The sequence below is a fragment of the Macrosteles quadrilineatus genome, unplaced genomic scaffold (assembly GCF_028750875.1).
Source record: "Macrosteles quadrilineatus isolate MER2022 unplaced genomic scaffold, UCM_ALF_1.0 Scaffold_6__1_contigs__length_79288215, whole genome shotgun sequence".
Classification (NCBI taxonomy): Eukaryota; Metazoa; Arthropoda; class Insecta; order Hemiptera; family Cicadellidae; genus Macrosteles; species Macrosteles quadrilineatus.
The window spans coordinates 1-130,008 of NW_026542599.1; the positions used below are offsets into that span (position 1 = coordinate 1).

General features: G+C 35.3%; 2 protein-coding genes across 7 annotated transcripts; both read left to right on the forward strand.

Annotated features, from left to right (window-relative positions):
- Window positions 1-26,660: 26,660 nt before the first annotated feature.
- LOC128996505 (protein Wnt-5b-like) lies at window positions 26,661-99,956 on the forward strand. The gene is made up of 9 exons (XM_054421882.1): window positions 26,661-27,021; window positions 27,330-27,725; window positions 34,686-34,743; window positions 93,115-93,341; window positions 93,845-94,025; window positions 94,858-94,969; window positions 95,393-95,495; window positions 97,972-98,139; window positions 99,605-99,956. Exons 1-9 carry the CDS (start codon window positions 26,661-26,663, stop codon window positions 99,790-99,792), a joined length of 1,794 nt encoding a protein of 597 aa, XP_054277857.1. The 3' UTR covers window positions 99,793-99,956.
- Window positions 99,957-105,245: 5,289 nt separating this feature from the next.
- On the forward strand, window positions 105,246-128,408 carry LOC128996368 (resistance to inhibitors of cholinesterase protein 3-like). Of its 6 annotated transcripts, none has more exons than XM_054421656.1 (12): window positions 105,246-105,592; window positions 106,283-106,630; window positions 107,461-107,591; window positions 111,116-111,259; window positions 112,066-112,219; window positions 116,823-116,843; window positions 117,874-117,977; window positions 122,218-122,634; window positions 123,529-123,613; window positions 126,064-126,138; window positions 126,593-126,660; window positions 127,827-128,408. In XM_054421656.1, exons 1-12 carry the CDS (start codon window positions 105,451-105,453, stop codon window positions 128,040-128,042), a joined length of 1,905 nt encoding a protein of 634 aa, XP_054277631.1. In that variant the 5' UTR covers window positions 105,246-105,450; the 3' UTR covers window positions 128,043-128,408. The 6 variants fall into 6 exon arrangements, with proteins under 6 accessions (XP_054277631.1, XP_054277633.1, XP_054277635.1 ...); XM_054421658.1 differs by lacking the exon at window positions 117,874-117,977 and adding an exon at window positions 119,543-119,622; XM_054421660.1 differs by lacking the exon at window positions 126,064-126,138.
- The last annotated feature ends 1,600 nt before the right edge of the window (window positions 128,409-130,008 follow it).

The following is a 130,008-nucleotide window of genomic DNA, read 5'->3' on the forward strand; positions in this document are numbered from 1 at the left end:
CCCCGGAATTTTACCCCCCGGAATTTTACCCCCTGGCTGATTTTAGAAATTGAATGATTGATTTTCTTATTTCTGTTTTTAAATAATTGTAAACATTTCATTATTTAGTAGCCTATAAAAAATCTCAAAATCTCAAAATATTAAAACCCTGTTCGATTAGTTAATGTTACATATAAATTAAGATAGGCTACTTAATAATAAAATGTTTACCATTAAATTAAAACTGAATGACGATAATTAATCATTCTCACTAATTTATATCTGGCCAGGGGGTAAAATTCCGGGGGGTAAAATTCCTGGGGTAAAATTCCGGGGGTAAAAATCCGGGCCTTACATCCTAGGTTTTTATAATTTGATGTGTTCTGATTAAACTCACAACCGTGAAAATATATGTTTAATTCCGCGTTTAATCCATCGAGCTGATGTCGCGAAACTCAAAAGTTCGCGGCCGGAATTTTACCCCCTGGTTTGTGACGTCACGTTTGCCCAGGGGGTAAAATTCCAGGGGGATAAAAATCCGCTACCCCAAAATTGTGATCTTGCGACTTCTCTCATTGACAATCACTATGAATAATTTTGTTCCAACCGTGTGGGAAGAAACGGTTTTCATTTGCGCTTTCTGTGGTATTTTACAGACGTTTAAAGTTGGTAAATTACACTTCATCTAATTGTCTAGTCTTCAAAGTATTTGCAAACTTAAATAAAGCCAGCAGCACCTTTGGTTAATATTCGTTACCGTTTGATACTTGTAGCATAGAACTTTGACAGTAACTCCATAAGCGACTCATTCGACTTGGTTCTGTTTGAATATAAAATTGGTGGCCATCTGGTTAATATTATAAAATAAGCTCTATTGTTCCAAAGTCAATGGTACTTGAATAACAAAGCTACGCAGTTTACCAAAGGCTAGTCACTTTTGTAGGTTTTTTCGCATTGAAGACCGTATTAACTACCAAACTTATCACCTACACAATTTCACGATAAACCGTATGCCAGGTTTCACTGATATTAGGTACCGTATGAAATACCACCGACATATTTCCACTATGTCGCCGGTTCGATCCTGAGAAAAGTCAGTAGCTTTTTGGTGGTTCGAAACTGGACCCAGCTGTTCCTGATCATTGGGCTTTAAATAAATGATTATCCTGACTAATGAAACCGCTGATCTTAGTCAGTAACAAAGCTACACAGGTCATCACACACCATTCTACACTCATCCTTCACTCATATTTGGGTTAAAATACGCACCTAGGTGGCGTCCCCATCTCAATGATTGATAATTGATAATTGATTATTGATATGAACTGTATGAAAGATATCGTTGACTTTACCGCATGAACTACCGTTGAAATCCCCAACACAATTCCAATACGAACTGTATGCCAAATATCACTGACATTACCGTATGAACTATCGTCGATATCACCAACACAATTACACTATGAACTGTATGCCAGCTATCACTGACTTTGCCGTATGAACTATCGTCAATATCCCCAACACAATCCCACTATGAACTGTATGCCAGATATCATTGATATTACCGTATGAACTACCGTTGATATCACCGACATACTCCCACTATGAACTGTATGCCAGCTATCACTGACTTTGCCGTATGAACTATCGTCAATATCCCCAACACAATCCCACTATGAACTGTATGCCAGATATCATTGATATTACCGTATGAACTACCGTTGATATCACCGACATACTCCCACTATGAACTGTATGCCAGCTATCACTGACTGTACCGTATGAACTAACGTCGATATCACCAACACAATCCCACTATGAATTGTATGCCAGATATCATTGATATTACCGTATGAACTACCGTTGATATCACCGACATACTCCCACTATGAACTGTATGCCAGCTATCACTGACTTTGCCGTATGAACTATCGTCAATATCCCCAACACAATCCCACTATGAACTGTATGCCAGATATCATTTATATTACCGTATGAACTACCGTTGATATCACCGACATACTCCCACTATGAACTGTACGCCCGCTATCACTGACTTTACCGTGTGAGCTATCGTCGATATCACCAACACAATTCCACTATGAACTGTATGCCAGATATCACTGACTTTACCGCATGAGCTATCGTCGATATCACCAACACAATTCCACTATGAACTGTATGCCAGCTATCACTGACTTTACCGTATGAACTACCATCGATAACACCGACATATTTCCACTATGAACTGTACGCCAGATATTACTGATATTACCGTATCTTGGAGAGATATCACCGATATGTTTACCTTTTACCTCAGCGATCGACTAGCCAGACAACACTGGCCTTTCCCTTGAGTTATAACAGAGTTTCATAATTGAATGTGGCAGAATTACTACGCCAAGCTGTGGTTTGATCCCATAAACATGTCCGGTTCAACCTGCTCTACTTAGCACTATTGTGTGTTTTGAAACTTTGAATTCTTGCATAGTTTATCCGTTGTAACTTATGTGACAGTGATATTGTGTAAGGTTGGTCAATAAATTGATGATTTACGGTTTGGTTGATGACTTTTTGTAGAAGCTCCAGTTTTTGTAGGGAAATGGGGATAGTGAGATTGTGTAATTCTTTAAGTTGTTCTGTAACTATTTGTTATGTAAAGGCTCAAGTTTTCCTTTAAATAAATCGAGCCTATCATGTAATGGTTTAGAAAGCTGTTGGTATAGTGTTCATAGCTTGGGTGTTAGCAGAATATTGACTACTAAACTATTTCAATAGGGAAACCGGGTCAAATACTCAAATTTGTGTACATACACCAAGAATCAAACCCGCTCCCTACCCAGTTATATTTAACCAAAGGTCAACCAATCACTAGACTTCGATCACTAAACGCCTCTAAGGGGAAAACGATCCACAAACTTTCAAATTTGTGCAGAATATCCTTGAATTCAAAACACCCTCGCAACGAAGTCAGAAACCCTATCCCCAAGGCAACTATAGTCCTCGCCACCTTAACTTGAAGCAGCCCAAGGCCGCACTATACGGCGTGCAGCCTTGGGCTGCCTCAAGTTAGGGTGGCGAGGACTATTTACCAACTTGTTCATTTGTACATAGTATGTTTTGAAACATTTGAACCTACTTTACACAATTTACAAAGTACCGAAGCAACACCGTGTGCTATAAGCAGGTCCGCATCACACAGCACTTCAACTCACCTTGCCAGTTGCCAGTCACCCTGGGAAACGAGTTCCAACAATTTATTGGACACTAGACATTTGTACTTAGCTGAGTTAATTACTTGTGATAGGTCCGGTGCGCACCTGGGTATGTCGACCTACTTTGTGCACAAAGACAGCGCTGTGCTCAAGTAGTCATCGATTACTGCCTTTCCCTAGTCTTGAGGACTTGTAGGTGTAACAACAATTACAAGATTTAACACAATGTAAATTTTGATTTGGTCGAATTGGTGTGACTTGTAATAAACCTCATGTCCAAAACATGAAATGGTCATTTTCGAAAACGAAATGTAAATATGAAGAAGAGAATATCCTTGCAAAATTGTATTACAAGCAAATTTCAACCTCGTCAAAGCAAAATATTCCGTTATGCAACTACTTGTATTTCTTTTAAATTAGCCAACTAAACTCTTATTTGATGTAAGACTCACAATAACTATAACTGTCTCAACGTCCATTTTTGGCCATAATCAAATTTTGTTAAGAACCTGAATATGACTAGTTAGGACCTTCTGAAAATAAAATGAAAATATCAAAGCTGCAACTGTAACATACGTTGGTTTCGATGCTCGAAGCTAGGTCATATTAAATAGGCTTTGAGAGAAAGCCTCGGGTCTTGGATACATAAAAAATGGTGGGGAAAACTAGTACCAACCGATCAGCTGAAAATACACCCTCAAAATACGTGACCGTCTTAGTGAAGTGATATCGTTTCTAGGCATATACCGTAATGAATAGTTATTCCAGCACGAATTCCCCTTGGAAAAGAAACTACCCACCCCAAAAATACAGAGACGGAAAAATAGCCAGGGAATCTCTTAGACGCCCAGGACTATCCACCATTGGTCACTATTGGCACAGAAAACATACTAGAACAGTAGTATGTTTTCTGTGCTATTGGCTGGTTAACTCTTGTTCAATTATTTCAATCCTGACAAATACTACTTCGCAGCTTAAACATAAGCCAAACAAAACTTCAGTCGTAGGACCACATACCGTTCAAGAAAAGACATTCTTCCTTTGGAAAAGAAATTAGCCATCCCCTACAAATATCACGACAAAAATAGCCGCAGTCCCCTAGATTCCCTCGCCATCAATCATGGGGCACGAGAATGCCGGGGGCTGCTGATTATATTTTAATTGCCCGTATGTCTGTCTGTCTGTCTGTCTGGAGCGCTGACGGACTCTCAACTGTAATCTCCACGAGATGTCTTCATCCAGAGATCACCGAGGCTATAATTCACGAGATTAAACGTTACTTCACAAGCTATACTTGAAAGGTCTCGGGTTAATCTGACACTTTCTGCAATCCCGGAGACTTGTCATGGGCAAATTGCGGAGTTTCTTCACAACTATGATGTTACCTTTGTATTATGTTGTAGGTGTTAGAGACTAGAGGATGATTTAGGTTGTGTATTACAGTTTTATCCTGGCCTATATATCATAGGCAAGCATGTTTCTTGATTCTTGAAATAGTTATTTGTGTAACTAGTGGGCAAAGTGGCACTTTGCTGCACACGAGAGCAATGTTTACGAATGATCTCGAGTGCAGCAAAGGCCTTTTGCACTCGTGTTATACATTATATTTTTCCTACAGTCACTATAAAGCATATAAATAATTAGTCTTTCAAACACTATACAACACGTTTTTAGGTTCAGCTGGCAACACAAATGGTGCCCTAGAGAAAGTAGTACCCGCGGTCCGTATCACTCCGCTATTTTTCCGCTATGTGCTCCGCGTTTTGAGAATATAGTTCTGTATGTTTTTGTAATTTGAAGTGGTTTCCGCGCCTAAAAAATGCTTTAAAGGTATTTTCTTGTTTATTAAGATCGTAGGAATGTTTTAAAAACGTTTAAAAGAAAAGTCCAGTAAGTTCAGAAATGCCGAAACTATAAACACGAAATTACAGGTCAAATCGTAGTTATAATAGTCAATCAGCTGCTCATAGTATTATTATCTTTAAGTGTTGCCAACCTATTTCCAAGCGTACAGGGATTACGTGCATAATAGAACCACGCTGTTTTGTGTCGTTTCGTCGGAATCCTGATGTGCGGCAAAGTTTAAACCGTACGACAAAGTATAAACCGTACGGCAAAGTATAAATATGCATCAATTAGCAGCTTTCTGTACTATAAGCAGTACAAGGAAGCCAACTTTGTCGGAGAACTGTAGGGAAAAAAAATTCAGCTCGTGTGCATCGCAGGGCAAATCTAAGCATTTGTTAGAAATATATTTCCCTGTAGATGTGCAGAATCCCTTTATAAATACAAGTAGACTAAAAAATAAGCAACAAATTTAAAATGTAAAAACATTAACATGGACCTTAGGGGTTGCCATGCTGATTACGAAATAACAACGAAACATAAACAGAAAATCAAAACATATCAAAGAAATTCCATCATATGTTTTATTTACAGCATGGGGTGAAAATATAGAAGTCTCTACATTACATATTTTTGTTCAAGTTTTCGACCACCACCTCTAGTTTAGGTTAATCTATCACTTTCTGCAATTAAGGAGGCTTTTTACATAGGAGAAACTATTGAGTTTCTTAAAGAACTAAAATGTGGTGGACGATATGTAATTGATGTAGCTTTTCGCATAAAAGCAGAGAGTTCGTGTGTTATGGTGTAGTGCTAAGTTACAGTTGTTGAAAAATTTAATTTAAACTAATGATTGTATTTAAACCCGCTGAAATTGTATGGAACTTCAAAAATAATGTCAAACATCCAACCTTTATGATTATACCTATTTTTTACGCCTAGATTGAGCTCCATTTCAGAACGTAAAATTACAATCGTATGTATTTTCAATAGTAAGCTACAAATGAATGAAGGGCTTCCCAAAGGTATAGGGTACCTAGTTTAGTTAAGATAAAACTAAAATTAGATCGAAGAGATCTTGGAGGACGATGGTGTTTGCGTTCGCAGTTAAAGTCAACACATCTCCAACGTACATTTGCAAAATTAGTGAACGCATCACGCATATGATCTTTCGGTTCGACTGCTGCCTCACAACTGAAAGTGCTTACAACTGACTTTTTAAGTATTTAAAATTTAGTCGGTGGTAGAATGGCCAATTTCAAAGTTCATGGGGACCAGATTTCTTAGGACCCTTCAATTACGTATTTCAGCCTGACCATGAATAATTGAACTGTAGCTACTGCACAAAGGAAACTTTTAAACTTTTCGTGTGTTTTAATAAGTGCAGAAGGTACATAGGTCCATAGGTACATAGGGTTGTCTTAAGATCGGTAAAGTGAAGTGATAATGTAGATATTCCATCAAGGAATTCCACTATTTCCTTTTCGAAAAAAGTACCCTCACCTTCGTTCAACTGAGGAAATGAAATGATTCGCAGTTAAATTTCAAAACTAATTTGCACATTCACGTCGAGTCATTGTGACAAGATTTCACCGGAATATGATTGTCTGCCTGATCGTGTCTTATAGCACATCCCATGTAGACTAGAGAAAAGACAGAATCTGAAAGTTGACCATAATTTAGCGGTCGGTGAAGCGTATAATAGCCTGGCACCCAGAACACTAATTCTGAGATGGAAATAGACGCTGAGGAGAATGTCAGAACATTGTCTACGAACTGACTTTGTAGAACTTGGAGTGACACTTCTTCGAGCAAATACAGTAAAAATAAGGACAATTTGGTAGCACTCTTGTAAAAAGAGATATGAGTTTAGAAGGTTTATCGAGAAAATTTCAATCCACCATCCAAACAGTAGGCTATTTATCCTTTCTCAATTATCTTACAAATCTTATTTATAACACTCACGGGTTCTAAATCCATTCTACGCCTAAACCAGTAATTACTAATATTGAGAGCATAAGTTGTGTTTTTATGGTAACTACAAAGTAATTTCATTTGGAATCAAACTTATCGGGAGAATATCAGTATTACCCTCTACTTATTTATTCCGCCCCAGGTATTTTTGCCAATGCTGATCAATATACTGTACCCTCTGTGTAGTCACTACTCATTTGTCAATTTTATAAATCAAAATGTCCTTTTTTATTGTTTGTATGTGTAATGTGCAACTTCAGTCTTGGTAACCAAGTGGTTAGAGTGTTCTTCATATATGAAGTTAGCTTGATCGATACTTAACGGGGTCTAATCTGAACCCAGATGCGATTTGTCATTCGAAACAATTAATGATGATATATCAAAAGGTCGTCAACAAGATCAGTATTTAGACCGTCCCCTTGAACGTCTAAAATGCCACTAGTGGACTAGTGTAAGCATACTAACACACAAAAATTGAAACAAATATTTAGCTGATAAGCACAGCGTACTCAGTTGGGGGGAGCTCTGTTCAACTACGATCCCTTCTGTAGAATTTGAACGAAATGTCAATTTCCATAGTAAAATATGAAACTACCAAGCGGACAGTACCAACTGAACCTTAGTTTTTCATAGGGCTGGATCACTCCTACATTGTTTAATCACGATAAAATAAATATTTCTAGCAAAAACCTTTAAACCCTTTTCTACATCACAAAGCATGCGTATAAACGTTAACAAATATCCACTCCGGGCAGAAAGTGGCCTTACAAGTCGACCCCTCCGATCTGGTATCCCGCCGTGCAGCAAAGGGTGCCGCGAATAAGAGTGACATGATATTTTACCAAGGGTCGCCAGGTAAAAGGGCCAAGGGGTCGTTATTAGCGGCGTATCAGGGTCCCACAAAGGATCTCAAAAAGGTCCCACCCTAGCCAGGTGCTCCGATTAATTAGCTCAAGGATTAAGACATTATCTACTCATTAGTATAATTGAGAGGAGACCCTAATGGGGAAACCGTGTCGGCTAAAACGTATCAGATTGGTTAGGATTAAGTGATTAATTTAGTTATTTTTTGGTGAAGTGCGTGTGTGAATGACTAACTTGTGGTGATATTTCTATAGGGGTTTTGTGAAGAATAACGATTATGGCGGGTTATTTTTTCAAAATGAAATATTGTAAGAACTCGAATTACAGCATATTGAGTTTGTGTATGGCAAAATTCACAATTTGCAGCAAATTACTAAAATTTCTCTTACCAAAATGAATGACCCTTTTTATCTGAATCAGAATCGTTATTTTCGTAGACGTGTACACACTGTAACATATCACATGTTAAAAATGACAACTTTTAAAGATATACTAGAGAACCCATGCGGCTCAATGAGCCGCATAGTATGAAACATACCGCCGAGGAAAACGTTATGCTTAAATTCGAGTAATTCTAGTTACATCTTAGAGTTGTTTAAACACTTGTTAGAAACTAATTTTAAATATCTCTATTTGTATCGTCAAGGTTCACCTACATTATTTCTGCTCTCAGTTTTAACTGACAACTTCTAATAAATGATAAATGATCTGCTTCAATTCGAGCTAACATGTTGCAACAAAGTTTTTCCAGCATTGAGAATTTAAGTAAACTGTTGCCTAGACATCCCCCTAATCAAACAAATTTTCTCCGAAGAGAATCCTGAAAAGTGGAGTGATATCAACCATTTAATGTGCTCCATTTTTTACCCATAAACTCTGGGTTATCAACTGGAAAGCCATAATCTGCTTTGAATAGGCTAAAGCAGCAACACCATTGAAGTTTGTTAACATATTTTAACGTGTTGTGTGTTAGTCATAGTATATGACCCGCAGAACGTTCTCACGTTGTTCAGTGGGGTTTTTCTTAAAAGGCTACCTATCCCAAAGTTTTGATAGTATGGATTCATTTGTCGAAACAGGTTGGATAACTATTGTAGCTATAAGATTTGGATAGCAATTTTCATTTTCTCTTTTTGAACAGCGTATATTATTTGCCTCTCCTGAATTATAAACATAAACTTGACTGTAACTACTCGATCGTTGAATACATAAACACTAATTCCTTCACTTATGTCTAATATTGCCACTAAAATTCAGTCAAACACTTTGTATAAGTTTGTCCGAGGAACTGGCAACATAACCTAGAAGTAAACAATCCATTTGTGTTTTCCTCAATAAAGTAGAGCTAGTAATACAAAAGTTTACAATAAAAACATAAGGTCCGCCAAGATTTGGTATAATCTTACTACTTGAACTTATCATAGTCAAGACGTATTATTATTGTTTGTACTAAATTTTTTGAGATCTCTCAGTGTTAGAAGTAAACATTTCTCACGTTCATTCATTTGATCTGACATTAAGCAAGTTTATTTTACCATCGTGACAACACTATGTGCTTCGTATATTTTTTCACTTCCAAAGTAAGTTGCAGAGCAGTACTGGCAAATATTATTCATCTCACCAAGTGAATGTGTATATGGATGTGTATCTGTTAGACCAGGCCTCTCTTTCTATACTCTCCTTATACGCATAAGATACCTTATTATTAATTGTCTCCTCCATCCGTTTTCAATATTTCTTCTTTGATCTTCAGGCATTTTCCGTTCTTCCAACAAAACTGATTAACTGTTTAACTTGGTCTTAACCTACTATGTTTAAAGCTAATGAGTTTCTTTTTATAAACAGCTGTTTTTTGTTTTTAAATTTGTTCTATGTATTTCTTATGGGGAAAACCCGACCTTTGAGAGGGTCTCGCGCCCTTAAGAGTAGACATTTTAAAGTTCTAAAACCTTATTGCAAAACTACATATTGAGACGGATCTTTTGACACCTTGAACGTCGAAATTGGTCTACAAATAAGGGAGGAGTTGCGTTAACAAAATACGGCTTCACGTATTATATATATAGATTTTTTTATGACCTTTCTTAATTGTTGAGGTAGTTTTTGTGCCATTTCGGTGTTATTTAAACCATTGGCATTTTAAAGATTTTTCTAAAGGGACTGTCCAAAACCCTGGTTATTCAGTGCTACTCGTATTCTCGTGTATAAATAATAATTTGATAAAAATTTCTTAATCTTACTATTTTATCTAACAATGTTTTAGTCTCGCCCAATACATGTTTTGTTGCACAGGCAAAACCTTTAGCTATTTCTTAACTAGATCCTTACCTGGTTTCAAACCCTGCACTTATTGTTAAATCAAGTAAAAGTTTCTGCAGTTCTGTAAATTTTATCATAATTCGAGTTTTAAATAATCACTCACAACCACAAACACTTCCAGCCCTGTTACACACACGTGGTACGGATTTCTCTGTTTACCTGTCTGTTTGTCTAGACAACTCGACGCTAGACACGTGGTGTCTGTCAGACAACAATCACCGTGTCTGTCAACACAGCCATATGTCTGTCAGACACTTGCTTACACTTTGTTCTCTGGCATTAGTTAATTAATGTGTGAGTTGTTAACGAGAATTAATCATGCTTTACTGTGGACACAAATCAGTGGATTAAACACACTTTGGTATTAAAGTACCAAAGAAAAAGGCATATTTTCAATTTTCTTTCTTTTTCGGCTCAAAAATGTCTATCGTAGATTCACAACCTTTTTTCCTAACGTTACTTGACAAATTGGGCTTTCTTGTACTGATTATAGCACACCAAGTAGCTAATTGCTGCATGTACTTACTTTTGCGCACTCATTTTACTTTTGCCGCTCTAATTTTTTTTCCGCACTCCAGTATTTCACCCAAACAACACAAACATATGTGCTTTTATTACGCACGTAATACGTGTACGCTTGAAAATAAGTTTGCAACATTTAAATATATTACGACTACGATCAGCTGGTGCAGTGTTTCCCATCTCGTTCAACGCTTGGATTTAACCTAAAACGTGTTGTATAGTGATTGAGAGACTTATTATTTCTATTCTATGGTTAATAGTACTTGTTATTTCTATGGTTAATAGTAGGTCGTAGATGTAGCAAAAATATAATGTGTAACCCAAGCGCAAAGGGCCTTTGCTGCACTAGAGAAACTTTCCAAACTCGCCTGCGTCTCGTGCGTAAACATTTCTCTCATCTCGTGCAATAGTTACACAAATAAATTGCTACCGACTCGAATAACCACTACTTACAACCATGTCTATTAGCAGTCTAGTTACAGCATCCAAAAAGACAATTCAAAATCTTATCTGTGTAACATAAAATTATAGATTGTCTAGTTCTCGTGTCCCCTTCGAACATCCACTTCACCCACTCGTAAACATCTGTTAGTGTGTGTGTGTGTGTGTGTGTGTATGTGTAGGTAGGCAGCATTCCCATGTCACTAAGCTTCTTACCGTTCTCTTTATAGATGTTATCACCCATTGATACCCGGGCCCTTCTCTACATCGGTGGATCTCCCATTGTATCGTCGGGGTTAAGTAACATCCCAACTAAGCCCTCTGTTCTGTCTTCCTTCTACCAGCTTTGTCGATATTCAACTCTGCTTCGTGTTGTTGGTTGGAGAGATCTCGAGATCAGTTTCCGATTCAGTTTTCAGTAGTCAGGAGCAGCTTTTCAGCTTTTCCGATAAATCAAAACTATTAGAATCGGTTGAAGTTTACATTAACCTAGGCTTGCAAGCAATGAAAGTCGCTATTACCATAGTTAATCTATGTGTGTTTTCAGTTTGAGAACACAACTTGATTGTATTGAAACGGAATTGACGATAATCATTGAATCATTGCTAAAGATAGTGAGGTAGACATCTCGTTTATGATTGCCAGCTGTAGCCAAATTTCAGGCAAAGAATGCATAGTTAAGCTGTCACATTTACAGTATTCCCTTATTGAAGTTATATTTTCTCCGTTGGTTTTCCATACTAATTTCCTTCACGAGAATTTTTTCATACAGTATCGGTTTACGAGAACATAACAAAAATATGCTTTAATAGTTGCGTAATTAGTTTTGGATGATTTTGGTGTCTAAAGGAAGTAGGGTAGTGTGTTACTACAGAGCCCCCTTTTTGGCTGAAGAGGACTAAGTCCTAAAACAGCCTCAGTCCAGTAGGGTCTCAGCTCTCTGGATTGGAACGTCACGAAGAACAGAACAGAACAGCCCCCTTTCAGACAGTTGTTCAATTGAACTATAGTAAGTGGGTAGTCGTTTATTATAAAACTGGATAAAGCTTTAGAACTACTTTTGAAACAAATTTTTTTTCATACGGTACAGTATGTGTCGATATTCAACATTCAATCGACATATTCGTCAATGTTTACAATATATAATCTATCATATCCTAACATATACACTTTTATATCTGGGTGTGAGCACAGAAAACGTACTACTATACAGTACGTTTTCTGTGGTGTGAGTGATATTAGATATTAGATGTGTCACGAAATCACAAGTTCACCGCTTCGATTCTGATTCTGAGAAAAGTCCGTGGCTTTTTATTTGGAAACTATACCTAACTTTTCTTGATGGTTGGAAATTTAGTAATGCATCCTTGCTATTTCTTGTGGCGTTCTTAAGTCAATGACAAATATCCACACGATTCTCAATCTTATTCCATTCAAGTATTTGGCATTGTATCAATTCACTCATTATGGTGGGTCCTACTAGGTCTTGGATCTACCATTAAATTAAGTTGTACCTCCTAAATAACCTTGTACCCTGATTGGAACACATGTAGGCAGCCATGATGGGAGGTAAATCTCTCCAGAACGGCTGTTTTCACCCGTGTCGGGAGCTGCGGAAGGTCCGTGATTGTAGTTTCCTGGCCTCGGGCTCCAGGAGATGATCAACGCTAATTTAGGTCACCGTGTCGATCATTTCCCCCGGTCTGTACTTCGTTTTATTTCGCGGAAGTTAATTACGTCCAGGCTTTATTGTATTTTGTATCCTCATCGCGTGGAAGGGAGGTAGTGAATTTAAATTGTGTTACATTATGACCAGTGTGATTGGACTATGCCAGCACAGACTTAAACGAATGTTTTCTATGTCGACTTCGTCGTTTGTTCAATGATGGTAGACAGGCAGGGTACTATTGACGAAGATTAGTTCACATAAAGGGGAAGGTACAATAGACTATTTCTTTTTCGTCGATTTGGTTGAGGGAGATGACCATGATATTGATTATTGGACTGTATTCCAATTCGGTCATCACCGAAGACAATTTCCACTATATTAGGAGTTCAAGAGAAAGAGGATATGTTGGGACGATACACTTATCAGTAATAATTTCTTAAGGTAGCAGTGCACACTTGGTTAAGTATTTCAAGCTAAAATGAGTAAAAAGTGTAGAAATGAGTGCCTTATGTTTTTTTATCACCTTTGCAAGACCAGCAGTTTCTGTGGTCATGACCATTCACTAAAGTCATAAGATAATGGTCAGTTCGAAGAAGAATTTCAAAAACCTTATTTCACCTGATCATTCCCTTTCGTCTTCTTAACTAAGTACTTTTCTTCTAAAATCCCTTAAGAGGAACCTCCTCAAGCTTAAACAGCTGGTAACTCCTACCTTCTTTGATCGAGGTCAGATCTGCAAGATTTCGCAACGTGAAGAGAGAGGAACTGAGAAAACAGAAAGACAGAGAGGTAAGAAGGTGCGTGTGGGTAAAGATAAAGCCTGTTAATTGATCTTAAACCACTCACTTCCAGATACTTGTCTTGATGATTTATAAGCTTCTTTGCTATCAGAGTATCTACACCTATGGACTGTCTTCGGCTTGATCGATAACTCTGGGATTCCGCACATGCTAGACGAATCTTGATCGAGTAGAAACAACTTTTTGGGATAGTAAGGTGCTTTATAGTAATTATTTACTGCCTTATCATTGCCCTGTCCTAATTAGGATACATAATGATAGTTGTATGGCTTCAAGTTGAGATATTTTTTTAAAAGTAGGGGAAATTATTTTTGCTTAAGATATCTTATCCATGTTTTATGTAAATAGGTCGGTCTACTGCTAATATGATTTTGGGTAATTTTGGTAATTTTTGGGATTTTGGGTGATTTTGGGTTTTACATTATCAAATGTTAAAAACCCCATTTGTCATTGGTGGAATTTGAACTTGGGTCCCAAGATAGTCTTAGAGTACTGTACTCAACCCACAATACCAGCCTATTATCAGTTTTATTGTAGCTGGTGGCTTCATATTTTAGCTTATTATGGTCGTCTTATAAATTCGACTTGTTACTAACTTTTCCTTGTTCGCGACCTATGTAGTAAAATAATAAAAGTATTTTCAAAATCCTCGTACGCAACTTAACTTAACTTTCCTACTAGCATTTATTCATCAATCATATTCGGTATTCCTAAGCAGATGATTGGTGTTTGCTAGTAATAAATAGGTAGTAACCACAACAAAAGTCACCGGTTGCGATGGTTGGATCCTGAACCCAGGTGTTCTGATATTTTGGCTTTAAAAAAATAACCTGTTTAAAAACAGGTGATCTTAGTAATTAGTAACAAATCTACTCAGATAATCTACTCAATTGTCTACGCATCTTGCGTTTAAATTAAGCCTAAAACTCTTCTATGCGTGTTGCTGCCTCAAAGTAATGGTAAGCTAAAAACACTTGCATAACAAGAGCTTCTTCCATATTTTTTTCTTTTCTGAGCAATCAAGACCGAATTGTAAAAATCTTTTGAGAGGATTCCATTGGAAAGAAACCTTCAATCTTTGGCGATTCCAAAAGTCGAAAAATATACATCGAACTTTCTACAGTATACCATAAATGTCTGCGTCCTTTAACTGGAAGCTAAAGAACACTAGACCACTAGACCTATTCCTTGTTTACTTTAAAAGGTATTCACACCATTCTTACCCTTAGACTTGCACGATTCCCAATAGCCTCGCGCTCAGAGTATTCCCAACGACACCGTTATGGAGAAATATGTTGTCTCCGAGTTTGAAGAATGTGGTTGAGATTCTTTGGCTTTGTGCAGCGGCTGGTGCAGTAGGATATTCTACGGCACAATAAACTCGTGAACATATGGTTACATGATAATAATATAACTGTACGCCTACCAGGGATTACAAGATAAAAACTGGCGATTATGGATTGAAATAATTGTGGTTTGGAAGAAATGTCGTATAGTGCGACCTTTTCTTCTTCAATAATTGATGAAAAATGAATATGATACCTGTTGGAGATCTTTCAGAAGTTTTTCAGAAGTCAATGGGTTGAACTGACTTCTCACTATTTTTGGATCAGGTGGAGATATTTCCATAGTATTTTAAATAGTTATTTATGTAACTAGTGTGCGAAGTGGCTGTATATGAGAGAAATGTTTAGCACTAGCCGCAGGCGAGTGTGGAAGGTTTCTCGAGTGCAGCAAAGGCACTTTGCACTCCCGTTACAAATTATATTTTTAAAATGTGTTATCTGTTGATTAACAAACTTAAAAATTATGACACACAAAGAAAGGATTTATTTCTTGTCAAACAAAATTGAAAATTCACAATAAATTAGGAGAAAACATGTAATCAACTATAGTGTATTCAATCAAACTTAAACGGACAAGAGGCACTTTAATACAAACCCATGAATTAAGAATATGATAAGAAGTGTACCTGCAATATCCAATTTAAATTTCCGCAATTAGATATTGGTGAATATACACATTTTGATGTCACTCGTAAAAAAACAATCCCCAAACCTAAAAAGATGCCATTGAAATTAACCGAACTAAAAATCCATGCCAATACATCCACCAGATGAAATTATAGCTCTAGGATTGCAATTGAAGTATAAATATTGGAAATGCAGCAACGCCTATTTATAAGCTTAATTAGTGAGTGTAGAAAGGAGTTATATGACCTGGGCAGCTGGTAGGTTTGTTACAAGACCTAAGATCAATTTTTCTTTATCCAAAACCAATTAAAAAACAACTATCAAGGACAGTGGACAGCTGGGTCCAGTTTCGATCCATCTTAAAGCATTTCTCCTGTTCGTATAGTTTTTTTCAGATTTCCAGGTGAAAAAGTAATTGACATAGATCAAAACAAATTATTATCTGTTCCAACCCAGTTACGATGTTCTAATATTTAACCCTCATTTACCCCAAACTCTTCATAAACCAACATATACTAAACATAATCAGTAAAGCCACATAATTGTGCCATTCTAATTGGCATCATCCAAATAAATCTAACATAAGTTATGCAAATGCAGAAATGCAAACCAGCTGCTAAGTGTAACCATTCTAGTTACCAATCGACACTTGACTTAGCATTAGCATTTATAGTGGACTGTTTAAATCGCAGCCAGAGGCTAAGTCGCGGATCAAAGGGGCAAGATGGCTTGTTTTAAATGTTCATTTCGATACTTCAAAGACAGAGGATTAGTAATTGTGGATGCTTGATAAACTGTTATTTTAAGAAGTCTATTGTAGTCTTAATGGTTCTGTGGGACTGAACGAATCGTGGTGTTTGTGCTATGGCTTGATTTAAGTACGTTACATATTAAGTGTTTAAGTTTAGTGTTTAGAACGAATATTTTCGTGCATATACAGGATGAGTTTTAAATGAGTTCCCCCCCTACTTTTTTCTACATTTCTTAAGATTTCAACTCCAGACCACATCAGATCATTGTAGAGTAGTAAGTACTTCATTTTGACTGGGTATAAATTTTTGGCCGCCATCTTGGATCTGCCATATTGGATACAAAGTTTTTTTTCAAATGCAAAGGTAAGGTTATGACCCATCGTTTCAAACTAGATTTTTACGCTGAATACGATGCTGCAATCCGTTTTTAAAAATCTTGATCCGTTCTAAAGTTATGAGTACTGTTTAAAACTTTATTTTTAGCCAATTTTAAAAATTGTGCAGTTACAAACTAAGACTATAATCGTATCCAAGTGATCATAACCAAGTGAAAATAGGTTGAAAATGACTGGTGGTGTATACTTATCTTTATCTAGCTCTATTTTACGATTATAGTCTGAGTTTGTAACTGCACAATGTTAAAATGGGCTAAAAATAAGTTATAAAATGTTTTCATAACTTTAGAATGGATCAAGATTTTTAAAAACGGATTGCAGCATGATATTCAGCGTAAAAATCTAGTTTGAAATGATGGGTCACAATCCTACCTTTACATTTGAAAAAAAAACTTTGTATCCAATATGGCAGATCCAAGATGGCGGCCAAAATTTTATACCCAGTCAAAATGAAGTACTTACTACTCTACAATGATCTGACGTGGTCCGGAGGTGATATCTTAAGAAATGTAGAAAAAAATAGGGGGGGAACTCATTTAAAACTCACCCTGTATATACAATGTTTATAAGGCCATTAAGGGATGTCATTGACTTTGGATACTGTATATTTATTTGTTTAGAATTTTTTTAAGTGTTAATGTTTTTAGGGGTCAATTTTATATTATGGACTTGACTTTTTAATGGTAAAATAGTTCTTATGTCAAGCAAACGTTTACAAATTGTTAGTTTTCCTTGGTTAAAATAGATTTAAACTAAATAATGTTGGCATTAAATAACTGGTTAACATCAAATTGTCAAATTTGCCTTAGACTAATCATTAATGATGACAAACCTATAAGGGAGCTAGTATAATTTACAGTTATGTATTTTAAAATTGCAAACAAAAGTTCTAACAAAAAAAGTGCAAACAAAAAAAAATTCTGTCATCAGTTTACTTTTTAAAATAAATACGCAGCGATTAGGATGGTCGTGTACTAATTCCAATTGTCTTTAGTCTGGATTGGTACAGCAGGTAACTAAAAATCAAACAACTGTTATTTATTTTAAAATTTCTGTTTTTTAAACAGTAAAGCTCATACGATTTCACATGAAATATGATTAACATAAACTATCAATGGATTTTAAAGATTAAACACTTGAATATTATGTCAACAATACATGTTTAGAAAGTAGTATATCAGTGGCTGTAGGCCTAGTTCTTTGTCAGGGTTTTCGGACGTCAGTACATCTAGGCATACATAACAATGATACACCCATGAGTCACACTCATTTACATGTATAATTTTTCAACCATCCCATTGTCTTATTCACTGTTTGAGACTCACTTAAACAGCAATTACAAAAAGTGACTTAATAGTTGGATCTCACGTTTTCGACTTTTCAATTTTTATGCTCAAGGGAGATTGCATTTTTTATATTTGAGAATGTTTTATGTTTGATAACTGTGGAAGTTGCTAGTTCAATACCAATAGGTATCGATTATAGAAATATATGATGGCATTTGCCATAGGTTGATTTAAGTCGTGAAAAAACAGGGTTTGGATTGTTCCCCTAAACGGGAAACGGACAGAGGAGCGCAAGTCGTAAAACTGTCAACCCCTCGGCCGAAGAATTCGTCGGGGTAGGACCAAGGAGCGCAGAGGTGCTTGCGCTCCTTGGTCCTACCCGTGCAAGAAACTAATCCCCTACTTACGAGGGTTGAACAAGACAATGCTTGAGTCGACCCTGTGAGTATATCCCATTAGTCGCGCCTCACTGACTTCACCATTGATTCAGGTATATTTTTCTAGTGCAACTTATTACCAAACTAATGTATCAACAAATTACCAGGCCGTACACTTTCACTTTCGAATTTAAATTGCAATATAAAAGCTGATCCTTCAGTTGAATGTTAAACCCCATTTAGATTTTTTTTATTTTATAAAAATGGATTTTAAATAGGCTACTTTTTAATAATTGCGACTTGATAAAGGTAGGTGACTTTAGTTTTCATGGTGTGGATCTAAAATCAATGAATGGAAATTATTGTAAATTAGTAAGTTTATTCACTTTTAATAACTGCTTTAAACAAATATAATCTTTGAAAAGAAAGGGGTATAGCACCGTTAGTTTTACCTTAGAAAAGGTGTTAAACCCTATTAAAATGTGCAAATTTGCAATGGGACCCCTTGCTATGAAATATATTAATTTTTATGCAGGAATGGTTTGTATAATCCTTAGCTAATTTAAATCCATGAATACAATTAAATGCTTTCAACGTGTACCCACCATTGATAAAAACAACCTGAATTTTTCATCTTAGTTTTATAGGTAAACTACCCGTCCTTCGTACGGGGTTGGCATATAAGTTTAAAATGCTTATTGTAGGTATACCCAAGCGTTACGTTTGCAATGGGGGAGGACAAAGTTTGATAAAATTTGTTTCTTTAAATTTACGGTATACTAAATGGTATTACGCATCTACCATAGTCATATTGTTCTACCACTTCATCTAAACAATAAAGAAAAATCAATTATTATGAATTCACAGAAAATCACAAATTATTCATGACATTAAAAACAAAAACATTACTGTAAACAATCCTACTTTGACAGTTCTCACTGCGTATCACAGTTTTTTGTTGCTGCTTAGTTAAAATTAGCTGTTTACATAAATGCTAAAAAACTATAATGCTGCACCCTGTTGGTAAATATTATAACTTTTTAATGCTTTTGTATATCATTGAACCAACTTTTTTAGTTGAAACAGCTGACTAAATTCTTAAATTCCCTTTAAATATGAATACTCATAAGGTAAACATGGGGAACTACAGAGCCACTGGGGCGGAGCACGAAAGGATTTTTGAGATAAGAACATGCCTATATGTTAATCGGGAATGTGAGCTGTCATCATGCCAAATTTCAGCCCAATCCGTCCAGTGGTTTATGCGTGATTGAACTTCAAACAAACACACAAACTTTCACATTTATAATATTAGTAAGATTCAACAGACAGAAACCATCTCTTCTTTATGATATGTAAAATGCGCATATCCATTGAAGTACTTTATTTTTCCATTGATTGATAAAAAGAAAAGGTAATACAAAACATACGTACCAATACAGTTTATAGTTGATATACTTTGCAGTTTCTCAGACTCGAGAGCAAGGATCGGAGTCAGAATTTTACTATGTATATTGTATTTGTGTCAAAATGATGACTTTTTATGTGGACAATTTTGTACTATTTCGAATCCCATATATTTTTTCCAAAAATACAATACGGGCCATTCTCAATTCATTTCACATTTCTTAGGAGGTAAGCTTTACTTTTTAATGCCAACAGTGATAACATAATATTACAAAAACAAGATTTTACAAAGGAACAATTTTTTTAAAGTTACTTAGCCAACACTTTATATGGTAGCATGAATCAAATTCCATATAATTTTAAAGTTATTGCAATTCCAAATCATCTTCCTAATTTAAACTCAATTTGTATTATAGTACTTTCTTTTAGTTTTCGAATTATCATCTATATTTGGCGTTTATGTTGTCACCATGTAAAACGTTTGTTAAATGACACAAATGATGTATAATATAACATTGTCATCACAATGTCTAAATAGCAACATGTCACAACGTCAAACAACATAATTCATTGTTACTAATGTTTGTATAGGCCTAAAAAATGTTTAAACTGTAGGCCTACGGTTTGATGTTTTTCAAAAATAACTTTGTTCTCGCTGGATAAATAAGTTTGATTATTTTGCCCTGAAATAATCAGTTAGCCTTATTTAGATGAAACAGTTATTGTTAATTTAAAGAAAAATCACAGTATATTACATTGTGGATGCTGACTAATGGTGCACTCTGATTAGGATTTATTTGCCCCAATGAAGTATTTTTACCCACGAATCTGTGACATTAGTTAGAAAATGTACCAATTGCAGCGTTAACATTAACCGAGAATAGAACTTTCTTTAGGAATCTGCACCGGTAACGAATTTGTAAAATTGGTCACCTTATTAGATGTACAGCAAGAAATTAAAAAAAACCCCACGTCACTGATTGTAAGTTACTCATTACTTATTATCTCTTATTTGATTCTAGACTCAAAAGTTTATTTTTTTATAATAGATAATTTACTTTGTAACTGGTAACACTACTTGAATAAAGACAAGTTTTAATTTTTGTAGTTTACTCTTTTTTTAGAATTCCTTTTAGAGTACGTGCCGGTTATTGTTATTTGAATTTAGCATTAAAATAGAGTAATTATGTTTATATTTATTGGTAATCCGGAGGCTATAAAATCTACTTAAACGATGCTTAAACCATTACATTGGAAATAGCCAAGTAAATTCTGATTAAACAAATTTCTGCTTGTCTAAACAGTTGGGAATAATTATAGGATCTTGAGGAGTAAATGTTTTCATTAGATACACTTTTTTGTCGTCAATACAACAGTTAAAAAAGTAAACGAAACAAAATAATCGATTTATTTTCAGATATTTCTAACTATATACTTTCAGAAAAACCTAAGTAATTCTTATTCAAAAAGTATTTTTAAATTTAAACAAAGCCTATGTAAACATCACTACTTTTTGAAGTAAATTTAGCCCAGGCACATTGTCATTTGGCAAATATCACTTTTAGCAGTAGGCTCACCCGCCTAATCCGGAAATGCACAACATAATATAATGTTGTTCTTAAGAATTAGTTTCAAGAATGGTATGCGTTGCTCCTAAATAGTACGAACGTCCGGTAATATTAAGTCATTCAATATCCTAACCTCTATCACGAGAGAAAATGTCAGGTGTTTCCACAGGACGGAGACGAAGGTTGAATCACGGGTCGATGATCAAAACCAATCACGTAGAATCATGCATGCTATAAGCAATTAATAGTCGTCATGCCTTCAAAGCTATTTCAAAATTGTATAAACTATACCTGCAAAACAAAATAATGTAAACATTTGATAGTTCTGAAACGCAGAGAGAAAGTTTAGCTGTCTCGAATAATCTAATATGATTTTAATTATAATAGAATAATGCAAATTTAGTTCCGTACTATTTAGTGATAAATATTTAATTTGTATTAAACTGCACTTAGAAAAATATGCAGTTTGTCTGCATTGAAAATGGGCTTATTAACGTAGGACAAAAACCAACTGTTTTTAAGATAACTACTTCGAATGCATAATACAGTATCTTGCATTGTCTCTGTTAACATATTTATAGTTTCAAAATTACTCCTTACATTTTCATTTTAAAGTAGTGTATTCAATGAGGCGCGACTAATGGGATTTACTTGCAGGGTTGACCCAGCCATTGTCTCTTTTAATCCGTATAATTAGGGGATTAGTTCCTTGCATGGGTAGGACCGAGGCGCGCAAGGTACCTCTGCGCTCCTTGGTCCTACCCCTACGGATTTTATTTATGACCTCCCATTAGAGCAAGTATTGTGCGCTCCTCGGTCCGCGAATCCCCCTAAACAGTTTCAATGGCACAAAAAAACACACAAACAAAACAAACTATAATATGTGTGTAGAATTATATTTTTTAGCTCATAATGTATGACGTTTCATCTAAAAATCCCCTTTAAATGCTTTTAGCGTTGAAGTTACAAGAGTTTTGTGTAACTAGTGTGCGAAGTGGCGCTTTGCTGCACATGAGATAAAAATTTTCGCACGAGCCGCAGGCGAGTGTGGAAAGTTCCTTGAGTGCAGCAAAGGCACTTTGCACTCGCGTTACACATTATATTTTTTCTACAGTCATTATAAAGCATAGAAATAGCTAGTCTTTCAAACATTATACAACACGTTTTTAGGTTAGATTAAATCCAAGCGTTGGTCGAAATGTGAAACGCTGCACCAGCTGGTCGTAGTGTAGTATCTTAAAGTGTTGCCAATTTATTTTAAAGCGTAGACGTATTACGTGTGTAATAAAGCACACAGTTTTGTGTTGTTTGGTTGGAATACTGAAGTGCAGCAAAAATATGAGTGTGACAAAAGTAAGTAAATGCAACAGTTAGGTACTTGGTGTGCTATTATAATCAGTACAAATAAGCCCACTATGTCAGGTAACTGTAGGAAAAATATATATTCACCTGTGACTTGGAATCCTAGTCGTATTGTTGAAATTACAAAAAAAATAGTTCCTTGCATTATGGTAGTTGATTTACAGCATGTTTAATTTATATCAATGCGTTTCTTTGACGCCCCTTTTAATGGTACAAATGCAACATACATAAATTTACGAATAAATGGTAAATGTTACGTTGTTGCAAAGGTCACAAAAACCTGAATATTCTTGTAGTAAATTTGCATTTTAACACAAGTATGAAGGAGAAAGTTCACAATAAATCACACGCTTTAGCATAACAGATTGAGAAGAAGAAGACACCATTATGTGTGTCAAGCATGGTTTCATTTGACTAATACCTACTTTTAATGCCACACCTCTCTAAGGCTTTGGAAGTAATGATATACTAGTTTCTTGCCAAGTGGTTAGCAATGATATAGGTTATCCAATCATATAACGTCAGCTTTAGGAATGCACTTAGTTTAAAGTTGGTACGTTTACTTTTGAACTAATCCAGTAGAATATTGTAAAAGGTATTAGACATGTGCAAAGCAAAATGACATGTGTTTCCTTTGGTAAACAAACGTAAAAAAATACGTTGTCAGTGGACTTTTCCTTTTTTTGTGGAAGAGGGAAAATTGAAAAAAATGTGTCTAATCATAAATCAAATTTGGAAAGAACACTTTGTAACGAGTTATTTTTCCTAGGGGGGTAAATATTTGCTATTTGGCCGCGCACCGATTGTTGAGGTAGGCAAGCGGCGGCGGCGGACCTGGCTAGCGCCCTTTGACCCGGCTTATCAGTTCGGATAAGCTTGGGTATCCTGGGACTACCGGATAGCCGAGCAGGAGATTCTAGTGGTGGATCTCGGACGGTCAAGTAGTGAGTGTTGGTGTCCTGTGCCTGTGGAGACGGCTGGCGTACGTTGGTGGTACATCGGAGTGTGGTGATACCGGTGAACAGTGTTGGGGTTAAGTTGGGTACTGACCCACTTGTGGTGAGTGGACGACTTGATATTATTAGTTTGATAATATTAATATCTGGTTTTATTGCGAGAGTTAGAGTTGTAACCGTGCTGGTCAAAGCCTGACGGTAGTTAGGATTTATATTAGTCAGGAATAATATTAAAGTGTACTCCTGACGGTTCTGGGCAGGTGCTAGAGCGCAAATAATATAATTTAATTGACTGTAGTAGATATTATTTTGCGTTGTACCTAGAGTTAGTTATATTACTAATAACTCTGAGGCCCGACAAACCTAGGCTGCACGATTTAGCGTGCGTAGTTGGAAGCACGAGGCCAGTAAGGCTAGTAGCTAGTTTTATTAGCCTATTAACAGAAGCCCGGCTAAGCAATATAACGTGGATATAGTAGCAGTAGTGGTAGTAGCGGTAGGGTTGGTATTGATTAATCATTTGATTATTTTACTTCAACCTGAACAGCTTGCTTAGTAATCCAACACGTTAGCTTGGTAGCTTGGATAGCGTAGTACCGGCTATCAGATAATATATTTATCTAGTGTTTGGAACGTATTTAATATAATTATTCATTTGCTACTAAGTTGCTCAATAATTTAATAGTAGGCTTTTGCAATTTACATATAGTTTTGCTTGTTTAGCTTGGTATTTATTGAGACCAGCTACTAGCGGTGTAGTCACTCTGTCTATAGTATACTTATGGTATTAGTATCGAGTGGACTGCTTGATTCTTAGCTTGGGCATTAGAGTTGTGTATTGGATTATAGTGGCCTAGTAGACCCCGCCTGGTGATAACTCGCGTTGTGGTTTTTATTGGCAAGTCGTCGTGTAACTCACCGTGTTTTAGGCACTCTGGGCTTAACTATTGGATAGTTAGGACGAAGCCCGAGTTGCGTAGTCAGCAACGACCCCCTAGGAGTGTGGAGAATCGGCGTAGGCCTGGTAGTGATTATTGCACGTTTGTTTTGGTGACTTGTTTTTTACTTGTTCACAGTGCCCGTGTATGAGCCAGTCCTATACCGGTTAGGCCCGGCTTTTGGCCTAGTGGTTTCCCTGACCTTATCGCAGACCCTGGAATTTTACCCAGCCATTGTAGGCTGAGCTATCCCCGGCAAACGGTTGCGACTGCACTTACTTCTAATATTATATTTTCCCAGTGCAGAAAATTTCGTCGCAAGATGGCGCCTGCGAACAGGGACTGAGGTTGGCAGTGGTGCTGAGTTGCTGACGTATTAACGGCGCCCGAACAAAATAATTTTATTTGTGCAGATTTGCTGCGGACTTGTGCAGATTGGCTGCGGACCTGAGCTGTTGAGCAGAGTTTTAGGCAGACCTGCTGTGATTTTATAGTCGGTTGGGTAGGCCTAAACTGTTTTCTGTTACAGCGTGGTGTGTTGTGAACCCTAATTTATTTAGTGGTTGTATACATAGATATTAGTTAGTAATTTTAATTTTGCTAATTAATTGAGCTTTAGTCTTGAATATTATTTGAGTGAGAACCCTTATTGTGTATTTGTGGTTTGACTTTCACACCTATAATTGGTTTGATTTAATAGTACGGTGTTAAATAGATTTTAATCGGTTTCGCTCTTATTTTTGTGGATTAGTCGTGGTATTTGAATTTTAAATATGGTTGTGACTACGAGTACGACGTCTGTGCTGGGCGGTACGCCTATTACGTCTGCTATTGTTACGACTAGTTCTGGGGTTAGCTCCGAACTGTCGGTGATGACGACGTCGTCATTGTGGCCTGCGTCTTCGCCTGTTTGGCCGACTATTTCATCGGTCGTGGGTACGACGGTGACAACGTCTCTGACCTATTCCGCGCCAGCGACTATGTCCTTGGGGTCGCAGCCCCGGGACAGTCGCGTGGGTTGGATATATGACCTCTCGAAAGGGGAGCTCATGAGAACGATGGACCAGTATGGTTTGGTGACCACTGGGACTTCTGCGGAATTACGGCAGAGATTTTCATCGTTTTGGAAGCAGCGGAATGCCCGTCGGTACAGTGATGATAGGATGTGTACGGCTGGGGCTGCTGCACCGACATTTTTACCGCCGGCTACTACAACTATGGGGCTTCCTGACCCCTCGAGAACCGTACCTCAGGTACTGGGTAGTACTGATTCGGGCCAAATAGAGATAGTGGGACTTAGCCGGGAGTTAGAGGCGGTCAAAGAGATTCTTGGGTTGTCTTTGGATACTGATACCCAGACTCTTCGAGAATATCTGGCATCGGTGGTGCGACAGGCGAGAGGCTCGCCGAGTAATGAGGTCGGCTATGGGTTCGAAAGACCCGCCAACCCTGCGTCCCCTGTTGTGGCTGATCAGCTGTCTACCTTTGGGTTACCAAGTAGACCCAAGGGATGGCAGCGGCCCAATGATAATTCAGAGAGACCAGTCCGTCCTTCTAGCTTGGAGCTGCCACGAGGATCGGATATGCTCTCAAATGAGGCCAGCAGGGTGGAGCCAAAGAATTGCTCCAAAGTATGCAACACGGTACGGAAGTGGGGTTTAAGGTTTGACGGCCGACGAGACCCTGTGTCGTTCCTGGAGCGCCTTGAAGAGCTGATGGTCTCGTACTCTATAACATCAGAGGACCTGCTCAGAGCGCTGCCGGAGCTGTTGCAAGGCTCAGCGCTTCTATGGTACAGGAATTGCAAGGAGCTCCTGTATTCCTTTGAAGCTTTCCGGCGTCAGTTTGAAATCCAGTTCTTCCCACCAGGATATTGGAGGAACTTGGATGAGGAGATCCGGAAAAGGACACAGGGTGAAGGCGAGCACTTCCGGGACTACGTTGTTGCCATAAGTACCTTGCTTAGGCGTAGCGGTACGTTGTCAGAGCATGGTAGATTGGACTTGATCTACAACAACATGCGACCTGAGTACAAACTCATGGTGCGACGGCGTGACTTCAGGAACCTGGCCGAGATGGTTGAGTTGGCCGAAGATTATGAGGCTTATATGCGCGAGAAGGCAGCCTTCCGACCTCCTCCTTCTCCGAACGTAGCGCTGGTTTTGGAAACCGCCTACACGCCCAAAAAGAAGGTGGAGAAGCGCTCCGAAACTGCCGCAGTCGAGAAGCGGAGTTTCGAGAGACCATCTCCGGCAGCTGAGTCGCTTGGGCGGGTGGCTTCGAAGTTGGATCGGGTCCACGGTCAACGGTCCGTGACAGCAGCTAGAGCGCCTGAGGGTCCAAAGGGGACGGTGAAATGTTTTAGGTGCCAGGAGATTGGTCACTTTGCCCGAGAATGTGGTAAACCAAGGACCGTCTCCTGTTATGGATGTGGCAAACCCGGTTTGACGGTGAATCAATGTGGATGTCGGGCGGGAAACGGCAGGCCAGCTCAGACATCAGGAGGTCAACTGGGCAAGGCCACCCAAAACGAACGACCTCAGAAGAGTGGTCCGAGTGGCTCGGAAAACTAGACAGCCTGGTTGGTGGAGTAGACGAGAACCGGCTGGTTTGGGAGACAAGGCCCTTTGTTGAAGTTGTGCTGATGGGCAGCGTTTTTAAGGCGTTATTGGACACTGGGTCCGTAGTTAACCTGGTTGGGCGAGAAGTCGCCGATCATCTTCAACGCCAGGGGGTTGAACCTTTTAAGAAACCCTCTCCTCTAAGGATGGCAGATGGGTCACGGTCTAGAGCCGAGTATTCATTCCGATTGGCAGGAGAAGCTGCGGGAAGACGGTGGGTTGGAGACGCCTTGTACGTTCCCACTCTTACTACGGATATGATTTTGGGTATGGATGTCATACGAGATCTCAGACTTGTGACGGTCGTGACGGAGGTGATAAGAATGGGCGTGGGTGATGACTGTTCTGGTCAAGTGGGCCGCATAGACAGTGTCAGAATTGGTGACGAAGACCCCAAAGGCCCTTGCAATGGAAATCCCCGTCTGGTTGCTGATGCCAAATCATTCAGCACCATGTTGGCTGGTAGTGGCTAGTAGAAGAGTTTTTCTTTGTTTTGAGTTTGAGACCTGTGGTGTGTGGTTCACCATTGGGTTAGGGGTTGGAGTATTTTGTTTTGGCCGGAGTTCAAAGATTTTTTTTCTTTTTGGCCGTTTTCTTTTTTTTTCATCCCGATGTAAGTGGGGGATGTAACGAGTTATTTTTCCTAGGGGGGTAAATATTTGCTATTTGGCCGCGCACCGATTGTTGAGGTAGGCAAGCGGCGGCGGCGGACCTGGCTAGCGCCCTTTGACCCGGCTTATCAGTTCGGATAAGCTTGGGTATCCTGGGACTACCGGATAGCCGAGCAGGAGATTCTAGTGGTGGATCTTGGAGGGTCAAGTAGTGAGTGTTGGTGTCCTGTGCCTGTGGAGACGGCTGGCGTACGTTGGTGGTACATCGGAGTGTGGTGATACCGGTGAACAGTGTTGGTGTTAAGTTGGGTACTGACCCACTTGTGGTGAGTGGACGACTTGATATTATTAGTTTGATAATATTAATATCTGGTTTTATTGCGAGAGTTAGAGTTGTAACCGTGCTGGTCAAAGCCTGACGGTAGTTAGGATTTATATTAGTCAGGAATAATATTAAAGTGTATTCCTGACGGTTCTGGGCAGGTGCTAGAGCGCAAATAATATAATTTAATTGACTGTAGTAGATATTATTTTGCGTTGTACCTAGAGTTAGTTATATTACTAATAACTCTGAGGCCCGACAAACCTAGGCTGCACGATTTAGCGTGCGTAGTTGGAAGCACGAGGCCAGTAAGGCTAGTAGCTAGTTTTATTAGCCTATTAACAGAAGCCCGGCTAAGCAATATAACGTGGATATAGTAGCAGTAGTGGTAGTAGCGGTAGGGTTGGTATTGATTAATCATTTGATTATTTTACTTCAACCTGAACAGCTTGCTTAGTAATCCAACACGTTAGCTTGGTAGCTTGGATAGCGTAGTACCGGCTATCAGATAATATATTTATCTAGTGTTTGGAACGTATTTAATATAATTATTCATTTGCTACTAAGTTGCTCAATAATTTAATAGTAGGCTTTTGCAATTTACATATAGTTTTGCTTGTTTAGCTTGGTATTTATTGAGACCAGCTACTAGCGGTGTAGTCACTCTGTCTATAGTATACTTATGGTATTAGTATCGAGTGGACTGCTTGATTCTTAGCTTGGGCATTAGAGTTGTGTATTGGATTATAGTGGCCTAGTAGACCCCGCCTGGTGATAACTCGCGTTGTGGTTTTTATTGGCAAGTCGTCGTGTAACTCACCGTGTTTTAGGCACTCTGGGCTTAACTATTGGATAGTTAGGACGAAGCCCGAGTTGCGTAGTCAGCAACGACCCCCTAGGAGTGTGGAGAATCGGCGTAGGCCTGGTAGTGATTATTGCACGTTTGTTTTGGTGACTTGTTTTTTACTTGTTCACAGTGCCCGTGTATGAGCCAGTCCTATACCGGTTAGACCCGGCTTTTGGCCTAGTGGTTTCCCTGACCTTATCGCAGACCCTGGAATTTTACCCAGCCATTGTAGGCTGAGCTATCCCCGGCAAACGGTTGCGACTGCACTTTTAATATTTGTTTTCCAGTGCAGAAAACTTCGTCGCAACTTCAAAAACCATTTCACGGATATAATACATTTGCCAATACTTTTCGATCTACACTTACTGTACGTATTAACCAGGTGTATATACATACAAAATGGCGTTTCATTTTGCCCGGTCATCATCATACCCCATCAGAGACTCAAGAGGTTATTTAATAATAGTTAAACAATTTCATTAATTTACAAACTGATGTTTTCAACCCAATAGCTACAAAATCATTTATTCGTAAGCTTACTGTGTTCAATTCAGATCAAATATGAATCTAGTCTTAAACATTCACTATAGTATCCTCATTTGGATCTCAGAATGCAATTTACAGTTCTATTACGCACACACCAGTATAGGAAATAATGTTGAAAACATTACGTAAACAACTAAATCACATCATTGAGATAAAATAGAAAACCAACATAGCAAAAAAAAACTAAAAACAATATTCCAAATTTACTTATTTCACAGCGAATGGCTTAAAGCAATTATTGATCTCTTGCACAAGGCGACCCTAGCATTAGCGGATTTAGAACCAATACGAAATCAATTTCTCGCAAAGAGACTATCAGTTGAAACATCTTGGCAGCATCTATAATGAGTACTATACAGCATCTGATAAGAAGGGGAGGGGGAGTCGTGAACTGATAAGAAGGGAAAGTGAAGTGAACAAGTCAGCTTAAGGGCACACCAATGTATGCACTATGCTTTTGATGGTGTAGATATCAGGGCCGTGCATTACCATTTAAATATCGACTATATGGGTTGCAATTTGATAAACCAGTTGCTACTTGTGTTATACTTGACAATATTTAGGCGGTTTTAGGGGAAAAAATATTCTATCCCCTCCACTTGACCCTTACCTTAAAAGTAATAGCTCAACAGCTGATTAAGCAACATACATTAAAATATAAAGAAATAGTGGGGGGACTTCCCCTCAAACCGTCATTAAATATTGTGAACTAATATAAGTATAGTTTTATGATGTAAGTTTTATTTTTTTTATATGATCTATTGAAAATTATAACATATTATCTGGGTAAGTGGCTGAAGGAGTGCTGTTTCCGAATTTGATATTTGCTGGTTCGTTACAAGGAGGGGTGCTGGACTCAGATGACCATAATTGTTTAGATATCAACTATTGTAACAAAATGTATACGTTATAGCCTATAGTAACTGGACTAGTTTTGGAACGTTCACTTAAAACAATCGATTGCTAATGTTACTTGGTATTGAAACACACACACAAAATATATTAATATACGAAGTACGGTTACATAAAACTATGAAACGAAAAAAGTTGTGAAAAATATTTCGACTGAAGGATTGACATCTGTATAAGGAAGATTTGTAAAGAAATTTCTACACCAGAGAAGACTGAACACAGAAGACTCATCAGAAACTTCTAAAATATTTATTTCTGGCAAAAGATAATTAGCCAACGGAAAGGAGTTTGTAAGGTCGTTCCTTTAAATAGTCAGAATTTTAGGATTTTAAATAATCTATCTTAATAAAGACCCTGCAATAGACTCCTGGGTAAGGGCTTAAACATTACTATAATGTATTTATACCCCTTTGCCTTTCGTTCTTTTATACAAAATTGTCTCAGCCTGTTGACTTGTCCAATGTGAAAATGAAATATTCACTGCCTTGATTTTATGAATACATTTGACTTACTCTGCTGATGAAGTGCAATCAAGTCATGAATACGGATTTTTCAAATCTACAAATTTGATAACATCCCCATGTTCTGTAGATTTATCAAACCAATTAAATAATCCTTTAGCATTGCTCTGTACCTGAACGAACAATGGATCAGTTATTCATTACTTAAATTACTTCCATACATGTTTTTCTAATAGTCTTCAACATCAAATGTTTGAGTCCTCGAGGTTTTTTATATTACAATATGAAGGAAAGATGATGCATTTTACATACCTTCAACAAACCATTTACTTTGTTTTCTTCTCTTTTTCTATCCTACGAGTATAAGTATGCCATGATACAGAACTTGTGTTTAAACATCTCTTGCATAATAAAACACCACTTTTATTCCTTTAGTTTACTTATCGAAAATATTCTTCCAGTGTAGAGCTTTGCTTCACCGATGGTCTATTCACGTCAATACATCAATACCTTTCTATTTTTACTGTTTTACTCTTGTCTTTTACTCCTATTCAATACCCCCTTTTAACCCTGCATTCTAGTAAGTTAAAAATCTCAGTTGATAAGACGGTTTTCACGTTTAATTTACTGTTTTCTATCTTTACACCAACGCTGGAAACCGATGTTAATTCTAGATTATAAGAGTTAGTTAGCTTCATTGTCGATCTATTTATGTTATGAAATTCAGAAAAGATCCATTTGTGATTCTTCAAGTTTGGACCGATGCTTCAATTTACATCTCAGAAAAAACTACAATTATTGTCTTTTCCTCTTGCTCTTGCGAACGTTGTCGGTCCTTTATATTTTGCATTTTTGCGTGAATTGTATTTCAACTTAGCTTTTGGGACTATTTTTTACAACATCAACCCCACGTTTGATGTCTTATAGCACTAGGGTTGAGAGCCAATACCCTCCAGATTATACTAGTCTGTTTCTTCGCCGATTGTCTAATGGCGTAATTACAAGCATTTTCTTCTCCACAGGTCTCCTCCTCCGTCCCTTTTAACTCTCCATTCCTATAAACTAAATCAGCCCCTAACCTTTAAGATTAATCTTCTTAAAACAATTACGAGTATATTCAGTATGATTTATTGCACCTGAGCTATCCACCCGAGCAGTTATTCTTAGGGACTTCTTAGCTTAGAGACCTCAATTATTCACCGATGGTCTGCCAAAATACGCCATTACACTATTAAAATACACGGGTACTCAACACTGTAGTAAGCCACTTGAATTAAATATTTTTTTAGCAGGTTCTTGAAATTGTTGATAGAGTGCTCTTGCGCGATGTACTCAGACAATTCTCTTTTTCTTCTCTTTACCTTTCACAGTGTTTCCCGTGCTTTTCACCTCGCATTCTTGCGAAATTTTCTTTTGGCTGTCGGGACTATCATGAACAACTACTACTATTTATGTTTCACACTCCAGATCTGTAGGTGTTAGTCCACTATCTGGTGTTAGTAGACTTTGCCACTCTGATGGTCTATTGTTCCCAGTCACCAATGGCAGCCACCAAGTCTTGTTTATGGCTGCCTTAACGCTTATGGCACCAACAAATCACTTACTTTATAAAGGCTTTGTAGGGATGACTATAGCGATATACATATTTCTAGATCTTCTATTATGTTGAATGCTTTAGCAGAACCAAAAGTATAGTGGATCCTTTGAATGATGTCTATCAAATGCATTTTCAAGTTTATATTTTTCTCCGCTTGTTTAATGACTCGTTCCGGAATATGGAGAAAAAATCAAAAGGCTTCTTGAACCGTGGAATCATACCATCTAGAAAAATGATTTGCTTATGTTATTGTTGACTTATTAGTTGATTGTTCATTGAGATTGTGTATTTATTTCGAAAGGATTTTCAAACAGCACTTATTAGATGGGTAATTGTCTTAAGTTTAAAATATACAATTTGAAATATCTTTCATCCAGAAGTTAAGATTTTTCTGATATCCAAATACTGTATAACAATGCGTCAGATGTTGTAATGGAAGAGTATAGTCCTAGTAAAAATTTGAGGACCCATTCTACTGTATAGACTATTTACCCATTCAAGCAAGACTTTACGAGGATTTAAACAATTTATTGTTCAACCATTGGTATTTTTTAAAGATTAATTCCTTTCGATCATTTCATTAATTGTAGCCTTTTTGGTTATAAATGGGAGTACAGAATTCATCTAAACCCCACCATTGATCGGATACCTTGAAGCTATTTACACATAATTCAAGTACAGTTAGATAACCATCCAGTTTCTGTGTAAACTAAACTTTAATCTCTAATTTGCTCGATCCTCAGGCTGTTTGTCCGCAACATAATGTATCAATCTCTATAATAACCGCAATTAAAATAATATAACCAATATTCTCTGAGGCAATATACTAGTTACTCATCATTTTTGCCCATCGGTTTGGCTATCTTGTTGGTAGCTTTCTACATTTTATTGATTCATATTTAGTGATAGTGTTGCTGGCTCGTGCAAGAATGCAATGGCTAACATTGGTAGAATAAATGCAACGTCTTAATTGTTTAATATAGCATGAAAATCTAAATAGTATTTCTAACTCATAAATGCACTCATTTACAAAAGTCTAACTTATTTGGACGGATAAATTTGTCTTTCAAGGGTGTATTGATTGTAAATTGAGTTGTTTCAAACCAACTGCCCAGTTAATCAGGAGTCTTCGATCAAAAATGCAAACTCGAATCAGCTGTATTCATAAAAACTTTACTCAATCAGCTGTTTTGAACATACAACATGGTCACGAGTATTTACCAAGTGCAAACTCTTTATTCCTAGCCTTATTTATTCCACCATATTTATAGTCAATCAGCTGTTTCAGCAAGTTCAAACCTAATCAGCTGTTTGGCTGCAGTCTCCATCAGCTGGTCAGAGGTTGATTTACACAACCAGCAAGACCAGGAATGCAGCCTATCTCCAACGTACAACTGGAACCTACTGCTCATTCTGCAATATATTATCATAAACCGTCTGTTAGTGCCTTCATTTACATTCCTACAGCGTTGACCTCTTTAGTACTCAAAGCAGTCACGTTTCGGTCTTTTTCTCCCAGAGTGCGGGATGGTGTACAATAATAAGCCGTGACATTTTATCGCCTTTCGAACACGATTTTTGTTCGTATCAATACGGGATGGTTTTGTGAGGTGGGGCTTCTGTAGAGGTTATGGTTGTGAGGTAGGATTTTAATGCATATTGAGTATGAAGTATCCTAAATGTCACCTTTAACGCGATGCTAACCGTTTTATTGACCAAAGTAGATATAACTCTTGGTAGAGGTGAATTTATCTTTGTGCACTTCATTATTATTTCCAATTATTACCAAGTGAGATATTGAGACAACTGGGTGGATTTAATCAATTTTTTTTGTTCAAGGGGTGAGCTACTTTGTGTAAGTTTATTACTTACTATAAAAAACAAGTTACAGTACTTTTTTGGACAAAATAATTTATTAAAATCCCAAGAATCAAGGACATTGGGTCATGTTTAGAACCATCAAAAAGCGAGTGTCTTTCGATCTAAGTTAAAATCATTACGTAAAGTGAGATCGGTATGTACTGAATAAAATAAACATGAATTAAAACATGTTATACATAATCTTAGACATTGGTTATGAATTAGTTTGTAATATTGTAATAAATAACTTGGTGTTTCTGTTACAGGTAAGTATCCTGATCAAGAAATCCACGAATGGATATCAATAGGAGGATCCAGGAGGAGGTTTGGAAATATTACTATCCCTTCCATAAAACAAAATTATATGTTTTCCTGCCTAGTGGTTGACGTCTCGGACTCCGCTTCGAGAGAAACATGTTCCGAGGTACAAACAAAATTAGAGGGCTGGATTTTTTAAGTTTTAAAGTAACTGTTTTATCTTTTTCGCTAGAGTCTCCATTAGTGGTATTATTTGAACAAAACCACAAACACTTATAAAACGTTAATTCAAATAATTTTTATTAATTCGAATCCACCAGGGATCGAACCTGGCCCTCCTGCACAGAAGTCCGACTAGTCTGCTAATACACCCATCTTTTTTAGCTTTGATAAATAATACTATTATCGTTTCACAAGTTTAAATTTCTTTAAACTGTTGAACCTTAGTTCCATCCAAATGGTTGTATACAGTCAAAATATTTTTTTACTAAAAGTTTTTCCAGGGAGTAGAATTACCAGTCAAAGTAGACTAGCCAATTTAGGATTGAACCAAGGTCTTCTTGCTTTGACCACTGCTTTGAACTAGAGGATCTTCTGGTCGAGATTTTGGATGCGTTGCATCTTTAGATAGAGTAAAGTAACAAAACAACTGAAGAAGACCATCATGTAAAGTTAATCCAATTAGATAAGTACTGATGATTAAAATCATCTAAATATATAGAAGGCAAAGCCCTCACTGACTGACTGACTGACTCACTCACTCACTCACTCACTCGTCACTAGTTCTCCCACTTCCCATTTACCTAGGAGGCTGAAATTTGGTACACTGATTCTTTGGACATTAAATAGGAAAACTAAGTGGTTTTTATTCTGATCGGGCTTTCGGGCTCCGCCCCAGTGGCTCTGGAGTTTCCCATGTTAACCTTATGATTTTTCATATTTAAAAGGAATTAATGAATCTTAACAGCTGTTTCAATTAAACAAGTTGGTTCTGTTCTATGATGCTCAATAGCATTAAAGTTACAAGGATTACCAACAGGGTGCAGCACTATTATTATTTTTTAAATTTATGACAACAGCTAATTTGCAACCAAAAGGTGAATGAGCGAAGCGAACGAACTTCAACCTGGAGGCGAGTTAGCGAAGCGAACGAGCTAACCTGAAGGCAAGTGAGCGCAGCGAACGAGCTCCAACCTAAAGGTGAGTGAGCGTAGCGAACGAACTTAGACCAGGACGTGATTGAGCTATGAGAACGAGCTCACTTATGAAGTTAAACGGGGCAAAGCCCGCGGGTACAGCTAGTACTTCATATTATCAATTATCAATTATTGGAGATGGGGACGTCACCTAGGTGTCAAAACTGCTGCGGCATACCCTACCAAAAAAAAACCAAGACCAGAGACACATCCAAAGATTTGGCCAATATTTTCACATAATGATTCAGTTAACTTCCAAGATTCTAACGACTACGACTAAGCAGAGTGTAACTTTCTAAGTCACATATATTTTTCTAATTAAAACAATCGTCTAATTATCACCAAGGAAAATTGTCAATTTCTCACGTTATTTATTAACATTCCGCGCGCGTGCTGAGTTGTTTATGCGTCGGTGTATTGCACACTCATATATTTGATCGTGAGTGTGTGTGTATGTCTTGACACCAGGCCTACTTATTATCCCAGGTGTACTACAAGGCTATAAACTCGGCCCACTACTATTCTCAGTCCTTTCGCCGCCGCCGCTATTGCTATTCTCTTTAGTTCACCAAATAAGATATTAGTGCGATTTACATGTTACCAGATGGTGTTTTTTTTTTTATTTTAGTGACACCCTCAGGGGTTACCAATAGCTTATAATTCTAACAATTCAAAGTGGTGTTTGTTGTTTTCAATTAAGGATGATATTAAGCTATGTATGGGTTGGATTAACACGAACACGTGTTTAACGTTAAACTGGTACGGTAAAAGTAGTTTTATTTTACCTTAGTTGGATCAACGAATGATTCCTAGTTTTTAATATAATTTACTGTAAAACAAACTAAAATTCAATTTAAAATATAATGCACTGTGGACCCAAATAAATGCCTTTGCGCCGCAGACAAAATTGAAATGCACTAAGACAATTCGTATGAACTGCAGAGGCATACAATGCGAACAAAGTAAATGTAATTCTTAACTCTTATCGTCTGTCAAGATTGAAGCTTACTTTCTAATTTGAATACTGATATGCATCCCGCCTCAAGAACCGTCTATTAAGTATTTTTGCTCAAACATTAAATAAATTAGCCTCACATAGAAATTCTCACACTATACAACCAGATACACCCCTTACACCAGTTTCAAATATCAATACAAGACGATCATGAAAATCATGAATCATGATAAATATTATTTATGAACACCCCTATTGTGTTTTTATCTATTTATACGGATTACACTACAAGTAAGTGTATATATTGAAGACCAAAATTAAAATAAAGTTGCAGATAAGGTAAGGTTTGATACAGTGAACCACTGTAGCATCCCAATACAGACATTGGTGGTGTATTAGTCAGTTGTAAGTAATCTCCGCAATGCTATCCAACCTGATACTATCAGTTGTGATTTATCGAGTGCGGTCTTCTTGGATGCGGAAATCGTTCTGTCTTTCCTCCGGGGATCCTTATCCTGTATCAAGATGACCAACTTTGTAACGAGAAAATGCCCTTTAAAATTGCTTTTAAAATTAAGTTCAATTGATGGAACTTTAATATTGGACCATTTGATGTCTGATGTGATCGAAAAATTTTCTCTTAATTGCTAGTTTGGCTATTTGTGTTGTGCTTTAGTTTGATGTGGAGAGTTTCATTTTTCTTCACCTTTTTCTCTTATTAATGTTTCTACTTCAAGTTTTCTTTGGCTATTTAATTCTTCAAGATTTTCGCTGTCCATATATTGTGGATGGTTTGTGTCCGTTTGCCTTTGCAATTTTCTTGGCGATCTTATTTTCGCGATGAAAATGCAGAGAAAATTAATCAACCAAAGTAAACTTATTAGATAGAATATGGAAAAGAGTGATGGGGGGGGGGGATTTTCACTTTTAACTACACCAGAGAAAGCGTCGAAATAGCAACAAAATTTGAATATCAGTTTTATGTAGCTTTTAAAACAGGATAATATTTAACTTTTAAGAAAAAAAGAAAAATTTTAAACTTTATAAAAAATCATTGGAACCTCTTGCTGTTCTTTGACTAATGGTTTTAACAGCTAATGCCACTAGATGAGACTAACCCCTTTTTAAATTCATTTTTAGGTGATTGGGAAAAGAATATTAAAAAGTATGCATTAACTTTGCAGTAGTCAACCCAAACTATATTACTAATTACTCAGTTATGGTGTATTAACAATTTTAACTTAATTACCTTTTTACTCTTTACATTTTTACAATTTCAAAATCTTTAAAATTGGAAATGTGTTTTAAATATTCCAATCCACTGATGTTGTTTTGAATTATTTAAAAAAAGCCTTTCAGTTACTTTATAATTAATTGATACACCAACTTTTTAAATTTTCAAGTATTTTAAAATGCATCATCTTATTTTCAAAGTACTCCAAACCATCCACCAATCCATCGATTTCCAAACGATACAACCAATTTTACGTAGTAAAGCCCCCCTAATTCCCAGGAACCAATTACACCTATTTCAAAAACTGGCGCAAATTTGAAAATTGCAACACAAGTCTAAATCACTGTTATTAAGGTTCACGGGTCGGAGAGGAAGTTGTAATGGGGGTTTAATTTAATTTTTCACAAGATTACTAATAAAATCAGCTGATCCCCATATAGAGCGACGTTATATCAAATAATGAACCTGGTCTATAAAATACAACCTGAACGCTTACCGGTTGAAACCGGGTTGCGAAATGTGTTACGTAAGATGATGTAAGATGTGTAATTGTTAAGAATTAAATTGAAAAATGCTTTATTAAAATTGTTAGATTAATTTTATCTTGTATTTTCATGTTAAACATTAATTCTATCGATTGTTCAGTTAGCTATTGATCAAGGGTAGCAAATAGTAAATGGTATTACTATAGTGTCACATAGAAACTAGTTTCTACGGCAACCAATTGGATTACCGATTTAAAAAATGAAATGGTAATAGTTCGTCACAAAGTTTTATTTGGGGTTTGCTATCAATTTACAATAGTTTTGCTGATCCATGACTTTATTTTGTATGTACAATAATATTCTATATTTAACCGGTTCTAAAAAATAGAATTAACAGGGATTTGTTGCTAACTATTCTTTAGTGTCTAACACATAAAAAAGTTCTATCTTGGTTTGTGGGTAATGCAAACCCCTGAAGACCACTGTGACTATGAACGCCTAACTTCCTGTGTTAAAATAAAATACATTTGAGTAATATAGTTGTATATCCATACAGCCTTTCAACATAACCCACTAGCATATCTTGCAATATAAGGGTCGTAATTAGCATTGCGCAACATTAGATAGTTCCCATCCACGTACATGTACACTGTACAGTAACGCTTGTACATCGTAAATAGGCCTCACTTGTACGGGGACCTGCAAGGAGATAAAGTAGGACCGTTGATTTTCCGCTCGAATCTTGGCCGACTCTCTACACTTGCCTTATCTGAACAGTAAACCTTCCCTGTATGTTGGTGTTTGTACAGTATGTATGTTGGTACAGGTTGTTGGTAAGCAGTCCAGCTGAATGCTGTAGTGAAAATATATGGTTCGTGACTGTAGTTGTCTAGTATTGGTCAACTGGTGTGATCAACGCATCCAAATTTTTCAAGGCTGACCAATGACTTGAAAGACTGTGCCGTTATGTCAAATGTCTAACAAACATCAAACCTATATCTAAACTTATTTAATACGCAAGCAAGTTTTTTGTGACAATTACTCCTCCGAAACTATTGAACCGATTGACATGTTTTTGGTGATTTACAAGATTTACAGGAAACTTTTTTTAGGGAAATAATTAGAGAGTGAGGCCCTGGGGCCCTTTAAACTTTCATATTCCTCCATAAGATTAACATGGGAACCAAATATTGTTATGAAACTCCAGCTGTTGTCAGAAACTAAAAGTGAGAAGAAGAACATATGTTAGTTGTAAACAGTCAGTAAGTTTGCCAATTTAAAGTTTGCTACAAACATTTACTGACTTGTTTGAAATTAAATATTTACTTTTTGAATTTGGGTTTGAATTTGGTATTACAATGGAAAAAAGCGAAAGAGCCTGGATAATTTGATATACTAAAAAGAAAACTGAATTAACACTGTGCTGCATTCTTAGTAATCATTGAAAGAACCGATTTGCAAACTATGGAAACATAGGAAAGTCATAGAACACCACCAAAGAGAAGAAATAGAAATGTTTCTTTTTTAGAATTTATAATCGTTATTATGGTCAATCTAATGCGGCTATGAGTAAGGCTATTTTGTAGAAAACCATAAAACAAGTTCAGCTTTTGAAAAATGATAAGATATTTACAAGAAATGTTGATTTTATCGATCAGTTATGTACATCTTTAGTATTTCCATAATCTTTGAGTCGATTTTTTTAAAGTCATCATAAGTTATGACTGTTATTCGTTTTGAAATAACGCCTGTAATACTTAGCAATTGCTTGAATTCGAGCAACAGGTACACTAGTAAATAATCAAACAGCTGGGCTCCAAACAATAGGATCACAACCAAATGGTTAAAGCCCATATTGGTTATTTTTCTGTACTTTAACCTGGGATTACCAGAACGAAACGCCACCAGACTACTCCCACCGATATGACCCACTGATATTAAACATTCAAAGTCCAATGCCTAAGCGTTGATTATTTTGACAGGTGTCTACGGTTTTGACGTAAGACCCACAGTACAACTGCTTCATTAAGGCTCTGATTCTGATTGGTTTCTTATTCGACCAACCGAGACGGGAGAAAGTTGTACAGATAATTAATATTGAATAACCGACAGCCTCCAACGTATCTCATTTGATTATCCTATTGCAGGGTGCCTTTTTAGGCATTTATGGATAAACAGGAAATTCTAGAGTTTTTATGTGATTTATACCGGTTTGGCAACGTTCGTAGGTGGAGTTTAAATGATAATTGGTAATACAATTGACTATTGTATCAATTGTCTAAAGCAATACCAAAGAATTAAATATAGACCGTCAGCTGTGTTGCAGTTACCATAGGTTCTGGCGCACACCACTGGGAGCGCCATGTTGTAACGGCCTACGCGCTACGTAACTACATGGTGCTCCCAGCAGTGTGCGCCAGAACCTATGGTAACCATGGTTACCGCTGCACGGCTGACAGTCTATATTTTAAGTCTTTTTGTCCATGGCAATACCAAGTGATCACTGGTAATGCAAGTTAATAAGTGAGTTTTTTTTTATTAGTCATATACCCTGTATTTCTCGTTTTAACTATTCAGTCCGTTTTCCCCCAAGTAAATATCTTTTTAAAATAGTATTAAGTAAATGTACCCAATAAAAATGGTCTTTAGATGCCGGATGCACAAAAACTTAAACTAGTTGCTGTGCGTTTGTGCGTGCTGTATTCCCAAATTTGGCATGATATTCCTGAGCTTTTTCAAAGCAATTATCTTTTCCCAGGATAATTTTAAGTAGTTTCTAATTTAAAATGGGGGTCTGATGCCAGATTGACAATTAAGTAGTGACTGTTTAAGCAAAACGCTGTGTAGTTCTCATTTTAACTGGACATTCCTCAATTTTTCCCAAGCTAATATATGTTAACCAATAGAGTATTAAGTGTATGGATATTTAAAAAAAGGTCTCCCAATTCCGGATGGACGAATCCAGTGGTTTTTGCAAGTAGTCATTCCAAGTGTTGGACATTCTGCGATATCTTCCCAAGCTAGTAATTTCTGCTAGTATCTGCGAGTAGTATCTGCTCCCCAAGAGAGTATGAAGTGTATTTGTATTTAATTAGGGTCTCCCAATTCAGGATGGACGAATCCAGTGGTTGTTGCACGCAGTCATTCCAATTCTGAATATTCTGCGATCTCTTTCCAAACGAGTATCTTTTTCTAAAGCGAGTAACTAGTAAATGCACCCAATAAGAAAAATGGTCCCTCGATGCCGGATGGACAAAAACCAGTGGCTATCACTGAGTGGAGTAAGTTTATGGATTTTAAAAAAGGTCTCCCAATTCAGGATTTACGAATCCAGTGGGTTTTTGCACGCAGTCATTCCAATTCTGAATATTCTGCGATCTCTTTCCAACCAAGTATCTTTTTCTAAAGCGAGTAACTAGTAAATGCACCCAATAAGAAAAATGGTCCCTCGATGCCGGATGGACAAAAACCAGTGGCTATCGCTGAGTGCGTGCGTGGGTGAAGACTGAAGAATCGCAGACAGTCACGACAGCGGCAGCCTTACATCTGATACCGGCCCATTACTGATAACTGCGGACAAATTGAAATGTAAATCCACTAACCAGTCGACCAGCCGTGACCCGCTTAACTTCGTTATCCATCGCCATCTAGATTAAATGGCAACTCAGTTTTGTACCAAAGGTGGTCTAGATCTGATCCTTTCGTTGGCCGCTGGCGAGTGGTAATTGGCTTGGATTATCTGGTCGGTATCTCTTTGTGTGTGACCTTTCGGAACTACTTTCGTGTTTGTTCCACGTTCTGTGAATGTCTTGAGTTTTGTGTCACGGCAGTGTTTTCGCTTTTGGTTAAACAATAGGTTTTAACCAGTAGTTTCTTCACTGGGTATTTATAAGTATACGTTATTTGAACGATTAAACATTTTACGATGGAATGTTAGCACAGTGTCATGTTAGCAATTACGAATTTCTGTGGAATACACCACGTTTAAACTGGGACCAAACTAAAAGGATTAGAAACGTTAGCTTCCTTTATTCCACATCAACAAACTATCGCTGTAGCTTTCTACTGTACTGAACTTATACTGTAAATTAAGGAGAAATAACACTGTAGATAGTAGCACAGTCTGTGAGTAGATCATACAACTATGTGTTTTTTTTACATTGAAATATGCTAACTGGTCCATTTATATATAACTAGCAAATCTAATTCAATGCCCAAAAGTCAAAGTCATTGATTAAACACTCTCCCGTATGGCCGTATTGATTTATAAACCTTATGGATAAGTTGAAGACAAAAAGACCATTTAAAAGTTCTACTGTTTGGCTTATGTAGTTGACGTTTTATTGTTCACTACAGTATATTAATCGGCTTTACATACACTTCAACTCGATATACCAATCTATATAAGCTATTGCCTGTCCACAGGTAAATTACAATATCCAAAAATCCTTTCAACATATTCAAAACTCCCAAGGAGCGGCATTCCGCCTTGTGTCTACTAAAATCTCGAATCCTCGTCCACATTATGTAAACGTCCTGGACTTTCTACGGTTTCCACCGTACCACTTCACCATTGTGATTGTAATGCTGTGTCCAGTGACACAATGCTTTAATAGCTCAACTCTCCCAGCAAGTTGTAACATGTGTGGTTGACACTTTGACATCAACCGTCAACCGTCAACCGTCAACTGAATGATGGTGACGTCAACGTCGTCAACTACTTGCAACACTGTACCGAGCTGAAGTGGGTGGCCTGAAAATTTAATGTTTCTATTCTCAAGTAATCGTTTTTTTATGGTAAGTTAAATTAAGGAATTAATTTATGAATGAATCTAAAAAAATAATTAATCTCAGATGTTTGATGGATCTACTTTCTCCGTATAAAGATTATATATAATATCACTCACACCTATACAACGAAGGGAAACTGTTCAGTTCTCACTGAACGTCAGTAGCTGAAGAGTTCATTAATCAGGCAGGCAGCGCTTGTGCATGTAGCTGCGCCGTGCTGATTGAGCGACATGACGCATGCGCAGATCTCACTTTAAGTTGTGCGCAGCCGCAGTCGTCGCAGCGATAAATTTATTCTGCGTAATGGATTGAAACCGCGACTGCCTGGAGTCATGCGTTACTCTTCGACGTTTCTATGTACGTTCCCACATAGCGTGATACTACACTTTATTAATTACTTGGAGGATGGTTATAAAATACTTTGTTGAAGTAGGTGTCATATTTAATGCGATGTGATACTAATCGTCTTTTGTGTGAAAAATTACTCGTGTCAAATGTGCCTTACACGTAATTTGTATCCATAAGAAAGTATCACAAAGGTGGTGGGACTATGCCAAAGAGAACAAGGTTCGAAAGAACAATGTCATCGACTTGTATACACTCGTACTGTAGTTATTTAGATTAATGGTTTAAGGCTGTATTATTTTTTTATTACTTTATTTTGGATTAAGGGTTCTAAGCGGATGCATTGTTTGAGAGGAAAAACGTTTTATTCTCCGTTAGAGACCTGCTTGGATTCCTCCTCCCAAGTTTTGGCATCTCTTAAAACCCGTCTTTCGGGCACATTTGACAAACTTTCGTATCCTTTTGCGACAAATTGTTTTAGTAGAAGCTACAAGCGTTGTCCTATAAAACAATGTGCAGGATGAAATTTCCAGCCTTATATAAGGACCTACCAAAGAGAAGATGACTCTTCCATTTCCGTTGTATCAGTTTCCTAACCACGCCCAAATGTGATATTCCAAAATTGGTTCTGTCAGTACAGAAACTATCTATTATCAGATCACCTACGCCTAGGCGCACTAGCTACTGGCAACTAATTGGAATCGCCCCTTCATAAATAGTAATAAAGAGATTGAGTTTAATCTTTTCTTTACTAATCTCCACAACCATGTTAATAGATGCTCGGACTAACAAAAATAAGAATAATTAAGTTACCTTTTTATATTTGGTATATTTATATTTGGTTGTTGCCTTTTGTTCTTGATGTTGTTGTTCTAGTCACTGATGCGTCTTTCGCTTCATTGTGCCATCTTCAGAGTGTCTATAACATTAAACATATATATCCCTATTTAGAATGTTTGTGAGTTGCTTCATCACTTATTTAAAATATAAATAGTTGCATATAACATGAAAGGGACGCAAATTGTGCATCTTAATAGTGCTTAAGACTTGTTTCCAAGGCAAAACAAACAATGTGATTAGTTCTTACCTTTCAAAGATGATGTTTTCAAGACATAGTTGAAAAATTTAGGTGAATAAAACTACTATTTATCAATAAATTATTAAATTTGTTAATTGTAGATCTAGGTTATTACGAGTGATTTACTTACCAGAATCTATTTACAATTATTACAAAAATTTGACAATTTAATCATTTTTATAATCTGGTTTGTCGTTTGGAAGGGAGGTTATAATATTACTAGACTGTATTCAAACATTGATTCAACTGGAGGATCAGCTGTTTTTAATGACAAATCTATCTATCTATCTATATATTAATAGGCAAGCATGTTTCTTTAAAACCTTTTTTCTCAGCTCGTGTGCATCGTAGGGAAAATATACGCATACTGTTGGAAAGCTATTTTCCTGTAGGTGTGCAGAATCCCTTTATAAATTTAAATAGGCTCAAAGATAAGCACAAAAAATGAGTTTAAAAATTTGAAAAAATTAACATGGATCTTATGCGTTGCTATGCTGGTTACGAAATAACAACGAAATATAAACAGAAAATCAAAACAAATGGAAGAAACTCCAATCACATGTTTTATTTACAGTGTGGGGTGAAAATAGATAAGTGAGTACATTACATATTTTTGGTCGAGTTTCGACCACTGGACGACCTCTAGTACTTATTTAATACGCAAGCAGGATTTTTGTGACAATCACTCCTCCGAAACTACTGAACCGATTGACATGTTTTTGGTGTCGTTGGAAAGAGCAGAACGTGAAGTTGTGCAGGAAACTTTCTTTTTATCGAAATAATTTGAGAGTGAGGCCCTGGGGCCCTTTAAAGTTTTTTATTTCTCCATAAGATTAACATGAGGAAAAATTGTTATGAAACTCCAGCTGTTGTCAGAAATTATTGGGTTGGCGTAAACATTACAATGGAAAAAAGCGAGAGAGCCTGGATAATTTTATATAATAAAGAGAAAACTGAATTAACACTGTGCTGCATTTAATTCTTAGTAATTATTGACAGAGCCAATTTGTAAACTATGGAAACATCTATATACTTATTTAATACGCAAGCAGGATTTTTGTGACAATTACTCCTCCGAAACTACTGAACCGATTGACATGTTTTTGGTGTCGTTGGAAAGAGCAGAACGTGAAGTTGTGCAGGAAACTTTCTTTTTATCGAAATAATTTGAGAGTGAGGCCCTGGGGCCCTTTAAAGTTTTTTATTTCTCCATAAGATTAACATGAGGAAAAATTGTTATGAAACTCCAGCTGTTGTCAGAAATTATTGGGTTGGCGTAAACATTACAATGGAAAAAAGCGAGAGAGCCTGGATAATTTTATATAATAAAGAGAAAACTGAATTAACACTGTGCTGCATTTAATTCTTAGTAATTATTGACAGAGCCAATTTGTAAACTATGGAAACATAGGAGTCATAGAACACAACCAAGGAGAAGAAATATGTTTTTTTTATATTTATAATCGTTATTATGGACAACCTAATACGGCTATGAGTAAGGCTATTTGTAGAAAACACTTTAAAACAAGATCAGCTTTTGAAAAATGATCAGATATTTACAAGAAATGTTGATTATATCGATTTGTTATGTACATCTTGAGTATTTCCATAATTTTTAAGTCGAATCTTTTAAAGTCATCAGAAACTATCGCTGTTGTTAGTTTTAAAATAACGCCTGTAATAATTAGCAATTGCTCGAATTCGAGCAACAGGTACACTAGTCACATTTTAAACCGTGTTTTCCTAGACGCAGAAGTGGAGCGCGGAGGGAGGAAAAGTGATTAACATGGCTCCACTTCTAGGAACAGTAACATTAAATTACCTAAGAAGAGAGTCCGCTCTCCGCGCTCCGTTTCCGCGCATAGATAACCCAGCTTTAGGAAGAAAAATTGGCCAGCATCACTGAATCAGAAGGAACTATATAAATAAATCAAACGCTTGGGGACAAAGCCCTAAATAAAATTACCTGTTTTTGTTACCATTTGACCCTCCACTAGAATATAAGCTACAAAATTATACCTAAATCCACGAATAGTTGAACAGAACCGGCATGGATCATAAACATATTCAAATGACGTTGCTGGCCCCTATCTTATACTAGTAGCATTAAAATATCCGTAAATACTTCCTCAATGTACCCAACAAAGCCCTACCTCGGAATTTCCAAATTCTCTGTGGCTCATCTCTAGGTTGAAATCGAAAGATAAGTAGGGCTATAGTAATCCTAGATGGGTAGATTTGTACAACTATTTAACCAATGCAGTCTAGTTGTTTTGGAAAGACACATAAGTGTTACAACTGTATAGATTGCGCTCAAATTCATTTCCGACACTTATATGTTTAAAAGACCGACTGCACTCTCACCGTAGAGAACCCACAAGATCAACACCAGCTTGAGCGGTCCAGAGGATTATAAATCAACAAGTCTCGGTCTGAAGTACCGTTCCTGGTTCGCTGCGGCCGATTCATATACGATCTTCGGGCGGCGTCGCTGTGAACTGGTACATCATCAATCTTTGGTTCCCGCACTTGACTTGTATATCACTGACCTTTCAGTAGGGTAAATAAGAGATGTTCTCAAAGCGTGCTGGGATTGAACAGTTCAGTGCGTAAAAGTTGATAGATCATCATCTGTTTCCGTTGATGCATTGAAAAAAGTGTTATTGTTACAAAAGTGTGAGGCTGATAAAGAGATTAGAACGCCGAACTTCTGTCCGAAAGGCATGAGTTCATCCACCACAGATCATTAATGGCTTTTAGATGACTGGTAAAACTATGACTCAATGTTACCAATCTCACCCTTATGCTCTTGTTCTTCATACTTTGGAAAAGTGAAAGTCCTCATGATGAGGAGATACTCCAAAAGTTTAAGTTATGTTCTGGGAAAATCTAGAATGGTTAAAACTGAACTCAAAATTTTCCGTCCAGTTTGAATGTCGTTCATCGTTAGTTCAGACTGGGACGCATCGTCCTGTTCCAGCTACTAGGACTAGTAGGTCACGAATTGTGGATATTTATAGGCATGCACTGTGGATGCGATACTCTCTGGTGTGGATTAACGTCCGCACTACACTTAAGAGTGGCGTTCCCATCTTAAATAATTGATTAATTGATTGATTGATTGGTTGGTTCTTGTAAATATAATAGTCGTGACTAAAGAAACAGCTGATCTTAGTCAGTAACAAAGCTATACAAGTCATTTCATCCATCCACCTTTCATATTTATGTTCAAACTAGCTGTTGTACCCGTGCTTTGCAACGGGAAGAGGACACAAAATAGAAACATTTTAATCTTTATCTCTTGCATATAATAGTTACACATGCGCAAACGCTTTTAGAAACAAAATTAAACTTTTTTGGCCTTAATAGAAACGTTTAAAGTTATGACTTTTAAATCTGGTAAGAAGTGGTACCACCATTTTGGTTTTTATTAATTTTAAATCTTGTGTAGGCTGATATGAGAAAAACTGACCAAATCTTCGAGCAAAGATTACATCTTTGCTTCGAGTAAAACTTTGACATACATGATTTACCAGATTTACCTTCATCTCCCTTAATTACACATCTTTTAATTTATTATTGACATTTTAAATTTCAATTTTGAAGTTGCAAAAATACTAATTATTAAATTTAAATATCTTTATATTAAACTCTTCTTTATAATCACAAATCCTTTCATCTTCAGTTTTTTCACTCACAATAAATCATTAGCAAAACTTAGTCAGCTGTTATAAACTTTAGAAATATTGCTGTGCCTTATCAATACAGTCTTTTGAAATATTAAAGAAACTATATCTTTAGGTACTATAAAAAATTTCAAACAAATAATTTAGCACTAAAGACAGCAGACAAAACTAATATCATTATCAAAGCATCAAGGACTAAAAAATGTAATAGCAAATAAATACAGTATATGTTTCATTGCATCTCTGATTCTACTATACAAAAATATCAACAAACAACTTAATATACAAACCATTTCTTTTAATCAGTTCCATCGGCCATTGCCTTTACATTTTCACACTTACCATTAAGAAAACATAGTACCCTAACAGATATTTCATTGATTTTAGAAACAAAAGAACACTGTGTACTGCTTAGTTTTATGATATTTTCCTTGGTTTAATTTAATCAGTAGTGTGGCAAAACACAAATAATAAATGTATCAAATAAAGTAAATGTGAACTAAAAGCTATGTTAAGATAAAATAAGAGTATTTTGTATTACCATTTGATAATTAAATATAGTTACACATGTACAACAGATTTTAGAAAACAAAAATCAACGACAATTTAGTTATTGATGATATTCTTTAGTTTAATTTAAGCATAGGTTTAGCAAAACACAATAACTTAATTTACCTAAATATGCATATAAAAAACAATGTGATGTGCAAGTTATGTTAAGTTAATCTAACGCATGTGAAGCAGTTATAATTTATTTAAAGTAGCCTCCAAATTCATACAAAACATTTATACATTGTAATTTTCATACTGTTTCCATGAAAACATATCAATAACATTATTTTCACTTAGGATTATTAACTTAAGACGCTTTAAAAAATCCAAAGCAGAGCCGGAGTTGATACAGAGAATAAATAATCCATGATAAAAGGTTAGATTAAAATAAACCTACCTCATATTTATGAAAAATATTATATTTAATTTCTTTGTATCAGCTGTCTGAAATTGATGTATGCAGTTTAGCAGTTCTTCTTGTTTATATTTAAATGTCAAAGCAAATGTAAACAAACATTGTTAGTGTTCTCATCACAGCCATGGAGACCAATCAATATTTACTTTAAAAATGTTCACCTCAGAACTTTTAAAGCCACAGGGGCAAAGCCTACAGTCAGTATCGAAATGTGAATAGCCCTATAATGGTCCTTGGTATGGTAGCTATATTTTTGTAAAATTTAAGCCCAGTTGGTTCAGTAGTTTTTGCATCTATTAGTAATACACATACAGACACCATTAGATTTTTATATAATAGTATAGATATAGATATAGATATAGATATTCTTCTCAGTTGCGTCCTGATCTCGCAACAGTGGGTGATACAAGCGTTCTAAATTTTCGTCTTGACAAAATAATCAAGTAATTGTCAGCAAATTCGTTCAAGACTGACAGTTATAGTGTAGTCTAGGAACACCAGAAGGGCTCATGGACAGATTGATGCCAGGGGAGGGGAAAAATAACAATCTCGGACAAAAGGGGGGGAGCAGAAGAATAAATAGACCAGTAGACCGATTAGTGATTAGTGTACTGACTGGATAACATAGAGGTTTGCCCAGGGGCTGTCCATCTGTTGAGAGGGTTGAAAACATGGGATTATGTGTTGTAATAGGCGTGCAATACTATAGAATACTTGGAGGTAGTGCAAAGCTCATATGCATTACAATTTGAAAGGTGTAAGCTTTATTTGCGTATTGTATTGTGGTAGATTTTCATCGACCCCAGAAAAATTTGGTTAATAGTCCAGTCAAACTAAGACAAATTACCTTAAACCTTAAACCTAAGCAAACCTTAGACTTTTAGGTTGCTTAAACCTGGGCAAAATTGCTTCAGAAGCGATTTAAGTGGTATTCAACTCAGAAAATGTTGCTTTATAACATATCCAAAATCCGACAAAATCCATCCATGGGAAAGTGACTAAAATCAGAATTTAAAATGGCGGCTTTTCCCAACATTGGACAAATTGAAAAAAACATATTTCACATGCATTTGTTATGCACATTTTTCGAGATATTGACTTAGGACCACCGCCTGTATTTATTGGGTGGTTAGTACTTCATTTTGATAGGGAACATGTTTTTGGCCGCCATCTTGGATCTGCCATATTGGACATACATATTTTTTTTTCAATGCAATGATAGTGTTGTGACACATCGTTACCAACTACATTTTTACACTGATTTAAATGCCAAAATCCGTTTTTAAATATCTTTATTCATTTAGAAGATATATTCAAACGAAAACTCTCCACCATACATTTCTTATGGACGTTTCGTAGTTTGATAATTGTTTTAACATTATGTTTCTTATATCTCCAGTTCTTATTGACGCTTGTAGTTCGTTCTAGGCTTAAAATATTCAGTAATGTAAGGGCTTTCATTTGAGCTCTTGATCATTAAAATCAGACGAGTTGAAGACCAGCGACAAACCTCAGAACAATATTAAATTTAACTTTTTAGAAATATATTTTTATTAAAAGATTTATAACTCGGGTTGTTAATACGTCACAAAGTTATTTCTGGTCTCAAATTACTCAGTAAATGTTTGGCTTTAATTTTATTGATCATTAAACAAAATCTGACAATTTTAAAATAAGTCATGGTTCTTAATTTAACATTAAAATGTATTTATTTTGAAATTTGTCTTTAGTTAAGGACATATATCCCAAACCCTAATAACTCCCGGAAAGTAATCCATAGCTAAAATAAAAGTCAATAATTTGGTGAATTATTTAAGACTATAAAGAGTTTTGGGAGTTATTTAGAATTGGGGATATACGTCTTTAACTAAAGAGAAATTTCAATATAAATACATTTTAATGTTAAATTATGGTCCATGACTCATTTTAAAATTGTCAGATTTTATTTAATGACCAATAAAATTAAAGCCAAACATTTACTGAGTAATTTGAGACCAGAAATAACTTTGTGACGTATTAACAACCCAAGTTATAAATCTTTTAATAAAAATATATTTCTAAAAAGTTAAATTTAATATTGTTTTTCATGTTAATGTGATAGAATTTATGGGTGTAAGTTGTTTCTTGAATTTCTACAATTTGTTTCAGCAGCAGATTTATTAGTTGTAGTGCTAAGCCGTTGTAGCCATGCTTAACAATGGACAGAGGACTTGGAAGATTTGTGTTTAATCTGCTACATAAAATAGTAGAATTTCATCCATTGAGTTCAGAAACCAAATTACATTGTACCGCCTAAGTTAACTAGTTTGATTTTTTTTTTCTTTGATTCAGATAAGAAGTGAACACTTATTTGACTAACTAGTAATTGGCGTTTATGAACATTAAGACTAAACGATTTTCTTACAAGATACGCTTACTAAAAACGTGCATTTGCTTGATAAGCCCACCTACCTATATGGTCAATAGGTAAAATGGAATGTTAAAATGAGAAAGACAATGTGTAAAAGGTACTATCTTTGGTCCATCTGGGATAGAGTAACAATTTTTATTCATACAATTAACATTCTCTTAGGAAAAGATACTCGCTTAAGGAAAACATCAGTTAAAATGGGTAAACAACGCTTTGTGAGCGCAACCAGAATCAATTGGTACATCAATTGTCCATTTATGAATTGTTCATCCGGCATCGAAGGAGACACAGGTTTTAGTAAATCAGAGAACGAGGGACCATTTTTTTATTCAATGTTCTTGATTATTCTCTTGAGTTATAGAGTTACCATGGATTGACCAGGTAATATTATTTAATAACAATAACATAGGGATTATTGGGCTAAAATAAATAGTTCTGGCTAAAGAATCAACTTTTTCTTGGCGTGTCGCAAATCTAAAACTCTCATCGTACTCCGTTCTGTACTCCCTTTGTAGAAGCATAGAGTAAGGAAACAAAACTTTGTTTCCTTACTCTATGGTATAAGTATTCAGCTGTAAACACGTACCAAAATGTGCGTAGCCGACTTACATTATTTTAGTACTTAACTATACAATGTACATTGAGAAAATATTATCAAGCAAAGATTGTCACAAAAATAAATTGTACAGTAATCCTCCCTAAAAATAAATTTGAATTTAATTAAAGAAAGCCGTTCTTTGTAAACATTTTCTAAAAATGGGTTTATAATAAAACAATATAAAAATATCGTTTTGGGACAGCAATAAAAAAACATTCTAGGACAAGAAAAGATCATTCGTTGAAGAAGCCTTGTATCAAACCAAAGATGTTGTGACCAGCACACAGCTTGTAGTGACCACTGACTAGTCCCGCCCAGCGGCAACTCTATTGTGACTAATGGTGTATAAATTGAATGCAATTAACATAATTTTCGGTGTAACAGGCGGGAAATAGGCTGGGATTTACAAGCCAATGAATCCCCCTCCGCTATTGTAGTCGTCGTCGGCCCCTTTGCCAGTCGTACTTCAATTCCAGCGATTTTATTGGTTGTTTCCAAAACGATATGTCCAGTAGATAACCGGAACCAATTTTGTTTCGAAATTTTGAGATTTTTAATCACTGACTTCTTCACCACTCGATTTATGATGGTGAAATCTATTATATAATATTTAGTTATGGGTTTAGCGTGTGTTAATGATTTCTAATTTTAGAATTTGTGAGAAATTTTGGGGCGAAACCAGCTGTATCAACGGTTGTATAGAAAGTTTTCTCCAAATTTAATTTTGGTAACCTTTTGTCCGGATTTTGAATACATTTTTGTACCCCTTTTTGTACAGATAAACTAGTAGAAATTTGTTAAATGAGCTATGAACTATATAAAAGTCAAGGAAGACGTTTATAATTTAAATATACGCACACGTTTTACAAAATTTGGGTACCGTTTTTGTTCCACCAATTAAAATGTGTATGCCACTTTACTCATTAGCCCTAAGTAGTTTCAACTTCGGTGAACAAGCTTATAAGGGAAGTGTGTAAAATTTTTTCATATTCCACATTATTGCGCTGTTTTCCTTAACTTAATTATAATTTTTGAACCCCCGAAAGAGTTGCTAGAAGTCGGATTTTACAATATCAGTAACTAATGAAGTAGCAAAGAAATCCATGAATGAAAACCAAACTTATATACCAAACATAAACATAAACCAAACATAACTTAATATCTAGTTAGTACTGATTCAATAAATTTTCCTTCCTTTCATAAAAGTTATACGCCCTAATCTCTTTCTTATTTTTTAATTTATGCATTCCTTTATTACATTTCATTTTGAAACCTCTACGATTGTGTTGTTCTTACTATACAATCGTCGATTTAAAATAAATACAATTACTGAGCCTATTTGAGCCTATCTATATGGCTGTGGCCAATATTGCAATTATAATTTTCTCAATCAATTTCCTATACAAGTTGATCAAGTTAACTGCAGCTTGATTTCAGTTTGGGTCAAAAATTTTTATTTAAAAATCAGTGATTGACAACAGGACACACTGTATGGGCTCAATTCAACCACAATTTTTTTTAATCGAAAACTGACACAGCTTGAAATGTCTAAGCCCACAATCAAAGTTGTTACCACACCAACATTAACCCTGATAACAATTGATAAAAAACTGATAATTATAACAGTTGCAGCCCTTTACAGAAAGGCATTAATCAGGTGCAACAAGAAAATAAGCGGCCACCGAAAACCACAAGTCAAAATCCAATATCGGGAGACCCCGCCCACAATGTGTTTCAATAAATACCTTAATCATTGGACGAAATCTTTCTCAAATATGATTAGTATTTTGAAATGGTCGTGGTTGCTCAGTATATCAGTGCAATGACATTAACTCCATTTGAAACTGGATCACCTTAACTGGTTCTGGTTGAATAACGGTTCTGCTAAATGGATTGGTTCATTAATTTTACAGATGTCGTTAAAAGGTAGTAAACCACATGATGGTATGAGATTTTACGAATTATGTGACAAGTAGTTAGAAAATCTTGTAAAAATATCTAGGTAAAAGGTCAATGTGGCTCTTCTGGTGGTAGATGCATAAACATGTTCTCTTGTGGGTCATCAAATTTATGAATAGATAAACCTCAAGTTAGTTCCCACCGCTTGTATTAGGGGAATTTCATTGCTTACCAAAGGTGTACGTAAGTTTTGTCTGTTTTTATGGTTTGAACAAGTTAGAAGAAATATGAATTACTCCGCTAACGCAATAAAATTACTGGTAATTTTTAAATTTATACCACTATCGATGAAGGGATGTATATAGCAAAATATCCCTACAATGTATCACTTTGATAAACCCAAATACATTTTAGTAACAATTTGAACGTATGTTTAGGCTATTCAATTGGAACTATTTTCTTATATTACGCAATATCAGCAGATGGAATTCCAACTGGGGAAAATGCACAGCTGATGAACTCCAACTGATTCATTTTTGCTCGATAGAGAAATAAACAGTAGCCCTGATACTGATTTACTGAAAATAGCCCTTTACGGGGTTGTGGAAGGGGACAAATCGTTTCTTAATATAGTTTGCTAAGAATTTGTTTAAATTGTTGTCAACTCAATTGGGAAAATCAGCAAACATAACTGAATTACATTAACTTTACATATGACCTTTGAAAGCTTATTGAGTTGAATCGCTGACGGTAGATTTTGTGTTTACCTAGAAGAAGTATCAATGGGAAAATGTGTTCAGGTAATTTGGTAATTACAAGTCAAAAAGTCAACTACAAAAACCAATAAGGTAAGTCCCTTGTAAACAAATGATATGTACTTAGTTTTTGGAAATTTTTGTACGATAAGTCTACAGCCAATCTAAATATTATTAGGCAAGCATGTTTCTTGAAAACCTTTTTTCTCAGCTCGTGTGCATTTTCGCAGGGAAATTCTACGCATAATGTTAGAAAGATATCCTCCTGTAGATGTGCAGAATCTCTTCATAAATTAAAATAAACTAAAAAATAAGCACAAAAATGAATTTAAAAGAAATTTAGATGGACCTTATGGGTTGCAATATTTGTGACGAAATAACAATGAAATATAAACAGAAAATCAAAACAAATTAAAGAAATTCCAATCACATGTTTTATTTACAGCGTGGGGTGAAACATATAGCGGATTCTGTACATCATATATTTTTGGTCGAGTTGTCGACCACTGGACGGCCTCTGGCTAAAATTATTATTAAGAAGAAACTCCTAAATAATTTGTATTGATGACCTTTATTCAATCTGAAAATTCGTATAAGAAATGTTAACAGCCAATTTAAATTAATATGATGAAATGGGTTTGTGTGGGCTCTAATACAACAACCGGTTTCCCCAGCGTTGTTGACACTTTGCCATTAGGGGAGATAAGAAACCTGTCATTGTAATATCAACTTCCCTCTCAGGGTTTCATTCATAAAAACGTGTTCACTATCAAAAATTTGAGCACAACATAGAAATTCCAATCCTTTAATTCGTTCAGATACTGTAAAATTGTGTGACTTTGCGTAAAATGCTTTAATGAAAGATTACCGTCCCAAAAATCGAATGCGTTTTTAGTCAAATTTATGGGTGGGCATTAATTGTGCCAACTGACTTGAGTCAGGTAGTCGGGTATTCCTGAATTTCGTCAACTACTCTAGGAAGCCACTAAGTTCATTAACTGCACCAAATGGCAGCCTTCTTGACTGTATAATGAGTAGGTTGGGTTAGGTTAGATTAGGTTAAGTTAGGCTAGGTTAAGTTAGAATAGGTTAGAATAGGTTAGATTAGGTTAAGTTAGGCTATGTTAAGTTAGGATAGGATAGGATGACCCCATCGAAGTATATAACACAACTTGTGTTATTTACTTCGATGGATGACCCGTAAACAAATAATCAGCCCTGGATTGGGCTTATCCCAACCAAGGAACATTTGTTGGGATCCGTTGAGGGCTTGGCGCAATAAAGGAACTCTTTGGCGCAATTAATGCACGACCAAGTTTATTGGATACTCAATTATTTCACTAAGATAGGTCGTTTGTGTAAGCTTCGTATTTAAAGTTGAATATGAAAAATGAGTTAGGTGAGTGTAAAATGGAGTGATATGATGTGTGTGGTTTTGATGCTTCTTAAGCCAGGACCAATATTAAAGTCTAATTATTATAAGATAAGTAATAATAATGAAGACATCTGGGTCCGCTTTCAAACCATCAAAAAGCGTCTGACTTTTTTCAGTATTGAACCACACACCTTCTGATCGTAAGGTGAGCACAGCAACCATTTGGTTGATTAACAGCCAGATTTATCTGTGATTCCGTTAAGTAAAGGGATTTATGTATTTAATCGAATTAAAACTATGGAGTTTCACTATTTCAAATCCTCTATGTCAAACTCTTTATTCGTTTTTGGACACTGAGCCATAATTTTATCACAAACACGCTGATAGACTAAAGGTAAATTGAAACTGGAATCTTCACCCTGACCCAAGTCTTATCCCTAATCAATTAAATGCCTCCAAAACCTGTCTGCCATTAAATAGGCTGTAACAAATTCGCCCTTGAAACAATAAACAACAAGGGAACGATTGAACATTTCGCGAACCCGTATGATAGATTGGCTCTCGGTTCGTATTAGGGTCGAAATATATCTAAACCCCCCATGTACGATGAAGAATGGCTTGTGATTAGGCAGGCGATGAAGCCATGAATAAATGACAGAGTCTGGCCCAAGTCCAGCAGTTGAGAAATGGCGGGAAACACATCAGCTGTTGATCTTTGGACCGGTTCAGATCTGTCCAAACAGCTGAGTTCTGTAAATGTAACTGTGGACAGGTGATTGATGTAAGATTTTTTCTGAGTTTCAGATTTTGTTGTTTCTAGTTTGTTGTAGACCCACTGTCACCTTGCGTATTTCATTTGGCAGACAACTTTTGGAAAATTCAAAGAATAGCTAGCCAGTAGTCAAAAGTGGCATATGAAATACTTTTGGAGTGCATAGGCCTCTCGTAATGTTTTAATGAGCTCACCCTTAGTTCAGCGATCTCCTTGAGCCCCTTAACTTAAATTTTTGTATTGGTATCCGAGTGCTTATATCGCATAAAGGCCTAGTGTTAACCTTAACATCTGAATGGTGGTTGTTCAATAGTTTTTGTGTCTAGATGCCATTTTCTACGTTTTGAGTTATCAAGTTTTGGATATTGAAGTAAACATCCCATATCGAGCAGCTATAGCAAATCTCTTATCAAATAGAACGTAATTGAATGAGTCACTCTCGTATGCTGCTATCAAAATTATATTTTTACTCTTTAGTTTTTGTTACTATGAAAGTTAGTATGACAAAAGATACTATTTTTACGATTATTTGTCTATTCAGTTTGGATTGCTTTAACATTGTGTATTTGCGAAAGAAGTCGGTAATTTTCGTCATCACGACCTGTCGGGAAACACATTTAGCATAAAACTTGTTAAAACTGCGACATGGAATAGAACTAGCCAAACAAGTAACAATACCAGTGTTTCTACCAACAAAAAACGTTAACAATACCGTCAAATGAACCCGACTGTCTTTCAGACATTTTACCAACATTCAATTACACTTTACTACTTCACACTTTAGCGACCCATCAAAGCGTCCAAACAATCCACTCTGGTAATTTCAATACTAAGCAGTTCTCGGTAAACCCCTCAAATTCTCGTCCGAGTTTTGAGGTTTCGTCACGTCGTGGTCACACTCCGGACTCCTCCGGGACAATGGTAGTGTGACCCGCGGACAGTCATGGTGCTTACTTCGCCGAACATCGGAGGGTGATGAATATTAATGGATTTCCGGAGTGAATAAAGCAGGTGAGAAACACGGTGTTTGGTCAAAGGATGGAATTCAGTCATGAGGAATATTTATACATTTATACAAAGTCTTTAAAAAAATAAATAATCAAAGTATTGAACAACAGTAAGTTTAATAACTCTCACTCCATTGTAGAATCTAAAGTAATCTTCCCCATTTTATTTACGAAAGATTATTAGTTTTGTGTTCTACTACTCTACTGTTTGGTTTATTAATTCAGAGGGCGAACTATTGTTTAAGTAGAGGGCTAACCAAATTTTGAAACAATTTAAATAACGATAAACAAATTCTAAACAAAAACAAAACCCTAAAAGAAACGGACCGACCGGACGGAGCCAACATTACAATTGTTTTGACAAGCATAGATATATTGTGTTGTTGTTATTATGATGACAAGCCTATAAGGGGTAATGTTTTGTTTAATCCATGGTTTCAAATAAGGAAGTATGTTTAATCTATTTTTGAACCTTTGACTATTAAAAGAAGTGGACATCGAATTCCCAAACATACCAATGTACTGCTGTATTACCTGTCAAGGGTTCGGCCCCAAGGTACTAACAAATATACAATTGTTTTTGGAAGTCATGAAACTAATAAGACAAGATCTAAGTGAAGGATGGTCATTTAAAGAATTAGTTGAGCGGAGCGAGCGAAGCGAGCGAAGCTCTTATACGTCGACTTTTATGCATTTCGTAATACGCAAACTCCTCCTAGACGGGTGAATCAATCGTTTTCAAATTTTGCATGGTGATAAAGACCATACCGGTGAGTGCCAACATCTATATGGCGTTAAAAAAGTCTCTCGGGAATCCGCCCCACTGGGTCTCAAAGTTTCAATGTAATCCTTATGGAAGCAGTATTTGACACATAAACAAAGACATATGATCAGCTGATGACTTTTGAATGCAGTAGATAAATAAATAGCTGATGGCATTATTCCACAGATATTAGAACATAAACGGTGGTATGGATCATAAATATAATCAAATGACGACACTAGCTTGAGGTCCGTGACGTAGGAAGTGGTAAGGGAAGTAGTAAAGGTGAGCAGTCTGGAGTGTGGAAACTGTTTAAGACGATTAGATTTAGGTAGGTATCTGCATTCCTAAAATTCTATGAAAAGGGAGGAAAACGGGTCCGTGACGTAGGCGGTGGTGAAGAAAGTAGTCAAGGCGAGCTGTCCGGATTATGGAAACTGTTTATGACGATTAGATTTAGGTATCTGCATTCCTAAAATTCTATGGGAAGGGAGGAAAACGGGTCCGCGACGTAGGAAGTGGTGAAGGAAGTAGTCAAGGCGAGCTGTCCGTAGTGTGGGAACTGTTTATGACAATTAGATTAAGGTATCTGCAATCCTAAAATGCTATTGGAAGGGAAGGAAACGGGTCCGCGACGTAGGAAGTGGTGAAGGAAGTAAGGCGAGATGTTCGGTGTATAGGATCTGTTTATGACCATTAGATTAAGGTATTTGCAATCCTAAAATGCTATGGGAAGGGAGGAAAACAGGTCCGCGACGTAGGAAGTGATGAAGGAAGCAGTAAAGGCGAGTTTTTCGGAGTGTGGCAACTGTTTATGACGATTAGATTAAGGTATCTGCAATCCTAAAATGCTATGGAAAGGGAGGGAAACAGGTCCGTGACGTAGGCAGTGGTGAAGGAAGCAGTAAAGGCGGGTTTTTCGGAGTGTGGGAACTGTTTATGACGATTAGATTAAGGTATCTACAACCCTAAAATGCTATGGAAAGGGAGGGAAACAGGTCCGTGACGTAGGAAGTGGTGAAGGAAGTAGTAAAGGCGAGTTGTCCGGAGTGTGGGATTTGTTTATGACCAATAGATTAAGGTATTTGCAATCCAATAATGCTAAAGGGAAGGGAGGTAAACAGGTCCGTGACGTAGGAAGAGATGAAGGAAAGTAAAGACGAGTTTTTCGGAGTGTGGGAACTGTTTATGACGATTAGATTAAGGTATCTGCAATCCTAAAATGCTATGGAAAGGGAGGGAAACAGGTCCGTGACGTAGGAAGTGGTGAAGGAAGCAGTAAAGGCGGGTTTTTCGGAGTGTGGGAACTTTTTATGACGATTAGATTAAGGTATCTGCAATCCTAAAATGCTATGGAAAGGGAGGGAAACAGGTCCGTGACGTAGGAAGTGGTGAAGGTAGTAGTAAAGGCGAGTTGTCCGGAGTGTGGGATCTGTTTATGACCAATAGATTAAGGTATTTGCAATCCAATAATGCTAAAGGGAAGGGAGGTAAACAGGTCCGTGACGTAGGAAGAGATGAAGGAAAGTAAAGGCGAGTTTTTCGGAGTGTGGGAACTGTTTATGGCGATTAGATTAAGGTATCTTGGTATCTACAATCTTAAAATTCTATGGGAAGAGAGGGAAACAGGTCTGCGACGTAAGAAGAGGTGAAGGAAGTAGTAAGGTGAGCAGTGTGGAGTTTGGGAACTGGAAACCGTTTGTAGCAGTTAAATTAATGTATCTGCAATGCTGAATTGCTATGAGAAGGGATGGAAGCATGCCCACAAAATAGAAAATGGTGAAAGAAGTAGTAAAGGTTAGCAGTGCGGAGTGTGGGCAATGTTTGTGACAATTAGATTAACGTATTTAAAATACTAAAATGCTATGAAAAGTGATGAAAACAGGTCCACGATGTAGGAAGTGGCTTAGGAAGTAGTAAAGTATGGACATATTGTGAGAACCGTCTGTGGCAGTTAGATTAATTTATCTTCAATCCTAAAATGCTATGAGAAGGGAAGGAAACAGACCCCACGACGTAGGAAGTGGTGAAGGAAGTAGTAAAGGCTGGCAGTGCAAAGTGAGGGAACCGTTTGGGCAGTTAGATAAATGTATCTAATACTTAAATGCTATGGCTAGAGAGGGAAACAGGTCCACGACGTAGGGGGTGGTGAAGGAAGTAGTAAAGGTGGGCAGTGTTGAGTGTGGGGATGGATTAATGTATCTGCGATGCTAAAATGCTATGGGAAGAGACTGGTTAAAATGATTATGAAGCACGAATCGTTACATATTTCGATAGGTATTCAATCGTTTACAATAGAAATTTACAACTGAGTTGACAACAGCTGAGTTTTACTCCATAGAGGCTAAAAACGAATTTTATTTCCTAAAGAGTAAAAATGCTACTTTAGACCCGGAACGCATGCATCAATGACGACTGTTTTTACTGCAGTATGACAAAAACAATATAATATGAACCCTTGATGACTCCGCTCAATTTTGTGGATGCATCTGCGAACGCCACCTAGTTTATCACTTTGTTACTGACTAAGAACATATGTTGATGATGGTCAAGAACTGCTGGGTCCAATTTCGAATTATCAAAATGCTACTGACTTCTAGTAGTGTCGAACAAACAAACTTCACTAGGCGAATACTATATCCGCTCAGCTATTGAACAAAAAACTTAACTTTGTGCTAAAATTATAGACACAACAAACAACAAAGACGTAGTTGTGCTGTTTGCAATGCTTATTTATAAATTAAACTATTCTAACTATATTATTTACACTCACCGACTATCTCTCCTATTCTATTCCCCGGTCGGTGGATATTTTTGTCGCGCCGGAGGACAATATGTCTTCCATCACCTTTTTGAGTAGACATCCTCTTGAAGTATAACAGCTTTGTAAATCTTCTTTGTTCTGTCCTGGTTAGAAAACGGATATACGTCTGATAAACAAACATGAATAAAGTGTAATTTCAAAAGTCAAAGGCTCCATAGATGTTTAAACATGCCATTGATTTATCTAAAATAACTAAACGATATCATACTAAGCAAAATTAATATTGATCGCTGGCCTAGTGAAGTGAGCTCGTTGAAACCTCATGAAGTAAAAGTACGTAGGCCTACAGTATTGGTATTATGCGCGATCAGATCTTTTGTAGACTCAGACTGTGGGTAGGGCAGAAGCGTTGATAGGTACTCCGTAGGCCTACCATGTCTTGTTACTAACCAACATTGAGTTTTAATGGATAGCACCATTAATTGATACTTTATTGAACAATGGCATCTGGATCCATACTAAGGATCGAACTAGCAACCTTCAGGTTTGAAGGCGAGCACTACTACCACTCAATTACCCAGACAATGTTATGTGGTTGGTAAATTTAGTATTAGTTTCTACACCGCACTCTCGAAATCGAAATAAATAGTTTATTCTCGAGTTTATTCATTTACGGTAGTTTTACTAAATGTTGAGTTTTGCTAAACTAGAACTAGAAAAGAAAATGAATAAATGGTGAATGTAGAATAAAGCGGGTGTAGCTCTGTACAAATCCACACACACCAATATCACTTCGAATCCCACTCGGGAGACCCAAAATGGACATTTCCATCCAAAGTTCAAACTCGAACATTTTGACGAAATCAGTACTATATATATATATATATGATCAATTATCAATTACCGGTATTTAATAAAGGGACGCCACTAGGTGCGTAGGTATTTTAACCCAAATATGAGTGAAGGATGAGTGTCACGATCTTGTAGTCTTGTTAGTGACTAAGGCCGACACATTCCTTAAACACAATTGTTAATTCATATGTGTTAATTCAATGGCAACTAAGGGACCTACAGTTTATAGTGGAATCCGAACCACATTCTTGCCTTGGTATTAACGAATTGGTCTAATTATCAGGATAGTACTGCAGATAGTCGCAGTACTCACAAGTGCGGACGTTAATCCACACCAGGGAGTATCGCAACCACAGTGCATCTCTATAAATATCCACAATTCGTGACCTCCTAGTTGCTGGATTACAGGACGACGCCACAGTTAGGGGAGAACGTAAAATCTACAGGAACTCCTTTGCATTTTTTCTCTCATAGTTTTCTTAATTTTTCATGTCAACCGTTTCGGTTCATCTTTACTGTCCTAGTTCCTCCCACACCACACTGTCCGATACAAGTTGAGAGCCTTATCCAGACATAGAGTTACATTAATCATAACTATTCAGAGGACATCTTGGTCTTGATCGACGTCACGTTATCTCAACATCTCCAATTAAAGACAGACTTCGTCAATGGAAGATAATTAATCTATGTCGTCGAACAATGCTAGGGTCGGAGGCTGTGCGTTGGACGGTGGTTAAACGAGAGAATGCCATTGAAATTAGAACTTACTGGTTTCTTTTCCAACATTTTCAAAGGTGTATTTTAACGCGAGGAGCTGATTTTGGTACTCGTTCACTTTGTTTTCCAGATTTGCAACTTGAGATTGCAAAAAGAAAATTTAGTATTTTACTAAAATTATGTATGTGAAAATGTTGATGTTTTCGAGTGTGTCTCATGGTCAATTAAGTGAAAACTACTGCACCAACTGAGCTGAAGTCTTTGTAGGAATAAATCCAATAAATAAATAAATCCAAACAAAAACGTTGACTCTATTTGTATTTAAGTTTTTTAGATAACATTAAACAAAAGCACTGCTGTAACATATTTTATTATGGGTTTTGACCATTGAAGGAGAAATTCAATGTGTATTTCGTGATTTTTTATCCTTGCTGAACCCCAGAAACTACCCCTAACGCTTGTAAGAAATTCTTTTGAAATACTACATTTTGAATACTGTAGTAGTTACAAAAACAGTTGACTGACACCACCTCTGTATAATACAATGCAAAGATTGTTCTAGCAAATTAGAACAACATGTCTCATCCAAATAAAATACCCTCACTTAATAATATATAGTCGCGCTGTCTGTATGGCAATCTCAAAACTGTGTAAAATGGGGATAGAAATACCTAACTTATAGGATTGTTAATGTGGTGTATACATCGATCCATGAACTTACACGGTCAACGTTATTCAGATTTTAAAGTTTCTCATACCAATGATTAAGTAAGAGACAAGTCATAAATTAGCCATCTCAAAGCTCAAAACAACTTTCGTTGTCTGTCAGCATACATGACTTGGCCTCTCTCAATGCATATCCATAACTTAACTGCCATATAATTGTTGTCCTCAGGACATAAGCAGATACCTTATCGAGCTCCCCCCTCCCGTCACACGACATACACGCACGCCTATGACCTTTAACTTTCATAATTACCGGCCTTCTGTATTTGTTGACATTTACAGCTGGTCTTGGGGACATCTTCGACTGGTGAGGTTGGTGCGACTGGGATATTACATCAGATCATTTATTAAGTCTGGATTTATTTTGTGAATCTTATTTTGCTGTCTCCGCACGCCATTTGTCCTGCTGCTTGATCCCACAATGACATGTTCAGCCATCCTCTGAATATTCTTCCTTCGAGTGTTCCTTTCAGGATTTTATTTAGGTTTGATTCTCCTTCTTTTATATGTTCTGTCCATGTCAATATCCTACTTGTTGTCTCCTTTTTCGTGACTATAGATTTCTCTTATTTCCTCGTTTTTGTAATCCTTTACTCTTCATTTTCTTTTGTTGTGTCAAAGATGTTTGTCAAGTGCATTAACTCCTGTAGTATTATTTGTATGTTGAATAAATTACATTGGTAACTCATTGGGATTTTTTGTCAAATACATTGGGTGTCCAATTATATCTCGTTACTTTACGCACCAAAGCTGAAATTGCAAATATACACGTTATGCGTGAACTGTATAAAAATGATACAATAATCCCAGTAGTGGAGAACTGCCGGTTTTACCTCACTTTAGACACGTTTTTCCCATGTTATTCTTATGGGGATTATTTTTGGCCACCAAATCTAAAATCCTGATCTTTGCCTGCAAATCCCTATAAAAATTGTCAAACCTTATTTCTTAGTTATTCCCCATAAATATATTCGATATTAAGCAAAAATAAAAAAAAATCATTTATTGACCCATGTATGTGTATATGTATAGTAGTATAGGTTGTCGCGGCCGTTTTTTGTGGTTCGAGGTTTTTGGGCCAACTCCCCCCCTCACCCCCTCACCACTCCCCTCTGCCCCATGCACAATTGCTAGTACATCTACCATTCCCCTTTCCAGTTGATATATTATATTTCTATTTCAAAATCATGTATGTGCGAACTCGGCTCATGGCGTGGGCGCGCTCCTGGTCGCGGGCATGCTCCCTTGGACATCCTTTGTGGAAATCCATGAGTTCTGGCTACTTGGGAACCCAAGCCATTTGACATACAATAAATCACCCTTCCTCCTAATTACCTTTTCTACTAAATACATGTCTTTATACTTGGTCTTTAACAACTCCTCTGTATAGAAGCCTCCTCTGATTATATTACCATTTTCATCTTTCAAGATATAAGTCACAGGCTTTGTATTCTTAACTTCTACTATTGTAAATAGTTCCCCTGTCCAATTCGGAGTATAACCTTTACTAAAAACATGTTTATACTTGGAAATCCTTACGCTATCACCTACCTTATATCTTGGCTTTTTAACTTGCACTACTTTAGAAGTCCTTTCATGCAACCTCTCATGCACATATTTACTGTTCTTAATATTCACTTGGTTAGGCTTCATTCCTATAGATCTATGCACTTTATTATTATATTTTCGAATTAACTTTGGAAGTAAATCCAACCATTTATAACTCCCCTGAGCACTAAATTCTCTATATAACCAATTCTTTAAAGTTCTCTGAAACCTCTCCACAATTGCAGCCTTAGTTGTAGAAAATGTGTGATAGTGATTAATATTTAATTTTTTCATTAGTTTGCTAAAATATTGATTAAAAAATTCTTTTCCATTGTCGGATTGAATGTTTTTAACCCCCTTTGGTAGAATGGTTTTAATGGCTTCTGTAACCACCAACCCTGTCTTATTCTTTAGTGGAGCAGCATAAGCTTTTTTAGAAAATGTATCTATTAAAGTTAAAATATATTTATTGCCAGAATTTTCTCTAGCATAGTTTTGCATATCAATTAAATCTATTTGTACAGTTTCGTTTATACCCAATACTTTAAAAGAACTTCTAATGAAATTCTTTCTTGCAGGCTTATGAAGTTCGTATGCAATTTCATTCATTTTTTATAACATCATCCTTTCCTGTAACTCTAAATACATCACCATTAGCCCCAATCAATAGATTATCTTCCATTCTTTTAAATACATAGTTTTCTGGTATATAAGGTCTATTATCTATATACTTAAATCCACTCAAAGATGTAGGGTCGGCAACTAATAAATCAGGATTGTATTCCATCAAATTAAAAATTTTTTCTCCATATACAAATTTTGATCCATCATAATACATAGCTTGTGACATTAAACAAATATCATCTAAATATTCCCCCTTTGGCAGATTCCTTATAAATTGTTTTTTGGCATCCCAACATTTTTCTTTTTTATCAAAAGTTATAGTCTGTTCTTTTATAACACAGTCAGTTTCATCAATGGCAGGTTTAACACGTACTAACCTTTTATTATAAAAACTCCAATAGCCTGCTTCCATTTTTGGAACTTGTGAAACATTCACAGCATCTTTACTATCTGTACCTTCTATCAAATTGCTAAGTTTCTGTTTCTTAGCATTCCAAACACCATTCTCTGATTCTAAAAATTCATAATTATTATCATCTTGTATAAATTTACCATCTTCTTTTCGTATTAAAGTCTGTTGTAAAGTGGGCACATCATCTAAACTTTCACCCTTTTCTACATTAGTAATTTTCCGTTTCTTAGCATTCCAAACACCATTCTCCGATTCTAAAAATTCATAATTTTTATTGTCTTGTACAAATGTACCACCATCTGTTCGTATTAAAGTCTGTTGTAAAGTGGGCACATCATCTAAACTTTCACCCTTTTCCACATTAGTAATTTTCTGTTTTTTAGCATTCCACTTTTTATTCTTAGATTCTAAAAACTCATATTTAGTTTTACCTTGTAAAAAGACATCACCTTTTCTAGTTAATGTCTGTCCTAAAGTTGATACATCATCTACAAACTCCCCATCTTTAACATTACCAATTTTACGGTTTAAACAATTCCAACTATCATCTTGTAAATTTAAAGTAGGTTCACTACTCATGGTTGCCGCCCTGGGTTCTGCAGGCTTATTATATGGATTATATAAACGATAAAATTTATCTATAAACATATTTTTATTTAATAAATAATTCCACTTTCTCTCAATTCCTCAATAATGGAATCTATTTCATTATCCACTCCTGAGTTACCGGCTTGGCGACTTAGCCAAAGAAGTCTTAACCTATCTACAAGCTCATTAGGATCATCCCAATAAATATAGTCTATTTTATTACCAGTCACTTGTCTCAAACCTTCACCAACAGATTTAAATAGAGGTTTAATTATATTAAGATATTTAGTATGTCTATTACTTGAAATTGGTGCACCATCTTTGTAACTCTTTAAATGTCCATTTGTAGCTTCCAAAATCTCTTTATAATTTTGCAAATCAGCCTGAGTATAGTTCTCAGGTTCTTTTAACGTTAACAATTCCCATAAACCTTTTGTCCCCTTGTAGGTTTTATTTGCAACTGTAACATCATCATTGCCAATATCAACTTCCTTATTTCCAATAAAAAATTTATTTGCTTCTCGTCTAATACCATATGTAGTGTCTGTCATACTACTTTTACTGAGGTAATTTCCTAAATAGTCTGATGCTAAAAGACCAAAATCTAATTTCTGTGGGGTGGATGGTTGTAATGGTTGTAATGGTTGTAATCTTGGTATCATTGATATTCTAGATGGAGTCATTGGGAGTATCTCCATTCGAGGCCTCTCTGATGTGATTTTCTTTAATTCTTGTAATGGCTCTATTAAAGGTTGGAATGTTTGGAACCTCTCTTCAGCCTCTAGAAACTTGCCACGTTTTAAAGCTCTATATTTCTCTCGTATTTGATTTGCAGAGTCAACCAATTCTTGTTGAATGTTTTTCATCTTTTATTTACATTTTATTTATCTCATTTGACAAAGGATTGTACTCAAACACTTTATCATGTATTATCAAACAATATGCAGATGTATTTGCTGGCACATTTTCTGCAGTTTCAATCTCTAATTTAATATCAACAATTCCTTCTTTCACTGTTTCGTTCTGTCTAGAACAGTCTATTACAATTAGTGGATATTTCTTCATAAACTCAGCCCTACTAATCATAGGATCTGGGATAGTATTATAGTAAGTCTCTCTAAACCTCATAAACATCTCATAAGCTTTAGAGACATCTCCATTTTCAAAGTCGAGATTTAAATCACTATAAGGATAATATTCAGAGTTTTGAAATACTTTGAGATTTTTTAATTTACAGTGATCAAATTCATCAGTTCTTTTTCGTGCACTATTGTCCCTAGCTGTTTGGAAACCAAATATAATATACCTAGGCTTCTCCAAACTTGAAGATGTCTTTACTGACCATGTATGTCTTGTGGTATTGGGATATGATGGAAGTTCATGCAGCTCTAAACTTCTAAATGCAATTTGCAAATTTTTATTTTGCAATAACATCTTTTGTAATTGTAACTTCTCTCCATCTGATGGTATCACATGTGGCATGACCCATTGAATAGAGTTAAGTGTAATTTTGGGAATCGTATCAGCAGTGCCACTGGCTGGAGCACTAGTGGTTGTTAATATACAATTCAAATCATTTTTGGATCTTTTCAACACCAATTCTTGTTTGACATTTACTAATACCTTATTAAAATCCTCAAATACACCCATTAACAGCTCTAATGGCAAACATGTACTAAACTTGCCACCTTTATGGAACTCTTTTAAATTTGTGTCAGAATCAAATGCTACATTTGACAATTTAGTAGTTTTATTGTAAGAGCTCAATATTTTCATAAGACTAGAAATTCCTGGGTTTCTTACAATGTCTATTTCTTTACCTGCAACTTCGTATCTAATTTCATCAAATAAGAACGCAAATGCATTATTTATAAAATGACCTTTTTCATGATTTTCAATTTCTCCCTTAATATACAGATAACTCCTACACGGGAGAGTTAGCAAGTCTTGATTATTAATACATATTCGAATTTCATCAGAATTATTTATTGCTAAAGTGTTGTGGGGAACATAGGAGTGATTTGTAATTTTAACCACACTATCGTCGAATTGGGATTTCCCTGTAACGTCTAGAAAATCTTCCATTTTTATTAATAGAAAATTTTAACTTTAGTCCTATTGACTTTAGGAACCTAGCATTTTGTACACTTATAGATAAATTCTTATAAATTCTCATATCTTTTTTATATGACAAGTAATTGTAGTTTCTTCTCCGTTAAAGTCAATTGCCTTGTCATGTTGATCGGCAAATGTAATACTGACAACATCTAAACTTCTCTTATTTACAGGAAAATATATAATATTTCTTGGAACTTCAATAATTTTGTAGCCAGGAGGAGCTTCTGGATAAAAGCTATGTATGGTGTGTGATTTGTTGCCATTTAAATAGGACCCGTTTTGCAATATTACATTTTACTCTAATCACATTTACATTATTAATGTTTATTTTATTTGTAGATTCGAACTGAACACCAGGAGTAGAAACACCTTTAAATCCTAATAAAATAGACCCTAAACATGGTTTTGTAAAATCAAACACGTGGCTAGAAAGTAGTGTCGCTTTCATAGTTTTATTATTAGCTGTAAGGAAAAAGTCTGGGACTTGCTTTTGAATTTCCTTTGCAAGCTCAACCACCTCATATGTTCCTTCAGAAATTTCTATTGTAACTGGAGCATTGTGGTCATAATAGAAAACATCATCACCTTCACTAATGGTTAACTTTTTTCCTTTAAGTTGATTTAATTTTGGAATAAGCCCTTTGAATAAAAGTTTGGATTTAGTATTAATTAATGCTTCTCCATTTTTACCTACTATAACTTTAAGTTTTCCATTTAATAACCGGTTTAAATCATCAACTGAGATATCTCCTTTTGGTAATGTCATTTTCTCTACTTTGTAATATGTTAAAGTATTTAGTGGTTTTTTAACATTAAATATTGAATTATAACTTTGAAAATCTACCAATCCAATAACATAATCATCATTTAATTCTATGGGAGGAAAGAATACTGACTTTAGCTCTGGCTCTGTACCCGAAAATGTTATAGTAAATGAATCCATTTTTATAAAGAAATATTTTTTATGAATGATAAACATAAAATTCCACAAATAGAACTATTTAAATCTTGTATTTGATTGGTTGTATAGTAGATTTTATATCCCTCAAAATATTTAATTACTTCTTTTGGAGGTTGGATTCCAAATGGGTCAAAATAAATTACAATATCTTTATTTTTACGATATGCTGTCCAATGTGTGCCAGATGAGCTATCTAAATTAACTATTCCGCACTCTTTTACTCTTGGTGTTAGATTTTTTAGCTCGCTTTTTAGGTACACTCCCCTGAAGTGAGGCACGTCTTTTGCGGCCTCTAACAGCTGGTAGTTGTCCATCTTTTTTATTAAATTTTAATCCCATTCCCATCTTTGCTTTTGCCTTCATCAAATTTGTCACGGCATAAGCAGCTGCTCTTTCAGCAAGATTTGCATCCTTGGCCGTTACTCTAGTCCAAGCTAAGTCTGCTAATCTCATGTCTGCTTTGTTCCGAGCAGCAGTATCGGGATTATTCATGTAGAATATGTCATGCTCTTTACAATAAGAGTCTAGTTTATTTTTTGGAGGTACATTTTTAGCTAAATTCTCACGTACATTTGTCCCAGGTCCACAGTATTGATATGTTGGTATGTGAAGTGGAAATGGAAGGTTATTTATAAGAGTATTCAATTACCCTCGACCCCTGTAAGGCTTTAGGAATAAACCTTTGCCCTTTTTACATGTTTTCTTATTAACATTTTTTACCATTTTTATTATATAAAAAATGTCTTTTATTCAACAAAAACACAAATTTAAAATAGTAAATACTAAGGAAAATATACCAAAGAAGTTGGGTCTATTTCCTACCAATATTCGATGTGTTATTTGCGGTCCAAGTGGAAGTGGGAAGACGGTTGTAATTTACAATTTAATTGTAAGAAAGGAAGGATTAAAATTTACAAACTTATATTTAATATCTAAATCTTTAGAACAAGAAAAATATAAAAAAATTATTGAAATATTTAGTTTGTGTGATGAAGTGAAATTACACACGTTTACTGACTGTGAAATCACACCAAATGATGTAAAATCACAGTCAGTTGTTGTGTTTGATGACATAAATAGTCCAAATATTACACAATTTTTCTCAATGGGTCGACATAAAAATATTAACTGTTTTTACTTGTGTCAATCTTACAGCAAAGTACACAAACATTTACGTGATAATGTAAATTTCCTAATATTATTTAAACAAGATGATTTAAATTTAAAACATGTATATCACAATCATGTTGGTAATGACTTTTCATTTGACCAATTTAAAAATCTCTGTCATCAATGTTGGGATAAAACTAAATATGGCTTTTTCGTAATAGACAAAGAAAGGTCAAAGAATAATGGCAAATATAGATTTATGTTTGACCAATTCTATCAAGAGGATAGTAAGGGTAAATAAATAAAAGATTTTTTTTAACATTTGCATTTATTATACATCTACACATTTTGAACATCGATTTTATAATGACCGAACGCAAGAGTATTGATGCCATCTTCTAGAATAAACCTCTTGTCATCGTCAAAGGATAGTACTTTTTTATTCATGGTTAAGGTTTGAAGATGATGATTTATAGATTTAATTCTTGTCACATTCTCATAGTAATCTTGCCCAGTTGCAAGGCAGTTCAAATAATGTTGATGTCTGAGGAGATGTTTAACAGTGGCACCATCAGCTCCTTTAGCTTTCTTCACCTCTAAAGCTTGCTTGTCTTCTTCATATAACCATTTTAGAGGAATGTAAGAATATAACTTTGGTCTTAAACCACAATATTCATACATAATATGACCACCTAATTCATCTTTAAACTTTCCAGTGACTTTTTTATTTTTATCAGAGTATAAGAAATGGTCTTTACTATATCCAGAGGTATCAAAATAGTGTAAGTCACATTCTATTTCCTTGTAAAAGTCCTCTGTAACTATAGCATACATTAATGAATCTGTATCTGTCATTAGAAATCTTTTGTTCTTAAATTTTGACATATAATTATAGTGGAAATCATACATTATTACTTTACTGATATCCAAAATGGTCATTCCTAAATATATTGGTTTATTAAACTTTACAACTAATTTATTTAAATGTATAGCATGTAAATTGTTATCAAACTTTTTACTACAATCAAATCTTGGATTAGTGACATATTTTGTTAATAGTGACTCATCCTTGAGATATATATCACGAAACTTTCGTTGATTCATAATTGTTCGACCAAAGAGACTATTATTTAACAATTTATAAAAGTCTTTTTCGAAATCATTTTTAGCCCATTTTCGTTTTTCAATATTAAAATTAATATAGGGTGCAAGCCATTTAGACTGTCTAAATTTTAAAATTCTATGGTATTTTGTAACAATCAAACCCAATTCCTCATATTTTTGTAATGCTTTGTAATGTAAAATATATTTAGTTTTGTCATTTAAATTAGGTATTAATTTGCCATTCATTTTCTCTGGTGCTAATGGATAGTCATTATGTAAATCATGTAAGCTTTTATCATATTTTAAATCAACTTCTAAAATGTATCCAAACTCATCATATTGATTATTTTTGTAGTCTATCTCATTAGTCCAACTGAATCCATCCACAGGCAGTGGCTTGCACATTGCTGTAGAGTATAGTGAGTTACAATCTAAATATATTAAATAGACACTCTCTTGATTGGGATCATAGTGTTCACCCATATATCTATTATTTGCTTTAGCGTAACGTGTAGAAATCATACTGACTCCTCCTCTGATCGCACTTTCTATGAACAAATGCATGTCAACATCTTTGAATAATTGTAATTTTATTCCTGTCATTCTAAGACAGGCCTCCCATGTAAGTCCAGGAAGTGAATACATATGTACAGGGTCAAGTTTGTAATCTTTTAAACACAGGTCTCTAAATGTCTCAAACACATCAGCCAGTAGCAATACATCTGTTTTAAGATATAAATCATGATATTCTTGTAAATTATGTATATTAAAATGGGTCCATACATTTTTAGCATGTTCATATTCATTGGGAGAGATATGTTCTTTAGTTATAGAACTGTAAAATGTTTCAATTGGGGGTAGAGACTCTGCGAACTTATCTGGTCCCGTCATATATTCATAGGGATATACACCTTTACGTTGTAGTAGTGGATTTTGTATGAATCTAAATGTGTTCAAATTGGAAGCCAATTTATATAATGGAAGGGACAGAAAGTTGTATGAATCTAAAAATACTAAATCATCAACAGAGAATGATATATATTTTTCCATATCTTTAGCTATACAATTTAATTTACGTTTATTAAACTTTCCCAAATGTTGCATTATTATGTGACCATCATAATTTTTCAAGTTATGGAAGAATACTGGTATTTTCTTTGTTACTTTATAGTTTAAATTACAATCATTGTGGGCAGCTCCACGGTATTGTCCAGAGGAATGGCAATGATCTCTCACCCTATCAAAATATAGGGGCTTTTCACAAATGTGACAATGTGTTGAGTTTTGGAAAGATACCTCTTGCTCAGGGGTCATTTGAAGAGGAATATATATTGCCATTTGATTTTTAATATAATCATAAGCCTGAAATAATCTTTCAAAAAACACATCCATATCATTTGTGCCACTGTACAACTCTTCAGAAATAATTTTTGAATCTTTTACTACGACAAATGCAAATCCCGATGGAATATGTATATTAGAGTTTATAAAGCATTCAAAATCTGCATAAATTACATATGGGGCTTTAAGTTGATATTTATAGTTTTTAAATTGTAATGTATCTTGTTTAGACATTTCCACTCGTTGAGCATCAAAGCTTTTACAATATGTCACATGACGTTCTAATATATCATTAGTGTAAAAATGTTGTAAACACAACTTGCAAAAATGCTGCTTATGGCCATGTTTTGTAGAGTGGAACATTAACCTATCAAAATCACGAATTAAACAATAATGTGATTTACGACCTTCTTGTAATAATAATAAATCTATGTGAGTATTACTATTTAGTTTAGTCGTTCTTAATGGATATATAAATTTATCATATTCAACCCCAAATACATTAATACTTATATCATTCTGTGTTTCAAATTTATCTATATCAGATATTTTCACAGGATACTTTATGTTTGTCATATTCAACTGACTTTCATAGGGTACATAATTAGAAACCCTTTCAGCATTGTTTGCATACCTTGGATGTAAAGCTGCTAAAATCGACCAAAGAAAGCATCTATTGTCAGAATTCTTTATATTTAAAACAGCATGTTTTGATTGAATACTTTTTGGTGTGGGGATATATGACTTTGGAGTTAGGGGTTTATACTTGTAAACATGCAACTGCCAATATTTAGTATGGTCATATATCCATCCACTGCCTTGGGCTTGATATTCGTGTATGGAAGCATCAATCTTTGAAAGTGCATTTTCAATTTGAGGCTTTAAATCTCTCTTCTCAATAGTTAAGGTAGTAAGACTTCGAAAATCTGCTATACATTCTTTTTCATTAACTAATTTACCATTTTGATCCATTGAATATTTTATAAATTTGATTCTCCTAACTAAAGTCCATTTTATCGGTAGAGGACAAGACTTGAGATTATTTTCAAGTTCAGCTCTAATCGATTCACCCACAAATTTAATCATTGTGTATGGACATTTCATGCAAGAATTAACATGTCTTTTAAAATGTCCAACAACATTTTTCTTACAAAAATTACAAGTCTTGTGACTTTGTAATATATGCGATTTTAGAGTCATGTTATTTTCACAGATTAAATCACAAACTTTGCACACATTCATTTGATGAATTGCCTTGTAGTGACGAATCATATTACTTTTGGTAGAGAGCGACACGGAGCAGTGTTGACAGGTGGGCCTCATTTTTATATATAACAAAAAAAATTTGTGCCACTTCTATTTATAGACTTTTTGAAAATTTCAAAATTTTGGAAATTTTATCAATTTTCAGCTAGAAATTAAAAATTTGTAAAAATTACTTCAACAGATCCAAGACTAGCAAGGAGCAAGCCCAAGTGAGTGACATTTTCACCACGTCACCACTAGAGGCAAGAAACAACCATGAGTCAGGAGCGCGCCCACGCCATGAGCCGAGTTCGCACATACATGATTTTGAAATAGAAATATAATATATCAACTGGAAAGGGGAATGGTAGATGTACTAGCAATTGTGCATGGGGCAGAGGGGAGTGGTGAGGGGGTGAGGGGGGGAGTTGGCCCAAAAACCTCGAACCACAAAAAACGGCCGCGACAACCTATACTACTATACATATACACATACATGGGTCAATAAATGATTTTTTTTTTATTTTTGCTTAATATCGAATATATTTATGGGGAATAACTAAGAAATAAGGTTTGACAATTTTTATAGGGATTTGCAGGCAAAGATCAGGATTTTAGATTTGGTGGCCAAAAATAATCCCCATAAGAATAACATGGGAAAACGTGTCTAAAGTGAGGTAAAACCGGCAGTTCTCCACTACTAATCCCGGTGGTATACAAGTCGACCCTCGATCTATTCCAACCTTTGCTTCACCTCACAAGCCATGAGCTTCAGCCACTTTATGCCCCAATGTAGAAATGTAATAGTTCGTTTCAGAATAGGAAAATGTTTAATACATACCTTTTAACTTTGATACATGTAAAGTTGTGACTTTAGTGTCTCAAGCGTATTGCATCATTCTTCCACGATGCGTCCCACCTTTTACGCATGCGCAAGCGATGATAGGCTGTAAACCACGCTGGCGTTTCAATGGAGATTACTGCACTCGTAGAGCTGGAGATTATTATCATATACCTGGAGATGTAACGCAACTGTAACTGATTCAGCTCTGGAGAGAAAGTAGCAATGAAAACAGCGTATGTGTTGGGAAAAAGTTACTGTACTTAGTCTATTTGGTTTTTGCCATTGCTATTGTTTGGAGATATTACATTTTTCATTTAGAGTACATTAGCCCCATCTAATTCAATTACAAAGCCTCTGTAGATTTATTTCAAACAAGTCTAAACTCTGAAGCTCTATGGCATTAAATTCTACAGGCTTTGCACTCGTAACTCTTTCTCAATCAAATCTAAAAGCACTGTAGGTAGCTCTATCTTAAACAAATCTATAAGTCCTGTCTCATAAAACTCAAATAGCTCTAAATTATTATTTTATTTAAGTTATCAAGTTTAGTATCTCTATCTCATTCAACTCTCAAAAGGTCTTTACATCCAGCTCATTCAACTCCAAAAGCTCTTTAGCTCCAGCTCATCCAACTCCAAAAGCTCTTTAGCTCCAGCTCATTCAACTCCAAAAGCTCTTTTGCACCATATCATCCAACTCCAAAAGCTCTTTAGCTCCATATCATCCAACTTCAAAAGATCTTTAGCTCCAGCTCATCCAACTCCAAAAGATAGCTCTCTTAAAACTCTAACTCTTTAGTCTCATAAAACTCCAATAGCTCTAAATCATTATTAATTTGATTTAAGTTATTAAGTTTAGTAGCTCTATCTCATTCAACTCCAAAGCAAAACCTATTTAGTTCCATCTCAACTAACTCCAAAACAAAACCTATTTAGTTCCATCTCAACCAACTCCAAAACAAAAGCTCTTTAGTTCCATCTCATCCAACTCCAAAAGCTCTTTAGCAACATCTCATTTGCCATAAAAGCTCAGTAGCTCAGTCTATTTCAGCTATGAAAGCTCAGCAGCTAAGTAACATCCTTATTTAGTTCAATACCTTAGCTACATTCTGGATCACATTCAGCAGCTCAGCAATTTTAAAATTCAAAACATTCACCGGAACGCGCCATTCGGTTTAAAAGCTCACACAAATCTCATTTAGTTTAAAAACTCCCTTATCAGCTGTTAAGTTTACTATCGCAGCTGATTCAACTAACGGAGCTTCCCTGACCGTTAGTTGCCATTGACGACGAGAGTTGGGACATATCTGCCTAAAATGGACCGAACAAGTCCAAGTCCAGCTGATGCCACATAATGCGAAAGTGGTTCGGAATCTTACTGGTTCAAAATCGTGAAACACACTAGCATGTTTGTGAATTAGGACTGATTTATTTTTACATTGAGTCATCGTAATGTTTAGAAACACCAGTAAAGCAACAAACTTATTAATTAGTAGCTTAGCCCATCGTGGCCTTGCTCACGAAAATTTAAGTTAAATGTTTGTTACTACTTAAGTTAAATGGTCAAACTAAGAAAGAAGTTCCTCATTTGCAACATAACCTGTCCCGAAGCTACATACTGCTCTCTCTGAAACCTACATAATATTTTTGGCTAGAAAATATTCACGCTGTATCTCCTTTCATATAGGTTTACATGCATAACCCTAATTTTCCAATAGTACTGTCCCCAATAGTACTCCCATAACTTTATTGAAAGGTTTTATGTATCCCAAAGTAAAATTAATTAACATGAAAACCCTGCATGATGTTTTATTGTTGTCCTTATAACCCTCAAAAACGCGAACTCTGGTTGTAAAGCAACACTTATTTGAAATTACATCATCGTGTCATTGTTATTAGCCTAGGGATGCAAGTGATTGAACTTACCAAGAACTTCTGATCTTTCTGATAGAAGAAGGCAGATGCCATCCCTAAAATTTAGATGAAACTTGATTGCACATAATCGTTCCCTTGACATTGATATTCTGAACACACAAATAATAATAATATATACCGTTATTTAGTTGACGAGAAGACGCGGATCTCAAAAAACATCAACAAATAGTGTACATATCTTGATTTTAAAATTTATTTGACGATTTAAAAAAGTGTTATGTAGTAAAACACAAATTTTAAGCAACAAAATAATGCAAATATTTTCATTTTAATCAAATAAATACAACCAGCTGTTCCTTTAGTAAATAGTTTGAAATTTAAAAAATATTCATCTGTTCAAACGTAAGAAAATCTTTTCTCCATGAGGATACAATAAGGACGTTAAAGGCCACTGGGGCCGAGCCCTGGAGGAATTTCTTGAAAATGCTTTGCAACCTAGAGCTTAATTGGAGCCTTCATTCCAATTCCTGAGTTTTTATGGCTAGTAGTTTTTAAGGTACAGTGATCAGTGACTGAGTGAGGGGTATTTGGCTTTTATAAGTACCATATAAATGGTATAGATGGATACACTTATACGAAAGGGTTAAATAAATAAGTTAAACACTTCAAAACAACTATGCTATCGCTCTATATGACAAACATAATAATTCAAACATAGTCTATTAATTCAGCCCTGACCTTTACTTTATACACAACAGTGGTAATCTGCAGAACATAAACGTTTGAAGTTGTAATCAGTCTCTCTTTTACTGTATGTTGCTCGTATATTGCTTTCAAAGGTCATTTGTTTAGCTGCTCCAGGACAAGTTCCTGGCACAGTGAAAGTATTTATTTAATCAGATAAACACAACCGGGAGTATGCAACTGGTTGTGGAACTTGTTCCTGAAAAACATTTGAGAAATAGCGAGGGAAAGTATTGTAGTTAAAATTTTTGCTTGCCACTTTTAATCCAATAATATTTATGGTTGTAGCCTACGTGTTGGAGGTTATGTTGTTGCAAAGTGTACGACCTGAAACTGAAATAGTTTTCATCTTAAGGTTCATCCAACTCAGGTAATATTCCAGGGACTAAAGTTACTCTTCTCCTATGGAGGAGAAGCCGAGAGTAAGCAAGGGTGGAAAATAAGTTTTACCCTTGCGATGAACTATATTAATCGTCATTCCATTGCGGTCATTGTTTTAATTTAGAACTAGCTCCCAAAATGGCTTCGATCGTGTTTTGTTAATGAAAAGAAAAGTTGTGTACAAGAGTTATTATTCTAATCTACAAGAAACTTAAATTAAATGGGCTAAAGTTGTATAAGCCTACATATTGCTGAATTGGGATTTATTATAGTGAAGTATACAATATACCAATTTGATAAACATAAATCGATTGTACTAATGATACGATATTATACTTAGTATTCGGTATCGGTTTCTTCAGCCGGTGGGTAAATGAACAAAGAGAAAAATATACAGCTGACCTCAACTCAAGTAGACTTACATGTATTCAATGTATCCTTTTTAGCTGCACTACAACAAGTACTTGTATAATTTGCGAATTGCTTATGGTTTAGCTAATTTGTGATTCGAAACTGCTGACTCTTCTTTTCTCTCTCCCATTTCTAACCGGAGATTAATGTCAATTTTTCTTACATTTCTAACCGTATTTAAAAAAAATATCAATCAAAATGCCACCCAGGCGAGAAACTAACTAACCAAGCAGAAAACATCCGCCAATTTGCAAGATTTAAGTTATGCGCATATTAATTACTACGACGATTAGGCTCGATCCAGAAATAATCGGTTGTAAATTGATACAGGATTAGTGTTAATGAGGGAGAAAAGCGATGATTGGTTCATCAGACTCATTGACTCTTTAAAATGATGAGTCGCCCTCATTACTGCCTTGAAGACCATTAGTGGCATCGTAACCTTGGAACCACAAAGAAACCGCTGAATGGTTGAGGTTATATCAAGTGCCGTTGTGATTAAGTCTTTGTTAGAATTGGACTTGATCATTTGTGGTTATGGGGGAAATTTAATAATGAAGAAAAATAAATATAATTATTTTGTTGTTGTTAAAGATAGAAGGAAATTCGTTTATTGGTTTGGATTGTGTTCAATTTGATTTAAACTGTTATTTAAAATACGACCTCCAAACTATCACTGTTGATGGTATTTAGCTATAGGGTAATGAAATTCAAAATTATTACCAAAAGATAACATAGAAGTGGCCTTTAGGTCACTTTTAGGTAATAATATGATCATATTGCTTGCTTTTACCCATCGGTAATTGCAAAGCAAGTCTCTATATCAATTAACTTTTGGGTACCGAAAAACGTCTCATCTAGGCTATGTAGAACATTTGTAGCGGTTGTTTTGTTAGAACATAGTTATTTTCAGCAGAAAACAGCAATTAACACCAAAGATGTCAGTAAATCAATAAAACTACCTTCAATTGTATTTTAAACTTGGCTATATCCTTAGTATGGGAATGTGGTACCTACATCTATGGTCAAAGGGGTGACGTATTAAGAAGATAATAAATCAATTACTTGCTTAGAAAACTTTACATACAGATTAATTTAATTGCCACTACGCATTAGATTAATTCCGACGCATTTACACTATTTGTGAACTGTCAAATTCTGAATTCCGACACACTTAGCAAGCGTTCACTTGAATGCTAACCGTTTACATAATTTTGATAATTTCGGCATGATTTTTTTTTCACTATTTTAAAGTAGAAATCATAAGCTTTCTTATAATACCACTTTCTATGTTTGGCGACGAATGTTTTTATTATTTATGTAGCAGTGGATATGCGATGTATTCAGCTGTCAGACTGGCAATGTAGGTTAGGGTTAGTTGTGTCATAGACAAAAAGAATTAAATATTTAATTCTTTTTGTCTATGGTTGTGTGTTGTCTGTGATCAACGTAAGGGTTTTGTACATAGTGTAAATATTTTAAGGTTTAGACCATAAACATAGTATGTTTTTGAAAACTATAATTTATTTCCTAAAGTTTGGCTATATTGAAACTTTTTCTTTGTGAAGTGGGTTGAAGTGGTGACAAATGAAAACTTCCATGAATGAAAATTGTTTATAAACAACTTAGGATTTCTATGCTGACAATTTTTTTAATGCCAGGTTAGTGTCATTATTATCTATACTTATAAAAGGTAAAGCCCTCACTGACTCACTGACTCACTGACACACTCACTCATCACTAATTCTCCCACTTCCCATTTACCTAGGAGGCTGAAATTCGGTACACCGATTCTTTGGGCATTAAATAGGAAAACTAAGTAGTTTTTATTCTGATCGGGCTTTCGGGCTCCGCCCCAGTGGCTCTGGAGTTTCCCATGTTAACCTTATGATTTTTCATATTGAAAAGGAATTAATGAATCTTAACAGCTGTTTCAATTAAACAAGTTGGTTCTGTTCTATGATGTTCAATAGCATTAAAGTTACAAGGATTACCAACAGGGTGCAGCACTATTATTTTTACTTTCTCCCCCTATACCATAGTATATGGAGAAAGTATTGTTTTCGTCAAAATTTTCGAGTTTGAGTTTTGAGTGGATATATTCGTTTTGGGTCCCCCTGGACCCAAAAAAGTGGTTTTCGAAGTGATGTCTGTGTGTGTGTGTGTGTGTGTGTGTGTGTCTGTGTGTCTGGATGTGTACAGAGCTAGAGACTACACCTGTGGTCCGATTTCGATGAAATTTGGTATGTAGGTTCTAATCTATGGTATCTCCAGGCGTTTTTTTCATTTTTTTTAAATTTTGATTTTTAATGGGGATTTTCCCATAAAAACCCATAAAAAACTGGAAAAATCGGATTTTCTCAAAGATGGCCCGAACGATTTTGATAAAAATTTAGTATGTTGTAGCCCTTTAAATTCTGAATAAAATGGTACAAATTCCATATCTGTAAAAATTACGGTTCAAAAGTTATGGTCAAATATGTTATTATCCCAAAAAATCCCCATAAAATAACGAAAAATAGGATTTTAGAAAAAAATACGGTTTTGATTTAACATAGTATGTTATAGTCCTTACAATTTTGAGTTTTTTTTTATTTTTTAGAAATTTTTATTTTTAATAGGGATTTTCCCATAAAACCCCATAAAAAACGGAAAAATAGGATTTTCCCAAAAATGGCCCGAACGATTTTGATAAAAATTTAGTATGTCATAGTCCTTTATATTCTGAACAAAATGGTACGAATCCCAATTCTGTAAAAATTACGGTTTAAAAGTTATTGTAAATTATGTCATTTTCCCATAAAACCCCCCTTAAATAACAGAAAAATCGGATTTTCCCAAAAATGGCCCGAACGATTTTGATCAAAATTTAGCATGTTATATTCCTTTAAATTCTGAACAAAATTGTACAAATCCCATTTCTGTAAAAATTACGGTTCAAAAGTTATTGTAAATTATGTCATTTTCCCATAAAACCCCCATTAAATAACAGAAAAATCGGATTTTCCCAAAAATGGCCCGAACGATTTTGATCAAAATTTAGCATGTTATATTCCTTTAAATTCTGAACAAAATTGTACAAATCCCATTTCTGTAAAAATTACGGTTCAAAAGTTATTGTAAATTATGTCATTTTCCCATAAAACCCCCATTAAATAACAGAAAAATCGGATTTTCCCAAAATAGGCCCGAACGATTTTGATAAAAATTTAACATGTTATATTCCTTTAAGTTCTGAACAAAATTGTACAAATCCCATTTCCGTAATGTATATTTACTCTCACTGCTTACACATTATAAAGGTTTTTGACAAACTTATGGGAGAAAGTATGTGTCAGAATGCTGATACCGTTTATTTTAAATTTATGACAACAGCTAATTTGCAACCAAAAGGTGAGTGAGCGTAGCGAACGAACTTCTACCTGGAGGCGAGTTAGCGTAGCAAACGAGCTAACCTGAAGGCAAGTGAGCGCAGCGAACGAGCTCCAACCCAAAGGTGAGTGAGCGTAGCGAACGAACTTCAACCAGGACGTGATTGAGCCATGCGAACGAGCTCATCTTGAAAATTAAGAAATTAAACGGGGCAAAGCCCGCGGGTACAGCTAGTTATTATATATTAGTACACTCCTAAATCTGGTGAACAAAATGGCTAAAATCTGTGTGAAATTTAAGGAACCTTTTTGCAAAAGAGAGAGGGAAAAACCAATCAAACCAGGGAACAACATGAATAACTCCGTATTCAAGAGATTTCCCACGGAAAAATCACGTGTTAAACAAATTGGCGGGAATTTTCAACAGAATCAAAGCAAGTCTGCCGCCACTTAAGGTAATCGACCAAACCTCTGTGGGAAGTGCAGGATAACGGTGTAATATGCAGGACCGTATCGTCATTTTATGGAACTTGATAACAGACCTGTTTTAGTAAGTTTAGATAACGGTGTAGCTGCAGCGGTACTTTGTATGATGCAAATGCAAATACCTAACTTAGGTTGTCTTTGGGTAGAAACTGGATGAGGTTTCAATACTTAATACAATACTTTCTTTTGAAATGGCGACCATATTTTAAGCCAAGTATGAATGGAGATGAGTTTAGGAAGAGTGGCGCGATCTTGTATTCTTGTTAGTGACTAAAGCCGCGTTTACACCAAAGTTGACAACCAAAAGTTGACAGTTAAAAGTTTACAACTAAAAGTTGCTCCTCACTAATTTAGAGCAACTTGTGGAAAACTTGTTGCCAAAAGAATTGGCTACTAGCTGACGTCAGGAGGGGCCAGGGGGGAAATTTTTCCACTAGTTTTCCACAAGTTGCTTGCGAAAAACGCGTACCAACTAGTTTTTTGTTGTAAACTTGCGTTGATCTTTGCCGACTCCCCGCAGGAAACCAAAATCTAGTGGAAAACTTGTCTCTCCACTAGTTGACGACTGAAATAGTCGCTGTATTTTGTAGAAAAGGCAACTAGTTTCCGCAACCAGTGAAAAACTTAGTGGGATTTCTGTATACGCGGCTCAAGACCGACATATCCCTTAGGCACAGCTGTTAATTAAAAGCCCATACAGCCAATGACAATTGGGACCTACAGTTTATATTGGAGTTCGAACCACATTTTCCCCTTGTAATAACTAAATTGTCTAATTATCATGATAGTACTGAGCATAGTCGTAGTACTCACTAGTGCGGACGTAAATCCACACCAGAGAGTATCGCATCCACAGTGCATGCCTATATATATCCACAATTCGTGACCTCCTAGTAGCTGGATTACAGGACCATGCCACCGTCCTAGTCTAAGACTAGGCCTACTTAAGGGCAATCACTATTTTAAAACATGGCAAGGCTAGGTAATTGGTTTAGAAAATTGATTTCAAACTTTTTTCTAATTTCCATTTTGATCATCCTCATTACTTATCGAACCGTGTTACTATGACGCCGCTGACGCTTATTTGACTTTGGTTAGAACTTTAGATTGCATTTTCAAGTTGAAGTTACGGCCAGTTTTTTATGTTAAAAATGAGCATCCTAGTAGTTGCCTATGGCAGATAGTAATATTGTTAACTGCTAATTTTGATCTTATGAATGCAATTTTTAGCCAAACCAAACTAAATAAACAAATTATTGTAAACTTAAGCAAATTTATTGTCACGTCAATTACCGTTGTTTTAAAAACTTAAGGAGAAAAGAATTTTGACAGACGCATACAAAGTGAGTGAGCGGTTTATTCAACTATAACTACTTTTGAGCTATGACTTGACTAAATTGGGTCAAAAATTGAAATTATACTTTTCTTATGGAGATTTAACATGGGGCTAATTTTAAGCTTACGACAGCCACCCTTACCATACTACTGGACCGATTTACAAGCGGTTCGTACCAAATTAATTGCATTTTTGTCTGTATATTTGCCCATTTTGCTCAGATTTCAGATATTACTCTACTAAATGTTATAAAAACGGAAATAAAAATCTCTATTGACAATTTAACATGGGCTTAAATGTTTAGTCTATTAAGAGTGAGATCTGGAGTTCTATTGGACCGATTTACATGCATGTCGTGTTAAATGAAAGGTAATCTTATCTATAAAAACTTTTGCAAAACTTATGACAGCTAGCTTGACTATACTACTGCACCGAATTACACGAGGGTTGTTCCACAAGAAAGGTTATCGGTCCTATATGTGCAGGTTTTATTTGTATTTTGAGAATATTTATGTACATTGGGCCAAAAATGGAAATTCAACTTTTTTTATAGTGATTTCTATTATAGACAAGCATGTTTATTGAAAACCTTTTTTCTTAGCTCCTATGCATCGCACATCTAAAGAAAATCTACACATACAGTTAGAAACATATTTGCCTGTGGATGTGCAAAATCCCTTCTACATTAAAATAGGCTAAAAAATAGCACAAAAATGTAATTTAAAAAAATAACATGGGCCTCATGGGTTGCCACGTTGGTGACGAAATATTTACAAAATATAAACAGAAAAACAAAACAAATGGAAGAAATTCCAATTACATGTTTTATTTACAGCGTAGGGTGAAAATAGAGAAATCTGTACATTACATACTTTTGGTCGAGTTTTCGACCACGGGGCGAGCTCTATTTTAATGCTAAAAGACTGATTATGGTCGGTAATTAAATGGTGATACATATTTCCGTATTAAAAGTCAATAGTAAAAGATAATCTCACTCTTGAAGTATTACTTTAATTTGTTTCTTAACTTGCTTAGTTGTTAAAACTATCTCCACAAAAAAAGTGAATCAGTGATTCATCAATTCATGCATCAACATGTAATGTGCAAGACAGCTCAACAATTACTCAAAGTGTAAAAACCAATCAAACCACCTGTTGTGATGAATGGGATTGTTATCTTGTCAGATGTTTAATTAACAATCAGCTGACTATAAATCAGCTGATCTGGGAATTCGGCTGCGTTTAAAACCTACACCAAACTGTTATGAATATTCATTGTTGTATCTAGAAGATGAAGGGTTCCATGTAATATGATTAAGGTGATCTAAGGTCTTTGAGGAGAAGCTTTGTTTACCTAACTGTTAGACCTAGTTATGTTGATGGAATTATCAGTAAATATTATAATTCTATATAATTTAAAAATTATTTTAATACAGTTTATTATCTAAACTTAGAGTAAGACTATTTACGTTTTTATGTTGTAAATTGCTTGAAGGTTGGCTTCCTATTTATCCTTGCATCAATCCGTCCACGAGAAACGGATAAAGCAAGGCAAGAGGTGAGATGGTACAGTTACAAGAATTAAAATTATCTGTTTAAAATCCAAAATAATTAATTATAGGCCTATTTTATTTACATTTTTTGTGACAAGCGTGTTATATATTTTCTTATAGTTAAAAGTGTTTTTTTTTTTTTGCTGCAAACGAAAACTTTATCTTGAGTTGTTTGTGAAACTTATATATTCTGATTACAATTATTTTAAATTGCAAAGCTGAATTGTATTATTGAAAATCGATAGTAGCTTATTTATGCTTAACAATAAAAAAACAAGGGACTTTTATGGAAGCTTGAATGAAAATTCCGTTAAAATAAAAATAAAAACCCATATATACTGTACGTTTTCCCGCGTATTGCAAAAACACACATCAAACTATAAAAACATGATCTCCGCGGACAGTAGTCTCCTAAAATGGTTTCCCACTAAAAATTCACTGAACATATTGGCTATAGAATCAAAGTCACAGTAAGAAGTGCCTTAATCGACCTAAATTTAAGTTATTTTAATATGAGAAAGCTTAAAATATTGTTGGTAACAACAAATTTTTATAATCCCATTAAAATATTGTAAAAATTGTTTAAAGAGATAACAGAAAACATTGAAATATTTTAGTAGGCTAATACAATAATTTGGTCGAACGAGGAAACAAAAGTTTTTAAGTGGGTTTTTAATAATCCAATATGCTTGCAGAGGTCTAATTAAATAGTTGAATCGTAAACATACAAACGGAAAGTTACACGTGTTAAAGATTACAAGCTGCAAACTTCTTAGTTACGATTGTCAAGAATACATTTTTTATAGAAAACCTTAATGACTTCTAAGAAAACCTTCCGCTCTTTTCAAATTTTAATTTATTTTACAGAATATTACAGGGTATTTACAATAGGTACATATACTTTACAACTGTGTCATTTATGGTACGGTATTTTACAGTTCTGCGTACAATTTATATAGTGTATATTTTCGCGTAACAATCAATGCATATTTTAATCGTTGCTACTACAGTATTTCAAAACGATATGTTTTATTCTACAATTTTATGTTTTAGCCTCAAATTTGGACTGATTTAAATTCTAGAATAAAGTTCATTGTTGGTGATGGTGAGGTAATATTGTTTGAAGGTTTATTGCGGACATTTTTCATCGAAATGATAAAAACAATTTTAATTTAATTTAAATTGTAGGACAAATCCACTACTCTAAAGAGGATTCCCCAAAACTGTTGAAGGCATATATATCATGGTTTTTTTAATAATTATCAGTCTTAATCACATAATTATGTAATTAAGAGATGGATCAATCAACACTCCATTTTCTCAACAATCATAATCGTTTAAGGTAAACTCTTTGTCAGTAATTCCTCACTGATTCTTAAGTGAGTTGTGGAGTTGTGGTAACGCACTTCCATCACCATTCCACTGATGGAAAACCATTACTTAATGAATGAGTTATTTAAACCCACTTGATGAGACTAAACCCACTCGCTCGTGCAAGTTAAGGAATCAATTAAGATAATTAATAAACTTCACATTAGTCGAGGTCAGTTTAATAGCTGCCTTATGCACTGGAGGCATTTTGCGTAAAGAAAAATTGTAGAGAAACAGTCCAAAACTCTACCAAATGTACATGGGTAAGCGAAGGTTGAAAAGGACAGTCTGAGGTGACTGTCCTTTGTTTAATTTTGTTTGTTATTTGTAAACAAAAACTGTTTAAACCCAAGGTTCGAATATCGGACATTATCTTTTTTTCAATAAAGTCCTCGGTTTTGATCTTTATACTGCAAAACTGTTACACCACTCTTCTGTTGTTACTTATTGTTGTATTGTGAACTTTGTGGTGAAAGTGTTATACTCTTATTATTTTCATGGATATGCACATTGCACACACATGTGCATTTGAAAGTTGCAAGTCGATCCATAAAGTTTAGGAACACAGGGAAAATAAGCAAAATGTGGTTCGGATTCCACTATAAACTGTAGGTCCCTTAGTTGCCATTTGCTGTATGGGCTATTAATTAACAGCTGTGTCTAAGGAATATGTCGGCCTTAGTCACTAACAAGACTACAAGATCGTGCAACCTATCCTACACTCATCTTGGCTTATACCATAGATAAAACATACTCCCTTATACCTACTTTGTAAAAATACCGTTTCAATAAAAAGTATTAAACTAGTATAGTACTGTTTATTTTTTTCATTTACTAGATTAAACCTAAAGCTGAAGATTGACCCCAATCCCTCAGATAACGGAATTATTGCATAGATTAATCCCTTCACTAAGCAGTTGCGTAGTTAGAGTTGGAATTTTAAAAACTTAAATAATTGATGATTAGTGTGATTACAACGCACCCTTCCTTTCCCCTTTTCCTTTTTCCTTGTGTCTAGAACGTAAATCCCGCTCTTTACTGTTAGACTTAGACCAAATCTCATTCATCATTATCTTTACAAATCTGTCAATTCAAAACATTGTTGTATATTTTAAACCCAAACTCATCGTCACAATGACATACCTTTCTGAATCTTTTTACTACCCTACTCGGTAAGCCTACAGATTTGAACACCCCTCAGCCGAAATTAAAACAAGGAAGGGTGTAAGCTAATCTAATCAAGCAAGGACAATGAGTTGATTGTGCCTGGATGAGGGTTTGGGCCATCTAATTACCAGATTTAATGAAGACGTAGCCAGCAGGTAAGATAATTCCCTCGTTACTTCAGTCTCAGCCGGTCGTATTTTAACAGCTGATTGGAAAGAAAAGCCCGAGGCGTCGTCATAAACTGAAGAGCAGCGTCTTTAACATCCTTAATAAAGCCGTTGACGATTGTATTCTTTTGATATTTTCATTATGGGAATTGAGCGTCGGTTTTGAGATTGAGTGCTGGCATTTGTAAATAATGTTGTAATTATTTTTGAAACCCCATATTGTTGGAAGTATTTTTTTCTGTTATAATTTTTATGGTACAAGAACACTTCCTATTTTATTGTAAAACTTGTTTGTTTTTTAATGGTCATTCTATATGTTGCTGATATTTGAGTTTGCTAAATAATCCATTCTTATGTTAGGGAAAACTGTACATTTATCGCTTCACACTTGGAGTAAAATACTTGAGGAAAAGCAATATACTGTTATGTTTTTAGAGATCATGTAACTTAGAGTGAATTGCATTTGGCGTGATTAAATTGCACTGAACTAATAGGCAGGGCCGAACTTACCTAGGGGCGGACGGGGCGAGCGCCCGGGGCCCCTGGGCCTAGGGGGGCCCCGAAGGGGCCCCTTGCACAGTAGTTTTTATTAATATCTTCGAAAATTAATCAGTCACTTACCGAATGATCTTCTTTTTTAACAGCTTTATTGTCGTTATCCTATATTTAAGGCTATTGTTAGATGAATTTTAAGGTATTACTAGGACCAAAATTCTTGACTCTAAGGGACTTTTCCTCAGGGTTGCACTGGGCCCCGCGCTTGGACCTAGTTTACACGGGCATAGCTGCTAGGCTGTGACGGACCAGTTTGAGTTTCAACTCGATAACCTACGGCCGCGGTGATTGAGTTGAAGGGGTCCCCTTCGCTTGGGGCAAAAAATACAATAAATAATATGAAAACTCTTGTCCTAACGTAGAACGTAACTTGTAAAATTGTGTTGGGGTTAAATGGAGATTCAATTGAGATCTAATACTTTTGAAAAATAAAAACATTGTTTGAAAAATATGTTTTATTAGATGTTATTCTTTTACCTCTAAGTATATGCCATTCACGATTTTAAGGGGCAGAAGTATTATATTAACCATTCAATTAAAAGGTTTTATAAAATAGTAATTAAGTTATACGTCGAAATTCTGATCTTCAATTTAGTCGACAGAGTCAAAATCATACAGCGCCAGTAGGATACAAAATCTATATAGACATTTTATGACAACTAGGGTCGTCTGATGTTAACAAAAATTACAATGGGTGGTGTGAATAAAAACTAGTATTTGCTTAAACTAAGCTGATTTTAAGTATATTCTAAGTTTTAAGTGAATAAAAATAGTCAGAATATACTACCCCTAGTAAATTCTAAGACCACCAAATGACTAGAATTTTCTAACCTTTGTAGGTGAATAAACTCTAGTTTTTACTAGCCAGGGTTAGTATATTCTTAAAGATTTTTAAGCTAGGGGTAGGCAGGCTAGCTTTCTAGTGACAGATGCCAAAGTAGGGTTGTCATTCAGTCAGGGCTATGTTTATGATAGAAAAACGCACTGTGATAGCCGTGAGTTAGATGTAGATATGTAAATCAGCTTATACGTTTTACTAGTGAAAACATGGATTGTCAACATGAATTTTACAACAAGTGAATTTTTAAAACTGCTGTAGCAGTACTAAACGTTGAAGTTCCGCAAGTGATCTTTGGTTTCATCAGTTTTATATTAGTTTTTATTTTGTTTTCCTCATTAAAAATTTATTTTTACCCCTCCAATTTACCAGTGGAAGAAAAAGAAGGTCCTTAGAGTGGGTCTCCTTCATTTTCTGCGTGTCTCTTAATGCCCACTGAAATGCAACGGGTAACATTACTAAACACATCTTTTCTTCCTGATTCATAATATCTAGAAATTCATTTTCCCAGTCTTTCGGCTTGATGGCTTTGTTTCCCATAGCTTTCATATCCGTCTTCTTTTTCAACCAGTTTTAATATTTTATAAGTTTTTTTCACTTGTGCCTCACTAAAAACCTTTCCTAATACATTGCTAAACTTTTTTGTTAATAAGGACAAGGCTTTAGTATTTGTTTGCATTTTTTATTTATCCATGACAATATATACTGTAACTATTTTTTTAACGATTTTTAACAGCAATGCCCGATCAACATTCTTTCCTACCTCATCCACATGATCATCCAGCTCTTCTTCTGAGCGCATGGAGGGTAATCTTCACTTGCAGACAGATAAAGCTAGACTGAGGTATTCCTGTGTAGTGTGTGGAAACAAAGGGCACCAAGGCGGTGATATGTTCAGAATTGAAAGTTTGCGTCATCTTAGTATTTTCTAGACCTAGTTTATTCTAACCTGTTAGAATATACTAGGATTCGCCAAATGACCCAAGTATATTCTAACTAGTTTTAGCAAATTCTTATTCACCTCGTTTTGAGAATTAGCTAAAACTAGTTAGAAAATACTAATAAGAATATACTAGTTTTATTCACTCCACTGCATATTTAGGAGCGGGCGAGCGTTGTCGACTGAAATCGTAAGAAAGCGCTCAGCAAGCAGCTGCAACAATAAATGATAATGAACTGATAAGGGATCCTGTCTAGTCTTGTCTGTCTCACGCACGCGCATACACATACATACAATGCCTTATCGCCAATCCAAAACAATTTAAATCACTTTACTCCCAGTGTGTTTTTGGTTGACATTGTCGTACTTTTGTGTTGTATTTTATTATTAATTCTGCAAACACTACAAAGAACAAATTAATGTTGTATTGAATGTTATGTTTGTGTTGTATTAATCGATATTGAATACATTTAAACATCTTTCAGTTACTCATATAAATGGTTAGCTTGTGATTTGTTATTAGACTTGTATCGTAACATTTTACTCGTCAAGAAAAAACTCAAACTCGTTAAAGTTCTTAATGGTACTTTTCATGCTAGGACTTTTAACATATTATACAAACAAGAATTCCATGCCAAAACCACTATGAAAATAAACATAAGTCATAGTTTATGGTTTTATCGTTTTAGTGCAGCCAAGAAATGTAGGAAAAGCAGGGGGTTTTAATTGCCATGTCAACGTGACCAACGTATCAGAGTAGGAAGTGACATTTATTTATAGGGAAAATAATATAGGCTAACTATGTTCTAAACTTTATAATGATTAATCTATAAAAAGTAAACTTTAAAATTGTTTTGACTTGTATCTTATAAACTTAGTACAGTAAAAGGTTTGTTAGTAAAATTATAGTAGGTTATAAAATATATTAAAGCTTTAAAAGTTTATGCATTATCTCTGACTTACATCACGTGTTTAAATATAACTTATTCCATTAATTAATGTTAGTTATTTTTTATTTGAGTTTTCATTCAAGCACCAAATAGAATGTGTATTACAGTAAAAAAATTAAATTAAACCTTTTACAAGTATGTGTTATTTTATTTTTATTTTATCTATAGGCTAGTTTTCATTATTTGTTGCAAAGGATATTACATTTTAATGTATTGCAAAAAATGTGTAAGGTACCTGCTAGGTATATTAAAATTTTATAAATACAATTACAACAAGAACAAATCATAACATAACACCATACATTGTATCTATTTTCAGACTTAAAATATTACATAAAATTAGTTTATGCAAAATACAGCATTCTAACACGTTTACATATTAATTCACCTTGAAATTACCTATTTAAAATTAGTGTGCATGTAAATGCGTTACATTGTGTACCATATGTTACATTGTGTACCATATATAATATATGGTACACAATGTAACGCATTTACATGCACATGTTCTCGTATAATTATACTGGGGGCCCCATCGGCAAATTCGCCCGGGGCCTCTGAAGTCCTAAGTCCGGCCCTGCTAATAGGATACTACAATCAGCATTTTACATAATACTAGCTGCTGTACCCATGCTTCGCAACGGGAAGAAAATCAGTGTCCATTGAAATAGATTTAGAAAAAATAATCTATCAAGTTTTAGATTCAATAATTCTACCGCATAGTTGTGTAAAATGTCTTTTGGACCAGCTTTCTTTCTTTGGATCAGCTGTCTGAAATTGTGAAATGAGCATTTGACAGTTCTGATTGTTTACATTTAAATGTCAACACAAAGGTAAACATTGTGAACTTTCTGATGCTTTCATGGAAACCAATTACCCGGGCGCCCCCACCAATGTAAACCATAGGCAGTTTAATGTGTTTCAGAGGATATGTCTCTTTGCAATTCTCATAGTCAATCGTTTGTAAAAACTCGTTGTGACAATTCGTAAAACTCCAAGTTCTTCAAGATTTTCTTTGTTGCAGACACATGGGGCTCATAGAAGAAACTCCAGAAGTACTCCCCTGTGGCCAGACTCCTGGCCTGTCGCCTGGTCAGTCAAAGTTGTGCCACCTCTACCAAGACCACATGCCCGGGGTCGGCCGAGGGGCGAGGGCCGGCATCGACGAATGTCAATACCAGTTCAGGCATCGTCGTTGGAACTGTTCAATCGTCCATGACTCAACAGTGTTCGGACCTGTTGTGAAAATAGGTAGGAAAAGGGGTTTCTATTGACGGTTCTTTCGACTATAGAATATTCTTTAGCTGCAGTAATTGTATTTAGTTTGAGAAAAAGAATTATGTGCATGCAGCCGTATTTAGTCGAAAAAGGAATTTCCTGCAGTGATTCTTTTAGTTTGTAAGAATGATATTCTACAGCGGCAGTTTCTACAGCATAGTAAAAAATATTTTGAAACCCCGGTGTTTCTTCAGTCTAGGAAAAGAATATTCTGAAAACTTAGTAATTCTTAAATCTAACTAGGTGAAACATATTCACAATTCTCTTCCAGAACTGTGCATACTTTTCCTCATAGACTGTCCACATTCCTACTTCTGAATGGTCTTGTTGCCAAACTGTTCTTTTGGGCTGTCCACACTTCTATTCCCGGACTACCACACTTTTCCTCCTAGCCTGTCCACATTTTTACATCTGGATTGTCAACACATATGTTCCTAAACTGAACTGCCACACTTCTACTCCTGGAATGTCCGCAGGCAGCAGAGAGGCGGCGTTCACTCACGCCATTGCCGCTGCCGGAGTTGTCCACAGCATCTCCCGCGCCTGCAGGGATGGTCAGCTGGGCTCCTGCGGGTGCTCCAGGTCTGGACGTCCGAGGGATCTACACCGGGAGTGGATCTGGGGAGGATGCGGGGACAACCTGGAGTACGGGTACAAGTAAGTGTTGAGAAAAAAATCCTGACTTACCTGTGGAGCATTTCATAGAAATCCATTTTCCACAAGAACATGAAACTTGTTAAAGTTAAGAAAATAAGGTAGTTTATTTGTGCTTGAACATCTAAGTAAAAACCTAGACTTTGTTAGTCCTTCAAACCCGCTACCACAATATTGAAAACAAGATTTTGGAGTCATGTCCATTTTATGTGCGATGTGTATTTCAACATTGCAGTTCATTTCTCTCTATTTTTATTAGAAATTATATGAATTTGTAGTCTTCAAGTAGGATTTTGCAGCCGGGAATTCGTAGGCTGAATATCAGTCTATGTTATAGATGCTATAGTCACTGATGCCTCTTCAAAGTTAAGTCAAAACGTCTAGCAGTAGGCCTAATTTCCAACTGACGACGTGGTTGAAGCCGAAAACCACTGTTGATTCCGATATAATTTTGTATTCCTATTTCAAACCCAAAATTTGTTTTCTACTTTCGTACATACTATTATAACAGTTTTATTATTATGTTGGGGAACGAGACGGTCTAGTGGCTTCAGAGCTCGATGTCCTGGGTTCAAATACCAATGGATTTCATCCATGTGATAATGCCGCAACCCTCTAGGGCCTAAAGTAATGTGTACAACTGCTAGAACCTAAGGCAAAAATCCTAGGATGTAAAGTTGGGAGAAAAAAACTATTACACTAGTACACTTTCTCTCAAACAATTAACCTCTAGACACTAATTTTAGCTCAATTTCGAATGTGCTTGACATATCGGTTTTGAATACTCAGCTATGCCAGCTGCAAGCTACTAATCCCTCGTGGTTGCATGTCTCAGGTTCACACAAGGGTTTGTGGACGTGAGGGAAAGAGAGAGGACGTTCAGAAGAGGTTCAAGAGAACAAGGCAGAGCGCTCATGAACCTTCACAACAACGAGGCAGGCAGAAGGGTAAGCTTAGTCAAATTGTGTTTTAAATAAGAAACAGTTAGGCCTATTAGTCACCCAGAAAAAACATAAACAAACAGATACAGATCATTTGCAAAGCAAGTTTTAAGAACTCTTTACGTGCTCTATTCTTTGGTGAGAGGAATTAATGACCTGAATAATGCTTCAGAAGTTTTTAGTAAATGCAGATTAAAGAACCTACTTTTTCACATGCTATATCTTTTATTTCAACGATTTAGGCAACTCCTCAGGGGAGGTTCCTGATGAATAGAAAAGAGATTTCTTGAACAACAGATCTTCCAAGAACACATTTCAATCTGCACTGTTTTTCGACAATAGAAATTATTCAAGCTTACCTCATTGAAGCTTCTTGCCAAAATATTGAACTCACAGTTATTGATAAGTAAAACCTTTTCTATGTTTCAGGCAGTGATAAAAACCTCGAGAGTAACTTGCAAATGCCACGGAGTCTCTGGATCGTGCAGTCTTATCACTTGCTGGCAGCAACTGCCTTCATTCCGACAAATTGGTTAGTATCATTGCTGTGGGTTGGTTTGTGTTCAATCATCGACTTAAGATCCTGAAACAGAACACATTCTATGATTGTAGATTGAACTAGACGTCCAATTCCAATGTCAAAGTTGTATCCTTGTCCCCTGTCTTGACAGAATATCCTGCTTTTAGTCACTGATTTCTGTGTGATAAATTTAAACCAATCTAAACGCACAACTTCACTGTAATCTACAGAATCGTTAGTGCTGCAGCAAACTATTTTAAAATAACTAAGGGAGGACAAACATAATTTTAACAGAAACACACTCTGTTAGAAGCGAACTCAACCATGTTATCTTTGAATAAACACTTGTGGGAGCTGGTCCATATAGATGTCTTATTTCAGAATCCGAAAGTCACGGTTTAAATTAGTACTTCATTTTGTACATCTGATATATATTTATTATCAAACACAAGCTTAACTTATGTTCCACACTTTGTATCGTACTTTGACTGCTTTTCAATACATGTAAGTATATGAGGCCAGATGTGTATGTAGCCGAGCGGCGCCTAGTTGCATGTAGCTTTAGTTTATGCGACTCGCCGCTATTCTTGTAGCTGTGGGTCGACCTGTTTGATATTCCTAAAAATCTGCTAAACATTCTTTTCGTTGAGCTCCCCCGTGTCGTTTCTGTTGTTTATCGTCTTGTGTTACATGGATTAGTTCTCATTCCATTAGGTATGTTGAAACCGGGCCAAATTATAGCCACTGTAACAGTGGTGGTCTTTTCTGGTTCTTTTGTGGCACGTGGTTGTTATACGAATGTACTGTAGTCTACTCGATTAGATTTTTAATAATTAGTCAACCTTATAATAAATCAATAATAAATAGCTAATACCGTAACTAATAAATAGTATGTTCTACTAAACTTAATTTTTACTTTTTCCCCCTATGTATACCTAGTATATGGAGAAAGTATTGTTTAAATGGTGATCTAGTGTGGCATTCCCATGACAAAGCGTATATTCACACCCTAACCTATCTAGCTGACGAAAGCAACTTTATTTCAACCGATGTTTCACATGTGCAGTTCTTACACCTAACCAAACAGCCAAGGAAGTAATAAACATTATCTTGTCTCGAGAGTATTCTGCCAACACAGGATAAACACACAAGTTAATCCTTTGCTATCTGTTTATTCTAAGAGACGTCTTAAGGAAAGTCCGTAGACTCATTCTAATTTCACTTGTGATAAGTACGACCATAAAAGACACGCACGTCAAGCCTCGTCTAGTGTAAAAAGCTTAAGTTATTCACCGCTTGTCTAAATCCGTTTTCGTTTACTCGCTCTTGTAAAGCGGCCGAACCGTTTGTGAGGATTACCGCAAGGCTTATTCTTGGGACCAACAATATTTACTGTCAACAGCCACGCCTAGCTTGCGCCTGTTGCACGTTTAAAGGCACTTGGGATTGTGAATCGAGAACATATAAATATATCTAACTTCGTATAGTAGCTTTACTATATTCCGCAATTGACCAAACATACAATACCAACAAGAAGAGAAGACATATAACTCAGATTTGTCATAGTTCCTCGAACCTTGGTATATCTATATAGAGCGTTCTATTGTCGGTATCCACTAAAAGGCTGTCCTTGTTTAGTAATGTTTCCATAACATAACCTAGGCCTGTCAACTACAGCTAAACTCCTGCAGACGTTTGACAGGTATACGCTCGGTTTAGCTTGTCACACCCGATTTATGCATTCGCCAAGGTCAGTCCACAGTTTGGGTGGCGGTCACGCTCACTTGACCTTTGTACCTCTTTAGATCACGTATCGTTCTCCTTCCAAGCAATCCAATCCAATACCTTATCCAACCGGTATGGTTCCCAATTCCCACCTTCGTAATAAAAGATTATATGTGTAGTTTAGGAAGAACAAACATGTTGGATTGTACTTAACTTTTGGCAAGACTTAAAAAACTTAAGTGGTAATGCTTATCTTATAAATATATTCATATGCATCAAATATCTCTGCATTCAGAGAATTTTATGATGCAAGATCATGGTGGAAGGAAGAAACATAGTCCCGTCATATGCTGATGTCACCTAGGTTGCAAATACCATTTACACCATTTAGAAAAAATTATAAAAACAATAACAATCAAATCAAAACAAATATATACAATAAGGTGATTTTTTGTTTGCAATCTGGGTGACGTCAGCATATGACGGGAATAGCATGTTTTTTTCCTTCCACCATGATGCAAGATGCAAGTTAAGCTGTGTGAATGAGTTCCTTGTCTCTTAATCAGATGGTCACCAGTTCGAGCTTGAGAAAGGTCAGGACCTTTTGGTGGTTTGTAACAAGGCCCAGCTGTCCTAGACCACTTAGCTTTTAATATCCTTAACTAAAGAACCAGTTGCTTAGTAAAGCTATCTCACATTCAACACACTTGCTTTACTTCATCCTCGTCTCCACCCTTCACTAACCTGTACGTTTCTTTTGCAGGAGACTATTTAAAGGATAAGTACGACGGAGCCACGGAAGTAAGGGCGACAAGACGAGGCAAGCTGCAGATCAAGGACCCTCAGTTCAACATCCCTACAGCCAACGATCTCGTATACTTAGAGGAGTCACCAAACTACTGCATACGCAACCTCACTCTGGGGTCTCTTGGTATGTTGAGGATCCATTGTGGAACTAATAGCTAATAGCTTCACTAAAACTTGTGTATGTTTTAAACTGATTATGAATGCACACTGGATGTAGAATCTTTGATTTTTGATGGGTTTAGATTTTTTGAGTGTTATCGCATTTTCAAAAAATTTAATTACCTTGTTTGTTGCCTGCATTTCTTGAGCTGAACACAAACTACTAGCTCAGAACGCAGGCCACAAGGTAATTAATATAGGTGTAGCATTCCATTACCACGTTAGAAAGCTTTAGCATAGTGACTGAAAATTAATGTAGGCCTAGTTTAAATAAAGCTCCAGCAGCTCAATGCTGTGTAAGGTACCTTTTAGTAGTCAACCTTATTCCTTGCATTTAGACTTTTTGGAGGTTTCCAGGATTTTCTAATTGACTGATTCCATAGATAAGCAAGGACCAGAGGATAATTTGGGTATTTTAATGGAAAGTTTTCCCGGGTTCCCTCACGACTTTTTTTAGCTTAATGTAAATATTAGCTGTTCATAGTTAGGGTGAAGTGGAGGGGATGGAATGACTTCCACTCAAACCGCCTAAATTTTGTGAACGGAGTTTAGTGTTGGTGTCTAGGGCATATTCCAACACCGCCCCTCTTGCCATCATGTTGGTATTACATCTTTCCCTGTGGAGGAAGACCCTGTGTGCCCTGTGCGATAGGAATTTCCTTACAGTCCTTGCCCTTTAGGCTCTTTCTTACTTGTCACAAGAGCATTTCTGGCCAAAATTCTCATTGCTAAAAGCACAAGGTTGCCCATAAGCGTGTTTCCTCTGTACCTTACTTTCATGTGCTGATACTCAAATATGAGTTATTTGTTTACTGCTCTGAAGTCTATTTGCAAAATGTACAGTTCTAATTATACCTATCAATTGCCTCAGGCCAGGACAATGTTGTTAGGGTGACCAGGTCTTCACAAAGACTTAATTACGGCTGATTTCGATAATTACTTACTTCTTTGTCATACAAAGAATTTTTAATCAGCACAATTTTTTAAGTGCATAAATATTTCATGTAATTTGTGGCATATTATTTTATGATATGTCAATAATATCAGTACCAAAATCTATGAGAAAATTGAATTCTGACAGCAGCGCACTTTGCGAGTGGTTCATTCACTTATGTGCTAATTTAATAAACAATTGACTTCATCTGGTTCATGTGGAGAATTCCTTCTTCAGTTTCCATAAGCCAATTGAATTACTGGCTATGATCAGATGGTTCTTTACGTAGGACAGGACCATTTATTCCAATGAACAAGGATAGCTGTGTCCTGTTTTGAACCATCGAAAAGCTTATGACTTTTCTTAAGATCGAACCGTACTAACTTTCCAATTACTAGGCAAGCACTACTTTATGCTCTCACCAATGAAACAGAAATTTTACCTTAAAATTCTGTTTTCTTGTTCTATAATTAACTTAGTACACTTTCCTCCGCAGGTACACAAGGTAGAGTGTGCAACAGGACGTCTCACGGCATGGACGGATGCAGTCTCATGTGTTGTGGCCGAGGCTATAACACGCAGAAGATTACCATCAAGGAGCGATGTCATTGCAAGTTCCACTGGTGTTGTTTTGTGGACTGCAAAACTTGTGTGAGGACTGTAGACATCCATACATGCAAGTAGACGGAAAAACAACGCAGGAGGTTTTCCATTATACTTCAAAATTGGAAAAGGTTGAAATATTTTGATAGGCATAAAATTTTAGGTGCAATTAGTTTTGGCTCATAAATACATGGAGCCATCATCAGGAACAATGGTCATCACATGCCATCATCCTTGTGCCTGATGATGGCTCCATGTATTTATGATGGCTTGTTATGATCCTTGTGCTGGATGATGGCTTCAGGTAGAAGCCGAAACTAGTTGCACCATCTGCAATTTTATCGATTGCCTAATAAATTCAGAGGTCAGCACATTCAATTAATCTATTTGAATTTTGACTTTGGTCAAGGGGGTAACAGTATGAGTATGGACTACTTGAGGCTATGCCAACCTGAAATTTTGAAACATAAAGAGAAATTGTCTGTTATTATTTATTTTGTAATGAGTAATCATGAAAATGAGGTTGTGAAAAATGGACATGTAATACCACCATGGTAATGGTCCAACAGTTTTGAACAGTTAATAAACTGAATTTCCATTGAGTAGAATAAGGATAGAGTTCATCTATAGATCACCCCCCCCCCCCCCAGTGATCAGATTCATAGTAAAAGTTCTCATAAACATAACACTTGCATTTTGACTTTTTCAAAGAGAGGAAATGTTACTTCAAACGCTCTTTTCAAGTATTCGTGCTCCAAACTCAAAATCATCTCAGCTCAAAATTTTTTTACCTCAAATGTAACTTATTGTAAAGTGAAAAACTCCCTTTTTTACACTTTTTCTTTTAGTTCAGAGTTTGGTTTGTATAACTTAATAATACTAATTTGGTGTATCAAGCAACAACATTATTTATACCTGTAAATTATTATTATGGTAAATACCACCATTATTTTTATTATATAGCCTATGTCATGGTGCAAATTAAAATTATCAATGGAGCATTTTATTTTGAGCTTTTCTGTTGTATATTGCCTGCTATATAACATCTTTCCCAAAAAATGTATTGACAAATAATGGAAAACCATAGAAATACCTATTTTAGGTGTGCATTACTTTTTCAAACTAAATCAATGAATTGGTTCAAAATATTGTAGGTACTAGTAAGTTATATTGTAAACAAGGTTTTAGACAGTTCAAAATATGTTTTAAGTGTTTTTTTTTATAAATATGTTTTGCAGTGAGGGCTTTTTACGGTTAAAGCTTCCTAAAAAAATATTTTTGTTGGCAATGGTGTAAAAAATTAGCAATTTTCAAATAATTTGCCATTGCTAACATTACCCGTCACACGATAATAACGTGGCGTCACGATGAAACAGTGTATACTGTATGTAGCAGCTTTATGTTCAGACGATTAAAGTAATTGAAAATATTCCGCATAAATTCAAACAGGGGAACACATCATCTTTTAACAAGAAAGTGTGCATAATTTTCAGGCAAATTTGTATTTAGTTTAAAGAAGTAATGCAATCTTGTTAACTCCTGTTTAATCCCACCTAGAAAAATCACGTTTAAAAATTCAATTTCTTAACTGATTTCAGAAATTGAATTTTTATAGTACAAATTCACAAAATGTTTTATAATATTCCATTCGATCATTTACTATTCATGTGTTAGCTTTAAAATGTACAGCTATTGAGAAAATAATTTTAGTACATAGTTCATTCCTGAATTACTTTTAAAACTTCAATGGTTTATGTATGATAAAATGCATGGTATAATAAATCTAAAATTTCTCTTACACTTCAAATTGCATTTTTAGTTGTAAATTGTATTAACTTCAGAACTTTTAAACTGAATACATTTTTTCCAAGTTCATATAACTGTAATATAGTACTATATTATACGTGTACTGATAAAGTTGTAGAAACTCTAAAAAAAACACACTTATAAGTTAATTAATCAATCACAAAATGCAAATTTAAATTGCAATTGTATTAATATAAGTTTTATTGTAATTGTAAAAATTCAATTCAAAATATTACTCTTATTGTTATCTTTTCTCATGCATTTCACCATTATGATAATATCATACTTGTACAAATTTATCAATTAATTACCTTTTTGGTTTTTCTTGCCTTGAAGTTCTTGTTGGTTTTTGATACCTGATGCGCATTTCGCCACAGGTTGTGGCATCTTCAGAGTTCACTATCCTCACTATCCTACAAATTTATGTAGTTCATCGACTTATTATATAGACAAAGTATTGTATGTTATTAATTTATTTTGTATGTACAAATAACCTTTTTGTAAATAAAGTGTCTGTAACTTCTTTACTCTTTAACTTAAAAGAGGTTTAATAATTGTGTATATTCAAACTACTGTGCCAAGGACGTTTTTGTGTTGTGGCATATTGTTGTTAAACATGTATAACTTGTACTTATTTGTATTTTGATATTTCTTTTATATGTTCATATAAGTGTGTGAATGGTGTCACTGACATGTTCTGTGAGGCAGCATTAAAATGCTTAAAATCGAATAGCATAGTTATTATTTCCTCCTCATTGTTTCCTAACCCTTTCAACCCTATGAAGGCTGATACATCTGCCATCAAGATTAACCTAAACAAATCTCCTGTTACAACAATATGCAGGGTGTTTTTTAAAGCATGCAAATAGATACAACTACCCATAAGAGACTTGTTACCTACAAAACCAGCTTATATGTTGGTATCACTCTTTTTTTTACTTCATTGCCGATCATCTAATATGCATTGTTGCATTGATATCTATGAGGTTTAGTGTTATGGAGAATGTATTATAAACAAGACTCAACATGTGTTTTTTGATAGTTCAAATTATGGTATGTTTGCGTTTTGGGGGTTTTACTGATCCGATTTCCTTAAATATTTGACAATTCTATGAATAGTTGTTTTTTCCCATTGGAATCACACATGGCAACCTTATTTCAATCCTGTCTTGGCAAACTAATGATTTACTTTTGATGTACAATACATCCAGAACTCTTTGAGCTTGCAAAAACCCCATGTTGAGTGTTAAATAAATTCCCAATAGCACTAAAACTCAGATAACTATTCAACAATGCATTGGCTGATTGGCAATAAACTATGGGTAACAACATATGAGCTTGTTTTGTTATCATAAATTGTTTTGTAATTTGGGTTGTGTGAAAAAACACCCTGTATAGTTAAAGAAAAACAGAAGTCAAGTTTAGAACTACACTGTAGTACACGTAGGCTACAGGGTTGTGGCGCATAGACCGTTGGGGATGGTCATTTACCAGTGTTGTTTTCTAGACCAGAAGACAACACCTAGATTGAGGTTTTGAGTCAAGTCTGAACGGTCTGGTGTGCAACTCAGAACTGAGAAGTTCGCCAGTATGGGACAGAGCTAGTAGGAGAGGCCCACCTAAAAAAATGTGTGCTCAAGCCAAGTGAAATGTTATAGGATAGGAAGTGTAGAATCTTTGTGAGTTGCACATCAAGTAAAATCTATAGTAAAATATTGCATACAGCTGGTATTGTACTATTGAAAGTCAATGTAGGCCTACATGGTATGTCCTTCAGTGTTAAAAGCTTGGACTATGGACATAAATTTTCCATCCAAAAGTCAAATCTTAACCAACCATGATGTTAGTAAACCTAATAAACTTAACAGACAACAAATATAGGAAAGGTGAGTGCTGGTCTCAGTAAAAAAAATGAAGTGAGTCATTACTCATTAAAAGTGAATAGAATGTATGATAGGTAATATAACATACCAGATTGGGTAAAGGCTGACTATACACAATAGACTTCCCATGTATTGTAAAAATTTGAAGCAAAAAAAAGTGGTGCAATCTGTCAAGATGGTCACCAACTGACAATATTCTGTGTTAAGTGATAAATCAACCAGCTGTTTGCACTGCATTCGTTTTAAAATATTCAACCCAATATAACACTCCCAATAGTAAACTCTGGTGAGATGGTCCTATCATCTATTTTCTTGGCTTCAAACTTTCATATCACATGGGAAGTCCATATTTTAGTGGTGTTGTTATCTTTGTTCTTTGAAACCCATACATATGTGAGTTACTTCACCCAGGTGACATAAATTATACACATCTTATCTACAAGAACTTGCAATTCCAATTCATTTTTGAAACTGGGATAGCAATGAGAAATATGTGAGGATGGAAATAGGACCAAAGAGGAGATTTTGATACAGAAAAATAACATTCTGCCACTGTGAGCTTAATGTATGGAAATAAAGGCAAAAAGGAGTTTTGACCTTACAGTAAAAAGCTCACTGACTGAGGAAACATATGTCACTGTGAGCTTTCATCCTGCCTCCTGGGGCCCATTTCATAATAAAGTACAAACTAATATTATTAGTAAATCAGCTGATCGCCCAATGCAAATCTAATGGAAATTACAAGTTACAAGTTGTAACTTGTAACTTGTAGTTTATTATGAAACGGGCCCCTGGATGGGAAAAATGGGCAGAGTTCCAAAACCCCACTGGTACGGTGCATGGGTACTATATATTATCCCTCAATAAGTACTGTATAGGGGTATAGGTATCTGAAACAGAGTAGGTACTAGTTCTGACTACAAAACATTTAATTTCTGGTGGCCCCCCTTTAGTAGGAATGTAAGGGTTTTTACCCCCAGAAGTTTAGTTACCCTACTTGATTCCTGGTTCTTGGTTCTGCTCTTCTTTGAATTTCTGTAAGCCAGAATGCTATGTTTTTTTATAAGTACGAATGCAGTGTAATAACCTATCCCTAGCACAAGAAAATTAATTCCATATAACTGGGTAAGGAAGAGAAGCAATGTGAAATTGTGCTAAAGTTAATTGCTACGTATATTAAATTTTTGTATATATGTTGTATATATGTTCAAGGGTATTCCGTTATTCCCTAGATTTTATTTAGTGCAATTCTTTCCATATGCCGAATAATGTTCCAGGAACAATCGTGTAACAGTTTCATCAACCCCGTATTAAAATTTCAGATAGGTCAACTACCAGACCAGGTGCACAAAAACAATGCCTCTTATGAACAGTTTATGAAAAAATCCAATAGGTAGTCAATTGGGCCAACAAAATAATGATCTACCTTCAGCTCGACGTTACGTACAGCGTACAGCAGGAGTCTGTGTTTTATATGGTCAAAGATTGATGCTACAATAGATTTAATGCATACATTTGTGGATAAACAATGCATGTACTATACGTTGATATGTCACGAACGATCCTCATTCACTATCACTTTGTGGTGCAAACAATTTTTACGAGTTGTTACTTTCTCGGGAAAAATTTTCCAGATTAATTTAATATTTCTTCCTATTAATCTCACTTCACTATATCCTAATTAATTAATAAAAATCCATATGCAAAGGTGTGTCCTATTGCATTTTGATTTGCTTAATTCAATAAAGAGAGCTACTTTATATAGTATAGTATACATCACTAATGTATAAAGATACGATATTCTACAGGCATTGAGTTTATTTTAGTCTTGGCTGTTTCCATTGCTAATGTCGTCTGCTTTTAGATCGTCGTCTGCTCAACAGAAACGCCTCCTCTTCGTTGAGTGGTGTAGAAACGTGGACCAGAGGAGGAAATCTGAAGTTATGTTTTGAGTGATAATGTGAACTTATTAGTGTATTAAGTAATATTACGTCTGTTAAAGTGGACACCTTCCTCAGTGTTTTCTACACCCCCCAACGAACGAACGAAAATGGCGACTGAATTTGGAACTGGCAAAACAATCTTCATACTGGCCATAGTTGTAGGTTGTTTTGCTATATTATGGCCGAAGATATTTTATCCAATGCTTCAGTCTTCAGTTGCACCTAAACCCACTACAGTTCCAACTGCAGGTAGGCGTCTAAATTTAATTTAATAATAATTTTGGTTACGAATTCCTAGTTACAAAAAGGTTTGTTTTCCTCAGGCCAGGATCTAGGCCTAGTCCTAGTTTACATTTAACCTTTGTGTAAAGCACTTAAAAGCTGAAACTTAAAAGCAATCAAAACTGATGGCCTAGCAAATAAGTTTGAACATTCATTCAGTGGTAAATCCTAGGAAGACCTCATTGTTTATTTTTGGATTCGATTTATGCAAAACTTATTGTTTGCCTTTTTAACTGCATATTGTTGTTAGTCACACTTTCTTCTTATAACTGGGGTTTTAAACAGGTAGGAATCTAATTTTCACATTATCTATCCAAACACATGATATTCTGGTTATCTTTAAGATCACAAGGGTTACCAAATCTATCACAATATGGAACGGGATTTAACTTATGAAAACTAACTTTATGTTGGTAACCAAGCTGCACTACTACTTTGAAAATTACATATTACAGTATTATACACTAGGCCTAACATACTATACAGAAACTAAACACTCACCAAGATCGTCTTCGATTGCTTCAATAGCTAGCCTATGGGAAGCCTCTTTGGGGTGCAGCCAGTAATGTTTGGTCATAAGTAGGCTACTGTATAAGACTATTGAATGTGTTTAAGCCTCTATTTTGCTAATTCATTCACATACTTAATCTTTTACAGATTGCTGTGATGTCATATTTGATAAAGATTTAAACGCTATTAAAATCATGTCTCAACTGTGCGAAAAAATTCTTATCGGACAGAGTGACATAGATAAAAGATTTCTGTTGGCCTTCCAACAAGGAAGGCTGACCAAAGAAATTGTCGACAAGTGTAACTCTGAAGTTCATGATAAATGCAATGTAGACATTGCAGAGTTTCTCAAGGACAAAGTACGCTTGGGTAAAAGTTACCAGCAAATGCTCAATGAATTGCGAACCTTAAATAGCTCTTTGTGTTTGAAAATAAATTTTGGTATTTCCCCGGCTCTGATTGGAGCTCCTCGAAGATTCCGAGTATGGGAAACAAGTAAGACGTGTGAATCTTAACTCGATTGAGTTGAAATTATATGTGAAATAACTGTGTGGGTTTTAGTAGACGCTAATTCTCTTAGTGGGTTTGGTTGACTAATTTGTTTTTTGGCAACAGTTAGAACTAACATAAGATAGACAGTTAATTTAAGTGCTGAGTGTGTTTAAGGAAAATGTGTTAACTTATGATTTCTAGATACAATACTGTGCTAAACATATTCCATGTAGACTCAATTGTGTTCGGTAAAAAAAAAATAAAAACTAACCTTAGCTTAGTTACCTACTTCAAAATTCTACAAAGAATATGGTAACAAGTTGTTTTGATGCAGGATGAATTATTAAAAGTTGAGTTATAAACAAAATCACAAAATTAAACATTAACCAAATACTCGCTATAGGCTACTTCTTTTGTGACTGATATTCTTTTATAAAAATAAATCACAAAAGAACTATGTTAAAGAGTTATTCTTCGGGCTTAAATGATTATTCTTTTTGTAGGTCTGAATTTCACAACAATGATAAAAAACTAGTCTTCAAATGGAGATCTTAATTTTATATAAAAGTTTCCTGTGTTCCACTTCTTCTCTTCTGCAGTGTTTTAGTGGGGCGGGACTGGCATTACTACTTTGCTTTAAAAAAAATATATATATATATATCAATAGGCTACCGGTACCTGTTTTCTACGATAAAAACAGAAAATTTTATTACAACACTATTGCTTTTCATTATTTTTGATTTTCTCATGTATTTTAATGTTTTTTCTCATGTTTTTGCCTTATCAATAAAATATCATCCCATAAATTAATTTTTGAACATGCATTATTTTAGAGCACCTAAGGCAGGAGAGACCACCCCATTTACGGCCACATATGCTTCATCCTGCTTTGAGAGAAAAGGGGCGAGCTATTCCCCATTCCCATATCGTCCCTCGAGTCGTTGAAAAAGAACCACCGGCCGTGGTAAGTCAATAAAAATACACACATGTAGCACTTATGTAAGAACATTTTTCATTCATAGGTTTTTGGTATGTTATTACAGGAGAATCCCTTCCACAAAATATTTATTACCTGGATAATTTATTCTTTGAATATCCAACTGCTTCTGATCTCTGAGGCGTAGGCCTAATTTTTTCTCCAATTTGAGTGTTTGCCACTGAAAGTAAAAGAACGGTCCACACCCTATTCAAATTTTAATTTTAGGATTGTCTTCACCATACTGTGTGTAAAGCTAGTAATTTTTATGAACATGATGTTATTCTCTGAATTTGGGTATAACCCACTGGCTAAAAAAATGGGCCCATTTTCATATAAGTAACTAACTTTTCAAAGGTAATTGTGTAAATTGACAGAAAATTAACACATTACCACTATCATAGGCAATTAGGCATATCATTAGGCCTACATAGTTTTTATGACTATACATAAAATATGTTAAAATACACAATTTTTATTACAGCTTGAATTTATTTATATTTTTTTCGCACGTGTATAATACAGCCATAGACCATGATTGAAGTAGTCTGGGATTTGAAATAAAAATTTGATTTGCGATAAAATGCTAGGCCTACCTAGATAAGTTTTCTAGTTCAAAAGATAAAACCTTTAGAACGAGATTAAATAAAAAAATTAGTTTTATTAGGTAACATAGCCTAGTTCCTGAATTATTTATTACTATGAACAAAATGAAAAACTGAAGTGTAGAAGTGGTTTAAAGAATCAGGTAGGACTACGAGTATAATAATCAGAGAAATTAGTTCAACTAACAGCAATTTCATCCATGCAGCTTATAACTAACAGTACAGATAAAACAGGGGAAACAAACCCACATGCAGATATTTTTAGTCGCTTGAACGTAATTAACAAGCTTGGGGGGGTTCGGTCTACTAAAAATAGACCGTGATGCGCTGAGCTCTGTCAACGAAATAGTTGAAATATTTTACTGCATTTTACGATTGCTGTTTTCACAGACTAAACGCTTAACAGCTTGTTAAAGTTTTGTAACAACGCTCCATTTTACAATTTGTTCTCTTTTAGATCTGACTATTTCTGTACTATATTAGCTGACGATTTGCCAGAATCTCAACTAGATAGTTTTCAAACATGTTTGTAACATTTCAAGATTTAATAAATTTTATGTTGATTGAATTTGTTACATCAACACTTAATTTATTTTACAATAGAGCGTATAGGCCTACATGAAATTTACTAAATTGTAACTTTTTATTAAAATGAAATATATTTTTCTCTCAGTAGAAAAAAAAATAATTGTTTACAAAATTATTAGGTATAGATATCTTTTTTCATCTTCTTATAGATTATTATTATTATAGATAATAATATTATTATAATAGATAGATTATAATAATAATCTATATTATTAGGCCTATTATTATTATTATAGATATTTCATCCTACTATTGTAGTACTGCGATTTAGTATGCTGTCTTTTAACAAGTTTTATCAGTCTAAAGAAAAATACCCAACTTTAAACCATTATTATAGCCTAACATTAAAAAAATCTAAATTTATGTTTTATCATATTTGAAAATACAATAATGTCATCAAGCATAGACTACTACAATAGAACTATTATTTGAAGTAAAAGACACCGGTGAATAAAAATTATTTTATTAAAATATTCAAGTGTTAAACAATTTATATGTCCACAGTAAGTACAGCAGGGAAATGTAAGCTAGCTGAAGGGATTAAAAAAATGTAAAACCTTACAATTTTAAGTGTTTAACAAAATTATAATTCATCAATAAGTTATTTCATTGACTATTGGATACTGAAGTAGACATCGCATCTATATGGATCAGATGTCGCCAATTTATTAAAAAAGAACGTAGTTGTGTGAGTCAGTCAAAGAATGCGCTAGTGTCTACAATTATATTTTTTTATTAATTTTTTTTGCTGACGAGGTTGATGGGTCATAACAGTTGCTATAGCTCACCATAAGTCATTCCCTAAGTTTGACTTGACAAAAAAGTGTGTGCATTCAACAGTTAGTAATTTAGATCAGCGCAATCTGTTGGTGGCTCACATCAACTTTGACGATGTTGATAAAAATCTTGCTACAAATTTAACATGGGGATGGAATGTCTAGTTGTATTGATAGTTAAAGGTTATACGAGTATATTAAAATTTTTATCAAAAAAGTGAAACCCCCATCTTGTTTTATGATCAAGTTCTTTGTGATTTTTTAAAAACTTCATATGTTAAAAACTTCATGTTTGCTGCTATTTCTTGGAGGTGCAGACGAGAAAACAGGTATTCTATGTTTGGTGTGTTACTCAATGCTCATGGTTGTCGTAACGTGTAAAAGTTATCATGTCCCGCAAAGACTCGTAAATAATGTTACTTTGAAAGTAAAATGTGTGTGCTTTTGAATGTTGAGCCACTTTAAATCTGTTGTATCAGCAATTTTGTCTATAAATTTCCCTCATAATTAGTGTCGACACTTAATATCTTGTTGATAAGAATTTCATAGGTTTGGTGATGTGATCTATTTATAATTTAAGATGTCTTTGAATACTGTTTGATAAATTTACACTTATAGTAAGAAAATATCAAAGTTTTTACATTATCAACTAATTTAACCATTTATCCAGCCTATTAGGCTGTTTCAATCGTAACTTAACCATGAGTCTCCGATTTGGACTGATGGTGACAGATATGGTCAAAAAGCCAACATATCAACTTCAGTACATTATTTCCCATCTTATAAATTATTAGAGTTATCACTCTCTCATTTCGACACCTCAATACCAAACCATTTACCGGTACTGAGCTAACCAAATCTGAGCCATCAGAAATTAGTAAAATTACAAATGAATTATTTATATAAGAAAGACTGTCCAAAATGAGCTAATCCAGAAACGTTTTGTGTCTAGTCTATAAGTGTGAATTTATCAAGTTGTGTTGGAAAGAAGATGTTTTTTCTCTCTATTAGTGTTTTTCGTAGTGCTTTTACTGTTGATTATTCATATTTTTAATATGGTCTGATAATTTATCGAATGTATATAGTATTTCAAACCAATTTACTTTGTTTGCTAGTTTTATTTGAGTATTTGGTATACATTTAAATACTTTGAATCTTTAACTCTTTCACCCTTTGGGTACCTAGAAATGTTCTTGTTAAAATGCTTTTTGAATATGATTCTTGAAATTCAATAAAAACTCACTTTAATATTACTAAGGCTGTGTAGATAAATAGTCATACGTTTACAATTAATGTATAAAAATGATAAAAGATTTATTACTAAGCGCAGTAAAATTTAGGTTAAAAAAATAAATCACTTTTTTAACACCAGTATGAGTCAGCAATTGTTTTTTTAGTAGGCTACTGAAAAGTTTTGACGATACTGTGTTTTATAAAAAAAGGTTTGACATTCTACCAATACCAATTGCCATAAAATTTTATTTTTCTATCAGGTTAGGTTAGGTTAGATTAGGTTTATCACACAACTGATGTATGTTCACAGCCGATGCCCATGCCTGGGATGAGGCCTCCGATGGGAGGTCCCGGACATGTGGTGCCTGCGCCCAAGACAGGAGGAACTATGGGTATCATCATGCCTCTCTATACCATCGGCATTGTCATATTCTTCATGTACACTATGATGAAGGTAGGTTTAGATTAAGTGAAGCCTACAGTATTAAAAATTTGATAGCTACGTTTGTCAGGGTGATGACTAATGGCGAAAAGAACGACATAAGCACTGATGCACATTTTGTTATCGATAGTTAGTTATTGCAATGGGGGAGGAATCGATATGTACATAGTTTGAAACAAGTTTTGTATTTAGGAGTGATTAATTAAGTTAAATATTTAAATTTTTTCGAATATTTCTTGATTTTGATTAATCGATATCGACTTACGGTACACCTGGAAAAAGTACAGTCTGGAAAACCTGGAAAAGTCAGGGAATTTTACTTCCTACATTTTTTCTTCTTCACCAGTCTGAACAGAAGTACAAAACAATTGCTAATGGAGCTCGTAAATAAATGTATCAAGTTTCTGTGCCTCTAAAGTCATCAACAAAACTATAATGCCTTAAAACTTTACTCTGGAGTGTTATCTAAGGTGCATACACTACAATTCAGTAAAGCCAGAACAATTCACGACCTTTCATTAAGTTTGATCTTCTGGCGAGGACAGTCCTTGTGAGAATATTAGCCAAACCTGGAGTGCCTTATGATTGTATGAAGTGATCCTCAGACATTAACGGCGCTTATAAAGATATTCATCTAATTCCTGTGGTCATTCCACGATTTTTCAAACGTTTGGCTGATCTCGATTGTCAGACAAGAGAGGCTTAAGAGTTTTAGTTACTAAACGTTATCTTGTTGAAAGTTTTTTGCATATCAAATTTTCAGTTTGCTTTGCCATAAAGAGTGCCGAGTTCCCTCAACTATTGTCTAATTGTTGTAGCTGATCTTCAAGAAGTCAGATGAAAGCAGTGCATACAAAGAGTTCGAGCCGGACCCAGAGTTCCGCAGGGTTGTGTTTAACGATACTCCTCCGTCAGCTGTCTACCAAGCTAAACTTGCTCAAGGTCACGCAGACGACAACAATACCAAGCTCGGTAAATGGCTTATGTACTTTGGTATACTGTTGGGACTATTAATTAAACTAGACATCCCATTCTCAAAAATTAACCTACATATCAATAGAATCCACCATAAACACCTGTGCAAAACCATCATGTTAAAGTAGTGTCCATAACCATAAACCAGTTTTAGAATGAAAACGAAGTTGAATTTAAGCACTCACAGACTGTGTTGATATCAATTCATAATTTCCGTTGAATACGCCACCTTTTCAAACAAATCCAAACTATGAGACATATACTATCGTGAAATAGAAAATATGATTTTTACAGCACATTCTATGATTGGGTCAATCAGTTTTGTTGTATTTAAACAAAAGATTGGCTACTTACCGTTTGCGGTCGAATGGCGAGTATAGGTCGCTGGGTGCCATTTTCCTGACTGCTTGAATGGCAAGCTAAATTTGCCGGAAAATGTGGAAAAAATTTGACCTCAAAGGGTAACTGCTGATTCTTGTTGATGGGATGTCTATTTCAGTTTTCTAAAATCAATTATTGTACTTAATAAATCACTAAACATCAGGTCTATTGGTTACAGCTTCAGAAAAGACCTTGGTTATGACTTGTAGTGTGTTCATCTGTCTAAGGGACCTGGGTTTGAATTTCTACCCTATGATATATATTTTCTATAGGTAATGTTGGGATGGTGTGTAGTAAATATGTAACAGTTTGCCCACATATATGCCTACTATGAAAGAGGAGGTTGCCTAGACAAAAATAAGTATCAAAAAAGATATCTTAATTCAATTGGCATCGAATAAAATATGAATTACTATTTGTGAGGTTCCCTTCTATTAAAGACTATTCGATAATTTATTGACAGAGATTATACATTGTTGGAGGAAGTTTCTAAACCATGCAATTTTATTGACGTAGAGTTGATTTCCGTACATTACATTAGTTTTAGACGCGTAATGAAATTGTAATAAAATGTTCTATAGAGTAATAATAGCTTAGTATAGTTTATTTGGATGGAAATAAAATCCTTGTACTTTAAACCCTTTCAAAAATTATAACCAATCAATAAACAATATTATTGTTATTGTTTCAAATAGGCTATAGAATAACTTATATGAAAAGGAGTTGAAGTTTTATTTGGCAAAACTAGACTTATTTTTGTACAAAACCCTGTAACTGAACCCCTGTAAACAAAAAATTAGTTTCACCAAAGATAACATATGCTACGCAAAATAGATATTGCACCTTACGGCAATTTTGTGCCAAGTCGTTTTTGGATGGGGCCACACCTTCACGTAGTTGGGTGGTCCCTCAACAGAGGCGCTGTGTCAAGTCTCGATCTGCATTACCATTCAAGTTCGGGTGAGTTCGGTAATGCTCGCGTGCTCGGGATTAACTTGCCTGTATGCAACGCACTCGCCGACCCGTCGTCATCGTATCTCTAGTTTGAAAGCGCACAGCTGTCATTAATGTACCATAACTTTATCTTTTTACAAAAATGGCAGTTATTTACTTCAAAATTAAAGTGACCACATAACAAAGAGCTAAAGGATACTAAAGGTTTACTGATATAAACACGAATTAATAAAAATCTTCAAAATTTGCAGTCACAGTGATATAATAAGCTTACAATGTTATACTAGTTTCTCTGCATTGAATTTTAACGTACATTTAGAGAACCCTTAACAATTTAGAAATTTATAATTCTTACAAGTTTTAATAATTAGTGACTGTTTGTAAGTTCGTTGACTTTTCTCACTTTTCTGTTTTCGGAATTTTTATACACAAAGTTTGCTCCCGGATTTCTAGACTCACGCAATATCTTGCTACTAACTCACGATGAGTAATGTATGGTTAGTCAACTACTACCTAACCATTCACTGGCTACTTGACCTTTTTAAACATAGTTTGTAGGAAGAACATTTATCTACACAGATCGGCATTTGTTTTCAAACTCCGTATTATCTCGTCACATTATTGGTGTTTTGTAAGTGCCGTTTGCAACTGAGCTTTGAAGAAAATGTAGAGCATAAGATATAAAATATAGATTTTAGATTTGGATTGTTTTATACAGGGTGGCTGAAAAGTAACTTGCACCCCCCTTAACTTTTCAACTATTTAAGATATTTGAAATCTGTTTGTGGCAACCTTCTTAGCTATAAGGGGCTACAATAATTATGGTCAATTTTGAAAATTTTGCCCTTAGGGGTAGTGGTGGTAGGGGGTAGCTCAAAATTTTCAAATGACAAGTATAGTCGAGTTTGGTATCATTTTACAGGTCTTGACAAAACTTACAAATTGACATAAAGAAAACTAAAATCGGCCCACTAATAACAAAATGGCGCCCTAAAACGTGTCAAATCCAAATAACCATGAGGATGGCTAAAAATTAACATGCACCCCCTTTAACTTTTTAACTATTTGAGATACTTGAAATCGGTTTGCGGCAACTTGTTTGGATATGAAGGGCTACAATAATTATGGTCACTTTTGAAAATTTTGCCCTTAGGGGTAGCAGGGGTAGGGGGTAGCTCAAAATTTTCAAACGACAATGATAGTCAAGTTTGGTATCATTTTACAGGTCTTGACGAAACATGACAATTGATATAAAGAAAATAGAAATTGGACCACTAAAAACAAAATGGCAGTTCAAAATTACTTTTAATAACCATTGTCTTAATCATTTTTAGCTGCCATTTTGTTATTATTGGTCCGATTTCTATTTTCTTTATGTTAATTGTTATGTTTCGTCAAGACCTGTAAAATGATACCAAACTCAACTATACTTGCTATTTAAAAGTTTTGAGCTACCCCCTACCCCCACTACCCCTAAGGGCAAAATTTTCGAAACTGACCATAATTATTGTAGTTCTTTATATCCGATCAAGTTGCCGCAAACCGATTTCAAATATCTCAAATAGTTAAAAAGTTAAAGGGGGTGCAAGTTAATTTTCAGCCACCCTCATGGTTATTTGGATTTGACACGTTTTAGGGCGCCATTTTGTTATTAGTGGGCCGATTTTGGTTTCCTTTATGTCAATTTGTATGTTTTGTCAAGACCTGTAAAATGATACCAAACTCGACTATACTTGTCATTTAAAAACTTTGAGCTACCCCCTACCCCCACTACCCCTAATGGCAAAATTTTCAAAATTGACCATAATTATTGCAGCCCCTTGCAGTTAAGAAGGTTGCCACAAACAGATTTCAAATATCTCAAATGGTTGAAAAGTTAAGGGGGGTGCAAGTTACTTTTCAGCCACCCTGTATAACAAATCTTTCAACTGACGACTATATAAAATAAATTTAAGAACACATAGTCTTATCTTTACCACGTAAAAACTATATTTAGGTTGGAAATTGGAGGTCAGTCACACTCTCGCAATCACACGAAAGTGAACCGACCCGATATCTCAATTTTGTAAGGCCTGTTTTAAATATTATATTAAACAATAGGTCGAATACTTTGTACCGGAAGCCTGTAACTACATTTTACAACAGGAATTTTGTTCGCCTTCCCAGTATAGCTATTCATGGAAAGTTCTTGAATCAACATTAAGGCATTGTATATGGCGTAGCCAGGTTTGGATTGGAGCGCCCTGGAGCAGAAATTGCCTAACCACCCCTCTCCAAAATTGAACCCCATAAATATATAGCCTAGAATACTTTATTTCCCTCTAGTGGTCTTCGTTGATAAACACTTAAACCACAACGTTCAACGTACGTCTATTTTCAATTGACAATAAATTACAAATTATTGCATAATAGTATGATGAAGGTAGTTAATAATACATTTCGGAACTCTATCATAACTGTTTTAGGCAGACTCTAAAGATAATGAGACATTGACAGTAAAAATACTGGTGAATTTATCGCTATGTGATGAAGGGGCTGCCGCGAGACAGTGGAGATCGTCTGTAGAGGTAGTAATGAGTGCAGACTGCTGAGTGACAATTGGTGTACATTCATAGTTTGTTAGTACATAACTAGTCATGTTGGTACAGCTTCCTTTTTACTTCTCATATTATTTATAAAGCAGTTAGGTTCAAAATGCAGTTCACACACTATAAACGTGAATGTAAAGCAGTGTCGGGAAGGCCTTTCCGTTTTTTGATTGCCGTGTTTGCCATTTATCACATACACTCGTCTTAATACCTGGTATTGTTCATGAAAATATCCACATTATAATACAATTGTAATTCACTACACATAATACTAACACTTCTTCACTCTTGCTAATCCATCTTCTAATAAACCTCGTGTTACTTACATTAAGCAAACAACCACAAAATAAAGGTTAACCATAACAATAAACAATAACAAAAAATACGCAAATAACAGCCGGTCATGTCGGCAATGTAGTCTTAGGTTGTGAAGACATTCGCTAGGCTTCGCATGGAAATTGATATCACAAAAATGGCTTGGCTGCAATATCTATTTTGCGTAGCATATGTAATCTTTGGTTTCACCAAAATGGTTTACCCTAAATAACAACCTAAGTCGTAGTTGTTTGACGTTGGTATCATTGATGCTTGTAGGTATGTGTTGTCATTAGACTATTTACATATCATGTCTTCATTGAATTGTAAATATTGTAACTGTTATTGCATGCTTCACAAAGGTTGGAAGGAGAGAGATGCGAGTAAGTATAAATTAATTCGTAAAAATTATATTTTTAGTATCAAGTATTATGAGGGTAAAAATCATGAATCTCAAAGAAAATTTTTTCCTAGCCTAACATAAGGTGCAATTGCAAACTTTGTTCAAAGTTGATGAATGTCTTAAATTTTGCGTGTGAATATCTTTTATCTAAAATTTTCTGATTCAATTCAATTTTCTTAAAACTTGTTAATGTTGTGATTCTAAAGGAGAAAATATAAATTAACTCACTCTATGATCGCTTAACTATTTTCTATTGGGATTAAAATTTGGATTCAGCTAAAAGTGAAAAAATTTGTGGTCTTGATTGTATTTTTCACTTCATAGTCTACATAACCTGCAATCCCGATATGATTTTGACAGTTGCGGGCAACGTGTTTCCATACCAAAGTGAGGTTAACCCAAATTTTAAAAACCATGGTTTTTATCCCTAACTTTGTTTTCATTTTCGTCTCATATGTGATTTGTGTGATTAATTTCAATATATTCAACTACTAACATGTACATAATAACATAATATATCAAAAACCAACAATAAATCATTGAAAGAAAAACAAACCAATTACCAGTACTCATTCAGTGTTTTAGGTTAAAACTGTGTTGGGCACCGCAAGAGTAGAAGTTAAAGAGATTTTTTATGGTTTAGCGAGCTTCCCTGAAGGCGAAAGAGTTCATTCTGATCCAAGAAATTAAGACTAAACATTTCTCAATAATCAAACTTTCCTTCGCTAAATACTGAGTCAGTGAGATTTAAACATGCTAATTTTCTGTATTTAAATTTTGTGTGTTTCTTGCACCACGATGCACAGTTTCCCATTTAAGTAAGCTTGTTATCCTGACAAAAATCATTAAATACTATTTAACAAATAAAAGTTGAAGGTAAAATAAAGGTTGGTGTTAACCAAATTTTTATATTAGGGAAAGATGTTACTATATAATTCTGAATGGAAAACATGGTATTTTCTTGTGAGAAATTTCACTCTGGCAAGTTGGTAACAATGAGAGGTGTGCAGGGGACATAGAATTGGATCAGCTGAGAAGGAGGTTGGAAGAAACAGAGGCAGCAATGGAACGCATTGTTGCCCAGATGGTCAAAGTCCCCCACAAACCTAGTCAGGTCAGGCCCTTTCCCTCAGCCTTGGCGGGAATAGAGATTGTTCATGAAGCTGTTAAGTCTCAGCTTTTGAATTTTTGTATATTGCCATTGATTAAAAAAAATAGATAATTTGATAAATCACTGATAGTATGGGGTTATTCAAGGTTTAAGTCAGAAACATATTTAACAAAACCATCAGTGATGTTTACTCAAGAATAATTCAATTAAAATGCATTCCGTCCTTTTCGGAACTGATCACATTTTCATATTACTACAGTGTGTTAGTGGTGAAAGTGAGAGTGAGGGGTGTTCGTTGGGTGCTGTTGGATTTTAAAAGAATTACTTCGGCTCAGACACACAAACATCTCTTTCGGCGCTGTAGGAATTTAAAATCCTACAATGCCGAACATGATATTTGGCAAATTGGACTAAAACCATGATTTGGTGCTATGGCACCTTCTTGTTAGGGTTTAGCCTATTCCCCTTTGAATGTTAAAAACCCGACATTGGCGTAGAACACAAGTTAGGTAAAGTATTTTATTTTATGAGCTCGAGGAAAAGTAAGTGATGACCTAAATTGGTTTTGTGAACAATCTCTTTCCCACAAAAATACCCTTCCTGACTGACATTATGTGACATGGAAGCAATTTTCCTTTACGAGACTGGCTGTATCTGGAATTGTGTGTGTTTATACTCCCTGTTAAATTTATATTTTAGTCGCTTTCAAGCAAGCCAAATTAGTAAGGTATTTTTGTTGGTTTTCCAATAGAATACTTCAGTTTGAAGACAAATGTGTTTTTTACTCTTGTATGTTTTTATTTTTATTGATTGTATGTGCTTATGGTTATTTTAAAATTGATTTTCACCTGCCTCTTCCTGTGTCAGTTTGATGGCCATGAATTCTGTTTCCTCTGATTTCTCTAAGGCAAAATTACTAAGTTACTCTGTGTATAGTTATTATAAGTAAACAAACATAATTATTCTCAATGCCATAGTTTTGTAAAACAAATTACCTAATTACTTGAAAAACTTCTTAATCATCTCAATTGAACGAAATGGTACACATACAATAATGGTAAACTTGACGTGAATTCGAACATTAAATAAGTTTGATTTTTTCCAAATCAATCACTTAGTCAACTCAAATCCAAATGTTAAAATGAGTAAGTACTGCACAGGCATTGTAAGTTCTATTACCACAAGGCAAGTTTTGAAGTATCAGTGTTCCATTTTCAAATCTTATAAGATCGTCTCATAAGAAATTGAGTCACTATCCTACTTTCTGTGTATTTTGTTGATGTCTGGACTTGATACTGTTCGGCCGGCCCCATATTTTCAAATATTTAAATTTTCCCTGTGACAATAGGTGTTTTTGACAATCCAGTGAGATTTGAAAATGAATAGTTATGCTCTGAAACTGTTAATCTAAATAGTACATTAACAAAGGCAAAAGGTACCTAGCCTGTCTTTATAGTTATAAGAAGCGTGGTTCAATGAATAAACTTGAATTCATTGGAAGGTCACAGACCGAGGCCAAATTTTTATAGTTGGAATGCAACCTAGTGATGGTATGTTTTGTACGACAGTTGTGTCGGCTATCTCAGGCCTGGTAGCGGAAGTGAATCGGGACATTCTGTCCAAACAAGGGACAACGGAAGAAACAGAGGTACGGCTAGCATCACCTGACAGTGAACATCACCTAACTTCAACTCTTATGCGCTTTTTTGAAAGAAATTTTGTCCTGGGTAAACAAATTTTATCTTGTTGGAACAAAACTACTTTACAGTACCAAAATTTCAAACAACAATCAATTAACAATCAATTGCCAGTATTGAAGAATTAATAAACATTCTTCGCAGAATTTTGTGTTCTTCAAACTATCTACAGGTGCATTTTTCTATAGCATGGTTCATTTAGGAGTTGTAAGCCGAAAACCGATCAAATAATCAACTTTTTTGCCGTGTTGATGAAAATATCCCAACTTTGAAAAGTTGTAGCGGCTAAACGGCTCAGCCGATTTCAACATATTTTACACCAATCGACGCAGAAGTTTATGCACTAAAAGACGCCTTTGAACAACATTTTCTGTAGGATTCGCCATTTAGGCGAAAAACATAAGCGAAAAACTGAAAAAAGTGCAAAATTTTCATAGTTTTTCGACTCCCAAAACTGAAGCAGAAGTCAGAATCCGTCGCACACTCACAGGACTCTTATTTGGGACCCCCAAAAGGTATTAAAACACTTTCCAGCTTTAGACGATTTTTCGGGGAGCATTACCTTTTTTTAATCTAATTTGCCTGGACTATCAGTAATACTGTACATCATTTGAGATATGAACGCGAGGTGCAAAAAATCTACATCACAAACTTCCAAATAAACCAACTTCTTATATGTATGTAAAAACCATTTTTTTACTTAGGACGGAATTCAGGTGATGTTAGCTTTTTTATGTTGTCTATATTTATTTTTGCACCTAAACATTTTTGATCTTGATGATTTAACCGTAGCGCTTACTTTAAAACATCAATCTAACTGCCAATTGTAGCTTAAATAACATAAAACGTAATTGTCATTAAATTAACGTTCATTTCTTCATTAGTTTTGTAAATACTTTTTGTAGCTCTTCAGTTTCGTTTTGTATTTTGCTTATTATTTATTTGCTGTGCTCAATGTGATGTCCGATTTTTTTTTATGTGTGTAAATATTACTATAATCAAAAATATAAAATATTTCTAAGAGTTTATCGTCTAAACAACATGGTAAACATTCATAACAACAGTATCTGTTTTGTTTTCCTTCTTGCTGTAATATATTCTAAAATATACAAAACATTTCTCTATATAATTTTTTTATTAGACGTATTGTGTTAAAATCCAATAGTTTAGTCTACAATTGTGGCACTAGGTACTAATGCACTGAATTTTACTGAAACTTTGTTAACACTTATTTTTTTACAAGGTAGTTTTTAAAGTATATAAAATTTACATTCAATTAGAATTTTAATTCTCATAAATAATAGTTATAGTTTTGGGGGTTTAGGTAAAAGATTCAATTTAGCCTTTGGCCTAGATGGTATGATTTCCTGAGGAGCTTTAATAACTAAAATTACCGTAATAGATTTAATTTTGTTTCTAAACCTCAATTATATCTCTGTAATTGAGTTTAGGCTCCAAGTCTAACATGCATTATGACTATTTTCAAAAACTTGTAAGTTTATGTACCGAATATGTGAAAAATTAAAACTCTCAGACATAAACTATCAAATTTCTTGCTGCGCTTTGATAAAATAATTATAATTATGTCCAATAAAGTATTTTTTTTTAAATATCATCGTTTGTTGACCTAAGCTTGCATGGCCGATTGTATTCAGCGATGTACAAAGTACTGACTTCGGCTCGTTCAACTACAGGCTTGAGATTGCCGGCACTTCTGTTCACAAATGTGTTTAGTTGTGTGTTTATTGTGCATGTAAACAATGTGTTTTGTTTAAATGTAGCAACTTGAAATTTTTCATTATGATTTTGTGATTGTTTGTTTTAAGTTTTTAGTGTTTTTCCAAATTATTTACCACTTCTATGTACTAGTTGTTAGTTGTTTTTGAGTGAAGCTTGTTTCAAAAGGTAGTATTAGCATGGACAAGTTGTTTTAAGTTTTCTTTTTGTGATTTAGTCTTAAGTTATCTGTTATTTATTCAATGTACACTTTTTTACTGCTCTGGTGATGTACTGAGAAGTGATATTAATACCTGTCTGTGTGTAAAGCAGATTAATTTAATATAACTCATCAATGTCTATATCATTACTAAGAGATTTGTATTTATGCAAACAGTTTTGTTGTTTTAACAATTTGCAATATTTGTTATACAACTTTTAACTATAACTATTTATTAAACTTTGTATTAAACTAGCATAATAGTTTACTCATTATAAGAAAATTACTTGTTGGCAAACATTTGTCCTGTTTGTTAATTTCATTTACTTATATTTACCACAGTTTGAAATAATTAATTCCAACAACATGGGTAAAACTTTAAATATTTGAGATATGCTCAAAACTGCATAAATTGGCATATTATTGGACATAAATTGTGAATCAAACAATAATTTATAAATCTAATATTAAATTAAAAGAAAAAGAGTTTGTAAATTTAGTTTACCATTAATAACTAAACCCCTCCAAAGAAACATTTCAGTACCGGTACTTTACTCTGAGAAAGTCATTATTTTGCAACCATTCTCACATTCATTTTCCTATTTTCCAGGAGGTTGAAGAAAAACTCGTCACAAAAGAGGAAGCAGCCAAAGTGCTCGAGTCGAAACCGGAAAAGGTAGAAGAAATAGATTTAGAGGAAAAATCAAAGGATGTAGAAGTAGAAGAAAAATTAGAGAAAGAAATAGAACGTGGGGTTCAAGTGGTGGGGATGGAAATGACGGAGAGTTTGGAAGGGGGACAGAAATGGAGTCGTCCTCCTACTCCGCTAACCCCCCGTAGCGCCACACCCACCATACCCCCTCCCCCTCCACCACCGCCTCAGAGTATTTATTTGGAAGGCTCTCTTCCGTCCCAGAGTCAGCTGTTAGTTAGCCAATCAGAGATTGAACAATTGTCCCAGGAAAACGACGAATCCCCGGTCATTTTGGCGGGGAAAGTTACTTTGTCACTCATCGGGCTGGACGACGTAAGAACGTGTGTCCGAGTTACACTAACACAAATAACTAACACTAATGACTAACACAAATATTATTTGTCTAACTTGCCTATGCTTGTCTTTGGAAACCTAGGATTTAGATTTGACCAAGTTGTGTTTAACCCTAAATTGTTTTATGATTATTTAACTTCCTATAGGATGGGTTTTTAACATGTTTTCATGTTAACATTACTTAGCATTGATATTGAAGCTGACAGTATTACGTGTTTTAATTAAATAAGACAAATCTAAAAGTTTTTAAAATTTGGTTTAACGATTGTAATTATGCCTTTAGGTGTAGTTTCTCAATAATAATGTTTCCCTACAACTATCAATTACCCTTAAAGTGCTGTTGTGTGCCAAAAGAAGTATAAAGTAGGTTTTATAGTAATATTTTCCGTTTTATAATCAATGAAATGAAGTGATCCTTCTTTATTGAGGTGAACTTAGGACCACATGGTCCTTTCTTACAGTTAACCTCTCAGTGGTAATAAGTCATGTTCCTGCTTCCATTATTGTATCAAGAGTCTACTGTTGGACAAATTTCTAACTGCGAGTGCTGCCGCTGGTATTCCTAAACCTTGGATAAATTTATTTTTCATTTAGCCTTTTTTATGAAAAATGGTTAAACTCCCGCAGTATCCAATCCTTTAGACATTTAAGGCAGGAATGGTCTTCAACTATTCGTGTACTTTTTGCCACAATTTCTTTTAAGCACCATTTTATCAAACTATTTGCAGCTGTTGGTGCTAGACTAAACTACATTGAGCTAATTTAAAATAATTAAACCAGAAGTGAACTTACAAAGCAGTTTTTAAATTCACTTTGGAGTTGATTGTTAACTTCCTCCCAGGAATCTAGACCTGACTGTATTTGATGTTACAGACATTGAAGGCAGACAACGGAGGTCCTGAAGTCACGTTTATGTCAGACGAAGAAGAAGAAGAAGAGGATGAAGGCATTGAACAAGGTAGGAATTCAGCTGTAGGAGAATCTATTGTAATATTCGTTACCATAGTTGTGTGTGGCAACGTCATGCCTATTGCCACGGTAATACTAGGAATAAAAGTGTAAACATGAATTTCCTTTACTATCCTTAATAAATTTAGTGCAACAGCTGTTTCGATTGGACAGTACAGCAATGTTGCCACTTTTTTCTCGCCACGGCCTTGTATTAGAGGAGGCTATGTGTATTGACTCCTGCCAGTAGGCAGCACATTATTTTATATTTTAACTCTGTACAGCTATGCTTTCTTTTATTGTTTTTTTATTATTCTTTTATCCTCAGAATTCGGAAATGCATGTTACTGCTTCCACTTTACCAATACCTTTATCCTATTGGCCAGAGCTTACTAACATTTCAGTGAGCGTACATTGTATCTGAACCATGCCGTTTATTTTTAGCACAATAAGGATTATTTTACATTATTTTTGGGGAAAAACAATATTAATTGATACAGGGTGTTTTTTTTAACCCAACCCAAGTTACAAGTACTGCAAGACACGTTTTAATGACATAACAGGCGGATGTGTTGGTATCCCTGTGTTCTTTACTGCATTGCCAATCAGCTGATATGCATTGTTGGAAAGTTAACTAAGAAATTTAGTGTCATTGGGAATTCATTGTGAATAAGACTTAACATGGTGTTTTCCCAATGCTCAAAGAGTATTTATTGCACATTACCCCTTTTGAGTGCCACGCAACGATATATCGTTTTGCACAACACATCTGAAAAATACTTCACAACGATATATCGTCGTCGGTAGTCTTACCGAAAAATACATTGCAACGATATATCGGGCCGGCGCGACTTTCGATCATGTGATTTAATGGGCATATCGGTTGACTCGGTTGTTATTATAAAACAACAATGATTTCAATTAATTTCTCAAATGATCGAGGGACGATATATCGTTCCATGGCACTTTTGGGATGAAAATTTACACTTTTACCGATTTTTATTTTTGAGCACTACGCTTCGCCCCCACGGAAAGCCTGGCACTTTTCAGACATACCTAGTAAAAAAACTCTGGCACTTTTCGGAAAGTACCAAAATAAATTTCTGGCACCCAAAGGGTTAAAAGTAAATTCATATTTTAATGCCAAGATAGGTTTGAAATCAGGTTTCCATGTATGATTACAATGGCTAAAAAATCAACCATTCAATGATTTATTGTCAAATATACTGTATCAAGAAATCGGATCTGTAGAAAATCCATAAACGTAGACATACAATACAATATTCTATCAGGGTATTGTTGAAGAATACATTAAAAGTAAATATTTGTTTTTATGCCAAAAAAGGTTTGAAATCAAGTTTCCAGGTATGATTTCAATACTTAATAAATCAATTTTTCTACGATTTAAATAAACAGACCAACAATGGGGTACATACTTTATATGAGCTTGCGAAAACCTCATGTTGAGTCTTATTAACAATAGATTCCCAATAACACTAATTCTCATAGATAACTATGCAACAATACATATTATCTGATTGGCAATGAAGTATAGAACACAGGGATACCAACACTTGCCCTTGTTTTGTTATCAAAATGTGTCTTACAGTACTTGTAACTTGGGTTGCGTTTAACACATTTGCTGCTGAAACCTTTAAACAGGCGCTCGCCAATGGCGGCGAGGCTCGGGCGGAGCCCCGACGCGCTAACTGAATCAGCGATCGCTATTGGTATTGAAATATCTCAGTAAGACGAATCACAAAAGAGCAGTGGTGATTGTTCTGCGTTACTCCGAAAGTGGACGTAGTTCACTGAAACACCCAAAGGTAGCAGCACTGCCTGGATCAATAACCAGAGTCTTTATAATACGGCTCGAACTGAGAAAATCCCCGAAAACGGGACAAAAGCATTGCCAGACGGGATTTTACGGGCAATTTTTGTACCAACCTACACCAGAATAAAGCTCGCATTATAAGCTACAGGCTGGTAAAGATTACAACGTTCCCCGACAATGGCTGAGCTCACATTGAAACAATAAACACGACATGGCGCGCTCCCCCACCCGTGGACCCCCCGCTCCTCAGCTGAGACGCGCGGGGTCCACCGGTGGACCCGCCGCATCGAATGTATTAAAAACACATCCTGTAACAGTCAATATTGTTTTTTTTTTTATGTATGGGAGGTAGAAAGAAAAGCTTATGTTAATGACTTTTCCTTTGGCAAGGTTCAACTTTAACAGCAACACTTTCTAGACAATTAACATAGGAGAATCAATTTTGTATTCTCATTGAGACATTGTTTTAGTAGAAGTTGTCAGTGTGGTATCCTTCAGGAAGTTTTGGAATTTAAAATTACACAACTCTTATTTAGGCTTTTTACTGTGGGTTTAGCGTTAACAGTTTCTTACTCTTAAATACTTACTTACCCAAGTATCAGACTTACTCTCCATATTATTTTTAGCCTCTGAAGATGAAGCAGAAGCTGATAATCTTGGTTTTAATGTGGAAGAAGATTTGACTACAAACTACACAACAGGTACAGTTTCATATCTCTGAATTCTCTAAACTTATTTTTGCCACAAAGAAACTTTTAATCATCCTCATTTGTTCAAATTGAAGAAACTTTTCACAAGCCTTTTAGGGAACTTGCATAAGGTACACATTCAGTATAATGAGGATAAAGACTTTTTTACAACACCTCAATATATCTGGAATTTTTATAATTAACAGTAAGATTGTTAAATCATTACTGTTTTAAAGTTAGGTGTCTTTCTTGTTGTTCTCGTACAATCTACTAGAAAATTTGAGATGAAATTTCACACAAACAATAATTAATCCATCGAAATGTTATAGGTATAATGCCATTTTGGAAGTAAATATTGATTTTGCCAACAGAAAGCATAACCGGTTGTTACACTTTTCTATTTGTAGAGGCATGGATTGGCATGTGACTGTGTTTTGATATTTTGACATAAATGCTTTGATTGCAGCGAGTGCCGCAGCAGGTCTAGGGGATGAAACAGCGGCAGACATATCGACTATGGAACCTCACCATGACGTAAGTAATAAGAAAAATTCAATGTACTTACAGTAAATAAACAAATACGAGGCTTGTCAGTATCAGGGTGTCCAACCGACCTGAAAATTGGGAATCTACGTAAATTTTGTATAGTTTTTTGCCAAAAAATTTCCGATTTTTCTTGTTTTGGGTGATTGAAAATTGTGAATCATGGACAATGCCCCCATCATAATAAATTATCACGGACTTTACTGCGGTTGCAGGAAATGATCACGGCTGAAGCTACAATCCCAGGAAATCATCATGAATTTTGCAAAAATTGCAAGGTAAACGATTGGTGAGACTGAAGATATGATCGTGATCACGAAGTTGGTGTTGGATGATCACGGGTGTTGGTTAAAAATAACCGCTAGAGATGATTGCGGATGTTGCCATGATGTCCTGAAATCAATAAGTGTCTTCAAGATCACGGTTAAAAATTATAGTATGAAATCGTGATAAATCAAAGATGTGACTCAATGGCTGGAAAATTAAACCAAATTTTGCCGCGGTCGCAAGAAATCACGTGTGTTGCAATGATTGTGAGAATTTATCACAAATTTCGCCTTGATTCTTTGACATCACCTATGTGTCTGCGATCGCGAGAAGTTATCAAAGAATTCGCCTATCGTGTGAGATTCTTATAACGTTTCTGTAATTCTGATGTTCCCACGATTGCAAGTCACAGTATTACAGTATCACAATCAGAGTATTGCTGCGATCGCCAAAAATCCTCACACATTTTGCGGCGATTGCAAGGTATGATTATGGTAATTCGACATTGCAAGAAATCATTATGGGTATTGCAGTGATCGCCGCATATAATCACACTTATTGTTGCAATCATGAGAAATAAGATTGTCAAAGATGATTACTTTGGCCTGGTGATAGAGAAGATATGACGTTGTTGAACTAAAGAGAAGAGCAACAGTGAAACAATAACTCATCCTTTACTCGTATTTGGGTTCAAATACACACCTAGGTGGCACCACCTTATCAATTCATAGGCCTACTAGTAAAAAAAAATAATGCATTCCCCTTAAATTTAGTTATGTGTGTATATATAAAAATCGAATCTCGCTGTGTAAGTAGATTCATCTATTAATAATTAATTCTATGATTTTAAAGTAGATGTCTCAAATAGTGTCTTACTATATTTGATTCAGGATGACGAAGAGTATGAAGAAGAACTTGAAGAAGATGAAGACGAAATCATAAGCAAACCTCAGGTTTTGATGGCAACAAAGAAAGATAATTCGAGGCAAGTAGTTGCTGAAGAAGAAGAGGAAGAGGAGGAAGAAGAAGAAGAGGAGGAGGAGGAGGAAGAATTAGAAGAAGAAGTTGGAAGGCCTCAAAGCTTACTTCATCAGCACCGACGTTGAGTTCCCATCACAAATCCCTTTCATTCATCCATCATACATATTCAATATTGTTGACATTTAGCATAGGGAAAATTGTTAAGAATCTAAATGAAACTTGTGAGATTTGTACACTTAGCCTTTTATTGTTACTCTATTGGCACGTTAATTAGCATAAAGATGTTGGCTTTCTTTATTTTGCTTTTGCATTGTAAATATTACTTTGTCAGTAATATTTTATTCTAATTTTTCTTGTCTTCCTTTAAAAGCCTTCCAGCATAGATTGTGATATTTTGTTTTTGTGCCAATTTTTCTTATGTCACTACAAGTGCATGTTTTCTTCTGTACAAACCATTGTGCCAAATATTTAATAAATCCTTAGAGAAATTTTATCTGTTATTTTTTCTTAAGCTCCCTCCTGTGCCTTTGGAAGTTTTAAAAAGTACACCACAGATTGAAGATGATTTTATTTAATTTCATTGCATTTCAAATCAAATCAAATCAAACTTTATTGTCACAAATTGTTTATACATAGCTTAGCTACAAAACAGGTGACATTGTCAAAATTATAATAAATACATTGTTGATCATCTTACATTCTATAGTTAAAAAATTAAATACAATAAAAATAAAAATAAACAGTGAGATTTCAGTGGAATCCTATTTGAAACCTAGTTGCATTTTAGTGTTTAAAGAAATGCCTATTTGACAAAAACCAAGTGCTCGGTTTTTTTTAAATATTTAAACGATATTTATTACAATAGCTTAGACATTACAAATTTACTGGGGAACAACACATTGAAATAATTATCTGTAGTATAATAAATGTCTCCACTAAGCTATGTAATTGGAAGAAAAAATAAAAATGTAACCATAATGAAAAAGAGAGTTAACATTTGATTGTGGAAAGGCGCTCTTACTTTGTTGTAAAATATATTAAAATACCAGAATTTTTATCAGATCTAGAATTACAAGGATGAAATTCAAACACATAATATAACATAAATAAATGTATTTTACACATATCAACAAAAATAAACATATATCACAACATTAGGGTACAGCATACATTAATACCATTATACATTATTTTGATCACTTAAACCATTGAGATTGTTAATAAGGTGCCAAAAGTCATTTTATATTTCACTACTATTGGAAGACTACTTGAGCATTTTTTTCCTTTTTCCCATTAAATTAAACATTTGAATAATGTTTTTACAAGAGCTAAAAACTAAACCTGTTACGGGCTATTAGACAAGACAAGGATGTAATAATGTCATGATTTTTTTCTAATTTGGACACACATGCTACCCCTACCCAATTGTCACTGTTATGGTAATACAGTAGTAACAGTACTTAAAGGTAAGTCAATGGCCCAAGGCAGAGATGTTGTGGGTTCGAATCCTGGTCACTGTCACTTCTTTTTATCAGTACATTTTATGCACTGTACCGGCTCACCCCTTACTTTGCTGGATACGTTCCACGCACAGGTTCATAGCCTATGTGGACGGAAAAATGCAAGGTTAAAGAGGCTGCCAACCTCTTGAATTTTTTTTTTTTAATTATCCCTTCCAATGAAATTTGGAGATAAAAAATGCATTCTTGTAAATGACGAACCAATTTTTTGTGACAAGTTATATGGTTGGAGGCATGTGCATAATGTGACTTTTATGGGTTACAAACTTGTCTCAATCGTAACAATCAGTTAAGTAGGAAGGGAGAAAATCCTTAGGGATGTAACAGAGACACTTAACAATTGTATTAAGTACAAGCAACATTGTATGTTCTGACTTCTTGTAGTAGGCTTCTTGTTTGTAGCCAGTGACACTATAAATAACTATGGTAGGCCTATACCTGCCATGATCTTAAAACATATGATCATCAAAATATGATAACAATTACACTATGATATAATTAATTAGGTACCTGTCATGATCTTCAAACATATGATCAACAAAATATGATAATAACTACATTACGGATCAAA

Coding starts and splice junctions, on each gene's coding strand:
- LOC128996505 (XM_054421882.1), top strand. CDS start 26,661: ATGCGACCTGAGTACAAACTCATGGTGCGACGGCGTGACTTCAGGAAC. Junction 34,744..93,114: donor ATAGGAGGATCCAGGAGGAG/GTTTGGAAATAT, acceptor TCTTTGTTGCAG/ACACATGGGGCTCATAGAAG. Junction 94,026..94,857: donor AACCTGGAGTACGGGTACAA/GTAAGTGTTGAG, acceptor TGCATGTCTCAG/GTTCACACAAGGGTTTGTGG.
- LOC128996368 (XM_054421656.1), top strand. CDS start 105,451: ATGGCGACTGAATTTGGAACTGGCAAAACAATCTTCATACTGGCCATA. Junction 111,260..112,065: donor TCATGTACACTATGATGAAG/GTAGGTTTAGAT, acceptor TAATTGTTGTAG/CTGATCTTCAAGAAGTCAGA. Junction 123,614..126,063: donor GGATGAAGGCATTGAACAAG/GTAGGAATTCAG, acceptor TATTATTTTTAG/CCTCTGAAGATGAAGCAGAA.